The sequence below is a fragment of the Anolis sagrei genome, chromosome 3 (genome assembly GCF_037176765.1).
Source record: "Anolis sagrei isolate rAnoSag1 chromosome 3, rAnoSag1.mat, whole genome shotgun sequence".
Lineage (NCBI taxonomy): Eukaryota > Metazoa > Chordata > Lepidosauria > Squamata > Dactyloidae > Anolis > Anolis sagrei.
This window is the reverse complement of record NC_090023.1, coordinates 141,814,456-141,958,634: the sequence shown is the minus strand read 5'-3', so window position 1 is coordinate 141,958,634 and position 144,179 is coordinate 141,814,456. Positions and strand designations below refer to the sequence as shown.

Below are 144,179 nucleotides of genomic sequence, written 5' to 3'. Positions count from 1 at the left end.
CTCTTTGTACTCTTGACAGAGTTTGTTTTCCAACAAATATCAGAAGAGTTGAAATCTCCCATTGCCTACTATATTTCTTCCTTCTGCATATTTGGTCATCTGTTCAAGTAAGGATTTGCCCAGGTCTTTAGTCTGACTTGGAGGTCTGTAATACACCCCCCACAATTACACATCTTTTTTCTGTTCTCAGTCTTTTTGTCCTATCCAGATGCTCTCACCCTGGTTGCCAAGATTTAAGTCCTGCATCTCATCACTGATGTTAACATCATTGACTCCCCCCCCCCCCCCTCTTGTTTGGTCTATTTCTCTGAAATAAGGTATTCCCCTCCATTCCTCTATTCCACTTGCTTCCAAGTCATATTTATCAAGCATAATTCATAATAAGTTTCTTCCTTCTTTGTCTGGTACTGTCTTTAACATAAACTTCACACAGGCAGCAATTTGTATAGCAATGATTGATGCCCCAAGTACTGGTCATACTGACAACAGAGAATTTCATGGAGGCAAGAGGAAACAGGGGCTTTTGTTAGCAATATGTAGCAAGTGCAACTGCAAGAAAGGTCATGAACCTGAAAAGCAAATGGCAGAATAATCATAATATAGATTTTTGGAATACGTTTCCCAGATTATGAAATCCAACAGTTACAACAGTTCTGCCATAGAATGATTAAAAAAAAATAAGACAAAGGATATATACTTGGAGCACTTCACAATGTGAAACCAGAAGAAGCTTAATCATCTGCCCTTTTTATAAGATGTTCTACCGCGTGCTTTGAGGAGATACAAGTGTTGACAGAAATGAGAGAAGACCAGTACTATGACAAGAGTGATCTTACTAATTAGGCCAACATCCTGACAAAGGTGAAAGCAACAAAACATATTGTTGTGGATTAGATGCGCAACGTGGTTTAGATACAATAATCCCATTTGTAAGTTAAAATTGACATATTGCTGGTGAGTTAATACAATAAGATGTGTATCTCAGGGATAAATGTTGTCATCAATACTAACAGAACAAACGAAATATGTCCTTTTAAAAAATGAGGATATTTCTGTATTGGTTTTTATCCCGAAAATCCCATTGTAGTTTACAGTATTTTATGCATTATTTTCTTGCTTTCCTTTAAAAATGTAATTAAGATAATTAATACTGAAAATAACTGCATGTACAGGTGAAACATCTAAGCTAGGCCCCTTGTCTTGATTTAGTGTCAACTATTGGTGTCAGCTATCAGCAGCTGACATTAAATCACTTTTCCAGACATTGGTATGCAATGGGCATGAGAGATAGACTAACCTCTACTAAGTTTGCAGATTTTGAAAAGTGATTCTCAAGTCCAAGAATGGAGAATTTGCCAGAAATTTCTGTGATTATCTCAAAACCTTCCCTTTTAAAACCACTCCTTTGCTCACTGATATACAACACAGTGTTAGCAGCACTTTCAGAAACAGACAAGGCAGAGAATGAACATGATTGGCTACAAGGACTATGGATTGGGTGAGATAGAAGGAAAATCTAGAGAGAAGGTTTGGATGCCATCTTTAAAGAGAAGACCTTAAATGATTCTTTTTCTTTTACCAAATCTAAATTTGGCAGTTATGGGTGGTGCCAAGCCATCTAAGAAATGTAATGCTCTACTGGGTTTCTGATCACAAGGAAGAATGTAGACTGAAGTGGTGTTAAAAAGTCTTCTTCTCAATCGCATTTAGCAGGGATCCATCAAATCTGGGCAGACCCTGGATACAACTATTTCATTATATAATTTGGAAAACCCTCCAGATTTTTTATTTTTATTTTTGCTATCAATAATTGTTGGCTTTACCTCCTGACGCACCCTCCCCTTTTTGAATAAAAACGAATATTTACATTGTGAATTTCTCGTCTGCAGTCTGACCACGACTCTTCCGACTTTCTTTTAATCCCTCAAGTGCAACCCTGGAATTTTTTTATACATCCTAGGATGTATATGGACTGTTACCAGGACAGTCATGGTATCTAGTAATTCTACATATTCTTTAAGGGCATTACAAACTTGTGGACTGTTCCATCTTATATGGGGGAAAGGGAGAGAATTTTAGTAGGAGATTTTTGATAGATTTGCATTTGTTCAGGAAGATTACCAAAATTAATGACAGATCACTGGCATGCCCAGTCCAACCAAATCGTCACTGGCTATATTACCTTTTTTATCATGTTGATAACCAGCACACTGAAGACATGGGCATATCATAAATCTTGAATTGAAAAGGTTTTATGAAAAACAATCAATTTCAACTCATACCTGACAGTGTTCAGATAGGACCAGCTGTGTTGCCTGGATGCTGTTTTTTATCCCACATACTTTACTGGCAGCACTCTTTTTACATAAAGACTTTTAGCTCTTTGTATTTTGCCAAATTTTGTCCCCCAAGAACACAGTTTGTTTCAAGTTGTGAACTTTCCCTAGACGTAAGTTGGAAAGGTTTTTCTCTTTTTCTGAATGTATACATTTTAGTATATGAGTCTCTGCATATCGTAACTGTATATATCCAACTTTGCAATGATGATTACCATCATCTCATCATCATTTATTTATATCACACATTATCTCTCCTGAAGGAGACTCAAAGCGTACTGGTATGTGTGGTTTTGTTTACATTTTATTTCCCTCCCAAAATATCCAACTCTCATAAATCTGTGAATTTCTGAGGTTAAAGACTCACGTGATGCCCAAGGAATTACAGAATTGTTATTTTGTTGAGCATCACAACAAATATTTTATTCAAAGTTATTTGGCTTTAGAGCCTAGGTATTGGCTTATCAGAGAAATCTGAAGTTCCTCTGGCCAGAAAATTTGGAATGATTATAGTTCAATGCACAAGGACAGAGCAGCTAGGTTAATTTCTCTCTGTCCATCTTTGATCTTATTTTTCCTAGTAATTGACTTTCTGGTGGAGAGGTGCAGCATCAGCAGCTAAATAAAATGGTGAAATAAAAAAATAAGAAGAGATCAATGATTCATCAATTACGACAGATAGTAACTGGGCTGAAAAAAAATGAATCACTGATTTTGTCACTGATATTTATCTGGTCTTCGCCAAATATTTTCACTCAGAGAAAACAAAAGAGTAAATGCAAAACAAATCTGGGTCATGAGTTTCATTACTATGTGCATTAACATACATACATTTTCAGATTGTTGAGCCTGTAAATCTTTAGAATTATCCTGAAATTTGTAGATTTTTGCTAGAACTGCATTACATGTCGGTGTATATCCAGCCTCTCTCTCTCCCTGTATGTATATATGTATATGTATGTGTGTGTACACATACACACACGGAGAATGACATTTTTGTTATACATCAACAATCTACCAATATGTACAGAGCAATTTTTAAAAAATATGAATAATGGAGATTTTCCCTGGGATCTCTTTTCCTATAAGTATTTTCTTTTATTAAACCAACAGTTTAATGTTACAGATCATGCAGCAGGTCTTTCTTGTTACTATACAGAAAAATGTCCAGACAGCTTTTGCACCTGCATCAGGCAGGCTTTGTGATGGTCTCCAGTTTTGCACAGTCACTAGAGTGTTGCACAATGAATTATTAAATCAGTGCTTCATGGTAATACATAATTTCGTATCAATTATTCATGCTAATGTATGTATAGTTTACTTAATTGTGTTATTGACGATCAAAAGTAATTTCCTGAAAATCCTCAAGGACAGAAAATTTAATAATCGTAACTACTTTTCAGAGACAATGCTGTTAAGTATTCTTAATTTGCTCAACAGTTCACTTATTTATGTACCTTTCTGAAGGAAAAATGGGTTTAATCAAAACATTAGAATGAAAGGGCAAATTCACCTGGAATACTATGTTGACATGAAAATGAGATTACTGATATGTGGTAAACCATTTTAATAGCAGATTTTTTTAAAAAAAATTACAAATGCCAAATGAGAACTGGGATAAACATGAAAGATGGAATACTTATTCTTTCCCAAGATGTTTGCATGGCTTTGTTGGCAAGAAGAGTCATCCTTGTTGCTCATCTAATAAATGCTAAAGAGCTCAAGGAAAACGGAATTTCGAGTCAAAAAATCCTTGTGGGGTTCCAACTCCACAGAGATGCTTGATTTTATAAAACAGTTGCCTACTTCAGATTTCAGAATGCAAATATATCAAAACAATGATAAATATTGGTATTGGCCACGACTGAACAATTTCTTATATGTTTTATTTGCATTACTTTTAGTGTGGAATAAGATAGTACTGATCCAATACTGTGGAATGTCTAAAAAATAGACCTCAGCATTAGCCTGTTTTTCCCAACTCTCACCCAGAAAAATGCTTCATGCATGTTGTTTGTCCATCTGAGCTCGCATAGTTTAAGAGGGTGGGATGGGGGGTGGTGGCTACCAACTGAAATCTAGATGTTGTGCAACCTGTGAAGCTCTGCTTTTTGGAGAATCAATTGTCCACTTTCCTTCTGTAACCTGAATGCAGAGATTTCAAGGGCAGCAACTCTGGGTCTCTCCAGGCCTGTTTGTATGTTTACATTCTTATAAATGTGCACCCTTAGAGTAAGTCTCATTGAACTCAATAGGTATTGCATATTAGTGATACATGATAGTACTTTTAAATGTACCTTTGATTTCTCATATTGTAAGCTGTCTTATTTGAAGGGCACTAGAAATATTCATATTAGAAAGACAGACTATAGAGCTATCAAAGCTTTGTAAATAAATGTAGTTATTCCAAAAATCATTGGTAGGAGATGAGGCACGCCATCAAAAGAGTGGCATCAGGAGTTAATTCAAAGTTTTGGGTCTATTGCACAGCAGAATTTAAGAATACTACCACAAGTCATAATTTATTTCCATTGTAAATCTAAGCTTTGGTTGCAAATTGCTGGTTTTGCTTGATATTTCTCTGTTCTGCTTTCTTGACTGTGCATGCTTCTTGTTTGGGGTCCACTCAGCACTAAAATAAATGGAGACATACCCTCATATGTTAACATAATTGTAAAGCTCAGCTTTGAGAGAGGAGGGAGAGGTTAAGATACAAACTGGTTCTCAGTATGTCAAGTTGGACAAAGTTAAATCTATCTACCATTCCAAACTAGAGCAGAGCCACTGAATAAATTAGATTTATATAGATTAGGTTTGCCTTTGCCTTTCTCAGCATCAAAGGAAGGCAAAACCAAACCCTTTCTGAACAAATCTTGACAAGAAAACTCTTAGATAGGTTTCCTTATGGGTTGTCATAAATCAGAAGCCACTTGAAAGCAGGTAACAATGAATATAAACTTGACGGCCATTTAGCAAACACCATTGGATGGCTCTACTTTGTCTGGGTCTAGTTAATGGATTTATACGTAAGAGGGAAAAGTAGTCCTCTTTGGAACAGACACCCTTCATGGATCCTATTAACCTTCAACTAACTCTTTTAAGTTGTACCTGGGAGTGAATCCATTAAAGTCAACAAAACTTACTTCTGAGCTGATGAACATCAGATTGTTGTATGCCTTAAGTTGAGACTATCAGAAAGACGGTATCTCCCTATATGACCTGCCAATATTTTAAGGTCTACAGTGGAAGGCTTTCTTTTGGTTCCACCACCATCACAAGTCAGCTTGGTGAGGACATGGGAGAGAGCCTCCCACCTGCTGGAATTCCCTTCTATGGGAGACTAATATGCCCTCCTCCCTGCTCTCCTTTTGTCGACAGGCAAAGACCTTTTGGGTTGAAAGCAATATGTTATTTGATTGAAACTCTCAGCAGTGACAGATAATGGTAAGAAATGCTGAAGGGCATTTGGTAATAAATGCTGAAGGTCTAAAGGGCACTTGATTCCTATCTCTGGTCAGAAAGTATATATTTCCTAGAATTTTAGCTACCATGCCTTTATATATCCTCCCAAGCATTTCTGTTTCCCAAAATCTCAACTAAAAGGACTGTCTGTGATTATCTGCACACTCAAGATGTATGTCCTCCAAAATTCCATACTCAAAAATTATTTAGGGAGGTGACTGTAGATGAAGTGATGTTTCTATGAAATTACTGCACGGTTTGTTTGCCTCTTTCTCAGACCTGCATAAACTGTATAAAAAATCAAACACACCAGTCCCGTAAGAGAAAAGCTCTCTACAAAATGTGTGACTATACATTTTCTGTGCATTATGGATCATGGTATAGAGTGCCTTGAATGTGGAGTCTTTATAGTAAGCAACTAAGACAACAGGTCATCTTCTGCACTAGTTTTCTTCAGGCTTGGAAAGACTGAGTTCCATTCATCCGCATTTCTCTTCAAGAACTTGACACTTGACTTTCCAGTCACTAAAATTACAACAGGTCTTCTTCTATTATACTTTTTTTCTTTAATGAAATGGGAAATTAGGTGATACAGAAGGACTTCTCAATTAACTAACTGGTTGGCTGACTGACACATACACATACCTTTCTCCCAACGGCACAAGATGTGCTACATGAACAAGTAAATGTCCTTGATTTATAACCTGTTTTTAGCGGAATCTCTGAATCCCATTCCACTTTAGACCAGGTGATGCAAGGCGATTCAGTTGAATAAATTAATAAAGAGGTGGGGGAAAGTCAACAAAATAGGTGGCAAAAGCAAGCTAGTGCTGGTAGCTAGCCAAGATAGCAAAAAAACAAAAAACAAAAACACTACCAAGTTTTGTCCCAGCAGTAAAATAATCCAGATGACTGAAGATTTGGCTTCTTAGGATGTTGGGTTCATTATGATGTGGAAGGTTGGTTTCAAACATTCTTCTCGCTGTCATTCTGTTCAATAGTCAGCGGAAGTTTGTTGTCCAAGTCATTCTCTGTGTTAAGTTTCCCCACTGAGGTATGGCTGGGGCTAATGGAGGCTAGAAGGTTAGCTGATTGCAGTACAGCCTCAGAGTGCTCTCGGGCTTTCATGCGCAGGGCAGCCACACTTGCTGTACGATTACTCTGACAGCCATATGTAGGAAGGAAGGAGAGACTCATGTGGTCGGGAACACAGCAAGAGCAAAGCGGACTACCTGGAGAAGAAAAAAATAAAAACCACCTGCCAACAGAATCATCAACAAACGCAGAATTGGAGCTGGTTGAAGCTAGATTACCTGGTTCTGACTTTATTTAAAATCCATGTGTGACTGTACTGTTCACCACAAATAAACAAATAAAATAAAACCATGACAAAATAAAAACAACCTTTTTTAAAAAAAAAGCCCAACATTTTAAGCAAATGGCAGTATCAACAATACAATTTGCACAGTTTGTGTGCAACTTAGGGAGGGGTGGAGCCAATCTAACCTGTCTTCTGAAAAAAATTCTACAATCAAGACGCTGCTAAATGAATGAGCTTTGACCCTAAATTTTGGACAGGTACATACATTCTAACCACACCAGTTAAATATACTACAGTATATTATAGTCCCGAATTACAGATCTCTGTCATACTGAATTTATTAGCATAACTGGCTCAAAATAAATAAAAAGTAAAGAGTTTGATTCAGGTTATTTGAGGGACTGCATTTCCTTTTCCGAAACTTATAGAGCTGTAAGGGCCCTTCCAGACATGCCTCAATCCTGGGAGGAACTGAGATATTTTAGTGTAGAGGCCCCACATCTCCCTTTTCCTACATGCCCTCATGGGATTGAATCAGGAGGTAATACAGCCAGCCCCCCATTTACCTCCCAAACTTACCTGAAGGGCCTGGCATGCTCAAGCCCCTCCATCTTATGTTCCCAGCACACTGGGAGGATGGGAGAGGGAATTCCATATTCCCCCTCACCAACCTCCCTATGTGTCATGTTGATGGGCTAGGAGCTTTTGACGGAGGGGGCTGAGTATGCAGCCAGGTTCCTCAGGTAAGTTTGGAGGGTAAATGGAGGACTGGGAGGGGAGAATGGGGGTTCCATATCTCTTCTTTGGGCTCCAGGAGCCCAAAGAACTGAGATCACTGTGGGGATTGACCCCCAGGATCATGGAAGCAGTCCCGGGAGTCAATCCTCACAGGGCTCACACCTGGAAAGATCCAGACTTTACATTAGGTCTGGATCTTTCTAAGTGTTTAATTAAGACAAAGGTGCCAAACTTGTGGCCCTCCGGGTGTGGCCCATTCAACTCCCAGAAGCCCTAGTCAGCTTGCCCAATGGTCAGGAATTCGAGGAGCTAAAGTCCAAAACACCTAGAGGGGTCACAAGTTTGACACCACTGCTCTAAGATCATAGAATCATAGAGTTGGAAGAGACCTCATAGGCCATCCAGTCCAACCCCCTGCCAAGAAGCAGGAATATTGCATTCAAATCACCCCTGACAGATGGCCATCCAGCCTCTGTTTAAAAGCTTCCAAGGAAGGACCCCCCAACATACTCTGGGGCAGAAAGTTCCACTGCTGAACGGATCTCACGGTCAGGAAGTTCTTCCTAATGTTCAGATGGAATCCCCTTTCTTGTAGTTTGAAGCCATTGTTCCGCGTCCTAGTCTCCAGAGCAGCAGAAAACAAGCTTGCTCCCTCTTCCCTGTGATTTCCTCTCACGTATTTATACATGGCTATCATGTCTCCTCTCAGCCTTCTCTTTTTCAGGCTAAACATGCCCAGCTCTTTAAGCCGCTCCTCACAGGGCTTGTTCTCCAGACCCTTGATCATTTTAGTTGCCCTTCTCTGGACACACTCCAGCTTGTCAATATCTGTCTTCAATTGTGGTGCCCAGAATTGGACACAATATTCCAGGTGTGGTCTAACCAAGGCAGAATAGAGGGGTAGCATTACTTCCCTAGATCTAGACACTATGCTCCTATTGATGCAGGCCAAAATCCCATTGGCTTTTTTGCCATCACATCATATTGTTGGCTCATGTTTAACTTCTTGTCCATGAGAACTCCAAGACCCTACTGCTCTCGAGCCAGGCGTCCCCCATTCTGTATCTTTGCATTTCATTTTTTCTGCCTAAGTGGAGTATCTTGCATTTGTCACTGTTGAACTTCATTTTGTTAGAAAGAGATTCCACCAAAACATTAGGAAGAACTAAGAGTTGTTCAGCCACACAATACACTGTGAAGTGGAGTCTCCTTCTTTGGAAGTTTTTAAAAAGAGATTGAATGGTCATCTGTCGGGACTATTTGGATTCCTGCATGCCTGGTAGTTGGACCATATGGTCCTTGTGGTTTCCATGGTTTCTGTGGGCCTGTGATTCTACTAGAAGCTCTTTTATCACTTTTTCTTTGTAGGAGTAAGAAATAGAGCCTTCTCAGTAGCTTCTCCCTGGCCCTGGAAAGACTAGGAGAATTGTCAGAATGTGTAAACTAAGTGTTAATAGAATCAATGCCTCAGGATTAACCACTGGTTCAATGTAATTGGGGTGTGGTAGCTGAGGCCTTTTTTTTTGTCATGTCAGGAGCGACTTGAGAAACTGCAAGTCGCTTCTGGTTTGAGAGAACGTCTGCAACGTCTGCAAGGACATTGCCCAGGGGACGCCCAGATGATTTTGATGTTTTTATCATCTTTGTGGGAGACTTCTCTCATGTCCCCGTATGAGGAGCTGAAGCTGATAGAGGGATCTCATCCACCTCACCCCGGATTCGAACCTGCGACCTGTCGGTCTTCAGTGCTGCCGGCACAGAGCCACCCACTGCGCCACCGGGGGCTTAGCTTCAGCTGAGGGCTGAAACGGTTGCATAACAGTTTGTAGTAATCCTGTGTTGATTTGATGAGGGTTGGTGTATGAAGATAGGAGAGAGTTTGTACATACTGTCTTAGTAGTTATACTATTGCTGCAACTTAAGAAAGAAAAGACTTCCAGTTGGAATGAACAGCTTTGTGTCTGCATGTTGTTTTTGTTCCTGAGGAGACCACTTTACTGCAAAAAGGTATTTGGCTTCCTAACAGGACTGAAGAGGCCATTCCGCTATACAACAGGGAATTTGAAGCTGATTTGAACCCCTAACAAGGGTTCCCTCTTTTTGCTTCTTCTGTCAGCATGTCAAAACAACCTTATAATACCATCAGGATTTTAGAAACTGACTGGGATGGACATTCAATAATGTGCTGTCCTGTTTTGTACTTTGTATATGGTTTAAATATATATATAAATTGTAATGATTTGAACATAACAAATTGTTTAATTGTCTTTTAACCATTATATGTTATAATATTTTTGCATAGTTTTAATCTGTATTTTTTAATATGGTGCTTGAATGGGGGAAAATAAATGAATAATCATGAGAATGAAAAATTCAAAATTCAAAGCTGGTCAACTTATTCAAAACAATCAAAATAATTAAAAATGTGTTCAAATTTCCATTTTTGCTACAATCTTTCATTAGACTGTGTAGAAAAAAAATCAGCATACTATTTTATATGCATAAAATTTGAACAAATGACAAACATGCAAATAAATTCAGAAACACTGGCATCCCTTTTTAAAATTCTGGAATTTACAAATGTCAGATAATATTATCATATCAACTTTTAGAAGGCTTTTTAAATGAAGAAAGGGATAAGAAATAATTTAATCATGCCACACCATAGTGTTATACCATTGTAACAACTGAGTCTATTGAAAGAGGCTGGATCTCCCATCCAAACCATAGGTCCACCCACAACTGAAATTTTGCACAAGAAATCATAACACAGCACAAGTAAAATAGAGGGGTCAATAGTGGATTATTGATGTTACAAAGAAGAACTGCTTTTAAAATGGTCTTCTATGGTACAAGAAAGAAGAGAACAACATCGAGATATAGCTTTGTTTACTCATTATCATCTCCAACATGGAGAGAAATAAAGAAAAGAAGCATATGAAATATTTCATATAGTTAATGCTTTTAGTATAACATTTCTTTTAGATGCAAAGTCACATTTAAATCAAAATTAATTCTCACTTCCTCAGCCCTCATAATATCAAGAAACAAATTTCCAGAAAACAGTGCACCAAAAAGATTTGTAGACTCAATTGATTTCTGGATCATTGAATCAGAGCAACAAACTCAAATCCCAGCACTAGGCCAGCAGTAGGCGAGGATTGGGCGCAATTCACAGGGTTGTTGTTGTTTTGCTGCTTTTGGTAATGAGTAGATAAAGGGTTAGCCATACTATCCCGATTTGCTCCCATGTACTCCTAAACTTGCTAGAACAGCCACAATCACCATCTTTTCCGACCGCACATTGCCACAGAAAGGGACCCCAAACTACATGGAAGCAGCTTTCTCTACCTATTAACTGCAAGTATTTTATTTATTCATACAAATTGTCCAGGTTCTCAAGGAGCTCGTGTTCCATCTATTAAGAAATTCACTTCCCTGAAACAAAGGAGTGAAGATGAAACCCTTTTCAAACTACAGTGATACCTTGACATACAAGTTTAAATTTGTGCTGTGACCAAGCTCATAACTCAATTTGCTTGCATGTCAAAGCAAATTTCTCCATTAAAATGAATTGAAATTCAATTAATCCGTTCCAGGCCACCCCCCGACTCCAAACCCAACACAATTTCTCCCTTTAAGAGCTCAGCCTCAGAACTAATTACTGTAAAATTACTTAATTTCCCTTTCTCCCATTCAAGGCCGGGCTTGAGTGGTTCTTCCCTGAAGGCTGCGAGCGGGCCCTGCACTGAGCCTGGGGTGAATCAGAGACTCCACTGAAGGTGGCTAGCTGGCCCTGCTTAAGATGGTGGGTACTCTTGCATTAGTACTACCTCTCGCGCTAGCGCTACCTCTTGTGAGAGAGCCATCCCAAGCCTCACAAGAAGTAGCACTAGCACAATAAGTAGCACTAGCATGAGGCCTGCTTGCAGCCTTCAGCAGGGCGTGGAGCCTCCTTATCCGCCAGGCATCCACACATGCAGCTCATAACTCAGATCACTGCTCTCATCCCAAAACAAGAAACAGACCGAGCAGTTGCTCGTATCTCATTTTTCTGAAGGTAGGTGATATTGTTTTGTCTACCATCCTCCTGGGTGGCTGGAATCATTGCTGGATCTACACTGCCATGTAATCCAGTTTCAGAATGCAAATTAACTGTATTGAATTTGATTATATGGCAGTGTATACTCATATAATCCAGTTCAATGAGGTTAATCTTCATTCTGAGGCCCCATCTACATTGCCATATAATCCAGTTTGGACTGCATTGCAACAGTCAGTGTATAATGCAGATTGAACTGCATTGTACTAGATTATATGATTCTATGCTGCCACATAATCCAGTTCAATGCAGTTAATCTGCATTCTCAAACTGGATTTTATGGCAGTGTAGATCGAGCCATAGAGCCCTAGAATTGGAAGAGGCTACAAGGGTCATCCAGATTAGCTCCTTGCCACGCACATATGCACAATCAATCTAGAACAAGTGTAAACAAAAACATTTAACTACCTCTGTAGCTAACTTACTGAACATCTGGTCGTTGAAAGTATTAAAAAAGGGAGACTTTATATATTCAGTTTGATGAGATGCCCATCAAATAGACTTCGATATTATAACTGAATTTTGGATTTAAATTTTAAAGCTTTTTTATTCCATTCATTTTTATTTTTTAAATTTTCATCTTTTTTGTCCCTTTGGTGTGTCAGTTTTAATTTACTAACATTTTACTTGGAGCATTTTTTTTTATTTTGGGCTCTTCTTGGGACCTTTTATTTACTAACTTTTGCCCTCTTTATTTTTTTTTCTATTCTTTCTTTTTGATATTTCATTCATGTGTGTGTGTGTGTGTTGCAAATAAAAACTTGGGACAATTACATTCTGGTAAATTTTAATAGTAGGAATTAAATGTTTTTGACTTGATTTTTATGTCTTCTTTCACTTTTTATTGTTCTGGAATTCTAGAATGTGAATGCTAGAATATGAATGCTAAAATACATCTTTGAGTAGAATTAAAGTTTCCACTGGACTTCAGATTTTTACATTTTTAATAGAGGGTTTTTTATTTTTATTTTATTTTAGTCTACATTTTCCATATTTTTATTTTTATTTTATTTTATTGCTTTTTACTTGCCTTTTCATTTACCCTTGGGATTAAGATTACTATTTTTGCTATGGACTGGATGGACTACTCACCTCCCAAAAGACTGTTGAAATAAAAGAAGATACTAGATAGTCTAAGCAGAGCAAGAACCAACACCTTGGAAAGAGAGAGAGAGGTAAAGAGAGAGAAAGAGAGCAAAGAGAAGAGCATCAATATCAAATATGTCACCAACACAATATTAATCAGAATTGTCTGGATGAATTTCAGGTGATATGAAATAAAATGACAGAAATGGGATAGACCTTAAACAAGAATTTAAAGCAAATATGAAAGAAGTTTAAGAGTCAACAGATACTAAACAGATTATACTAAAGATGCAGATGCTAAAGGAAAGAGTAGATAAACTGGAAAAAATAACTGAAAAACTGGATGATTTCATAGTCCTTTTTCAAAGGCTGCTGTCTTCATTTTAGAGGAATGAAAACAAGTTGTTTGCATCATTGGCCGCTTTTCTGGAGAGGGAAGATGAAGACCTAGAGAAAAGTAGGCTGATACTATGGTCTACTTTGTGAGAAAATATATTAGAGATTCAGTAGTGCAATGCATTACAAACACACGCAAAAAGATTGATGGTGAAGAGGTGATTATCAGGAAAAATATACCAACCCAAATTTTGAGAAAGGGAAAATACTATCTATTCCACAAGGATAAACTGTGAGGGATAAAAACGGGGATAAAAAGGGAAGGGGTTAAATGATGTTTCATAAAAATGCATGCGAATTTGGATTACCAGCTGAAAAACATGTGCTAAAAAGGTGTGCTTAAAACCCAATTTTGGCCCAAAATATGTGCATATTTGCATGACTGTATATCCCTGTACTAAAGGGAAATGCGTGATTTCCTTCATATACCCTGATGTGGACTGCTCCATTCCTCTGTTCTGATCTTCATGAAATTAAACAGAGCTTGAATTTACAGTAGAGTGAGGACAGATAAGAAATCTGCTTGTGTGTACATGTAGCTCATATGAGATCCAATGCATCTCAGAGCCGGATAGTCCCCGATCCATCTTACGGATTACTAAAATCTGCTACCAACAAAGGTGTCAGGTTGGTGGGGAGCATTATTAGGACTGACAGGACTGACAGGTCTGTGTTTGGACTTGTTGTCAGATCCCGCAATTTTTTACCTCTGTTATTGGTCCCGTTTTTTAAAATGCTATCTGGAATGCTAAATGCTATCACCCTAAAACAGCAGAAAATCCTCTTTTTTCAGAGAAAAACTAGAGGGGATTTTGCTAAACTTTAACAAAGAAAGCATCTACTGAACTCAGTTGTAAAAACCAATGATTTTCTCTGAAGTTACCGAAAAGATCTAGTAGGAACAGAAGGATCAGATGAGAAGGAAGAAGAAGAAAATATGGATGCCACAAATCATCAACAAGGGAAAGATATGACAGATCAAGATGCAGATTTGCTTGTGGAAAAGGTGCAATGGCTATGAACTGTGATATCTCTTTACATTAGCCATGGATTTGAAAGCTATTGTTTTTTAATGTTTAAAGATCGAATTTACTTCCAAAAAGTAAATGTGTGTGCGTGTGTGTGTATCAGAATTATGATATAGTTTGCCTCTAAGAAATACATATTGCAATCAGATGTTAAATACCTACAAAATGAGAGAATAGGATCAAAACATATATACAGCAGCAACGAATAAGTTTAAAAAGGAATGATGATGTAGGTCAAACATTCCATTTCACCGGAAAGAGTCTCCTGGGTAAATATATAGGAGTTAAAACTAAGCCACAAGGACAGAGAAAATTGGTGTCAGGAATCTAAGCACCCAGCTGAAAGAAAATTAGCTTTTTTAAATTATTAAAAACAATTTCAGGATAATCCTTTGAAAAATTGATACTATTGGGAAATTGGAATTGGGTGAAAATGCCAAAATCAGATAGAAAATCAGATAAAGACATAAAAATGATGTGGGGAGACTATCAAAATCTTTATTTGACCTGATAGGCTTTGGGACTATTATTGTTAGAAAATGAAATATTGAAAAGTCATGAAATACACCTTTTTCTCAAAAATACATAGATCAGTTTCTAGAATTTAAATGTACTGGTTATCAAAGTTGTTACTGACATGCATTTTTGAACTAAAATAGGGAATCTACCAAGAAAATAAGATCTTAAAACATTTCACAAACATTCAAACTTAAGAAAGATAAATATTTTTGTGGAAAAGATTGAAAAGTGTCTGAATACTCAGTATTTGAAAGGCACCTCAAATATTTACAGAACAACAAATCTCAAACAAACCAATTACAATAGAAAAGTTTGTCCATGCTTGATACATTTATTGGGGCTCCACGAGAAACTTTTGCTCCAAAAAGGCTCCACGGATGAAAAAAAATTGAGAACCCCTGGATTACACTATATAATGATAGGCTATTACAACTGGAAGGCCATAGCCATAGATTTACATGATATGGATATCTGTGGTATAACTAGGTGAAGATAAATACAGATTTTAAGAATGACTAAGTACAAAGGAGTATCTTAAAATTTTGGAGTAAACCTAAGATTAGGCTTTGCTTTAAGACTCCATCGTGGATTTCAGCTGAAGAAGCATTTTACAAAATAAGGGTGGAAAACCCAAACATACCATGGTGTCTATATAAAGACTACATATTGTTTGAAAATATGTAACATAGACCTAAAACACAACATGAATTACTGGAAGAAAGAACTGACTTTAATTGGTATAGATATAACTAATTTTATGAAAGATATGTCATATGTAAATTTTAAGTCTGCATTTGAAAAAAGATAAAATGGTATTTCAGTTAAATATACCTACAGAATTTGTATAAAATGGTATATAGGTTATATTTAGCTCCAACTAAACTATATAAGATGGATAAAGACACCTATAAGATGTGTGTTGGAAGTGTACTTTTTACCATATGTTGCATACATGTGACAAAGCTAAAAAGGATTGGAACCCTCTTCAAAATCCGATACAAGAGATTTTTAAAATAACACTGAACTTAGACCCAACTTTATTTTGACTTAGACAACTAGAAGTGTGAATCAAAAAACATGAATTTCAAGTTAATCCCCAAATGGATAGTACTATGATAAAAGAAAAAAAATTAGGAAACTTTACAAAAGATTAGGATCCCTTTAGACTTTTATATTAAAAAATGAAAATACAGAAATGCTCGTGAGATTTGAAGATTAAGCATAATAATAATGTAGCTATAGAATAGAAATTGGGAATACATCCGCCCTGCTGGCCTTAGTTTGGGAACCCATGGCTTAAAACTAAAACTAAAAATAAGGCTTAAACCACTGTATCAAATTAGTTTTCCCCTCCAAAGGCACCAGATTCGGCCCAATCCACTGCCCAGACTGAAACCATTATCATCACCCCTCCCCTGGGCTAATCAGCAGATAAAGGGGATAGCTCATCCTCCTGGCATTGCCTCCTCTTCCCACCACCCACCAAGCTTCCTGTGAGCACCTGGCAATTGCAGTCATGTCTGCTGATGTCAGAATGGGGCACCCATACAATCAGCAAGAAAAGCGGGGGTTGCTCTATTCCTCCTTCTTGATCGCATAACTACTCCAGTCTGACACCAACAGACATGACAGGAAATGACCAGGCACTCACAGAGAATTCTGTGGCTCATAAGGAGCAGCAACGGCAACATGGAGCCAAAGGTTTGGATCAGCAAGGGGACGCCTCTAGGCAGGCCTGTAGCGAGGGGGTGGTTTTAGGGGTTCAACCCCTCCCCCCCCCGAAATGTTTCAGATTTTTTTTTAAAAAAACTGGTTTACTCATGAATTTTAACTGGTTAACCAAATCCCCAGGCTAAGTCTATGAGATGCAAAAAATTAAGAGTCCCTCCAGAACTGTAAGCACTATCTCAAGCAAATATTGACAATTTATTCACACTGTCATTACTTGCAGCAATAGCCAATGTAGTGAAGCAACCAAGTTGGGGGGGGGGGGTGTTGAATGCTCTCATTAAGGAGGCCAGACTTGGTGGAGGTGGTTGACAGGGGTGGAGCTGCAGGCTATTGAAGGCTGCTCTGCCCCCTGCTGTGCTCTTTGCTTCAGCATGAGCTAGGAGGCAGGTTTCACCACCCCTCCCCCGAAATTTTCAACCCTCCCCCCCCCCCCCGAAATTGTCAACCCTCCCCGAAATTTTTTTCTGGCTACGGCCCTGCCTCTAGGTAACTAGATCTGATGCAATTGAAGTTATACACAAAATAAGGACCTATTAAGAGTTGCATCCAATAACATCATGGCTTGGTTTTACTGCTATTGTCTCATTACAACTTCTAGGAGCCCCCAGTGATGCAATGGGTTAAACCCTTGTGCTGGCAGGACTGAAGACAACAGGTCTCAGGTTCGAATCCGGGAGAGCGCAGATGAGTTCCCTCTGTCAGTTCCAGCTCCCCATGTGGGGACATGAGAGAAGCCTCCCACAAGGATGGTAAAAAATCAAAACATCCAGGCATCCCCTGGGCAACGTCCTTACAGACGGCCAATTCTCTCACACCAGAAGCGACTTGCATTCTCAAGTCGCTCCTGACACAGAAAAAAAAGTACAACTTCTCACTAGGACACTGAACATGACCTGAAAAGGTTGCCTTCTTTTAATTCCAAAAGAAAGACAGATATATCTTTGTTAGGTTGTAAGAGCCAACTAAACTGGATCGACTAAATTGTTTCAAGAACCTGCTGTCTCCTGTATTCTAAATTAAAACACACATTTAAGTCTCCATTAGGTAACAGCAAATTCTGCAAAATTGATCTGAAGCACCTAGTGTTGTTGTATTACATCATTCTTGAAAGGCTGAGCCTGGACATAAATACTTAATGTAATAAATACAGTCTGAAATATTTGATCCACTTGACAGTTTAATTGATCTGCAACAGAGGGACGGACAGGAAAAATTAAATTAGTCCTGCCTCATCTCTGCAAAAAAGACTCTTTTATTGCAAGAAATACAAGTGCTACAGTTTGGCTCACTTACTTCAACAACTTGGTTCATTTAGTACTTTTCCACCACAAAAACAATGGAAACAAGAACCGATTTTAATTTTAAAATATATTACATTGCACCCTAGCTCTTCCACAACCTATTTGAACCTATGTATTATTTTTCCACACAAAGAAATATCAAGTTCTGGGACTTCTTTGCACAAAGAAGTCCAGTCATTCCAGGTTATGAAGGGTATAATAGCAATATGGTTTGGTTATATAGTGCTATAATCCCAGTTTTGATGCAGAGAGAAATCTCCCATCACTTAGGGAGCTGTCTGTGGACAAGCTAGGTCCACAGGCCTAGTGCTTGCCTCTCCTGTGCTACAGCATACTGTACTTCCCATTAGCCGCACAGAGCAATTTTAGGGAGGAAAACTGAGCAGCAGGGAGAAAAGGCATAAATCAAACAGCCACTGGATCCACCACATGACAAATTGGATAATATTTAATTTGAGAGCATTGTGGCTTCAAATTATATGATCTATAAAGTGATTTATAAATCATCACCAAACACTACCCCACCCCTCGGGAAGCCCATTTGGAACTACTGAATGAATGACACTGGGAATAGGTGCAACTGTGGTGTAGTAACATATGGGGATTTTGGGACCCTCATAAAGATCTCAAACTGTCCAGTGGCACTGATGTGTGTTTGGCATGGTGGGGTCCTATGTTCCTGATCTGGTGTCCAAAATAAAATCCTTATTTTTAATTTATGTAGAAGGACTCTTATTCTCAGACTCTAAGTAGGATTCCAGCCTTACCAGATATTTAAGAGAACTAGTTAAATCATAAAGATGTCAACATTATTTTTAAATGTACAGGCATATGTTTATTTCAGTACATGTTTCAAAATAATTAGGATGTGGAAAAACAAATACTTGCAAATAATGTTGAAATTAAAATTTTGGAAATGCTTTAACCTGAATATATTAGAAAGATTTAAAATAGATATAATATAGTAAATAGCTGTCCCGCTTAGCAACAAATTGATCATTTAGGTTTTTGTGTTGATTTTGTCTATATCGATGCTATATTTGCTATTTTTTTCATATTAAAAAGACACTGAATTCTCACCACTTTCCAGCACCACTGAGGGGTATTTCCATCTGAAATGTTTATAATGCCTCATTCATATAATTACATTATAATGTCAGGTTGTTCTGTTGCAGGATAGGGCATTGAGTTGTTTTTACTTTACTTTTTATAAAAAAGGAAAAAGTGTATAGCGCCATAATCTTTTTGCAAGTGTGACTAGTAAATATGCGATAAAAATATGGCAAGATAGGCTGAGGACAGTCCCTTCTTTCTCCGCTGTTAAACTTGTACTTCTAGTTTTAGATGCATTTCCTGTCCCTTCCAGTGGTCAAAAGCAGCTTCACAAGAAGTTAATTGTTTCCTAAATTCTTGATTCCCATATTTCAATTTGCTCTTTAATTTAGGGATTCAACCTTAGGTGTTGAGTATCTGTATGGGTACACGTGCAGGTGTCTGTGTTTATGTCTGTAGCCGTAGCTCTTCTACTAAGAACAGCAATGGTACGTCTGAATAAATCCACTCTTGAAAATACAATCTGATTGCAGGAAAATCCTGATCTATCAATAAGAAGATCACATAGATGCCAAATGATGTTAAAGGCAAGAACTGATGCAAAGGCCCACACTGGATTAAATTTTTGAAGTTGGAGCCAGTGTTATTAAATTGGGCATTCAAAATTAAAATAAGATTAACACTGAAAGAATAGTCTTTGAAATAATGTTTAAAACCTGGTTAGAAGATTAAGAAAAACAAAAGGTAAGTAATTAATTAAATATAAACCAATGTCTATATTAGGGCATGAAGCAATTAAGTGATTAATCTATCCATCCATGTTAAAAATTTGAGTGCAAGCAAGATTGGTTAAAAACACTAATACCCAGTGGTGAAGAGGATTAATTGCAACTCCAACGTTTTTGTTTTGTGGGTGTTTTGCTCTGTACTATTTTAACAGTTTTTGAAATACCTACTGAAAGAAGGTATTACCTCTTCCAATTCTATAATTCAACAGTCTGAACCAAGGGATTCTGGAAATTAAAGTAGGTGAGATTAGAAACGAATGAAATGGGAGCTGATCCAAAGAGATATTTAAGAATGGACTTTCAAGAGGTCCTGAAGGCAGAACTAAAGGCAGTATCAGAAAAATCAACACAAACCAGATGCCTGCAGTTTTGATTCCAGAAGAAATCATCATCTGATGGGTTAATGAAAAATTAACATTCTTTTGAGAAAGCAACATCTTTCATGAAGAAGTTGAGCTAAGTGATAAGATTGAAAAGAATTTCAAGAAACAGTTTAATGAGAAGATCCTGCCAGAGTCTGGTAGGATGGAAGTCAACAATATCTGATGGAAGAATGAATTACTGTAGAAGATCAAGGGAACAATGTTGTCTATCATGGAGCAAAAGGGTGAAGAGAATAAAAACTATTTACAATTATTATAGTCTGAGGATAAGGTGCATTCTGCTCTGGGAGAATATAGAAGAAATCTATTGCTTAAGACTCTTAGGATGATGTAAGATTTGAAAGACTTGGACGTAGGTATATATGTCCATCTCATGCTAAACCTGAACTTTGGAAAGAAATCCTACATGACATTTAAGTAATTAAAACAGAATGGCTAGATTTGATATGATTTTAGATTAATAAGCAGAATCTTTTGATTTTTTGAGATATTGAAACTTGGGATATTGTAAAATGTGATGTATGAACATGGGAAAATGAGGCTAATTTGTAAGAGGCAACTACATTGTTAACTATATTTTGTTTGGCAAGAAAACACATTAACAAGTGGAGCTGGAAGATAGAGTTAAATATAAAAAGAGAATTTCACTGCTATGGTAAAAATCTTAAATTAACTGTTATTTTGTGAGGTTATTCTGATGTACTCCATTTATTTAGAAAGGTATTATAAAGCCAAGGTGAGAGAACAGTGTAATAGATGAGTGTTAAAATGTTGTGTAACTGAAATAATTAATAAAACTATTTAGGGAAATTTTAAGGATAATTGGAGGGGGGATATTGATATTAGGATATTAGGATTTGATATTAGGATTTGATACACACACACACATACATACATATATACATACATATATACATATGCATACACACAAACACACACACAGAATTGGTTTCCTAAAGTTGCTGGGAGGAATTCTGCATTGTCAGAGAAGCCAGATAGGAGGACATACTGTAAAACTTTTCTCCTTGTGTGTGGTTCCAATAATGACCTATACTTCTTTGTGTTTAAAAGAAAGTGCTTTTCCATGCCTTGCTTGAAAAAGAGCACTAGGAAATCATTTCTCATTCTTGGAAAGAGGCTTCTGTTATGTCTTTCCTTCCCTTATCTCCACAGCTGTCACCACTACTCATCAAGCAGTTTATGTTAAAAAGTTCAGAACTGCATGCATGCATTTGGAGAAGACTAAACAAAATCACTGTTTTTTTTAATTGTACAGTTGTCAAGTAAGCCCTGAAGAAGTTTAAACAACAATGGTAAGACGGTATTCTCTTCCAGTTCTTTCATTCTTAGCAAGAAGAATTTCAAGGTGAGGCTAAGTAGAAAATGATTTGTTTCTGTCACTTCTCCCTAAAGCAGGCTTGCACAATATGCAGCCTGAGAGCCAAATGTGGCTCTCACAAGGATCTGGTGAGCTCTAAGCCTTAGAGAGGGAAACCACATGTATCACTACAGCAAAGCAGCAATGGAAGCTTGCCATTCCCCCCTCCAAATATTTTACCTCTACATGTTTCCTTTCCATATGCACCAAAGTTACCAAACTAATTTGGCTATGCCACTCTTCCTTTTGGTTTGCCTAGGTTGCCTCTTTAGTCTCCTCTTTCGGGAGGAAAAATGCCAACTCTGTGCTATTAATTTCCCTTCTGTAGCTTTCCCATGAAGTCGTTGCAGGGTCTTCATGGTGAACCTAAGTTTCCCACCACTTGCCTCTTCCTTCCCACAAGCTCCAGAAGGCAACCAATAAGATTGAACCAATCAGAATTGCCCAACACCATCTTCTGCCTCAGTCTTCCCCTAAAAGGTTAAAAATGCAATAGGAGAAATGCAGCACAGAATAGGTAAAGGGACAGTACAGGAATATCTGGCTAATGTAAATTAATTCAGGTCTCCAGAGCCAGATGAATTACATCCAAGGATATTAAAGAACTAGCAGAAGTATTTTCAGAATCACTGGCAATCACCTTTGCGAGTTCCTGGAAAATGGAATAAGTTCCAACAGAATGGAGAAATGTAAATGCTGTCCCCATCTTTAAGAGGGGGGGGGGGACACAAACAATTAACATCCAGTCAGCCTGACATCAATGCTAGGAAAGATTCTGGGGAAGAACATTAAACAGACAATCTGTAAGCACTTAGAAAGAAAGGTCATACAAAGTCAACAGGAATTTCTCAAAAACAATTACAACATTGATAGATGATGAAATGCTCTGGGTGTAGCACATATCTATTTCAATAAGGTATTTGGGAAGGTCCACCATGATATCCTCACAAAGAAGCTAGTAAAATGTAGGCTACACAATGCTACTGTAAGGTGAACTGGGAATTGGTTGACTGGCCAAACACAAAGGGTGTTTACCAATGGCTTCTCTTCATCATGGAGAGAAGTGACCAGTGAGGTGCCATAGAGTTCTGCTCTGGGCTTAGTGTTATGAAAAATTTCTTATAATAGAAGGATCAGATCTAAAATACAGATAGCACACATACTTCATTTAAGATAAAACGAAAACAGATCCCAACTTTAAAAAACACAAGATAAGAAATTCACTACTGAGAGTTTAGAACAAATACAAAAGAACCTTTTACAACAAAATACCTGACTGGATGAAACCACAAGAAGCTTTTCCACAATTAAGCACACCCAGAAGGAAAAAAAGTCTTATAAAAAAACAAGGTATACAAGAATCGGAGAATCAATGGAATTTGTTACTACAAACAAAAAGCAAACAAACAGGAATACACAATTGATGAACCAATAAAAGATTCCATGCTCCAATGTGTTGAAAGAAACCTTTTACGAAATGATCTACAGATGGTACATAACTCCAGAAAAACTCTCGAAGATAAATAAAAAATTGAATTTATGCTGTAAATGTAAACAAACAACTGGAACTTTTTATCATATGTGGTGGATTTTCCCAAAGGCTAAAATCTTCTGGATAGAAGTGCATAGCAATATTGAAAACGTAATAATAAAACAAAGTAACACTAAAAGCAGAAACTTTTTTATTGGGACTACTAGATAAGCAAATACCGAAAACCAGGAAAAAATCTTCCTGTACATAACTACAGAAGCAAGAACTGAATATGCAAAACTATGGAAGCAAACGCCACATGAATTGATTGCAAAATATTTTGAAATGGGTGAAATAGACAAATTAATTTTAAATCTAAAATAAGCTAATACACAAAAACTGCAAGAAGAATGAAAACCTTTTATGGTTTTTATTTCTAAAAAACCAGAAGAAAATGACTACAATAGGATTTGTGAACTAAAAGCATTATGAAGTAATACATGTATATAAACTATATAATTTGTGTATTTTATAGCAAAAAAAGATGTTAGAAAATTTTATTCTACTTTTTGAATTAGAATAGAAAGGTGTATATGTTCATGAAGATTGATATTGTAGATATATAAAGTATGTGTAGAATCTACGTGAATGATAGATAACTATAACAAATATTTAATGTATATTACTAATCTATTAACAAAAGAAATTAATGTTAAGATGTGTATATAGTTGGCTGCCACCAAGAGTAGAAAAAATAGAGTTTGATTAAGTTAATTGATAAAATAAGAAGAAGGAACACTCACTATAGAAACTTGGATCAGAAAAGAAGGGACAATATAAGAAGGTAAAAGAGTCAACATAAATCCTGAATGATAATCTTTTACTCTTGTTGGAGAAGATATCATTGTTAGAACTTTTTTTTCTTTTACTTCACTTTCTTCCAATAGTAAAGAATATGTATAACAATACTCCCCTTCCCCCTACATTTTCGACAATACAACAGACTCATTCTATTAAACTAACAGGGCTCTGTAACTTATATATTATATTCTCTCATATTCCCTGTCTTTCCCTTATTTTTTCCCATTTTTCCTGTTTATTTGAGTTTTTTTCTTTTTTAAAAAACAAAATGAAATTTATTTGCCAAAAAAATCTAACAATTACTTGGACGATAGAATAGAAGGCATACTTATCAAATTTACAGATTACACTGAATTGGGGGGGTGGGGGTAGCTAATAAATCCAAAATGAGATTAACAAAGAACAGAGACCCAAGTTATGAAAGTTTGGAAGTCAAGCCCTATGACAAGCAGTTTAGGGAGCTGGGTATGTTTAGCTTGGAGAAAAGAAAGATGAGAGGGGATATTATAGTCATGTTTAAATATCTGAAAGGATGTCATATTGAGGGAGGAGCTAGCTTGTTTTCTGCTGCTCTAGAGACTAGAATATCTAAAGACAGGTTCTGACACTGACAAGTTATGTTCGCCAGGACCACAACATAGAATCCAGTCTTCCTTTGCAGGCATCCATGAACCTTTTTGCAGTCTTAGGACTGTACAAGCCCTGTATAATGAAAATTGATCTTGCTGGGTTCTTTGAAGTATAGTGCAAAAGCTTTCTTATCAATGGCAGAGACTGCTGTACCAACAGAACAAGCCATGACATGAAAGAGGAAGTGTGAGTTAGGAATGAACTATAGATGCTATGCTGTACCAAGAGTGGTTATTTTTATCCTTCCAACCTGCATTAAGAAAGACTCTGATGAAGTCTTTGAGGAGTGAGTGTTCTCCTACAGTGATATGGAAGATCCACTAAAAATCATAGAGATTCTTTTTTTTACCTGCATTAATTATCATTCCATTAATGAATTGCCTTTGTCCATTAAGGGTTTCTTGCTTTTAGCCTGCTAATTTCTCCTGGTAACCTCATATTGTTATACAATGCATAAATAAATCAAGTGCTGAAAGGGATTTTCCTTTTAGACTGCTTCTCTCTCTCTAAAAGAAAGCAAATGTCCCCTGCAAATAAACATCATGGCTACATAATTTCTGAGAAAACCTTTTCCCCGGGGTGTCACTTATAATGCATAGTAAAATGACTGGATATTTGTCCATAAATTAATTTTAAATTTTAAATCACAAGAGCTTTCAGATGTTTATCTCTTTTAAAAGATGTCCTGTGGCTGTAGGTAATAGTACAAGCACAACATATCTCATCCAGAAAACCCCTTGGTAAGTTATCTTTAGGATCAACATAATTCAGAAACTACTTAAAGGCAAACAACAACAACCACACTGCCGAAAAGATATTTGAGACCCTAAGGCAAACCTATCATGGGATTTTCTAGGTGAGATTTGTACAAAGAGAATTGTTAAATTATAGTCCAAAAGAGAAACATGATATTTGGTAAATATGAAACAAAGGTATAGGGGAATGGAGCATTTTAAGAACAATCATTTGCAATCCTGATTATTTTCTTCAGAAGATCCATTAGGATACAAATCAGTGACCTGAATTTTTCAGATTTTTTATAGTAACTAAAAAGTACTTACAATATCTTGCAGAATCATTCACATACACATCTGACTTTTCCACATTTTGTGTCATAATCTAGAATTTAAATAGTTTCACTTGGAATTGTTATAACCTGATGTGAACTAGATACTCACAAACTGTGAAAAAGTGAAATAATTTATTGTGGCACAAAGGTTAAGCATACAAAAACAAACTGTCATTTATTAGTTACGTAGGTATTCACACTTTTCGCTGCGACACATCTAAATAAGCTCTGGTGAACCAACTGCCTTCAGTATCATGAGGGCCACAATCTATTTAATAGGGCTGGGCGGTTTCATTCGTTAATTTCGTAATTCGTTATTGATTTGTATTTAAATTAGCTTACGATCCGATATTGAGCCATGCAGGAGCAACTAAAAATCGAAACGATTTTTTCAATTTATTTCGTAATTGGTTCGTAATTGGTTTGAAATCGTTTCGAAATCGTTTCGAAATTGTTTTGTTATTATTTCCGTATGTCTGGTGCAAGTTTTATAGTTGTTGTTTGTTTTATCAGTGATAAAAAAATAAATTATCACACCAACAGTCAACAACAGAGGGAGAGGGAAGCTTCAGAAGTTCCCCCTGTCCCATTTGGAGGTTTTTTTTAGCGTATTGCGCAATCGTGTCCGCCATTAACGAATCGATTCGTAATTGTTTCGTAATTGTTTCATAATTTCCAAAATTTCGTATATTTTGAACTTTTTTAAAGAAAAATTTCAGAATTCTTTTAAAAAACAAAACGCAAAAAACCCCCTAAAAACGAATCGAGTTTAGAAACAAATTTTTCCGTGGTTACCCAGCCCTAGTATTTAATATTAGTCCAGGATGAAGTGGTGTTGAAGCACTAGTCAAAATACTGTAATTCAAAGATATCCCAGACTATGAACATTCACTGGGGCACTGTTAAATCAATGATTATTAAATGTAAATAACATGGCTCCATCACAACTCTTCCTAAAGACGGCAAAATTCAGCAGGTAGGTAAGGAGGTCATTAATCATAAAAGCAACCCAGATGGCAATAGTAGTTATGAAGAAGCTGGAGAAATATTCAGCTAAACTGAAAGTGTCCACGGACACATCTACCACTAGCAAAATAATGAAGGAAGAGGAGGAAGTGAACTGAACATGCACCTAATTATACGTCAAGCATAGGATCCAGGTCGAGACCTAAGTGGTGCTTATATGCAACAGAGAATTCAGCTCCAACCCGGTTCCAGTATTCATGAGTAGGGAGGATTTTTTTTCCTCCAAGGCCGAAGCCCCTATGTACATGTGCAGATCACCAGAGCACAATCCCTTAATCAATTTCACCATGCAATGTGATTTACAAGCACTGATGCACACTATGTGCTCTATTTCAGAGTATCACATGATTTTGCTTATTTTGGTTTAAGGCATCTAATGCACATTCCTGCACCCATTCACACTGTGCACTGTTAAAACACCACATATCTGAGATGCCTTCAATCCATGTTAAGTGGTGAGTGTAGATGTGCCCCAAGGGACAACTGTCACTCCACAAACCTGGTTTTTATGGAACAGCAGTGAGAAAAATTAATTGATAAAACAAACCCCACATAAACTCTCATTTGGAATTTGCAAAAAGGCATATAAACTCATCACTTTGTGACAAAATAGTGCCTGTGGCATAATACCATCCTCTTGACTAGTAACCATAATGGCATCATCATGTTGTGGAGGCAGAAATAGACTTGGGAGGGAGAGCAAAGGCAATTTAGTCCAATCACCGGCCATTCAGAAAAACATAAAATACTCCAATCTCTTTTATTCATCAAGCACTGGAAATCTGCTCAGGGCTGAGGGCAACACAGATGATGCCACACATAGAACAATTCTAGAGGAAAATCTGGTTCAGGCTACAAGATAGCAAGGTTAGTAACCCTAAATATACAGCCAAAGTAACACTGGCATGGTTTAAAAAGAAGAGCCCAAATGGCCCAGTCAAAATCCAAAACTCTCGCTGTGATTATGTGACAAGACTTGAAAGTGGCTATTCACCAAGTTTAAAAGAACTACAGCAATTTTGACAAGAAAAATGGACAAAAGCATCTAAACGCACAAAGTTAATAAAGAATTGTCCAAGTAGTCTTACAATTGTAACTGCAGCCAAAGTACTTTTATAAAGTACTGACTCAGTGAGTTTAATACTATCATATCAACCTCATTTAAATAGGATAATAATCTCAATGATATTCTTTTCAACCCTAGGTTGCAACACACTTTTTAAAAAAAATATCTTAGTACAATGATTTTGCAAGGCATGGTATGTTTTGGTTTTGTTTTTTTTACAAGATGGGAACGCAAATTTTCAAAGCTTTGGCAGTAAGACCTACATGTGAGGGCCTTGGACATAGAATTATAATTACTTCTTTAAAGTAATTTCCATCATTTTGTTGGTATGCAATGACAAATTAAAGCCATCAGGTAAAATACATAAGCATCAAGGTTTTTTTTCAGGAACAAAATCACTGCAAACTACAGAATTAACAGGCAGCAAACTAAGAAAAATCCAGACCCCGCTTTATAATGAGGATATAAACCTTCAAACACAGAACCTGTTTGTGCAATATGCTTCTTTGGACTCTACAGAACATGTTCCAGCTGTACTCCAGGAGGAGGGGGCGAGAACAGTCTGTTTAGTAAGCCTTGCATATGCTGATTTATTATCAGTAAATGTTTGATTCGTGGAAAGTGGGTCATGAATGTAAAATGTTTAAGAAGTTACATGTATTAGGAATTGGTAAACAGGTACCAAAGGTGCTTATGGTTCAGCCTCGTCTTGGAGAAAAGTGACCAGTGGGGTGCCGCAGGGTCTGTCCTGGATCCAGTGCTATTCAACATCAATTACTTGGACAATGGAATAGAGGGCCTGCTTATGAAATTTGTGGATGACACTAAATTGGGAGGACAGTGAATATTCCAAAAAAATAAAAGATCAGAATCCAAATTGACCTTAACAGATTAGAGAAAAATGACCAAAATGACTAAAGATCTGGAAACCAAACACTATGAGGGGCATCTTAGAGAATTGGGTATGTTTAGCTCAGAAAAAAAGAATGATAAGAGGGGAAATGATAGCCACATTTAAATATGTCATATTGAGGGAAGGGCAAGCTTGTTTTCTGTAGATCTGGAGACTAGGGCATCCAGCAATGGATTCAAATTGCAATAAAAAAGATTCCACCTAATCATTAAGAGGAACTTCCTGACAGTAAGAGCTGCTTGGCAATGGAATATGCTGCCTTGGGAGTGTGATGGAGTCTCCTCTGTAGGTTTATAAGCATTGGCTAGATGGCCATCTGTAGGGAGAACTGTGCTTATATTTCCCTGCATGACAAGAGATTGGACTGATAGCCCTTGTGATCTATATTTCTATGAAAAGAGGGGGGAATGAAGATAAAGAGAAATGGCATATATCATAGAATTGTATTAATTAGGTAGAACAAGCTCTGAAAATGAACTGGGTGGTTTGGCAACAGCATAGGTCTGTTTAGAAAAGAAAGTGGCAGAAATCAGTGGTTTGCCAAGGAATTATTTATTTTGTTGACATTTTTATATACTACTACGCTTCTCCCACCTTTCCAGGGTGGTTAATATGAAAGTTGTGGATTTCAGGCCCAGGCAATGTGTGCCTGGGCCTGAAATCACACACAAAATGATATTATGACTTAACATGACTGTCTGTTTTTCAGTCCAAGTTTAACTGTTTAACTTGACCTCTAAGGCTGCAGATGTGTTTGGATACTTAATTGGCCCTGGTATTAGCACAAGCCTGTGTTTAGTCATGCAGAAGTACAGTGGGCCCATGCATATATGCGGCCATGTTATGCAGTTTCAGTTATACATGAAGATCCCTTCCAAGGACAAAGATGACAGTAATGTTGGACCAAGCTGACTGTGCTTAGTTCCTGAAAGCAGCTACCTCTCAATTGCCATACACCTTTCTCTGCCAAGAAAAAAAAAATCTATCTCTTTCCTCTGCAGAAAGAAGTGACAGAATCCATATGCATTTTTCTCCTCAGAAATAGAAGTCTGTCTCCTTTCTTGGCAGACAGAAACACAGACAAGCTTCACTTGTTTCTGTTCACCGAAAAAAATAGCCTGACTCCTTACTCCGTGCACAGAAACACTGTTGCGCTTTGGTTACTTCTCTAAAGAGGAAAGAGATGGACTCCTTTCTTAGAGGACCAAAGCATAGCCAGACCAGGATTGCTTTTCCATGCAGGGAAAAGAGAGAGGCTCCTTTCTTGTTGGAGAAAGATGTATGGTGGACTGTCTTAAATTGAATGTACATAAGTGTTTTAGTTGATGTTTTAATTGTGATATTTTACTTGTATACAGCTGGCATCTAATGGCTGCCTTTTGTAAGCTACCCTGATTTGGCACCCAGGGAAGGGGTTTGCTTTCAAAACTCGATGCAGACAAACTGCACCCCAGCAAGTGAACCTTCGACTACTCTCCTGTCCAAAGGGCAGCAAGTGAGTGCAGGAGGAAGGTGGTATTTTAATTGTACAGAGTTTTCAACTTTCAGTAGCATCTTGACCAATGGGAAAGGTTTCAGATATTAAATGAAAATCTGATTATGTGTAGGATCTTGGAACATGTGGGCCTACTATATAGCACTGTTTTCACTGTTCTAATTCATGCAAGACTACAGCAAAATCCAGCTAAATTTAATCATAAAACCAAAATGGAAAAAATATATTTAAATAGTACCAGTTTCACCACCATGCCAAATATTTCTAGCCACCCCTAGCTCATATTTGGCTCCAAAATGGAAATAATAAAACCACTGAATGTAACCCTCTACTGCTGCCCAAGACAATGGTCAACAAATGAGTTCCTTACCTTTAAGCGATGCAACTTGTGACAGTGCTTGGGCATAAGTAGTTGTGTTTAGAAGAGTTCCTGGTAGGCATGATGAGAAAAAGGGACCAGAAGGGGCAACCGCTCTGTTCAGGCTGAAGGGGGGGGGGGGGGGACAGTAAGCAAACACTTATGTTACATTCTGGCCCATTAGTAAAGTTCTTTAAGGAAAAGGTTTTTTTTTTTCTCATGTAGGCCCCTTCCACACTGCTATATAGAATCCACATTGAACTGCATTACATGGCAGTGTGGACTCTTATAACCCAGTTCAAAGCATATGCTGTAGATTATCTGCTTTGACATTATGGTTTATATGGCTGTGTGGAAGGGCCAGTTATTCAGTTTTATAATAATGGTGTGAGACTGATCGGCATCAATCACTTCTGAATTATCAATTATAGTCTCTACAAATTGTGCCCCCCCCCCGACCCCACCAAAAAAAAACCTTGCCTGTTTATGTGGATTTCAATCCCTTCACAAACTGCTCTGTATAAACTGTCTTATCCCAACAGCTCACCTTTGTTGAATCTCCAAACTCTCCTTCTTATTCTTTGTTTGATCAACTGGAGAAGGAGAATTTAAATTCAATCCAGGAGGGGTAACTTCAGCCATTGCCTCCTTAGGCCCTTCCTGCTCAGATGCCCCTCTTTCAGTTTTTCTCCATTTAGCCCTTCTGTTCTGGAACCAGACCTGAATTAGGAAGAAGAGTGTCAATGGACTGCTTTGCTTCAACATAAAAGATTCATTATGTGTGTATATGTTCCCTTCTTTCCCTTGGTGCATCAATTCTATGATATCCTTGAAACCATAAGAAAGCATCATTTTCTACACGTGGAAACTAAACTGTGTTCCAATCTTTCTTTTTTGGGCCCTTCTACACTGACACTATAAAGCAGATTGGAACTGTTTGGGAAATAACCACTTTCATTGTGCAGGTGACTAGACTGATAAATCTGAAAATAGTTTAAGGCCAGGACAGATTACATATGGAACCTGGCCTCAGATCACTTTGTGGGATCCCCCCCCCCCCATTTATGCACACCAACATTCCAAAGGCATGGGAGATGGGGAAAAGGGGGGAAATGAGTAAGGGATGGTGGTAATTATTCCTGCCAGGGGGTCAATTGGCCCCTTACTAACCAGTCAGGCCCTTGAGGTATTTTTCAGTACCCCTTTTCAGCAGTCCACGTTCTAAATTTTACAAAGCATATTGGCAAAGGTGGGCATCTGCCACATGTTCTGCATTCTGTGGAGCTGAGTTTGCCCTGGGATATATTAGGATCCGCTGCACCACATTAAAAGAGTATACATTGTATACTCTTTTAATCCATAGTGCATTTTGTGGCTGCTACAGTTTCAAGTTAGCTTGGAGCCATATTAAATGGTGAGTGTAGATAGGGCTTTCCTTTCTTCCTTTCTCAGGCAAGCATTGCCCAGCGTTGCTAAGAGCATAGAAAATGGGAAATAAAAAATGGTACGAATACTTAGCAGACTGTACGCTGCAGGACTATATTACTGAAAGGAGAACTAAACATAGGAATGGATATGCTAAGGAGAACTGTTACTCAAAATGAAAAGAGCTGACAGTCAGAGTAAAGGGGAAAAGAAAATACAAGGAACTCAAACAGACAATCTTAATGATCAAACAAATAAAATAATATTTAAAAGAGAGGTACAACTGTTCCCGGAAGGAGGGATTGCATGAGAGAGGCAAGGGGAAAAACAGATAGATATAAGTAGTAGACAAGTATAGAAATGGAAAGATTAAGATAGATTACACCAGAAGAGTGTATCTCTTTCCTTTTTTCTTTCTGTAATGTTAATGTGAACTGTTATATTCTACTTACATAATCTAATAAATATTATTTTAAAGACCTTATGCAAGGAAGCACATGATTTTTATTAATGTACACATAACTCCTATAGATTTATGCAACATATATGCATTTTTAAAAACGTATTGTATCTCTCATAAACAGTGGCAGCTTGCCCAATGTGAGCACCTTGAAACATTAGACAAAATGTTAAAGACTTTTTAATAGCCTAAAATATAATAGAGGTTCCAATACCATTACTATATAAAACTAAAATGTACGTTGTGTCACTATTTAAACAAATAATAATAATGTTGAGGGTAGTTTATATTGACCAATATAATAACTCTGTAAAAAGTAATTCTGATTCAAGTTATGTGATACCAATACATCCTTTATACAGGCCTGGATCTTTATTATAGGACCTCCAGTATTATATTATTGAATATTAATAACTGTAATACTAAAGGAGAGAACTATTGGTTTTTAATCTTAATTGTGGGTTTGCCATAGATACATTTCATTAGCCCAGTTGAAGAAACAGAATACTGAACAGAGTCATTTGGTGTGCACCTGAGGGCTCTTCCACACAGTTATATAACCCAGCATATCAAGGCAGAAAATTCCACAATATCTGCTTTGAACTGGGATATCTGAGTCCACACTGCCATATATTCCACTTCAGATCAGAAAATGTGGGATTTTATTCAGCTGTGTAGAAGGGGCCTGAGACTTCAGTTGCCCAAGTGCCCTGTAATTTATAAACAATAAACACATTAAAGAATTAAAGGGGGTCATAGTTCATCACAAAAAGACTTGCAACCTTCCTTCTCTTCCCTCTTGAATCCAGTAGACTGAATGTTGGCTGACTTTCTATTGTTTAACTATATTTTTTGTATGTTTAGTTCCATGAATTTTAAGCTGTATTTGTTTACCTTGTATACATCACTTTGAATCCTAAAGCTAGGACGAAGACAAAATGAAACAAACCAAAAGGCTCGTACCACTTGAAGACCTCTTGCTGAACAAACAAATTCTCCACCCATGCTATTCCAAGAAAGCCCTGCCATTTTCTTATTTCATTGGCATAATCAAGCCACCACGGAAACATATGCTGTGTTTTCTTGAATGCTAATCCTTTTTTCCTGGTGTTTTCCTGTTTCACTGGGGAGTTTTAGACTAGCATATAATGCTGTGTAGAGTCGCATTAGCCTGTGTGCATCCACAAAATGCATGAAGGCTGGTGCGAGTTAACCTGGGGTAAGCTGTTTACTGCATCTGCAGCCCTCATTAAAAAAAAACACACACACACAGATCTTGGACTTTCCCGTATGTTGGGACAGTAGGGACAACCATCCTGGATTCCTATGCAGAATTCAGGAATGTTACCACGGTTCTTGCATGCTCTCAGACAGCCTGGGGAGGTGGGGTGGCTGCCCCCCATCCCCACTGCAACCAATCCCCCTCCCCAAGACAAAATCACTGCTTATCAGAGCTCCATGGTCTTTACTTCTTGGCATGTCCCATCTGACTGAACAAAGCAACTTGGGAGATGGGAGGTCCCTCTGCTCTTCTCAAGATGCTCAGCTCAGTCACATGGCAGTAAACTAGGAAGTAGAGAGCACAAAGCTTTGCTGTGTAGTGACTTTCTGGGCACTTCCACACAGCCATATAACCCAGAATATCAAGGCAGATAATCCACAAGATCTGATTTGAACTGGAATGTTTGAGTACACATTGCCACATAATCCAGTTCAATGTGGATTTTATAGAGCTGTGTAGAAGGGGCCTCTGCCTTTTGATGGGGACAGGATTCAGGCACTGGGCAGGGTTAGAATTCTGCCCCATTCCCAGCCAAGCTAAAACCTTAACAGAACCCCGATCTAGGCATAATGAATCTCCAAAATTGTAGTTTTCATGCCTGTTGGAGCTGCATTATGTGCCTGTGTAGAACCATCCACTGACTCTGGCAGAGAAAATGAGGGTGTTTCTATACTGATCTTATAGCACAATTGGACACCAACTTGGTCTGCAGTAGCCACATAACATATGCCACCAATGCATGCTGCAATGTGCATTAAAGATGATACAGTGCTTTTCAAAACATCCCAGGAGAGTGTGAATTCTGACAAAAAATGTGCTGTAACAGATGCCAGGGTATCCAAGATTCTGGGCAAAATCAGCTTTGCAAAATTTGGAGCACATTATAGCCCCCTGTCTCTGTTGAAGCACAGTAAAAAAGTATTTAAGAACACAAAGCCATAGCTGGGCAGCAGGGGATTAATTAACCCCCTAGAGGGGTCACTGAGTATTTCTGCCCTCAATAGTCATTTTCCCTCCATTATTTCACCCCCTTATGCCTCTGGTGTACTGATATGCATTTCTACAGAAAGGTGGGGGTGGGGGTGGACAATGGTTTGAGGCCAGGTTTCATGGTAAATGTAATCACTTTCCCAGGCTCAAACCAGTTCCAGGCATTGCCATCTGACAATCTATGCAGCAAAACCAGTTCCTTTTCAACCAGTTCCAAGCTTGATTACAGTGTCTGTGTAGAAGTGCCCTGAGAGAACGACCTTTAATAAATTTTAACAACCTAAATTGATTATTTAAAGTATAGCATTAACTTCACTGTTAATCAGGAAATCCATGGGATTCAGTCACGTTAGGGGGGAAATCTAACGAATCAAGAATTAAGCAAATTAATTGGCAAACTGTTCCTGACTTACATTTTGCCCATTCTGAGGATAGTTGTGAAGAATTCTGAGTGATAAATGGTAAGAAACAGAATATTGATACAAATTTGAAAAGAGACTCCCAATCATTTGTTTGGTTTTTTGTCCATATAGATTAAGGGTACTGCTCAAAGAAAATTGAAATTACTTGACAAGGTTAGTGGTTGATTTCTCTGTGTAGTGTCTTAATGCAGATACTAAATTATTCCACAAGCATACCGCATGTTCAGCCTTTTAAAAAAAGTGTGTTTTTCTTCTGACAAGCATTGAAATATCCCCAAAGGAGATGGTACAAGACAAAAATTGAAGAAATAATCTCATGTTCACTTCTGTTCCCTCTTTCAAATGCTTAAATTGACAAACCTCAGTGCCTAACATGGTGGTATTCCTAGTACATTGTTGACGTATTTGTATCTACATATAATATATTGTCTAGCAGTGCTTCTCAACCTGTGTGTCCCCTGGGAGTTTTGGTCTACAACTCCCAGAATCCCAGCCAGTTTAGCAGCTATTAGCATTTCTGGGAGTTGAAGGCCAAAACATCTGGTAACCCACAGGTTGAGAACCACTATCTAAGGTATTTTTTCCAAATGTTTACACATAACTTACCTGAAATCTAAGGAGAGAGTGTACAAGACTGATGAAATTTGGTAAACTCAGTACTTGTCCTCGATCTGTCTGATCTTACATATGAGGAGAGATGTGATATGAAACTCTGTGGCAAAAAGTTTAGCCACTCCTTGTGGTGAATTAGATAGTAATATAAAATTATATTAGTTCTGCCATCTGAACGCCACCTTTACATCATTTCGTGACTGGATGTCTGCAGTATCATTTTAAGACACATAGATCAGTCAGTTCCAGTTCTCATAAAAAAGTTCTGAAGAGAAGAAGTTTGTGACCCCTAGGTTTAAACTGTGGTGCTATTAATACCGAGATCATGGATTTAATCCTACAGATACAAAAAAAAATGCTCACCTTTATTTTTCTACCTTTACTTGCTTCATGTACGACTTCAAAATGAAATTCCTTTCCATTATGCCTTTTCTAATGTGCATTAGCTAAGTCTTTTATTTTCAAATTGCCTTTAAAAAGTGTTCCTGAATGAATGAATAGTTTTTCTCACATTCAATCAGATTTTGACAATTTGTTTATTAAATATTTCATTTCTATTCTACCTCTCTTGTGATGCTAGAATCCACACATACCACTAAAATACCAAAGTTTGCAACCATTGCTACCTCTGAGTCAATAACATGAATTACGATTTTCTATTTTCCTCTCTGAATAAATGGGACAGACTCCTAAGTTAGGAGCAAGTTCTAGATTTCTCATGTTAGATATTAAGCTCTAGAACTAGAAGATTCCACAATTCCTTATTTCATGCTAACATTTTCTATGCACTTGTTAGATAACAATCTGCAGGAGAAAGAACATGGCAGAGACCATTATTCTTGCAAGAGTGGAAACAGCCATTCCTCTACTAAAATATAGATTTCAGAAAATATGTCAATAAATATGTTCTCTTTAATTTACAAGAATATAAACATGATCACGGTAAGGCTTTACCACAATGTATCAAATTGAAATGTTTCCTTTATCAATTGAATTTATAGTCTAAAACTTTGCATGCCAGTTACATTCATATGTTGCTGCAGTTTATAGAACAATCCTTTCCATTATTCGCAACAATTCTATTAATTTGTGTGGCCTTGGGAATTTATTCTATCTCAGAACCGAGTTTAGAATGGTTTCAATTTGAACATGTTCAGCTCCATTCACATTAGTCGAATAAGGCAACTAAATCCCAACTACTTTAATTTAATTGGGTTGCAATGAATGAATCCACAATTCTACTATGTCCCAATACCAGGATTTTCTCTGACTAGAAGCAAATTAGAACATGACTGGGCTGTCCATTATTTTAAATAGAACTACTTTGGCTTAACCGTGTCAAAGATGTTATTATGGTTATAGAAAATCTGGCTTGTGGCTATTGATAAAAAATACACAGTTTAAAAGATTATAGTATGCTGTGTATTGTTGTTTGTATTATTGTTCCATTTTTGTTTAGCATGCGTTTAATTGAATGTATCAGCAAAGGCTGAATGGTGATTTTATCTGCATTCTAAATTTAGGAGAGCTAAATGCAAAGCCAATTGCAGACACTTCCTTGTATCTTAATTGAATGAAGGTCACAGCTATAACAACATTTAATTGAGCTATTTTTCATTATCATATTTTAATGACTTTGCAATGACAGTATGCCAGCTTCTGAAGAAAGAGCCTGATGAAGTCGTTTATTTCCCTATTTAGTTTTTGTTTGACAACATCATCTTCGATTAAGATATGTCTTCCCACCACATTAATCATATTTGAATGAGCAAGGGGCAGAAATGTAAACATGATTCCCTTCCCCTATTTCCCCATGTCCCAGCATGAAAGCAAACCTTAGCATCTATTGTCTGCTTGCACAATAGCCCACAACAAGGCTAAACACTCTAATTGTTACCACCCCTATCTCACCCTTGCACCTTTCAGGGAGAAGTTATGATCTTCCACTTCTCAATGCTCAATAATTGTCCCATTTATCTCAATTTGCAGTGCAGTCTTTAGGCACCAATTGCTAAAATGGTGGGAGGGAAACCCCAAGCCATCACCTCCACTGTACTGGCAAAAGGGAGATTTGAATGTCCAAATAATAATAACCAGTTTAATTTCCCTGCACATGACCAATGATTCATGTTCAGATTTAATAATCAAGGTTGCATAATCTGATTATGGAAGAAATAATTTGTTTACAATCTCCAATTTACTGCAGCGAATTCCATTATCTTTCCGTGGCCATTGGGTTTTAAGAGATACTAACATGACCGGGGGAAGTGGGGAAGCATTTTCTACAATTAGATTTTTGCATAGTCTTAACCCTGAGCACCTACATAAAAAGAAGACAGAAACAACAGGCAAGAAAAGCCCCATAAATAACACACGAGAGCTGGGAGGAAGGTTGACTGTTATTGCTATGCAGAGTATGTATTGGGCAGTAACACCCAGCACCTGGTTTGTGCTTTTGAATTTTGATCTCACAAATAAACCCTTAACATACTCTCTACTTACTGAGGGAGCATTTAAAGATACATTGAAGTAGGAGGACTGGCTGTACTTTAAAGACAGCCAGGGAAATTCTATCCATCAAAGAGAGAAGGATCTCTTCCATGAACAGAAAGTAGGAAGATGGGGGATTAATGTGTTGTCACAGCACTTTGTTGCTGTGAGTTTTCCAGGCTGCATGGCCATGTTCCAGAAGCATTCTCTCCTTGATGAACCAACCTGGACACAGCATATTATTTGGTAACACAGAAATGCTGAACCACTCTAACAACCACCATGTCAGACTACACAGAGAAGCCACTGAAATCCAATTTCAACAGAAAAGAAGAAACTATGAAAATGAACAAAATCTGGCTACCAGTATTGAAAAACTCTAAAATCAGGACAGTAAGTAAAAAATAACAATCAAAAACAGGGGATATTCCAGACAAGAATCAATCAGGGCCAGCTAATCACCTCCCAACAAAGGATTCCCCAGGCAGGAAGCAGACAAGCTTTGAAGCTGCAAGGCTATTCAATACTAATCATGATGATCAATTGCAACATTCACACTTGCCTCAAATAGACAAGAGTTCTTTCTCCCACCCTGGACATTCCACAGATATACAGTATAAACCTCACTTGCCTAGTCTCCAACAGACCTCACAACCTCTGATACCTGCCATAGATGTGGGTGAAATGTCAGGAGATAATGCTTCTGGAGCATGGCCATACAGCCTGGAAAACTCACAGCAACCCAGAGTAGGGATTCTTGGATGATTTCAGTGAGAGAAATAGGAAAATATGTACCCTCTGCATAGATACTTATTCTGATTTCTGAAAATTGCACATCATAACATAGCTTGTGAGCATATGCTAAAGCTGAAATAGTGACAGTAGTGCCCAACGTAAGTAGGTATAAGAATAAGTCTTTTAAAAAAACAGGACTTTCTTTACATGTTGCTGCCTCTCAGCTGCACCTGAATCATCAGACCCAGTGAATGGGGAAAGAAGCTAAGCACTGAGGAATGGGCACTAAAGCAGCACTCCCCCAGAGTTTCAACTCTATCCACATATCATAAAAGCTGTGATCCTTAAGGCAGCCCTGTGGCCATTCAATCGGGTGAATGGTTCCAATTTCCAGTTCAACTGGAACAGAAGGGAATAGGCTGCAAGGACAAAACTAAGACCTTTAAAATCAATTGCTTTCTGATATACCAAGTACTCATGCCCATAAACAGCTGAGGGGAATCACATTAATGGTACACTAAAGTAATGCAAAATGCAGCCCTAAGAACTGTTTAAAAGCTGCTCACTAAACTTTTCTAGTTTTTAATACAATTACATAAGTTATACATTCCAGTTTGCTTATAATCTCATTAACAGCCTTTGCACACACTGTCCAAAACCCTGGAAAGTAAATCTAGATAACTTCTTAAGGATCCAAATGTTGTTCTTTGTATCTCTGTAGGTAAAAGCATTAGAAATTTCCCCCAAGGAAAGTGGATCCATTCACTTCAGTGAGGTTTGCATAGTGCGGGAGAGGAGCGCTGGCCCCTGTTCTGAGGTAGTCAATTTCATTGGGCAGCAATTTTGCAGAAGATGGGAGCTGGCTGGGAGAGTCTCATCCATTCTCAGCATCCCCACCCTTCCCCCTCCCCCCTTCAAAGGCAGGAAATGGATGTGCATTGATGTAATTTAGTACCTTAGAGACACGGACAAATTAGTGTAGAACATTATCACTGGTTAATTATGAATGACCGATTAATCAACCTAATCTAATATTCCACATTATGTTGATGTTATTAAAGTGCATCATGAAAATGACAGATTGGCTTCATTTGCTTTCTTTGGCCAAATGTGCAAATGGGTCCTCCTCACAGGCAGTACCCAGTGAATTGAATGATGTCAAAAAGCACCGAGTGGGGAGAGAAAAAGCGGGGGGGGGGGGGGGAGGAGAGAGAGATATGCTGCTGATAGAAAGCATTTCTCTTGCTAGGGCAAATTATTGTTTACCTGGACTCGAGCTTCAGTAAGGTTGATTTTCATGGCTAGCTCCTCTCGAGTGAACACATCTGGATAGTGAGTTTGCGCAAAAACGGTTTCTAGAGCTTCCAGCTAGTGAAAGACAAGAAGTTACATCAGTGAGAGGAGGAGGGAAGCATGAGGGTTGGGACTGATTTGAAACCTAAGAAATCTTTTCAGAGCTTTTGTCCAACAGAAGGAAACGATACAGTTCACCTAAAATAGGGGTGTCAAACCCTTTTTCGTTGAGGGCCACATCAAAAGGCTGTTGTATCCATGGACAGAGTAATCGAATCAAAGAGTTGGAAGAGATCACATGGGCCATCTACTGCAATCTGGACCCCCCCCCCCCGGGATAATGGGTTAAACCTTTGTGCTGGCAGGACTGCTGACCAAAAGGTCTGCTGTTTGAATGCGGAGAGCAGACTGAGCTCTCTGTATTCAGCTCCACTCCCCATACAGGGACATGAGAGGAGCCTCCCACAAGGATGGTAAACATTAAACATCCAGGCGTCTCCTGCGCAATGTCCTTGCAGACAGCCAATTCTCTCATACCCGAAGCAACTTGCAGTTTTCAAGGCATTCCTGACATGGAAAAAAAAACTAATCTTACCCCCTGCCATGAAGGAAAAGCACAAAGTATTCCTGACAGATGGCCATCTAGCTTCTGTTTAAAAGTTTCCAAGGTAGGAGCTTCCTCAACAGTGAACTGAAGCAGAGAGTTCCACTGTTGAGTGGCTCCTACTGTCCTAATAGTCAAGTGGAAACTCCTTTCCTGTAATTTGAATCTGTGGGTACAGTAGGCCAACTAATTTTTCTACAGTGTTTGGTGCTCAATGAGTAGCTAGAGATAGTACAGGGCTGAGGGATTCCTTCCCCACATCCGTATGCATGTTCCTGAAAGGGCTCTGTCTTTCCTCCCTGTCTTCTCCCCCTTTGAAGATGTAGCAATGAAATCTCTGTGAGACAACTTCCTTTTTAAACGTATTTTTATGGCCCTGGGCTAGCCATGTGGCCATTCTCCTTGTCTCTTCTGCTTCTTCTTCCTTCCAGTGAGGACACGTTTTACCTCTCTCTTTAGGCAAAATATAGCTGCATTGACTTTTAGACTTTTTATCCTTCTACCTTCTTCAGAAGATGAGATTCATTATGCTAGTGAGCTCTAAGACCTTTTCTATCTAGAATGTATTCCTTTTACTTCAATAAATATTTTTGAACCTAAATCTCTGACTCTGCAATCCTGTGCCATCTTGAGGAAGAGAAGCTTATCCCAGCTCATCACATGTAAGTTTCTGCTGGTTATGAAGTTTACTTCTGGTACTCTGCTATATTTGTGGTGGAATCGCCCCAACCGGGTGTTGTCTTTGAGCCTAACTGTTCTGATTCACCAACAACAGGAGTCCTCAAACTGCGGCCCTCCAGCTGTTTGGGCCTTAAACTCCCAGAATTTCTGACAATTGAACAAGCTCATTAGGGCTTCTGGGAGTTGGAGGCCCAAACTGCTGGAGGGCCACAGTTTGAGGATGCCTGCCCAACAAAACCCACTATCCTGACTGAACAGGCCAAACTGCAGCCTTGCAGATGTTGCTGTATCACGACTCCCATCAGGACTAGTTGTGATGTCTAATGAGGAATGCGGGAATTGTAGTCCAGCGTCTGGGAGACCACATAAAAGGGCACTGCGATTCAGATTCGGACCTTGAGTTTGACACATGCGAGGGAAAGGCTGGTCGGGTGGTCTCCCAACATCCAAATCCCCGCAGGCGCGCGCTCGACTCAAGGTCAGGCTTCGGCCTGCTCTGGACTCGAGGGCACTGACAGAGAGGGAGGGAGGGGAGGAGGGAATACCTGCTGCAGGGTGAAGGTAGTTCTGTTCCGGCGCTGCTTGCGACGTAGGAAGCCGTCGTCGAAATCCGCCGCGGAGGGGCCTCCGAAGGGCGTGGCACCTGTGGGTGGGGAGGGGAGGGAGCGAGAGGCGTCTTCTGAGGGCCTCGGGGCACGAGCCCGGGACCCGCGTGGCCACTCACGAGAGCGCCAACGCGCATGCGCCCAGGGAGGAGCGCGTGCGGAAAAGGGCTCGCCCCGGCCTTCCTTCTTGAGCAGGTGCCTCTTTTTCCCTGAACCACGGGCCGAGTGAATTGGGGTGAACAACAACGTGCAAGGGCTCTTTAAATGAACTGCGCGAGGGAGGAGAGCCCTTCGAGGGGGACTGAGGGCCCTTCCACACAGCCCTATACCCAAGAAAATCAAGGCAGAAAATCCCACGTTATCTGAGTGTGGATTCAGATAACCCAGGGCCCTTCCACACAGCCCTAGATCCCAGGATATCAAGGCAGAAAATCCCACAATATCTGCTTTGAAGTGGGGTCCTTCCATACAGCCCTATATCCCAGAATATCAAGACAAAATTCCCACATTATCTTGAGTGTGGGCTCAGACAACCCAGTTCAAAGCAGATATTGTGGGATTTCCTGCCTTGATATTCTGGGATATAGGGCTGTGTGGAAGGACCCTGGGTTATCTGAATCCACACTCAAATAATGTAGGATTTTCTGCCTTGGTATTCTGGGATATAGGGCTGTGTGGAAGCCCAGCCGCCGCCCCCCGCCCCCCTAAATTAAGAGCACATATAGTGGGATTTTCTGCCTTGACATTCTGGGATATTGGGCTGTGTGGAAGGTCCCGATTTATAGAGGAGAGCCCAGCCTTGAAAAGTTCCCACTCTCCTCTTCTTCCAACCCGCAGCCCCGTCAAATAGCAGCAGCCCGATTTTAACGCCTGTGCCCATTGCACCATGGCCTCCAGCAGCAGGCACGTTTCACAGTTGCTTCTTTCCTCCTCCATCCCTTCCACACTGCCCTATAACCCAGAATATCAAGGCAGATAATCCACAATACCTGCTTTGAAGTGGGTTATCTGAGTCCACACTGCTATATAAACCAGTTCAAAGCAGATAATGTGGGATTTTATACAGCTGGAAGGGGTCTCAGGGGCTTTCCTCGCAGCCCTTTATTTATCTCAGAATATCAAGGCAGAAAATCCCACAATATCAGCTTTGAACTGGGTTATGAGTCCACAGTCAGGTAATGTGGAATTTTCTACCTTGATATCCTGGGATATTGGGCTGTGTGGAAGGGTCCTGATTTGTAGAGAAGAGCCCAGCCTTGAAAAGCTCCCACTGTCCTCCTCTTCCAATTCCCTGCCAGGTCAAATAGCAGCAGCCCGAGTTGCAGGCACGTTTCACAGTTGCTTCTTTCCTCCTGCATCCCTTCCACACAGCCCTATAACCCAGAATATCAAGGCAGATAATATACAAGGTCTGCTTTGAACTGGGTTATCTGAGTCCACACTGCTATATAAACCATTTCAAAGCAGATGATGTGGTATTTTATACAGCTGGAAGGTGCCCCAGGGCCCTTCCACACAGCGCTCTATCCCAGAATATCATGGCAGAAAATCCCACAATATCGGTTATCTGAATCCACACTCAGATAATGTGGGATTTTCTGCCTTGATATCCTGGGATATAGGGCTGTGTGGCAGGGCTACCTATATCCCAGGATCTGGTCCCTGGTTTTCTGTTTATCCAAGGCACTTTCCACACAGCAGAATAAAATCCCACATTATCTGCTTTGAATTGGGTTATATGGCAGTGTGGATAACCAAATTCACAGCAGACATTGTGGGATTTTCTGCCTTGAGGGCCCTTCTACGCAGCCCGATATCCCAGAATATCAAGGCAGAAAATCCCACATCAATATCTGCTTTGAACTGAGTTGTCTCACACTCAAATAATGTGGGATTTTCTGCCTTGATATTCTGGGATATAGAGCTGTGTGGAAGGGCCTCCAGACAGGCCCTATATCCCAGGATCTGATCCCTGGTTTTATGTTTATCCAATGCCCCTTTCACACAGCAGAATAAAATCCCACTTTCCATGCTTTGAACTGGGTTATACGGCAGTGTGGACTCAGATAACCAAATTCACAGCAGATATTGTGGGATTTTCTGCCTTGATATTCTGGGATATAGAGCTGTGTAGAAGGGCCCTTGGCTATATGGCTGTGTGGAAGAGTCCAAAGATAGAAGAAAGGGCTGCTTGCATAGGTAAATTGCACACTCCTCTCTGGGCTTGTTAAAATAAGAACTGAAGCGGAGGATTGTAGCCTTTGAGGTGGAGCCCCTTCTGGATTGTAACACAAAAACTTTCTTTCCAGAGACGAGATGTTGGATATTTTTGTTGCTGATTGGTTTGTTTCGGTTTTAGTTCCTCCCGTGGGATGGCCAGGATTGTAAACATGATGCAGAAGCCGAGGCAGCCCGAAACCAATTCCCATTCCTGGGCCCGAACCCATTACTTCATTGGATTGGATCGATTTAAAGCCTCTGACGCGCGCGCGAGGGGCCTTTTGAAGACCCTCCTAATGGCTGCTTCGCCCAAACCGCTTACGCAGCAACAGCCGCCACGAGACAGACAGATGTCGGAGCCGCGGGCCTGAAGCCACAGATCCGGGTTCTTTTTTTTTACGCGCGTGCCGTGGTTTACTCCTAGGTTTGGTTTGCAGGACAGGACGAATCGCTCTCCTTTTGGATTGCAGACTAAACCTATATATATATTCCAACGTTCGTTACTATTAGAAGTTTTGAATGGGGAAAAAAACGGAGTGGAAGTTACACTGTGTAACGAAATTTGATAAATTGTCTAACCTCTGCTCTTGGCCAAAAATGCGTGTTCGTTTGATTTATTATGCTAGAGCAAGCATGGGGGAACTTGGGCCTTCCCTCTAAATGTTTTGGACTTCAACGCCCATCATTCTTAGCAGCCTCAGACCCCTTCCTTTTCCCCCTCAGCCGCTTAAGCGGCTGAGAGGGAAAAGGAAAGGGCCTGAGGCTGTTAGGAATGGTGGGAGTTGAAGTCCAAAACATCTGTAGGGAAGACCCAAGTTTGCTGCTAGATTCTTATATCGCTCTATTCTTTCTGCAAAGACTCGTTTCTCTAGGGACTACTCGCCCCTTTTCCCGCCTTTTCCGAAGAAGCCGAGACCCTCGAGGGGGCTGCAAGGCTAAGGTGAAGATGCCCACAAAAGGCGGCGCGCGCACTCCCTCGCGCTCTCTGCAAAGCGAGAGCGCGAGGGAGTGCGCGCGCGCGGGCGGGAAACCTGGCCTCCGAATGGTCCTCCGAGTCACCCTTCCTCGAGCGCGAAGGAGACCCATTGACACACATTGGGGGAGGCTGGGTTGCCCTGGGAAGCGCCTCTTCTTCCTTGTTGACGGGCTAAACTCGTTGGCGGAGAGGACGAGCAAGCAACGTCGAAGCGCGACTTTGCAAAGGCGGCGGAGGGATGGAAGATGTATGCTGCTGCCCGAGGGCGACTCCTGCGAGGGGCTCCCCGATTAGAGGCGGAACGGGGCCATCTGTGCAGGCGGGGGGAGGCAGCGAGAGGCAGGCAGGTGGCCAAGGCCCCCGGGAAAAAAGGCCGCGCATACAGCTCCTCTCTCTCCCTTTGCCTCTCTGAAAGGCGCGCCCGCCCCGTCGCACGCGGCGCCAAAGCCCGCTCCTTACTTACGTGTCCGCGCCGTGGCCACACTCACCTTCGAGTTGCGGGGGGCAGTGGAAATAAAACATGACCAGGCCGAGAGGAAAAGTAGCAGAAGAGGAAGCAGCTGGAACAAACAGCGGAGGCTTGTTAGAAATGGGGTCCAAGGGTGGAAAATAAGCTTCACTCAATGCCCCCCAATGGTTTAAACCCTTGTGCTGACAGGGCAGCTGTTTGAATATGGGGAGCGGGGTGAGCTTCCCCCTGTCATTTCCAGCTCCCCATGCGAGGACATGAGAGAAGTCTCCCACAGGATGGTAAAACATCCGGGAGTCCCCGGGCAACGTCCTTGCAGACGGCCAATTATCTCACACCAGAAGCGACTTGCAGTTTCTCAAGTCGCTCCTGACACGAGAAAAAAAACCTAAATGGCCGGATTATAGTATAGAAGTGGGTTAAAACAACTTTCACCAAAGAAGGGCGCGGACTTTGAGTATCTACCCGCAAAATGAGTTTGAGGAGGAGCTGATGAGTCATCTAAAGCTGGATCCACACTGCTTTGCATCCCAGGATCGGGTCCCAGATTATCTGGCAGTGTAGACTCACCTCACTACCTCTGAGAATGCTTGCCATAGATGCAGGCGAAACGTCAGGAGAGAATGCCTCTAGAATATGGCCATACAGCCCGAAAACACCTACAACTACCCAGTGATTCCGGCCATGAAAGCCTTCGGCAATTCATATGATGAAGTTTGAAACAGATAATCTGGGATCTAATCCTGAGATATATATAGGGCAGTCTACAACCCTTCCAGACAGCCATATAACCCAGAAGATCAAGGCAGAAAAACCCACAATATCCACTTTGAACTGTCTTATCTGATGCCACACTGCCATATATTCCAGGGCCCTTCCACCCAGCAGAAGATCAAGGCAGAAAATCCCACAATATCTGCTTGGAACTGGGTTAGCTGAGTCCACACTGCCACATAACCCAGTTCCAAGTAGACCAATAGTTGTTTCAATTATTGAAATGCAATGTATTTTAACTGTGCTATATGTTGCTTCTGTTTTTGCTGGGCTTGGTTCCCATGTAAGCCGCCCCTGAGTTAAATGATAATAAGTTATTATAATAAGTTATAATATATAATAATAGTATTACAAGTTATTATTTGAAACACAACAAGACGTGTCCACAGCAGACAAGATCACTTTGCTGGCTGTTGTATTGGATCACTCGTCGGACACATTATTATTATTATTATTATTTGGGATTTTATACAGCTGTGTGGAAGGGGACATAGATCTCAATCCAAGTATTTCGTTTTTGAAGGGTTCCCTTTTCCACAAGAGGTTAATCTTGTGGGAGGGCGAGAAAAGGGAAGTCCCGTGTCACCCTTCCCGAAGAGAGAAAGCCGCCACCCTCCTCTCCGAGGGCCCTTCCACACAGCCCTAAATCCCAGAATATAAAAATCCCACAATATCTGCTTTGAACCGGGTTAGTTGGGTCCACACTGCCATATATCCCAGTTCAAAGCAGATATTGTGGGATTATGATATTCTGGGATATATGGCAGTGTGGACTCAGATTAACCCAGGGCCCTTCCACACAGCCCTCTATCCCAGAATATCAAGGCAGAAAATCCCACAATATCTGCTTTGAACCGGGTTAGCTGAGTCCACACTGCCATACATCCCAGTTCAAAGAGGATATTGTGAGATGTTGATATTCTGGGATATAGGGCTGTGTGGAAGAGGCCTCGGATCCCTGGGTCCTTCCACACATCCCTCTATCCCAGAATATCAAGGCAGAAAATCCCACAATATCTGCCCTTCCAAACATCCCTATTCTCAGATAATGTGGGATTTTTGTTTTGATATTGGGGGATAGAGGGATGCTTGGAAGGCCTCCCAGTTCAAGGTAGATATTGTGGGATGTTCTGCCTGGATATCCTGGGATAGAGGGCTGTGTGGAAGGGCCCCATCCGAGTCCACACTCAAATATGCTGAGCCTTGATATTCTGAGATAGAGGGCTGTGTGGAAGAACCCTCATTGAAACCACCCACGAATGATGAGTCCCTACCTTAGACAGGGAAGTGGGGCAGGTCCTCCTCCGTCGTGGGCAGCACAACCCCGGGGCCTTGGGCAGATGCTGCTGCTGCTGCTGCTTCCTTGGCGAAGCTGCCTGCACTCCTCTCCAAGCGGCGCGCGCTCCTCGCCGCCCTGCCTTTTATAATCTCACGCGTAATTGGCCCTAATCTGATTATTGCCAGCGCCGTCGACAGTGAGGAACTTGGGATAGGTCTAGTGGGCCTTCCCAATGGCCCACGTGGTGCGCGGAGGGAGGAAGGGCGCGTCATTTCTCAGTCAACCCCAGGAAGGCGAACCAAGCGGGTGGGCAGGGAGGAGGCCCCGTCCCATTCTGAGGATGCTCATCCCCCTCCCCCTCAGGAGGCAGGGGAGGAGGGAGGGGGAGAGGGAGGGGGTCCGGCCTGGGCCTGCCTCGCCGCCGCCTGCCGCTAATGGCCCATTCGGAGGCCCTTCCAGAAGCCGCCTCGCTTTTCCAAAGCGGAGTTTGATTTTGTTCGCAGCGGGGGTTCCCCGGATTGCGCCGCGTTCCCCGCCTCCAAATGAGATGCGCGGGGACCTTTCGCAATTACTTTTTAAAGGGCTTCCGAGACGCGGGCCCGGCCCAAAATGAGCCTTCAGAGCGCCCGGGTGACATGTTCCAAATTCGCCAGCCAGGAGGAGCCGGGCGCCGGGCGGGGAGGGGAGGGGAGGGGGCGGTAATGGCGCCTAATGGGCTCCCTAATAGCACGACGGCGGGGTAATCGCCGCTGACGGGCCCCCTGCCCTTTCAAGTGCCTCCCTGGCGAGCAGCCTTTACGAGATTAAAGGGGGAATATAATGATATTGGGGTTATTAAATGCGCGTAATTAATTTATGCACCAATGAAAACAAAGTTGGGCTTTGGGTTCCGCACAAGTTGCGTCAGAAGAGAGCGGGCAGGCAACTGGTGAGAAGAAGAGGCGCCGTGGCTATCAAGAGCGGGCGGGCGGGTTGCAGCTCGAGCAGGCCTCGCGTGGACAGGGCGGGGAAACGGGATGCTTTCTGGGGAAACGACGACAGAGAGACTTCGTGGCTGGGACACAGAGGGGGGTTAAAGGCACCACGCATTTCACGAAAAGGGCCAGGCTTGACGTCCTTCTGGCTCTGCGGAGGTCGAGGCAAAAGCTTCCCTCCCTGGAATCAGCTTCCTCAAAGAGAGGGGGAAACGGACATCCGCAGTCCAAACGCAGTGGTTCAACAACACTCCTTGGAGAGGGCTTCTCCGAGCCTTTTCTATGTATCCGCTTGACTGGAGTGCTGTTTAGTTTAACATTAGAAAACGTTGACCGTTTCCGCTCCCTTGGCAGCCACCTCTCCACCAAAGTCAACGGTGACACTAAAATAAAATACAACACTGCCTGAGCTCTGCGAGTGCAGCATTTTCCCAAATGAAGCAGAGAGTGTTTGAGGACCTAGACAGGGACATCCCTGGGGATACCAAAGTGCTTGTTTATAAAGCTATTGTCCTCCCAACCCTATTATATGCCTGTGAAACCTGAACTATCTACAAACATCACACTCAACTCCTGAAACGATTCCATCAGCAGTACTATCTCCGGAAAATCCTGCAAATCTCTTGGGAAGACAAGTGGACAAATGTCAGAGTGCTGGAAAAAGCAAAGACCACCAGCATTGACTCCATGGTCCTCCCCATCAACTCTGCTGGACTGGCTTCCGAACTCAAGAAAGGAAAACGGAATGCTGGAGGACAGGAAAAGAGATTTAAAAATGGGCTCAAAGCCAACCTTGAAAACTCTGGCATAGACACCGAGAACTGGAAAGCCCTGGCCCTTGAACGCTCCAGCTGGAGGTCAGCTGTGACCAGCAGTACTATAGAATTTGAAGAGACATGAATGGAGGGCTAAAGAGAGAACTGAACACGGAGAACTGGGAAGCCCTGGCCCTTGAACACTCCAGCTGGAGGTCAGTTGTGACCAGCAGTGCTGCAGAATTTGAAGAGGCATGAATGGAGGGTGAAAGAGAGAAATATGCCAAGAGGAAGGCGCCTTCCACCTGGAAACCAATGCCCTCACTGCGGGAGAAGATGCAGATCAAGAATAGGGCTCCACAGTCACTTATGGACCCACCCACCGCCAGTACACCGATCTTGGAAGACTATCCTACTCCACAAGGGACGACCCGCCTAAGTAGGTGTTTAGTTTCCGGGTTGTGTGATGACCATGTTCTAGCAGCATGGCCTCCTGACGTTTCACACCTTCAGAGGATCCGCCTTGAGTCCTGGCTCCCTAAAACAGGCATCCTCAAAGTGCGGCCCTCCAGCTGTTTGGGCCTCCAACTCCCAGAAGCCTTAACGAGCTTGTTCAGTTGTCAGGAATTGTGGGAGTGGAAGGCCCAAACAGCTGGAGGGAGGCACGTTGAGGGTGCCTGCCCTAAAGGAAAGCAGAGCGAGGTTGACCTTCTGCGGAAGGAAATCCCTCGTTGTAGACGGCGAGAGCGTGGGCCGGGTTGTGTTCCCCGCCCAGCCCGAGGCCCACATCCACCAGGGCCAGGTTGAAGGCCAGTTCATCCCCCCCCCCCTCCTCCGGAAACAGACGCGGTTTCTCTCCCTGACATCTGACGGAGAGGAGCAGCAGAGAGGAAAGTGGGAAGAGGCAACCCTCGCAACCCTAATAAAATAATCATAACTCCATTATGGCTCTCCGAGAGAGAGGGGGAGGGAGGGAGGGAGCGAGAGGGGAGGCGAAGGCTCCTGCTACTCTGGCTCCGAGGCCAGGCCTAAGAGTCCAGCGAGGAAAGAGAAGGCCGGCTTGGGAGAGAGCAGGTCAAGGGGAGCCGCCTCGGCCTCTGCCACGGAGAACTGGTCCCAGAAGACCGCCCAGGCCTCTGGTTTCCCAAGTGTTTCTTTCTCCGTCCTGCCTGCTTGGGATCGGGGTCCCTGGCTTTTCCCCTTGACGGAGTTCTTCATCGGCTTCCCGGCCTCTTTGGGTGGGAAGCCTCGGCTCTTTCGGGTGGATCCGTGCCAGTCCCGGATTCCCAGCGCGTTGCTTCCATGTCAAATGAACAACATTCAGAAGCCTTAGATATGGGTAAATAGACAGACAGGTAGATAGGAAGATAGATAATCTCTCTCCCCCCTTCCCTTCCCATCCCTTCCTTTTCCCCCTTTCTTTCCTTCTCTCCCCTCCCCTTTCTTTCATCCATGCATTCTTCCTTCGTTCTCATCCTTTCCTTTCATTCCCTTTCTTTCTTTCTTTCTTGCATTCCCTCCTTTCCCCTTCTCTGTCTTCCTTTCTTCCCTTCTCTCTTTCTTCCTCCCTTCCTTTCTTCCCTTTCTCTTTCTTTTCCTCCTCTCCCTCCCACTCTTTTTCTTTCTTTTTTCCTTCCATTTTCTTCCTTTCTTCCCTCCCTTTCTTTTCCTCCTTCCCCTTCTCTTTCTTCATTCTTCCCTCCCTCCTTCCCTTCCTTTCTTCCCTCCCTCCCTTCCCCTTCTCTTTTCTTTCTCTTTCTTTCTTTCCTTCCCTCCCTCCCTTCCCCTCCCTCCCCTCCCCCTCCTTCCTTCCCTTTCTTTCTTTTTCTCCCCTCCCCTCTCCTTCCTTCTTTCCTTCCCTTTCTTTCTTTTTCTCCCCTCCCTTCCCTTTCCTTCTTTCCTTCCTTCCTGCCTTCGTTCCTTCCCTTTCTTTCTTTCTTTTTCTCCCCTCCCCTCCCTCTTTTTCTTTCGTTCTTTCTTCCTTTTTCTTCCTTCCTTCCTTCCTTCGTTCCCTCCTTCTCCTTCTTAATTCCTCCCTTCCCCTCCTTTCTTCCCTCCCCTCCCTCCTTCCCCTTCTCTTTTCTTTCTTTCTTTCTTTCTTTCTTTCCTTCCTTCCCTTCCTTTTCTTTTTTTTCCTTTCCCTCCCTCCCCTTCTCTTCCTCCCCTCCCTCCTTCCTCTTCTCTTCTCTTCTCTTCTCTTCTCTTCTCTTCTCTTCTCTTCTCTTCTCTTCTCTTCTCTTCTCTTCTCTTCTCTTCTCTTCTCTTCTCTTCTCTTCTCTTCTCTTCTCTTCTCTTCTCTTCTCTTCTCTTCTCTTCCTTTCTTTCTTTCTTTCTTTCTTTCTTTCTTTCCTTCCTTCCTTCCTTCCTTCCTTCCTTCCTTCCTTTTTCTTTCTTTCCCTCCCTCCCTCCCCTTGTCTTCCTTCCTTCCTCCCTCCTTCCCCTTCTTTCTTTCTTTCTTTCTTTCTTTCTTTCTTTCCTTCCTTCCTTTCCTTTTCCCCCCTCCCTCCCCTTCTCTTTCTTTCTTTTTCCTTCCCTCCCTTCCCATCCTAAAACAACTGCGGCCCAGCTTCCCCTTCATAGCGCACAAACATCGCCCATCCCATTGAGCCCATTTCGCTCTGCATGCGATGACACTCGAACCCCGTTTGAGGCTGGCTCGGGTGCTGGTGACGCAGAGCACGGTTGCGCGCGAAGGGCTTTCTTGGTCCTTGGTCGCAGCAGTTTAATGCTGGCTCTGAACTGCATTAAATGGTCAGTGTGGACGGGGCCTCGGCTAGAAATCGGTTTGCCAGGATGTATACCATTCGTGCTCCTTTTGCTCACAACAACAAAGTGCACACGCACAGCAGAGTTATGTTGATACCCACTCGCGTATAGTGATTCTAATCTGATGAACCTGTCTGCCACCAAGTTCCTTTCCACACAGCTGAATAAAACCCCCCAAGATCTGCTTTGAACTGGAATATGTGGCAGTGTGGACAAAGGTAACCTAGTTCAAAGCAGATCTTGTGGGGTTTCCTGCCTTGATAATTCTGGGTTCTAGATAGGGCTGAGTGGAAGAGCCCCCTCCCTCCTTCTTCCTTCCTTCCTTCCTTCCTTCCTTCCTTCCTTCCTTCCTTCCTTCCTTCCTTCCTTCCTTCCTTCCTTCCTTCCTTCTCTCTCCAAGACCTTGTGCCACCCAGTTGTCTGTTCAGAAAAACCAGCCACGAAGAGGTTATATTTTATTTCAACCCACGTGCAGTAAAATGCATTTTCTAATTAGTCAAATTTGGAGATTTGTCCCGCTTGGATTCTCCTCTAATTTATAACGGAAAAGTGTTCTTTCTTTCCGTAAAGACCAAGGTGACTGTTCTCCATTTGCTCTCACCTTTTTTTACACTTGATGTTGCCAGACTCATAATGTTAATTGGCTTCATATACGGATCATCAGTTTAATGAAGGAATAAATCCTATGTTTTATTCTTTATGTCCCTCTCTCTCTGTTTTTAACACTCATTGCTTTAATGAAGAATGGAAGCCAGGGCCCAAATTAAAACGCGTGAAAGTCAGTCCCGACGCTGTTGCCCCCCTTAGACAACTTCCTTTGGCAACGGCTCCTTTCCGGTTCCCATTCCCCCTCTTTCTCTCTTTTTTTGCCATTTGAAACCGGGATAATCATCTAGATGCAGAGTGAGCAGCAATCCAAGATAAAAGATAGTCATTTCAGGATGCAAACTTCTTTAAAGTCATAAAATAACCCAGCCATCATTACCATCACCACCATATATTTGTACTTATTACCCAGCTCTCCTTTCGGCTGGAGGTGGGGCACAACATGGTCAAATACATCTATTGAAACAATTGTGGACAAGTCTACATAGGGACCACCAAATGCAGCCTTTGTTGCACTCCAGGTCAGGAAGAAGCCCTCTGACTTTAAAACACACCACACCAAGAGTGAAGAAACAAATCTTCTTTTATTGAAACTTAGTAAATAGCCAGAAGAAATAAATGCTTGTAAGAAAACAAGAAGGTTCCAAAAAGTAATAAGTCCATAAAAAGCAGTAACACAAAGGAATGTCCACACAAGTAATAAAAGCAATCCAAGACAGCATTAATCCAGACAGGAATCACACAGAATGCAAAGACAATCCAAAAGACTAAAAAAAAAAACTCCACAGGAACAAGACCCCTTGGACACGATTTCCATGGCACATGAACTTGGTTTCCAAACTATGCCTGATCTAATAGGTTTCCCCTTGAAGCAAACCTTATATCTCAAAACTCAGAAATTTGTTTCACTCCCCCCACCCCACATTTCCCCCTTATCAGATGAAGCCTAAACACTGAGTTTGCTGTCTATCCTGACAAATCTCCAGCTGCCTATTCTTCAGCTCCCTATCTGGCTGCTCATTAAAATTCCCAGGTGTCAGTTTGTTTTCTAAACCCAAATCTTGAGAGCTCACAAAAAGAGGGAGTGAACTATCATTGCTAGGCCCAGCAGGAATATTCTCATGAGAAACTGCCCTTTGCACTGGGGCCTCTCTGTCATTGTCTGCCTGAAAATCATTGACCAAACCATCTCCATCTTCTACCTCAGCCTTGGCATCATCATTTCCCACATCAGGATCCTGAAACACAAACACAAGCTGATTCCCAACAGCGTTGCCCAAACATGAATCAAGGAACATGAAAGGCACTGCAGACTAGTTAAACCAGAGACCTCACAACCTCTGAAAATGGCTGCCATTAATGTGGGTGAAATGTCAGGAGAGAATGCTTCTGGAACATGGCCAGTGATGCCGGCCATGAAAGCCTTCAACAACACATCAACCAGAGAAGTCAGCCATAGCAGAGCACCTGTTGAACCAACCTGGACACAGCATATTATTGGAGAGCACAGAAATACTGGACCACTCTCACAACCACCATGTCAGACTACACAGAGAAGCCATTGAAATCCACAAGCATGTGGACAATTTCAACAGAAAGAAGGAAACCATGAAAAATGAATACAATCTGGTTACCAGTATCTTAAAAAAACTTCCAAAATCAGGGCAGTAAATAAGAGCAACACTTTAAAAAAGGGAATTCCATACAGGAAGCAATCAGGGCCTGCTAACACCTCTCAACAAAAGATTCCCCCAGGCAGGAAGCAGCCAAGGTTTGAAGCTGCAAGGCCATTCAGTGCTAACCCAGGTGGCCAATTGCAACATTCACACTTGTCTCAAGCAGACAAGAGTTCTTTCTCCCACCCTGGACATTATTCCACAGATATATAAACCCCACTTGCTTAGTTTCCAACAGACCTCATATGTGAGCAGGAGAGAATGCTTCTGGAACATGGCCATACAGCCTGGAAAACTCACAGCAACCTGCTTATATGTATATATGTTTGTATATATGTATTTTCCATGATAGCTCCCAGTTTGAGAGAACACCTTGACTCCTCCGATGACAGATGTGGACCAAACTTGACACACAGACCCCCGTGATCAACAGAAAATACTGGTGGGTGAAACATCAAGAGAGAATGCTTCTGAACACGGCCATACAGCCCAAAAAACTCATAGCAACCCAGTGATTCCAGTCATGAAAGTTTTTGACAACAAATAGTTAAAATACAACCACAAAAGCATACATAAAAACATACACACCTTGAAAGACATGAAATAAAAATTAAAACACAATAAACACGGAATGTGGTTTAAACATTCATAGACTGGCTAGGCCTGCCAAATGTGTTTGGAATTCTGGCAGCTCCTTTAGCTGTCCAATTTCTTCTGGCAGGTCATTCCACATTTTTGGACACTGGATATTGCTTTAAAAAATGTTACAGCCTTAGGCCATCTTTGAGTCCCTTCAGGAAGAGAGGGTGTGTTATAAATATATTATTATTATTATTATTATTATTATTATTATTATTATTGGAGCCCCCGGTGGCGCAGTGGATTAAAGCGCTGAGCTGCTGAGCTTGTTGACCGAAAGGTCACAAGTTCGATTCCGGGGAGCGGCGTGAGCTTCCGCTGTCATCCCTAGCTTCTGCCAACCTAGCAGTTCGAAAACATGCAAATGTGAGTAGATCAAGAGGTACCACTCCGGTGGGAAGGTAATGGCGCTCCATGCAGTCATGCTGGCCACATGACCTTGGAGGTGTCTATGGACAACGCCGGCTCTTCTGCTTAAAAATGGAGATGAGCACCACACCCTAGAGTCAGACATGACTGGACTTAATTTCAGGGGACAACCTTTACCTATTATTATTATTATTATTATTATTATTATTATTATTATTATTCCAGATGTGAGAGAGTATGACACTGCAGCCTTGCATATTTTTTTCCCCTAATTTGTGGTAGGGAGTTGTTGTCCTGGGAAGAGGGGCAGTATAAAAAGTGCCAATCACACTATGTAACATGATTTTTGTTTCTGAATTATAAATGTAATTTCCTAATTGGTTCTATCATATATGGAGAAAGTTTATGAAACTGCCCAAACTTTGTTGTTGTGGGACATCCTGCAGCACATTTTGCTATAGTTTGTCAATGAATATCTGTTAGAGTCTCAACCAATTCAACGGATATTTTGTAGCAGCCACAAAAACAAAGTTTCTGAAGTGGAAATAGCAACCTTCTGCAATCCTCCTATACTAGTTATTTGTTATGTATATAACTGTGACTATATTGAATGTGTATGTATTGGTATGCAGTTTCTCTTAACTCTGTTGTTTCAGGTTGTGGGAGGGACTGCAGACCATGTGATCAGATCTGGGACTATTCAGACTGAGACTCCATTTTAGAAGTACAGTAGTGTCAGTATGCATTAGACTGTGTGTAATCAGTTTGCACCTTTATTACCTTCCCGCCAAAGTGGTATCTATTAATCTACTCACATCTGTATGTTTTCAAACTGCTAGGTTAGCAGGAGCTAGCACTAGAAGCGGGAGCTCACCCTGACCCGCGGATTCGAACTGCCAACCTTCAGATCAGCAGTTCAGCAGCACAAGAGTTTAACACATTGTGCCCAAACATACTCAGGATCATACCACAGTAGTTTGTGCTAATACTGCATCCCAGATGTTACCTGCTGCCTCTACAAAGAACACTCACAAGTTGGAGTTGTATTGCAGCTTTGAAAATGGATTTATTTCTTCATAATTGTAGATTGCTTCTTCCACACACAGATCTTTGTCTTACAGAAATGTAAAGAAGATGAAATAATGTAACGCCACATTATCAGAGGAGAGAACTTTGCTGCCTAAACTTGAGTTTGTTTCACCTCTTTTGACTGATGCCTGGGACTATAGACTTTGCAGCTCTTCAAAGAGTTTCTCTGAACTGCTAATTATTAATTATTCATCAGTGATTTTGATATTGTTGCTATTTTATTCATTGGTTATTACGCAACTTTTAAAGGAATTGCTGGCAGAGAGGGAGAGGATGGTTAGTGACTATTGACACATCTGCTTGCTGTTGTCATGCTTTGTTTTGAATTGCCTTCAGGATAATAAGTACTGAAAAGTGTAATACAAATAAAATGGCTATGACTATAGGAGGGAAGAGTAAACAGTGAAAGCCTAAGATTTTGCTTGAATAATTAATAGTAGATGAGCAATTCTATAATGGGTGCTCGTCAGAGAAAAAAGCTTAAAAACTAGACTGGGAAAGGAATTAGAAACACATACACAGGATGGCTGGAAAAGTGATGTTTTGGAGATATAAAGAGGTAGAAAGGTAAAGTAATTGTGCATAGGGTAAAACGTGGGAAAGAGTAATGGACAGTACATGGAAATTCCTATTTTTCTAATAGAAAAGGAGGGAGGAGAAAAGAAGCGAGGGAGACTGAACCCATGGTAAGAACAGGCTTGTATGCAGCTGACTCATGACATAAAAGTGTCGTCTATGACCAGCTCTTAATTGAACTTATGTATACCTTTGTGCATTTGATCTAATTCTGTTTGCTAAGCAGATTGTAGAGCAATGAGTAGAGAAATGGAGGGAAAATCCTCAAAACAAATTGACCAAGATGGTGCCTGAATTCATATTAGGCTTATGCATTGTAATTATGTCCACTAAGAGTTATTTAGTAGAGCTGTTCTGCTTAATGATAGACTTACTGAAATGTTGATGTGGACGCATTCAATAACCTGTTGTGATTTATTTATTTATTTATCATGTCAGAAGTGAATTGAGAATAAAGTTATAATGTATAAAAATTACAAAGTTAAAAATCTGGCATTACACTACATTTCCTTTTTTTTTTTTTTAAATGGTTTTTATTGTGAAAATTTTTATGTTACATAATAGAACGGAAAGGAGGGCAAAAAAAAAGACAGTGAGATAGAGTAAGAGTATGTGGGGAAGTGAAAGAGAAGAAGAAAAAAAAAAAAAAAGGAAAAGAGGGAAAGTCCTTTATCCCCTTCCCACCCTCTCCCTCCCCCTTCCTCCCTCCCCCCCCCCCCCCCCGATGTGATGAACTTCCCAAAGTCTTCAAAGCGAAACTGTTTCCTTCTGGTGTTGGTTTTGTCCGTGTTTCTATGACTTTTCCGGCGCTGTCTCCGTCTATTGATTTTCTTCAGATGCTGGATATGTCTATTATCATAGTCATCTTTTTTTCTTTAATAAAGTCTTTGAAACCCTCCCAGTCTGTCCTTTTTGTTGAATTGTTCAGATGTTGGGATAAACAATCCATTTGTATTATGTCTAGTGTCTTTATAATCCACTCTTCTATTGTCGGGGTATCTTTTTGCTTCCACATTTTAGCTAACAGTATCCTAGCCGCTGTGCTAATCAGAAAGAAAACTTTTTCCTGGTTTTTATTAAATTTGGAGTAGGATATGCCTAATAGATACATTTCTGGGAGCTGTGGAAAATTTGTTTTTAAGATTTTTTGTGCTGCTAAGTGAATTTCTCTCCAGTATTTCTTAATTTTTTTACATCCCCACCATTGGTGGTAGAATGTCCCTATTTCTTTTTGACACTTCCAACACTTGTTGGAGGCGGTTTTGCTAAATTTGGCAATTTTCTCTGGAGAGTAATACCATCTAAAAAACATTTTGTGCCAATTTTCTTTTAGATCTGTGGCTACTGTATATTTTAATTTGGTGTTCCAAATTTCCTCCCATTGTTTTGTAAGAATGTTATGGCCCAAGTCTTTGGCCCATTTTACTTGGCAATCTTTAATTTGCTCTTCTTCTGTTGCCCATCCCAATAACTGCCTGTATATTATTCTAATTAGTTTCTTTTCTTTTTGCATTACTATGTCCCAAATATTTTGTTCTTGGCAGAAGCCTTGCTTCTCGTCATCTTTAAAGTTTCGGTATAGCTGATGGTATTGCATCCAGGTGAACTTACTGTTTAACTGTCTAATCTCCTCTATCGATTTTATAGTTAATTGTTTATCATTCGTGGTTTTTAGAATTTGTCTGTATGTCAGCCAATTATCTTTCCCTAGTTCTCTCTTGTGTTTCGCTTCCATTGGCGCGATCCACAGCGGTACTTTAGCGAATAATCTTGGTTTATACTTCTCCCAGGTTTTGATTAGGGCTGCCCTTACATAGTGATTATTAAAGTTTTTCTCTACCTTTCTCTTATCGTACCATAAGTACCCGTGCCAGCCAAATCTCAGATCAAAACTTTCCAGAGTTAGGAGCTTTTGATTTTTTAGGGTTGACCATTCTTTTATTGCTAGCAAATTGCAGGCCTCATAGTATATTTTAAGATCTGGAAGTCCTAGTCCTCCCCTTTTTCTTTCATCTGTAAGTATTTTGAAACTGATTCTTGCTTTTTTATTTTTCCATATAAATTTGATCAAATCTGAATTCCATTTTTTGAACAGGTAGTCATTCCTTATAATTGGCAGGGCTTGGAAAAGAAAAAGAAGTTTAGGTAGGATGTCCATTTTGATTGTGGCAATTCTGCCTAGGAGCGAGAGGTTTTGATGTTTCCACCTCTCTATGTCTTTTTGTATGTTTTTCCAGAGTATTTCATAATTGTTTTTTAGCAGATTTATGTTGTTTGGGGTTATAGTCACCCCTAAGTATTTTACCTTATTTTCTATTTTTAGGCCGCATTTCTCCTGGAGTAGTTCTTTGTTTTCTTTGTTTATATTTTTAACTAGCATCTTGGTCTTTTGCTTATTGAGTTTAAAGCCAGCTAACTTCCCAAAGGCTTCAATTTTTTCTAACCAATCATTAATGTTTTTTAGGGGGTCCTCTACGATACATACTACATCGTCCGCGTAAACTTTGAGTTTATATTGTTGGTTCCGAATTTTAATTCCCTGTAGTTTCCGATCGTCGTTTATGTTCCTTATCAACGTATCCATTACTAATATAAATAATAGTGGTGAGAGGGGGCATCCTTGGCGTGTTCCCTGGCTTATTTGAATTGGTGTTTTAGATTCCTGCCCGTTTATGATTAGGGTGGCTTCCTGTCTGGTGTACACCGCTTCTACTGCATTTCTGAAATTATGGCCAATATCTATTTCTTTAAGTAATAATTTTAGATAATCCCAATTTACTTTATCAAAAGCTTTCTCCGCGTCAATAAATAATAACGCCAATTGTTTTTCATTATGCTTTTCGTAGTATTCGATTGTGTCTATAATTGTCCGTGTATTGTCTTTTAGTTGTCTGTTGGGAAGAAAGCCTGTTTGTTCTTGAGAAATCCAATTCTTTAATAAGTTTTTTAGTCTTTCGGCCATAATACTGGTGAATATTTTATAGTCGTTGTTTAATAGTGATATGGGACGGTAATTTCTGATATCTATTGGGTCTGTGCCCTCTTTGTGTATTAGAGTTATATTGGCTCTTTCCCATGATTTGGGGATTGTTTTGTCTTTTAATATATTATTTAATATTTGTAATAATAGAGGGCTTAGTTCATTTCTAAATTTTTTATAGAAGATGGCGGTAAAGCCATCCGGGCCTGGAGCCTTGTTGTTTTTCATTTTTTGGATTGCTATATCTATTTCTGCTGTGGTGATAGGCCCGTTTATTAGTTCTCTTTGTTCGTCCGATAATCTGGGCAGTTTTGATTCGCAGAGGTATTTTGTGATCTCATCTTTGGAGGTGTTATTTGATTTGTAAAGTTCTTTATAAAATTTTGTAAATTTATTTATGATCTCATTTCCCTCGGTGTAAACTTTCCCTTCTGATTGTATCTTCGTTATAAACTGTCTTTGTTTGCGTTCTTTTAGTTTTTTCGCCAGCCACTTACCCACCTTATTGGCATTCTGAAAGTGATTCACTTTCATGTACTTCATTTGTGAGTCCAATTTTTCCGTCTCTAATAGTGCCAATTGTTTTTTTAAGATCTCTAAATTTAGTTTTGTTTTCCTGTCGTTGGGTTTAGATTTTAAATTTTTTTCCCCCTTCTCTAATTCTCCCCAAATTTTTTGATTTCTTTGTCTTTGTATTTTTTTTTTATGGATTCTTGTTGTATCAGGTAGCCCCTCATTACGGCCTTCATGGCCTCCCATTGCGTGGTTTTGGAGGTTTCATTGCCCTTATTTAACTGTAGGTATTCTGTTAGTAACTTTCTATTTTTTTCTATGTCTTTCTCTGTTGTCAATAAGTAATGCATTGTAATTATGTCCACTAAGAGTTATTTAGTAGAGCTGTTCTGCTTAATGATAGACTTACTGAAATGTTGATGTGGACGCATTCAATAACCTGTTGTGATTTATTTATTTATTTATCATGTCAGAAGTGAATTGAGAATAAAGTTATAATGTATAAAAATTACAAAGTTAAAAATCTGGCATTACACTACATTTCCTTTGAGCAGAATCTGGCCACTTCAAGTGCCTCTGGTGCCGCTGTAAGAAGGTCCTCCATTGTGCATGTGGCAGGGCTCAGGTTGCATTACAGTAAGTGGTCTGTGGTTTGCTCGCATGTCGTGAACTCCACTTTGTAGCCCCATTTCTTAAGATTTGCTCTTTATCTTGTGCCAGAGCGCAGTCTGTTCAGTGCCTTCCATGTCGTCCAGTCTTCTGTGTGCCCAGGACAGAGTTTCTCATCTGGTATCACCCATTGATTGAGGTTCTGGGTTTTAAACCTGCCACTTTTGGACTCTTGCTTAGTGATGTGCTCCTGCTAGTATCTCTGTAGATCTTAGAAAGCTATTGGTTTAAGACTTTGGCATGCTGGCTGGTAGCCAAACAGAGGGTGGGCCAGAGATGTCAATGTTTTGGTCCTTTCATTACTGGCTGCTATTTACCAGAGGATGTCAGGTGGAGAAATACAGGCTAAACAGTATAATTTTTCCAGTGGCGTAGGGCATAGACATCCTGTGATAATGCAGCATGTCACATCCACTGTTTTTCTGTGGTGGGATGTATTCCACACTGGGCATGCATATTCAGCAACTGAGTAGCAAAGGCAGATGTCTTCACTGTGTCTGTTTGTGATCCCCAGGTTGTACCAGTCAGCTTTCATATTATATTATTTCTAGCAGCCACTTTTTGCTTGATATTCAAGCAGTGCTTCTTGTAAGTCAGAGCATGGTCAAGAGTAACTCTCAGATATTTTGATGTGCTGCAGTGCCTCAGTGGAGCGTGCTTGCTCCATCAGTGTTTAACATTTACAGAAATGATCAGCCACTGCCAGACAGGATAGAGAGTTTCATCTATGCTGATGGTCATGTCATCACCGCTCAAGCAGGGAACCTTGAAATGGTTGAACAGAAACTCTCCAAAGCTTTAGGTGCTCTTACTATCTATTATAGGAAAACCAGCTGATTTCAAATCCATCTAAAATGCAGATGTGTGCTTTTCATCTTAAGAACAGACAAGCATCCCGAGATCTGAGGAGTATCTGGGAAGGAATCCCACTGGAGCATTGCAGCGCACCCAAATACCTGTTGTGATTATTTTGCTAAGTACTTTCCAGACAAAGTCATTTGCATCTCCTCTGATGTGGAATGTAGATTTATAACTGAATTGAAATACCGTATTTACTCAATTCTCATCCTCATTTTTTTTGTCAAATTACCTTGCCAAAATTGGGGTGCACATTAGATTCGCATCATACAGTAATCATAGTGCTGAGCCAAAGCAAAAGGGGAAGCTACTTCAGGAGGTGTACATGGAGCTTCTCTTTGAGGGACATCATCTACTTAAGTGGGTAGGGCTCAATGCTATGGAATCCTAGGATGAGTAGTTTGTTGAGGCATGTACATTCCCTGATAGTACAAGCTCTTCTGCCAGTTGAGGCAGAAAGTAATGTTGCTATTGCATTCACATTTCATCTTTCAGTTCCCACTGCCATGTCTCCCCCATACTCCAACTTCTACCTCAACATATCCCAGCCACTGATGGGTTCCACCCAGTTGCTTCTGATTCTGTTGAAGTGGGCCAAAGGATGAGTATGCTCTGTGGAGGGTCAGGTCAGCCAGAAAAAGTCACCTGTAAGTTTTCTTACAAAGCTTGCCAGCCCCAAATTAAATATTTATTTCAATGTTTAAGGAAGAGAGTGTTAGTCTGTATGCAACAAAAAAGAGACTGAAACAGAATGCTTTAGAGAACTCACTGTTTAAACTCTCAACCAATAAGAACTGCATCTGTATGTTGAATACATGAAGTCTGTAAGCAAATCAACTAACTTTTAACAAAGACTACCTATTTTGGTCTCTTGAGAGCATTAATTAAAAGCAATATATTTTATGGGAGATAAGATGTTTTTAGGGAACTGAAATAACACTCCTGAATATCTGCTATATATTTTGTGTGTTGGCATATCTTTGTTCCAAACAGTTTAGAAAGATAACCAGGTATATCAGTGTAAAATCTGAGAAACCTCATTTGCCTTGCATGAATACTAGTGGATATTTACCACTAAGGAGAAGATTCACTCAAACGAGTATTTAACTCTTCTCAGGAAGATCATACTTTACAAAAGGGTTATGATTATTCCAAATAGTGTTAATCCCAATTAATCTGCAAAAGGATAATGTTTCCAAAAGGATGGGAACAGACCCGTAGCCAAGATTTTGATTCGGCGGGGGGGGGGGCTGAGTTTGTTTCGGGGGGGGGGGGTGAGTCTGAGTGAAAGAGGGTCTACCCTAGCAAACCTTTTGTATTGTTACCCCAATACCCCCATGCATATGGGATATATTGAGTATGGTGATCAGATCATGATATGAATAAACATAACAGTTTAAATAATGCACCAGTAAGGCCTTTTCGCGAACCACCATGAGAATTTCGGGGGGGGGGGGGCTGAAGCCCCTCATACCCCCTGCCCCCGGCTACATGCCTGCCCACCCTTAGAATCATAGAATCATAGAATCAAAGAGTTGGAAGAGACCTCATGGGCCATCCAGTCCAACCCCCTGCCAAGAAGCAGGAATATTGCATTCAAATCACCCCTGACAGATGGCCATCCAGCCTCTGCTTAAAAGCTTCCAAAGAAGGAGCCTCCACCACACTCCGGGGCAGAGAGTTCCACTGCTGAACGGCTCTCACAGTCAGGAAGTTCTTCCTAATGTTCAGATGGAATCTCCTCTCTTGTAGTTTGAAGCCATTGTTCCGCGTCCTAGTCTCCAAGGAAGCAGAAAACAAGCTTGCTCCCTCCTCCCTGTGGCTTCCTCTCACATATTTATACATGGCTATCATATCTCCTCTCAGCCTTCTCTTCTTCAGGCTAAACATGCCCAGTTCCCTAAGCCGCTCCTCATAGGGCTTGTTCTCCAGACCCTTGATCATTTTAGTCGCCCTCCTCTGGACACATTCCAGCTTGTCAATATCTCTCTTGAATTGTGGTGCCCAGAATTGGACACAATATTCCAGATGTGGTCTAAACAAAGCAGAAGAGAGGGGTAGCATTACTTCCTTAGTTCTAGACACTATGCTCCTATTGATGCAGGCCAAAATCCCATTGGCTTTTTTTGCCGCCACATCACATTGTTGGCTCATGTTTAACTTGTTGTCCACGAGGACTCCAAGATCTTTTTCACACTTACTGCTCTCGAGTCAGGCGTCCCCCATTCTGTATCTTTGCATTTCATTTTTTCTGCCAAAGTGGAGTATCTTGCATTTGTCACTGTTGAACTTCATTTTGTTAGTTTTGGCCCATCTCTCTAATCTGTCAAGATCAGATTGCTTTCACCCATGAACTCTTACTTACAGATTACTCAACCCTTTAGAACTAAGACTTACATTAACTCTTCAATCACCAACTGCTAGGCCTATCACCACCAACCACCACCACTAAAAGGTCATGACTTTCCAAAAGTCCTGAGCACTGCTTTCTGAAGCCCCATCTACACAGCTACATAAATAGGGATAGGAAACAGATTAGGCCAAGGTGTCAAAATGATGTTTCAGGCTAAACCGTTTCAACCTGGAATAAACCTGATTTTCCAGGTTTATTCCAGGTTTAAAAGATACCAGCAAAGTTTTAGATCTTACTGAAGATCTAGACTTCTGCAGGTATATAAGCAGTGGGGATTGTCTCCTGGGGTCTCCATTCAAGATCCAAGCAGGCAGTCCCCACAGCCATCCCTCCTCCTCCCTAGGCTCAGTTGGTCTATGAGCACTCATAAAGAAATTCAGTGATTATTATGAGTTTCTCAAAAACAAGTCTCTTTTTTGATATAGTTATGAGCTTGGTAGCTCAGGGGAGTGTTGTGGGTGTAGTATATCTTGTTTTCAGTAAGACCTCTGGCAAGGTCCTTTATGATATTCTTTCAGGAAAACTCGTGAACTGTGAGCTAGACAGCATTACTGTTAGGTAGTTCTCTAATTGGACAACAGACTGAAGCCGGAGAGTGATCACTAATTATTGCTCTTCATGCTGGAGAGAAGTGACAAGAAGAATGCCTCAGGGTTCTGTCCTGGGCCCAGTTTTGTTAAACATCTTTATAAATAATTTAGATGATGGAATAGAAGGGATCTTTGTCAATTTTGCAGATGTTGCCAAATTGTGGGGGGGGGGGCAGCAGGGGGGTAGCTCATAGGAGAGAAAGTTTAAAATCCCTTAGATTAGAAAACTGAGCAAAACCTAACACAATGAATTTCAACTGGGGGAAATTAAGCTACTACATTTTGGCAGGAAAAATGAAATGCACTGACATAAGATTATTGACACCTTTGCAACATGTGCTACAGTCAGCCAATGACTTAAGAGTCATCTGATTGTAAGGCAAAGAGCTCTGAGTAGTCAATCCAGTTCAAGTCACTCACAGATAACCTGGCAAGATGAAAGGGAGGATCAGAGACAAGGTTGCCAGCCAGTCCGGGAATTGTTGCACCAGACTAGTCAGCCAGAAAAGTGAAGCCAACAAGGAGTAACACTTGTTGAAAGGCATCCATTTCAAGGCAAAAAGCACATGAATACTGAGAGCACTGCCAGTCACCAAGATAGAACAGTTGCAAGCAGCAAAAGGCTCTAGGGAACTGCTGGAAGATTTATGAGTAGCCATCTCTGTCTGCCAAGTGCATAATGAGTCAACAATTCCTATTTAGCAGATGTTGGGCGTTACAAATAATTTCTTTACCTCTTCTAACTTCAGAGGAAAGGGAGGATATCCTTGGTGTTTTCAGGAAAGCTCTCTTTCACTAGGGTTTGAGCTCTTGGATACTCAGATCGTAATCTGAATCCAGAAATTCCTCACAATTTGACTCCTCTGTATCCAGTTCTTCAGATTCCGAAGGATAAGTTATGGCTTGAAAGTAGTAAATGTGAAAAGTATCTAGGGGACTTAGTAGACAACAAGTGAAACATGCATCAACAGTGATACAGTACCCAACCCACCCCACAACCTACCCCAAAAAACAAACACAAAAACCCAATATGATTCTGGACAGTATCAAAAGGAAAAGGAGTATAGTGCCCAGACTCAGAAAAGTAGTAATTGCCCTTCTATTCTACTTTGGTTATACCACACTAGAAATACTATGTCCATGGACTACTTCAGAGTATGATGTGCTTTTAATCTTTGGAGGTCTTTAAACAGAAGTTGGATGGGCATCTTTCAAGAGTGCTTTCACTGTGTATTCCTGCATGACGGGGTTAAAGTAGATGATGATTGTAGGCTCTTCAAACTATTATTATTATTATTATTATTATTATTATTATTATTATTATTGGGTCAGAGTAGATGATTGTAGTCTCTTCAAATAACAACTTATTCTTATTATTATTCTTATTATTTGAAACACAACAAGATGAGTGCACAGCAAAGAAGATCACTCTGCTGGCTGTTGTCTTGGATCACATGTCGGACACTTCCCAAGTGTCTAGGACTGTGTGATGTATTGGCGAATAATACATGCAGATCCCAGTAAGGTGGCCTTTTGCAGCTGACAGATGGTAATTTTGTCAGTGCTGATTGTGTTTAAGTGCAGGCCAAGGTCTTTAGGCACTGCAATGGGGATTTTGGTCAGGAAAGTGCTGTTAGCCAGAAAGAAGCAAAGAATTCTGGAACAGTTAACCAGCCTACTGTAGATGTGTTTGTACAGGCAGAAAAAGAGGGTGAGAGGGACTCTCGGCAGTCAAGGTTGGAATGTGAAAAGAATGCAGTAATTGGCAAAAGGAGGGAGAACCAGACAATCCTTGATAGCAGGGATCAAATCAATCAACATTGCCACCTGGAAGAGGGTAGAAGACGATATGAAAGATTAAGAGAGAAAAGGGTTCAGGGAGAGGTTTTCCAAGGGAAACGAAATGTTTTTGCCATGGCTTTTTGAATAAATATAGGGCATTTGAAACTGTAACTTTCAGTGAGACCAACATTTAGAATTGAAGAGCATCCTTGTCTTGTATTAATGGTTTCCTACCTTGTATCTATGTTCATGCCTTTGGATTTAATTGCTCAAGTTTGTTCCTGAATCCTTGTGGGACTTTGAATTCTTGGACTATTCTGGCCTCACAGACTCTAGTTCCTGTGGACCTTGTCTTGGATTTTGGGACATTTCTGCTTCCTGTGTTTGATGCTTGCTTTATTGCTTACTTGCTTAGCTGACTGTTTTCATGGACAATATTATATTATATTTTTGGACTTCCTTAATTATTTTGCTTATAAGAACTTTGGTGTTGTTCTGGGTGTCATCAATGATTTTGTTTCTTGGAACATGATTTGTGCCTATCTAAAAGGCTTCTAGCAATGCCACATCCCACAGCAATTGGAAATAATACATTCACTAGAAGTCTTGTAGATCTGATCAGAAGGATTTTGAAGTGAGTGACTTAGAGGAGGGTAGACAGGAGGACACCAAATACTGGGAACAATACCATTAACAATACTGATTTAACTGGCTCAATTAGACAAAAGGCCAACAGTGGACAGAAAAACAACAATAGATGTCTCTACAGAATAAACTCAAACACATGAGGCAAGAATTTAATAGACATCACGAAAACCCCAATAGGATGAATCACATGATTGGAAGGATTTTGACTATTCCAGAGAAAAAGACCAAACAGGAAATGAGAAAGAGTCATATTTGTACTACTCAAGTGAGACTTTATATAAAAGTTGAAAGAGAAACAAATCCCAAAGAACTTATTGGGAGTGCCCACTATAAACTTCGGCATCCAAGATAAAGATTAGCATGGTGTCTAACTAAGATGATGCAACCTCCCCCGCCAAAAAAAAAATAGATAGCTATAGTAGTAATGGGAGACTTCCTTGTTGCTTCCTCCACCTTCTGCACAATGAAATTGTCTCCAAGACTAGTAAGGAATACTTTTTTTTAAATTTCAATTTTTCAATTTCAAATATTTGTAGCCCACCCTTCTCTATCCCTGAAGGAAGACTCAGGGCGGCTTACAGCTGGCAACAATTCGATGCCTCCCATATACACACAGATAAAACAGCAATTACAAAATAGATAAAACATTAATATAAATTAAAACCATTTTAAATACTGCAAATTCAATTAGTTGGCCAAATCTAAATCTGAGTTCTACAATCAACAACTTGGTCCGAAGCCTTGGTCCATTTACCATAGCATTGTATAATTTATCAACCTACTATCCAAATGCCTGGTCCCATAGCCATGTTTTCAACTTTTTCCTGAAGGACAGGAGGGAAGCAGTTGACCTAATTTCACTGGGGAGCGATTTCCACAGGTGGGGGGCCACTGCAGAGAAGGCCCTGTCTCTCATATCCGCCAAGCACATTTGCGATAGAGGCAGGATCAAGAGCAAGGCCTCCCCGGAAGATCGTAAGCTTTTAGGTGGGATGTAAGGGGAGATCTTGTACTTTTAGCAGAGAGTGACTTCTAACAAATAGCAAGTTGGTTGAAAACTCCCATTATTCATTTATATTTATCTTTATATAACTGTGAGGGTCATAAGGTGTAAAGCACTGGCTTGAAGGCTTGCTGCCTCTCCAAGCCCAGCTTCTTCATTTTGTTTACAGTGACTTCAGCAAAGGCCACTAGGGAAGTATGCAGATGAGCTGCTATACTCTCAGAGCTCTGTCTCATCTTGTTGTTAATGGATGATTCCTTAAGAGCTACAGCGTTCACAGTCTGAACAATGGAAACAAAGGGAATTATTTGGCTCCCCAAGACGTCATATTTCGTCTATGAGCACCCTACTACATAAAAGAGATAGTTATATTCACAGAAGTGCTGAGTGTCATGAAATAAAAGATAAAGCAGTCACTTTGATTTAAATACAGCAAAGAGTACAACTCTTTAGGAGACCAAACAGAACACAGTCAATAGGCAGATATACATCAACAATTAGATCACTTACTTTAAAATGTGGAGAAGCTCCAGAATTGCTCACCAGAACCACCACTAGAATTTTATTTCATAGTAAACCTTCATGTTGGTGTTTTGCTGAATAAAAAGGAAAATGAGAACTATAAGTTTGCAGGTGAAGATTGGGGCAATTATGTCCACCAACACCCATGGTTATGGGTCCAGACCAGAATCATCTCAGACCCTAAGATTTCTAAGTGAATACTTGATACCTAGGCGGCACAACCTCTGGGAATGCCATTAAGCATTCTTCAAACACATCCGCACACATTAAGTTTTCCTGTTTCAAATTAAGACAGTAATCATAGTTAAAAAGGATATTTGCAGGCCAAGGTGAAATCAGGGAATCATTCCTTCATATTGGGAGCTAAGAAGGTGAATCTTTAATCTAGACTACTTGCTCCTACTCATAAAGTAGTTGCAGCCTGGAAACTACTAGTACTAGTGCCACAGTTGTTGTCTTAAATCTCAGGGTTTGCTTTCCCCAGTGTGCTAGCTCCAATACAGACATGCAGAGACTGAGAGTATTATATCGCTTCTTTGGCCAAGACAAAATGTCAGAGGCAATGTCCCAAACCATTATAAACATGGGCATTTTACAGACATTTGAAACCCACAGTTAGAAGCATGGGCATTTTTTTTTACATTTGCTGTGATTGGTGTAAATTACGATCTACAATCTTATTGGTTCAAAAGTACATTCATTTACAGTTTGTGATTGGTGCATTGTATGGCAGGAAACTTAATAAAGTTCTTATTGGAAGAATTCTTGAGTTTCTCTTGTATCCACACTGCCCCTTTCTACCTCCGGGGACCACATCAGCTGAGAATAAGATTATTTTAGGTAATCAGTGCTTGTTGATTGTCATTGGATGGCAGAGTTCTTGTGGTTGGACGATGGAGAAATTTATTATGTGGAGAGATAGGATTGTGGTGCTTCCTGAGCATATTTGGCCAAGGGCTCTAGCTGCACTCTCCTCAGAATTCATTAGTTGTTGGAAAAGGAATGAGTTGTCAGTGGGATCAGTTGAGGGTCATTCTTCTGGTTTTGCAAGCTGAGCAAGGTAACCCAAGTCATTCCTGGACCACCACACTTTTGGGGGTTCCTGTTTCAGACACACAATCGGAAGGTGGAAAATAAGTCAATAGGTGGAACCCCCTATTGTTGCAGCAAGAAATTAATTAAACATTTGAAATTGTAGCAAGCTGCTGCTTTAGTAGCTGAACTGAAGATATGCACATAGTTCTTTTATTTTACTTGGAGCCAAGCCCACCAAAATTGTAGAATTTGCACCTTCACCTCCTACCTGGAGCTGATCCATGAAAACTGGAAACTCAGGCCCACGCCCTGAGATCTGCCAACCCTACCCCTAACCGTTCTTCACTTGTGAAATGTAAGAAATGTTCAGAAGCTAAAATTAGTACAAAATGCAACCATCAATGGCCTCTAATGGGTTGTGCACTTTAAGGATTACATATTGCTAGTGTCTTCTAGGGACCATATATCCCTAACTGCACTTGATTCCAAATTGCTTCTTGGCTCAATTCAAGATGCTGGGCTTAACATACACAGACCTAAATGGCAGATTAGTCTACTCAGAATAGGACAGCTACAATAAAGATTTTGTTGCAGGTCCCACTGCCTTGTATATAAGCTTTGATCCCCAAAACTAGGGTTTCCTTTTGGATTTTAATTGTGTATACATGTATTTTAATTTTAATTAAAATTAATTAAATTACATTAATTAAATTAATTGTTTTAATTGTTTATACATGCATTTTAAAAAATGTTTAATATTTGAAGAAAGTTTCCGTTTCTTGTGAATCACCTCAGAGGATTGAGAGAGATTTTAATCGAAAAACAAGCAAACAAAACATTTTAATTCTTGTGCTCACACATTCTCTCTTAACTCTCTCTCTCACACACACACATACAAAAACCCTGTCACAACCCTCAACCCTCAAATACCTGCAGGGTGTTAATCAAAAGTCTGAGGTCAAGCCCAATAGTCCAACAGAGATGCAAACAATAGCAGAATATCACAATAGAGAAGCCGAATGTCTGTTCCTGGGCCGTAAGCCGAATAGAAGCTTCTAAGGAAGTAATGCTACCCCTCTATTCTGCTTTGGTTAGACCACATCTGGAATACTGTGTCCAATTCTGGGCACCACAATTCAAGAGAGATATTGACAAGCTGGAATGTGTCCAGAGGAGGGCGACTAAAATGATCAAGGGTCTGGAGAACAAGCCCTATGAGGAGCGGCTTAGGGAACTGGGCATGTTTAGCCTGAAGAAGAGAAGGCTGAGAGGAGATATGATAGCCATGTATAAATATGTGAGAGGAAGCCACAGGGAGGAGGGAGCAAGCTTGTTTTCTGCTTCCTTGGAGACTAGGACGTGGAACAATGGCTTCAAACTACAAGAGAGGAGATTCCATCTGAACATTAGGAAGAACTTCCTGACTGTGAGAGCCGTTCAGCAGTGGAACTCTCTGCCCCGAAGTGTGGTGGAGGCTCCTTCTTTGGAAGCTTTTAAGCAGAGGTTGGATGGCCATTTGTCAGGGGTGATTTGAATGCAATATTCCTGCTTCTTGGCAGGGGGTTGGACTGGATGGCCCATGAGGTCTCTTCCAACTCTTTGATTCTATGATTCTATGAGAGTGTCCAGAGTACAAGGTTGAATCAGAATCCTTAAGCCAAGGTCTAAAGGTGAGTGAATACAAGATAACAAGAGTCTGAGGTTGTAGTGTCTAAAACTGATGTTGCAGCCAGCAACAAGATGCCACCCGTGAGCCCCTTAAATCTTAAATTAACAGATGTTACCTGTTGCTGGTTCTCTTCTCAGCTAATCTGGGGGACCTATGCAGCTGAGACCTCTCTCTTTGCAAGTCCATGAAAGCTGGAACAGTCAACTCTTTCTCGGCTTGCTCAGAAGTACTCACACTTGTTTTGCAGGCTGAGAAGCGGTCTCTGTTTCTATGGTTGCTTCTTTAAAGCTTGGCTGAGGGGGCTGCTGGGCTCTAGCTTGACTGCTGAACCTTCCACCAGCATCTCTCCACCCTTGCTTTCCAAGCTGTCCATGACACATGCCACATAAGCTTACTTCAAACATTCATGGCATTATAATTTCAAATCTAGTTCTTTTTGTTTTTCATGCAAAAACCAAAAATTCACAATTTTAGCATTTGTTTATAAGAACACTAATTTGCAACAAGAATTTTCTTATTCCTGCCTCTTCCCAAAATGGACTTTGACTTAATTAATATAGTAATTACATGTTCCAGGATAGTTTTTTCCCATCTGCATTATTATAGAATTCATTTCCTTTCCTGGATAAATAATGCCAATATATTTTGTTTTATTGGTGTTTAATGGGCCATAATGAGATAATGTTGAGTGGTGTGAGGGTGGGGGTGGGGTATTCCATGCTGTTGATCCCTGAACAAGGCTATTAATATTTCACATATGGTGAGCAAGAATAGAATTAGATAATACAGGTGGCTTCCAATGAAAAAGATGGACGTAGGAATTCTCTGAGACTATGCACCAGCTCTTTCAGGAAGAGAATAAAACAGTGGTTCTCAACCTGTGGGACCCCAGTTGTTTTGGCCTACAACTCCCTGAAATCCCAGTCAGTTTACCAGCTGTTAGGATTTCTGGGAGTTAAAGGCCAAAACATCTGGGGATCCACAGGTTGAGAACCAGTGGTATAAGACTATTAAGGGCTGGTAATCTATTCAGTTCATGGAATGCAGAAACATTAATCCACAAGTCCTCTGTCCTGCCAGGATATCCAAAATGACCTTATACACACTGTAAAGGTCAGTGGTTCTCAACCGGTGGGTCCCCAAGTGTTTTGGCCTATAAATCCAATTTTCCAGCTGTTAGAGTTTCTGGGAGTTGAAGGCCAAAACATCTGGGGACCAACAGGTTGAGAACTACTGACTTATAGTAATGATTTATTTTCCCCAAGCATTTCCTACTTCACTCTCTAAAATTGTAGGTCTATCTTCAAACTTCTTTCTTGAATTGATTTCAGTCTTTTATCTCTTCTATATAGCTCTTCAATGTATTGTTTCCATCATCTTTTTATTTATATTTGATCATGTAATGTGCTCCCAAGTTGATTTGATTTGTTGCTTCTTGTGGAAGAGGTCTCTTGTTCTTTATTTTTGTTTGTCACCTCCTATTTCTCTGCATTGATTATTATAGTACTTCTCCTTGTCCCTGTGCAAAAGTCATTGAACAGTTGTTTTCAGGCTAATTAATACCCTCATTTCTGTCACTTCTGCTTCTGATCTGTCTGTTAACTGCTTGAAGAATTTCATCTGTAATCAGTTGGGCTTCTCTGTCTTTTTGACTGCACAGTTTCTTTTTGCGTACCTCTTTGACTGTGACCCTGGTTTCAGAGTTCTTTTGGCTCCTGCTCAATTGGGTTTAATTGTTCTGCCTGGTGGCTCATCACCCAAAACTTATCCAGGTCACATTTAACTTTTCGCTTAATCTTTAAAAAAAATGTATAATTTTCCCCAACATATTTTCATACCCAGCTTCATTTTGTTACCCTTTTATGCCATAAAATCTTCAGGGTTTTTTCGTTCTTCTTTTCCAACAAGATGATTGAGTCTGAGTCTTGCTCATTCGCCTGTAACAATTACAAGGATTCTGCATCTTTTAAAAGAACTTTTACTTATTTTCTGAATGCCTTCTTCAAATCTTTTTGAATTTCATTTCTCAAATGTGCACCTAGGTAATAAATTAATGTCTCAGAAAACCTTTTGCCAACCTAATTCCTGCCAAAATTGCTTGATACATTTCAATTAATATTGTAGACTGATCCACTGAAGCTCTTCTCTGTTCATTCATCAAATTTTGTTGTTCAATCTTTGCCTTTTGAAGATGCCAGTTTGACAGCTTTCTAGCAGCTGTCAAAACCTTTATTTCAAAAGAACTTTCCTCCCTTATATTTTCCGTTCATTACCAGCAGGAGTCGTGGTTGTTCTTTTTTCTATTATGTTTTCTTCTTCTTTTGCTCCTTTTAGCCTGCAGCTTGCAACATGATCAGACTAGTGTTAAGGCAAATAGGGAAGCTTTCTCAGGGGTTTCCTTCCCATTAACCCTTTTCTCCATTCCTATTTTCAATTAGTACCTTGTTCTCTTTTTTAAAAGTTCTGTGTTTAATACCACATTTCTTCACTTGAAATTTCAATACCACCACCACCACCAACAAAAATATATAAGATACATCTGTGATTCTAAGGTGAACTCCATTTTTAGAGATGCTTGTCTAGGAAAAAGTGAATCTTAGAATTAAAAACAAACAAATCAGTATGCCTTTTAAAATCAAGTCCCTCAGGGAGATAGGGTGGAAACCAAAATTATTATTATTATTATTATTATTTGAAACACAACAAGATGAGTCCACAGCAAAGAAGATCACTCTGCTGGCTGTTGTACTGGATCACACGTCTGACACTTCCCAAGTGTCTAGGACTGTGTGATGTATTGGCGAATAATGCGTGAAGATCCCAGTAGGGTGACCTTTTGTAGCTGACAGATGGTAATTTTGTCAGCGCCAATTGTTTAAGTGCAGGCCAAGGCCTTTAGGCACTGCACTCAGTGTGCCGATCACCACTGGGACCACCTTTACTGACTTGTGCCAGAGTCTTTGCAGTTTGATCATTAAATCCTCGTATTGTGTCAGCTTTACCTGTTGTTTCTCTTCAATCCTGCTGTCTCCTGGGATTGCAACATTGACAATCCATGCTTGGGTTTTTAACATGATTATGAGGTCAGGAGTATTATGCTCCAAAACTCTGTCAGTCTGAATTCAGAGGTCCCAGAGTACTTTTTCAGGCTTGTGGTCCCACCAGTTCTTTGTCGCAAGCAGATGGTATTTGTGGCACAAGTTCCAATGAATCCTCTGAGTAATGGTGTTATACCTCTGCTTATAGTCTATCTGTGCGATCTTCTTGCAGTGGATGAGGATGTGATCTATTGTTTCATCTGCTTCCTTGCAAAGTCTACACTTGGGATCTGTTGCTGACTTTTCGATTCTGGCTTGGATGGCATTGGTTCTAATGGCTTGTTCTTGGGCTGCCAGAATCAGGTCCTCCGTCTCCTTTTTCAAAGTTCAGTTTGTGACACACCTCAATGTTTTTTCTTTGTCAATTTTGCTATTATTGTTATTATTATTATTATTATTATTATTATTATTATTATTATTATTATTATTACAATGCTTGTATTTTACCAAAGCATGTGCCATGCTACTTATGATTTCTTTGGTAGCTGAATTTCTATAATCTTTATTATCTGACAAGCTTCTTAAGTTTCATTAGGTTGTGGAATAGGTGGGCTAGCAGCAATTTTCTCTCTCTGGAACAAAGATGGCTATGAAGCAGCAGGGATCTTCTTTCTGGTCCTTTCCTTTCCTTCTGTGACTCAGGACAGGAAAATGATTATAGAGCACTGGGGAATTCCTACTTCAAGGAGACAATTTCTGGGGGTCCGATGTCTCTGGTTCTGTACCTTTTCTGCATCTACCGCTTGTCATAGTATAACAGAACCATAAACTTGAAAGACACCTGAAAAGTCATCCAGTCGAACCCCATGCCAGGAATTAACACAGAATCTAAGCGCCTCCAGCCTTGTTACAGGCTTAGGTTGACCCTGAGCGAGGGCTGGGTAAATGACCCTGGAAAGCTGTATCCGGCCCTTGGGCCTTAGTTTGAGGACCCCGGATATATACAATATCACAGTACAGCAACAAATCATAATCTAAAACATGAAGGCAAGATTTTAGAAGTCTCTTGCTTTCACCTCAAACTTTAGAAAGCCCTGCTCTAGCCCATATTTTACTAGCTTCTTGCAATCCTCTGGTCTTGGGGGACGAGTTGCCTGGTAGCCACATGGGCCTCATGGAGCCGCTGTGGTGGCTCCAGCTGCACCCCTCCGTCAGGCCAGGCCTTCTCCTTCATTCCCTCTTTCCTTTCCTCAATCCCTCCCCTCCCCAAAGAAAAAGGACTATGCCTTCCTGCATGGAAAGGGACTCCATGGCGAGGCTTCTCTTCCCTCACAAGGGTTGGTGCTTCATTCTTCTCACGCAATGGGGAGAGGGGCTTTTGCCCATGCTCTGTAAGGCATTTTTCTTTTTGGGGAGTTTTAAGTTATTTCCCCTTCATTTTTTACATTTTTTTTTGTTTGAAAGACATAGATTGGATTAGAATGTGTTTTGCTGCCAAATTTGGTGTCAATTCGTCCAGTGGTGTTTGAGTTCTGTTAATTCCACAAACGAACGTTACATTTTTATTTATATAGATGAATGTTTTTTAATTGTATTTATGGTATTGTGAGCATCAGATTGTTGCTCTGTAAACCGTCTTGAGTTGCCTGCAGGCTGAGAAAGGCGGCATGCAAATACAGTAAATAAATAAATAAATAAATGTCGGGAGAGAATGGCCATACAGCCCAGAAAATTCACGGCAATCCAGTGATTCTGGCTCTGAAAGCCTTCAACAACATTCCCAAATGTTTTTCTGGGACTAGAGAGGTGTGCCCCAAGACATAAGCTCACTTTTAGCTGTCTTTTCCTGTACTTATCATCTCTTGTTAAATATACCTACTTCATCAAATAACATGTTTTGCCTATGGTTTAGTCTCTAACTGTAAAGCAGGAAACAAAACCAGCTGCGGGAATTCCTTTTGCCACTGCATTAGTTCCACATTGGCAAAATGTTTTGCTCTCTTAATCTGTTGATCTGCCAGATAGAGTAGCTCAGCTTTAAAAACAAAAGCACATATCTAAGTAATTTATCAAAAAGACGCGTTCTAGCACAAAAAATTACTAGTAGCCCCCATACGTTCTTGTTAATGTTGTGATTTGAAGAGAAAATGCCTCCATTAAATGGAATTTTCATTTATTTGTTGTATTTTGAAATTTGATCAAATATTTATATTTAAATTCCATCAAAAGAGCTTAGGATGATATACCATAAAATCAGCATGATCAATTCACAAGAAATATAAACCGTAAAGATCCTTTTAAAAAGCTTAAAAGATGCTAAACAATGTAACAAGTTTTAAAAAGAAAGATGAAAAAAATTAAAATATTTTAAGACAATTCAAAACAACATACGTAGATTTGTATAAAACCAGTTTTGCAAATAATAATGTTTTTATTGGGGAATAGAATGACAGTGGTTTATTCATTCATTCGTCTATTGTCCATTTTTTTTATTTGTTGGGTTTCACCCAGCACAGGATTTAAGGCAGCTTACAACAAATTAAAACTATGTAACTAAAAGACTTAATATAAAAGTTTAAAAACCTATTAAATAATAAGTTTTTGAAAAGAAACTGTAAACATATACAATTATATACAAAGAACAGACTGAAAAACTACATAAACATATACATGATGATTTCTCTATTCATGGGAGACATGATCCCACGCTTGCCACAGATAATATGGAATTCTATCTTTTTCCATAGAACAAATGACTAAGTGAAAAACAGAGTAAGTGAAACCATAGATAAGTGAAACCAGATTAATTAGTAATGTGGATATAGGGGTCATACAATATATACATGTTTGCAGTCTATCAAATTATATATAAAATATATCAGCTAAGAAACATTACACCGAACAGGATAGAACACTATATACATAAAGGAATACTTGTGAAACAATTAACAAATAAAATTAACTTGCAGGGATTTAAAAAAGAATTTTGATAACTTCATTATATATGTATTATCTCCTCCCATCTTTTATTGCATATGTATGGTCTCCATGCAGTTATTTCTATTTTTATTGCATGTATATTATCTTCCCCTTATCTTTTAACAGACCCTGAAGGCCATATAAATATTTGGTCTGAAAAGCATTGGGCTTATCTGTGAAAAACACAACACACATCCTGAGTATTTTTATATATATGGAATATTAGACATTGTAGCCAGTCCTAATTCACTAGATATGGCAGAAGAGAAATCCAAAATATAATTAGATGATTACAACACAATGTCATTTTTTCTGTTTGACCTGGTTCTAAAACCATATTTAATTTTGTTGGTTTGTTAGAAATCATTAGAAACTTAGACTACCCTCATGAGGGCTCCTTAGGGAAAGGACCCTCAGGGCTACTGTTTAATGTGCCGCATGACAGTTGAGGGACCAATAGCTTTTCTCCTGTTGGTGGGCTTCCTGTTAAAATATGTCTCTTCCTCTCTCCCTTCTCCCAAGATGTTTATCTGTTTGAGGCAATTTCTTCCCCAGCCACTGTCTTCACTCTTTTAGTGCCTGAGTGAAGCCAGAAGATGAGAGGAGACAGGAGAGGAAGGGCTCACTTAATGCATATCTTGGTCAAAGTGGCATTCCTTTCCTCTTTCTTACCAGTATTTCTCTTCCTCTACTCATTTGTTGGTTGCAGCAAATGAAAGTGAACCCCTCTACAGAGGTTTTGATGGGATTCCCACCAGGAGAAAAGGTTTGCGACCAGTCTTGATATTGAGAGACATAGGGAGGGTGAGTCTATCAAGGGATCGAAGGCATTGATGAACCATGTATAGGTGGGCAAAGGGGGTACCATCGATGCCATATGCCACAAGAGGACCCAAATGTCTCTGGCTGATATGCCGCAATTTCTGCAACATGCTTCCATGGCCAACCAAAAGAATGTTCTCTCAAAATCAAGGAACATTCTGATTAATTTGATGCAATTCGTGGGAACCAGCTGGGATTTAATGATGAAACCAGTAACTGTAGAGGTGAGAGTGTGGTTTCAAGATAATTTAGGAGGGTCAGTGACCAATAAGCAATCATCCAGATAGGGGAAAAGAGTGACTCAACATAGTTGAAGCTCTACAGCCATTACTACCATGCATTTAGTGAAGACTCTGGGGGCCGTAGTCAGGCAAAGGGAAGGATGATGAAGCAATATGCCTAATTTCCAACTCAGAAAGAGATGATGTGCCAGTGTGATATGAAAATATGCATCCTTTAAGGTTAGACAACGCAGTGACCATATGGATGTATGTGGGAAGGATGAAGTTGTTGAGTCTGCAGAGGTCGAGGATGGGACAAAGATCTCATATTTTGGGGAAACAGTGAAGCACCAAAAGAAGAAGGTTAATTGATATTCCTCTTCTGATACTTTCTCGATAGCACCCTTGCTCAGGAGGACCTCTATTTCCTGAAGAATCACTGGCAATTTTGGTATGTGAGCAAAATACCAGTGGAAGTGAACTGTTCACAATGTTGAGCACCCACATACCTGAGGTTATGGAGGCCAAAACTGGGAAGAAAGCATTAAGATGCTCCTGGAAGAGGAGTAGAATGTAGGTGTGGGAGGTGGTGTTGGCTTCAGTGTTGATGACAGTGATATCAAAAAACGAATCATGATAACTCTCAGTGGTGTTTGATTTGACAACATAGTAACTGGATGACCTGTTTTGTTGACATTGGCACTGGGGCTGGAAGGGTATTGTTCCCAGAGCCCAAGGTGGATGAGAAAGACTGACACTGGACTTGAATATGAGTTGGCTGAAAAAAGGCTGGTAAGGTTTAGAATGTCAACAGGATCAAAAGGAACACTAATGCTGGGTCTGAGAAAGAAACCTGCATTTCTTCACTCTGGAGTGCAGTCAGCTGGTGCTTGTCTCGCCCTCCTGCCGGCATAAGGAAGGGGCAAGACACCCTGTCCTTATGCCGAGAGAACAGCCCAAGGATCAAGAAGGAGGATCACGGGGGGAGGGGGCTCTCTTTTTCCTCCCACCCTTGTTGGGAGAATTGGAGGCATAGCCTATTCTAACTCCCACAGCACATCAAGAGCCAGAGGTACTTGAACAAGTGAGACCTTCAGAAGTGCAAGTAACTGGCCCCCATCTTTCTGAAAGTCTCTTCTTTAATTACATTTTGAGAACTAAATGGGTGTGGAATAGCACAGCCAAATCTATTAATTGGGATTTGTTCTGACATAACCAAGAACATAGTAGAACTAAATGAAACTAAGTGTTTCATGGAGCCAAAACAAATGAATTTAAGAGATTTTAGGTCATTACAAAAATGTAAAAATGAGTTGGAACCATAACAAAAGTAGGAACCACATAATGCTGATTAATCCCTGAGTTGAGAAATGCCCGGAGTACAAAGAGCCAAAGAAGCATATAAAAGCTATGGAGGATTACCTGGTCCCCGACAAATCAACAGTCTAAAGCAGGCATCCTCAAACTACAGTCCTCCAGCTGTTTTGGCCTACAACCCCCAGAAACCCTAGCCAGTTTGTTCAATGGTCAGTAATTCTGCAAGCTGGAGGCCCAAACAACTGGGGAGCTGCAGTTTGAGGATACCTGTTCTAAAGCCAAATACCTCTTCCACCAAGCCTTTACTGGGTATGGCCATTTGATAGTATGAATAGACATGTTGGTATATAAATTATCAGTGTATTTTAATTTTACCATTTTAAAGACAAAATCATTTAAATTCACTTGACACAGGTTTGATAGGTATAATAATAGATACAGATAGGTTGCTTACCTGTAAATGTTTTTCTTTGAATGGCCATATGTGTATTCAACCAATTGGACTTTCTGCCTCTTTGGAGCCTTCTAGAACCACTAGGCAGAAAAAGTTTTGGCGGTAATCCCACCCACCATGTTGAGTGTAATAAAGACTCCAAACACCCCTCAGTCCCAAGGTTGCAGCTACAGCCAATGAGACCAGAGGTAACATGACCCCGCTGTGAGGTGGATGGATGGGGTTGTGTGAATTCACAGGTGACCACTCAAGGAAATACAGTTACAGTAAGCAACCTATTCTTCTTTTTCACGGTCTCTCTGAATCACGCAAGTGGGTGACTAGCAAGCACAAGTTATTGGAGGCGGGAGTTATGACACACAGCAGACTAATGCCATGGATGAAAAAAAAATAAAGGATTTATTCAATAAGAATAATGTATGAACAATAAAGCTTTGAAACGGTGGCCTGTTTCCTTTGCTTATTGCAGTAAAATGTGCACAGTATATCAGCACACTGCCAAGTAGAGTGCATCACAAAAGCATACATGCAAGTAGAAGCATGACTATACATCCAATGAAATAAAACAGATCAATAGTATAGTCAGGACATGAGATTAGTTGCAAATGTGAACATCTGCCTAGTGAACATTGCATTGCATAGAGCAGTAGTTCTCAACCTTCCTAATGCTGCGACCCCTTAATACAGTTCCTCATGTTGTGGTGATCCACAACCATAAAATTATTTTCGTTGCTACTTCATAACAGGATTTTTGCTACCGTTACGATTGTCATGTAAATATCTGACATACAAGGTGTATTTTAATTCACTGGATCAAATTTGGCACAAATACCTGATACACCCAAATCTGAATACTAGTTGGGTTGGGGGAGATTGATTTTTCATTTGGAAGTTGTAGTTGCTGGGATTTATAGTTCACCTACAATTAAAGAGCATTTTGAACTCCACCTACGATGGAATTGAACCAAACATCGCACACAGAACTCAAATGACCAAGAGAAAATACTGGAAAGGTTTGGTGGGCATTGACTTTGAGTTTTGGAGTTCACCTACATATATGGGTTGCTTACCTGTAATGGTAGTTTCCCAAGTGGTCACCTGTGAATTCGCACATTTGTTATATTCCTGCGCTCGCGCAGGCAGCAATGGACATTCTCGAGACTATTTTTGACTGTTAGGGTAGCCTTGCCAATTCTCCCCGTCAGTATAAATAGCCCAATAGCGGGGCTACTACCCAGTTCTTCTAATCCGCTGCTAAAAGCAGCAACAGAAACAGAGACTTCACAAATAATCTAAAAACTAATATTAAACATGAAGGAAAATGTCTACTACTTCCTTCAAAAAGTGTGTATCGTGCCCAAATAAATTCCAGATAATGATGCACACCTTAATTGTCTACTATGCCTAGGAGGACACCTTTCCCAAGCGTGCGCCATCTGCAAGGCGTTCATGCCACAAACCAAAAAAGAACAGAGAACTGAGACTGAAGGCTGCTCTCTACGAACAAGCCCTTCTCTCCTCGACACAAATAACACAATAAGAAACCGCCGGAGCACCTCTCACAAAAATAAATAAGAAAATTCAGCCAGCAGCACATTCAACGAGTACACAAGCCGCTGATATCAGAATAAGAAAGAAGAAAAAAACCAAGCCGCAGCTCCCCTTGCGAGAGTGAGAAACAGCGCCACAATACCCTAAATCAATGGCGCAAGTGGCAAAAGAAGCTCCCTTGACAGAGGAAGCAGTAATAGTGGGTGAGGGGGCGACCCCCAAAATCCCTACTGATCCCTATACTAGGGATCAAGAGGACACACAGGCAGAGAAAGAGAAAAATGCCTCAGAAGCCTTGGCAACGCCACCTACCTTGACCCGCGCTGCAAACAACAGCCAGGACTCAATCATGGAGGCATTGGTCCTGGCACTGCCTCCTCCAGCTGGGCTGTTTGTAGAAACCTCTCCAAGATGCAGTCGAGTCCGCCCTCCATCTCGAGGCTCCGCGAGACTGGGAAGGCATCGACGCCGAGGCTGCTCTATGTCGAGGAGCACTTCCAGCTCCTCCTCCAACTCCTCCTCCTCTCCCAGAAGAGGGAAGAGATACAGAAGATGAAGGAGCTGGAGAAGCTTCTCTCGCTCATCCTCGATGTGGATGAGCAGGCAAGAAATACCCCTGCTGCCAATACCCACTCAAGGGAGTTTCTGGCAGATGGTGTTTTGTGAGGGCCCTGCCCCCTTTCAGTGGCCACCCACTACTGCTCCAAGTATAAGTATTCATAACACAATGGGAACACAAACAACTAAGCTGCGGGAAAAACCTGTACAGCATGAACCAGCCCATAGAATGAATTTAAAAGAGAATCCTCTAGAGGGACCTTCTCTTCTGATGCCAGAGGTGTGCATAGATGCACCACAACAGACACTTATAGAATTATCAGAATCTTCAGATGAGAATCCAATCACACCAGAGGAGACAAAGGAGACAGAACATGATGGCTCCCCTAATGAAGAATTTGAAAAATTCCACGCCCTACTATCTAGAATGATTAGGGCTCTCGACTTACCTGCACCAAAACCACAGGAAACAGTAGATGACCCAATGTTTCCTGCTGATCAACAGGAATCCCCTGCTAATACCGCCCTTACCTTACTTACTGAAACTAAGTTGCCGGAAGGGTCACCGGCATCAGCACCGGTTATGTCTAGGAGAGTTGACAATTTGTATCGAGTTGACCTCTCTGTTGCGGACTGGTTAGCTCGATCATTTAAACCCAATACAGTTATTGCTGAAGTGGGTCAAGGACGGAAATCAAAGAAGTCAACGTTAACACCCGCTGACAAGGAAGGCAAAATATATATATATAGATACAATAGGAAAGAAAACACATATGGCTATAGGCCTCATCACAAAGATGGCCCATTATGCAACGTATATGAGTGCTTACCAGACTTTTCTCTGGAACAAGATGACACCCTATATCGACCTTTTACCAGAGGAAGAACGTCTACCAAGAGCATTCACCTCAGAAGCTCTCCTCTTAAGCAAAATTTCAAATAGACTTCGCAAAACATCTGGCAGTCAGCAGGGAAAATGTTTGCAATCGCCACTTCAGCAAGACACCACTCTTGGCTAAGGGCCTCCTCCCTTTCAGAAGAAGGCCGCTCTCTTGCAGAAGAGCTGCCAATGCATGAGGACTGGCTCTTTAACCCAACAACCGACGGGAAACTAAAACATAATCAAGAAATGCCCTCTCCAAGCGGGACACTATCTCTCTCGCGTATTCCGTTAACCTCTACTGTTACTGATGTTATGCCTGTTTACTGTTCTAAGTATAGTCATAAGGAAGTAAGATCCCCAGTTTTTCCATATTTTGGAGCCCGTTTGGCCCCCTATTACAATATTTGGTTGAAAATTACTAGTGACCAGAGGGTTTTAAGGATTTTTAAAAGTGGATATTTTATTGAGTTTGAACAACTGCCACCAATTGGGTATTTAAGAATCACAACCCCCTCTCCTCTACTAATAGAGGAAATTAACAATCTTCTCTCTAAAGGAGTGATATCCCCGATAACATTAACAGACCAAGGGCTCTGTTTCTACTCGAAGTACTTCTTAATTTCTAAACGGGGAGGAGGCCAATGCCCCATATTAGACTTATGGGCCGTAAACTCCTTTATGAACCCTAAAAAGTTTTGAATGGTGTCATTGAAAACAATTCTTCCCTTGTTGAATAAAAATGCTTGGTTCACCACTGTGGATTTGAAAGATGCTCATTTCCATATTTCAATCTGCAGGGAGCATCGGAGATACCTTGCCTTTATGGTTGGTCGCCAGGCATATCATTTCAATGTACTGCCTTTTGGTCTATCTACTGCACCAAGAGTCTTTACAAAGTGTATGGCCGTGGTAGCGGCCTACCTACGCACAGCGGGGGTCACGGTATACTTTTACATTGATTACTGGTTAATAGTGGCTAGGTCCAAGGAGGAATTAGCTGACCACATCAGCCAAACATTATGTTTTCTCCAGTCTTTAGGTCTGATAGTGAATTAGGAGAAATCTCATCTCACACCAACACGGAGAATACAGTTCATTGGAGCGATATTGGACTCGGAGTTGCAGAGAGCCTTCCTACCCAATGACCAGTTTCTGAACCTACGAACGCTAGTTCTGCAGGCAGCTCATCAGGACACCATAAAGGCCAGGCAAATCCAAGTAATTCTAGGGCATATGGCCTCCACTACTACGGTAACTCCGCATGCGAGACTGCATATGAGGCCTTTACAGTCATGGTTCCTATCAGTCTTCAACCCGTCAAAATGCAGACCCAGTTATGTCCCTATCATTACCTGGGGAACTACAGAGTCCCTGCTCTGGTGATCAGAGCGCCACAATGTCTGTGCTGGTCTACCATTCCATGAGCTCAGCCCCTCCAAAATTATGACCACAGACTCATCGCTTATGGGTTGGGGGGCACAAGTGGATGGTCTCACGGCTCAGGGCACGTGGTCCGCCCTAGAATCCACCCTCCATATAAATCAGCTGGAATTGCTGGCCATAGAAAAAGCACTAAAGGTGTTTGAATTAGTCCTCTCAAACCACGCCGTCCAACGTCTGACAGACAACACGACAGTGATGTTCTATATCAACAAGCAAGGGGAAACTCACTCTCCCACGCTCCTATCGTTAACACTAAGGATATGGTATTGGTGTATGAAAAAAGACATTCACCTCATAGCTATCCATTTGTCAGGGGAACAAAACACACCAGCAGACTTTCTAAGCAGAACCCCACTAGCCCATCACGAGTGGACTCTCAACAAGGAGATAGCATCCCTTCTCTTTAAGGCATGGGGGAGACCAATGATAGACCTGTTTGCATCCCCAGACAACAAACAGTGCCATCTATTCTGCACACATCTAAACCGGGACTCACTTCCCAATTGTCTGGGCGATGCTTTCCTGATACATTGGGGGAATCACGAGGTTTACGCATTTCCTCCCTTTCCCCTCCTTCTGCGGGTAGTGTCAAAACTCTATCAGGACAGAGCCCAGGGAATCTTGATCACCCCATGGTGGCCATGCCAGCCGTGGTTCTCCCTGGTCATGCAGATGTCCAGGAAAGTATACAAGCCACTTTCAAACAGAGGGAAACCTTCTGTTAGCACAGAACAACCGTGTCCTCTACCCAGATGTCCATGCCCTGAGGCTAACCGCATGGAGAATCTTTCCCAACCAAGAGATTAGATTCCTCTCTCTCCAAGCCTGTAAGATTAGTTTTGGAAGCTGCCCAAAGAATATCTACAATAAGGTCATATATTTATAAATGGTCCCGGTTTACCAAGTTTGCCCAAGAGAGGGGTGCAGACCCCCAGGCTGCCCCAACTTTACTCATACTAGATTTTTTGATACCCCTTGCCAATCTGGGACTCTCGTTGTCCTCCCTAAAATGCTACCTGGCAGCTTTATCTTGGTTCCGGAGGAAAGCAGGCATAACATCTTGTTTTAGTGACCCATTAGTGTCACTTTTTATGAAAGGTTTTAGGAACATGAAACCACCAGCAGCACCAGTCACCCCACCTTGGAGCCTAGAGATAGTGCTCGCAGCCCTAACAAAACCCCTGTTGGAGCCACTGGCATCGACAGAGCTGTCCTTTCTGTCTTAGAAGGGTGGGGGGAGCTCTGTGCTCTAAGGTGCGACGAGCCATATATGAGGATGCCCAAAAACAAGGTGGTTCTAAGGACAGACATAGCTTTCCTTCCCAAGGTAGCCAGTTGACTCCATATCTCGCACGAAATAGTATTACCAGCCTTCTTCCAAAGCCCATCTTCCCCTTTGGAGAGAACCCTCTACTTGCTGGATGTCCGTAAGGCGTTTGCTTACTATGTTAATGAACCTCAGGAACCCGGAAGTCCAGAGATGACTGTGGACTCAAACAATGATGGATCTGGACCAAACTTGGCACGAATATTCAATATACCCAAATGTAAACACTGGTGGGATTTGGGGGAAATAGACCTTGACATTTGGGAGTTGAAGTTGCTGGGATTTATAGTTCTCCTACAATCAAAGAGCATTCTGAACTCTACCAACGATAGAATTGGGCCAAACTTCCCACACAGCACCCCTATGACCAACAGAAAATACTGTGTTCTCTGATGGTCTTTGGTGACCTCTATGACACCTCCTTGCGACTCCCCCATGAGTCCCGACCCCCAGGTTGAGAAACGCTGGCATAGAGGTACAATAAATAGACATGATACAACACATAAGACAAGAGCACTTAATAATAACGAAACACAAGATAGAAAAACTGACCAACCAAGAAAAGTGTCATTCAATGGGAGGGAGTTCAAACAATAGTGAGACACGAAAGTGGATGGTGTACACCATGTAGCAGCCTTACAAATGGCTTCCAGTGACACACTTCTCAAAAAGGCAGAAGATGTTGCAGCTGCCCTGTACCCATGGGCCCGAACATGGTCCAGAGGCTGCTTCCCAGCAAAGTCGTACCAGTTTGATAGTGTGAACTATCAACTTGGACAGTCCCTGGGGAGTCCAAGTTTGTCCTTGGCACAGGCCAGAAATAACCTATGTGAGTCTTGAGACATTAGTAGTTCTATAGATATAGAAAGACAATGCACGTTTTACATGAAGCAAATGGAGTCTCATCTCCAAAGGAGAGGTCAGATTTGTGAACAATACAAGTAACACTATTTAATGTAAACAGAACTCACAACTGTTTACATTAAATAAGACACAATTTTGGTAGAAAGGTAGTATCAGGTTGGAGAACAATCCTATCTAACCTACATGATAGGTAAGGCCAGTCCTTATGGAGCACACAGATCTCCCCATCCTGATGCACAGAAGTGGCTGCAATCAGAAAGGCAGTCTTCCATGACAGCAAGTGTAAAGGCATGTAGTATATGCTCAAAAGGCTTGTCCATGAGCTTCAAGGGTACCAACTTGAGGCTCTAGTCTGGGACCAGGTGGAATACCAGGAAGACCCTCCTTTGGATACACCAGTATCAAAGATCAAGTGTAAGCATTAGGAGTGTACATGATCTCAACAACACCACACCAAATATGGATGTGGTGTTGTCCGTGTGGACTTGTACCGTCAAATTTGCGACAAACATCTCAAAGCACCTCAGAGCTTTGAAGATTGCGATAAATTCTAAGGCCCGTCGCAAACTCTGTTCCTGCGAGAGAAAACCTTGCTAGCAAGTCCCTGACGTCATGAGCCTGCGCCTCTCTCCCCGCCCCTTTCTCCGCCCCTTTCTCTTTGCGAGCGTGGTTTTTCCTTTGCTAGGACAGCATTGCCCGCATTTTCTCTCAGTTGAATTCTGCCAACTGAGAGAAAATGCGGGCAATGCTGCCCTAGCACAGGAAAAACCACGCTCGCAAAGAGAAAGGGGCAAAGAAAGGGGCGGGGCGAGAGGCGGAGTCTTGTGACGTCAGGGACATGCTAGCAATTTTCCTCCCGCAGGAACAGAGTTTGCGACGGGTCTAAGTAGTTTATGTGATGGGTAGTCTCAGCTTTCAACCAACGTTAGTTGACAGTCAAGCCCTGGCGATGAATGCCTCAACTTATCATAAAGGCACCAACACAGATATTACTACAAATCCACCACCATGAGTCGGGAAGATTCAGTGGTGAATGCGGGACCTTCCCTGATACATCTAGAGTCAATGCTGTTGACACCATGAGTCAACAGACTTGGATCTTGGCTGGTATTTTAGTTGAGAACTGAAGGACTTACGTTGACAAGTAAAGGAAAACCTTTAGACCTCTGAAGGGGGTGGAGTGGATTGGCTCTGGAATAGTTGTGAGTTCTGTCAACTACCTTGAAACAACAGGCAGGATTGAGAATTGAACCCATATCTCCATATTAACATTCTGGTTGTGTTTGAGCTTCAAGTCCATAAATTCATTAAAAAATCTGGCTCATTGAAAGGCCTTCAATTTCTCTTCTAAGGGAGGTGAAACTAACATAAAGTTCGTGGTTTGGATAGTGTTCTAATGTAATGAGCAGAGGTTTCTGATTTTGGCTGCAACACATGAAAGGAAATGAGAGGTTTTGGCACCTACTCAGGAAGGTGGGCGGAGTTACTGCCAAAACTTTTTCTGCATAGTGATTCTAGAAAGTACCAAAGAGGCTCTGTGCAGGTGTAGAATACCCAGTTCTGTGATCCACAGAGACCATGAAGAAGAATGTTAATTTGTGCAGCAAGTTCCCACACGTGTACTAGACCACACCTGAAAGAGGCTACGGCAAGACGTCTTCTGAAAAAAAAAATTCCCTGGAACCTACTACATTGGTTAAACATAATCTCCAACATTCCATTTTGGGCAAGGTACTAAGTATGTGGTGGCTTCTCAACTCTAGAGGATTCTGGATGATATCATCTAGATCAGTGGTTCTCAACTTGTGAGCCCCCAGATGTTTTGGCCCTCAACTCCCAGAAATCCTAACAGCTGGTAAACTGGCTGAAATATCTGGGAGTTGTAGGCCAAAACCCCTGGGGACCCACAGGTTGAGAACCACTGATATAGATCCATTTTAGTCTAGCTTCAGAAATAACTTTGGTCACCTTGGTGGATGATCTATCCAGGGAACTGGACAGAGGTTTACATCCTGTTGGTTCTGTTGCCTTTATTAATTAAATAATTAAAACTACCCTAGTCATCTTATCACCATACCAACAAGTCTTGCATTTCTATTGCTATTCACACATACTGCTTACTCATAAAGGTCTGTTCCTAAGCACTTACCTCATGCATCTGATGAAGCAGACCTAAGTCTACAAAAGCTACCTACTTCTTTCTCCCAATTAGTCTCAAGGATGCTACAAGATCCCTTTGCATTGATCCGGAATAACAGGTATATGCTTTTGAATTCTCTCACAAATGCCATTAAGTACAATGATTAACCATTTGATTCCCAATTAAGACTTTACACATCCCCACTTCTTTAAAACCGATGTGGTTTTTTCTCCTCTATTTTGTGGCTTGGTTGTACAAAAAGTTAAGAAAAATGCATTCTGAATCTGCATTTCCCTCATTTTAAACAAGAAACAAGTCACTCAGTATTATTGCTATGTAATAATATTAATAGTACTGTTTACATTAAATAGTTTACAAATAAGAATAAATTAAATATCACTCTTAAAAGGGAATTATAAAAACATAGGATTTGGCAATGCTGGATAGGAACTATATAACTCAAAGGAGGTGTCAGGAGAACTCTGGTTTTAGTTTCCAGATTCCTTCTCCACTTGAATGCCTATGAAAACTGCAGATGTTTCTCAGAAGTTCTCGAAAGACACAAGACTGTTCTACACTCAGTTTTGATTCATATTCCTGCAATATTTCCTGCGTGCTAGCTTGACCTGGCACACGAACCCGGAAAGCTATGAAGTTTTGTACATCCATGAGCAACTCTTCATGCTCTCTTGCTACAGGGAGAGCAGCTACCGCCTGCTGAACCCTACTGTCAGTTTGGCCATCTGTTCTGTGGGGCAGATGATTTCTTTCTCTCATTTTGGCCAGCAAAAAGGATGAATCCAATGTACTTGAAGAGGACTCTCCTGCTTCCACTCTTCCAGTAAAATGAGAATTGGAAGTGTTTTTATTTTCCTCCCTCTCGCTTTCAGTACCCTGAAAAAAGAAATGGAAAAGTCTCAAAGGCCAGAATTCAACTATGTCTTAGTCAAGGAATCACTTAGTGGAAAATGAAACACAGCAATTGTCCCTATCATGTCACAATTCAATGGCCAAAATGAAGAAAGCTAGTGAAAATGTAGGTGACATCAATTTTTGTTGCTATATACCTTCAAGTCATCAATTTAAGGCATAACTCATGGCAATCCTAAGTCGAGCCTATCACAAATATTTCTTTGTTTTCAGAATTGTTTTAATAATGGAAATTTTTAATTAAATCATGGCAATCCTAAGGTGAGCCCATCACAAATATTTCCTTGTTTTCAGAATTGTTTTAATAATGGTAACTTTAAATTTAATTTAAAAATTAAATTAAAGTTTTAAATTTGTATTGTTTTTAATGTTGTGAACAGCTTTGGATCTCAGTCCTGGTAGAAAAGTGGGGTACAAATTTGTTGTTGTTGTTGTTATTATTAATTTGCCTCCACCTTTTCTGAGGCTGGGAATGTGATTTACGCAAGATCACCTAGCAGATTTCCATGGCCGAGCAGATTCAAACCACTATCTCTGAAGTCATAGTTCTACGCTCAATCTATTACACTATTTTAAAAGGTAAACATTTTCCCCTTGACATTAAGTTTAGTCGTGTCTGACTCTGAGGGGTGGTGCTCATCTCCATTTCTAAGCTGAAGAGCTGGCAAGTTCATGTGACCCGCCGGAGCAGTACCTATTGATCTACTCACATTTGCATGTTTTCAAACTGCTAGGTTGGCAGAATCTGGGGCTAACAGCGGGAGCTCACCCCACTCCTCAGATTTGAACCACCGACTTTTCCATCAGCAAGTTTAGCAGCTCAGCGATTTAACCCGCTGTGCCAGTGGGGGCTCCATTTTACACTATTTTAATCATAGTTTATTTTATCCATATTTAGAACATATCAAAAATCTAAAGAAATGTTTCCAAAATAGCTATTAAAGCAGTGGTTTATCTGATGAGGTTTATCTGATGAGAGCCTTAAATATTGCACATTAGAAACATTTAGGGAAAGTTTGGGGTAACAGTCAATGTATTGGTTTATATACACACACTAATCTCATAATTGGAAAGTATCACATTTTATGTACATGTTGTACCAAATAAAACACTGAACAAGTGTAATGTGTATCTGCATGTAGATTAACAAATTCAAAAATCTGTAGTAACAAACACTGCCTCTGCTGCTGCAATTCAGCAGCCCTTCTTCACACCATTTTCATTGAGAAGTGAGGTAACCAAAATGGAATTATATTACAAAATTTTGCAAAATAATTCTGATGTTATAAAAAAACACACCTTACTTCTATATATGCTATCTGAATAAAAGACAATATACATATTTTAAATAAAATAAATTTTCTTCAGATGCTTCAAGAACATCCCCACCCCCCAAATATATATACTAAAATATAATAAAGGGGAAATGTAAGAGATGTTTTTAAAATTACTTCCAGCACAATGAAGTACATTTTATTTTTTTCTTGGAAGTTATTAATCAAACTGTTTTCTGTTAGTGGAAATCCATTATTACTGGAAGTGAAAACAGAAGTCTGTTTAGGTATACATGACAGCACTAACTTTGACATAGTTGTCAAACTATTTCATTATAAAATGGCAGTCATTTCTAAACTTCTATTTTGGAAATGTTCCCCTTAACACATTTTTCTAGATTTTTTTTATCTTCAATACATGATTTGAATGAAGTAAAATAGTTTTTTGTTTATGCTGTCAATTTTTATTGGATCTGAAGGCAAAATCAGTCTCCGACCCATTTGTGATAATGGTATCTATGTTCGTGTAAATATTATACTGCTAGAGAGCAAGGGGTTAACAAGATGATCATCTCTGCTTGAACCTTTCAAATTTAGAATGAAGAGAAATGTTTCTTGCTGTGTTTTACCTTGCACTTCTTTGCTGCAGATGGAGACGTTGGGGATGGTGTTACCAAATTTAGTTTCCTTTTCTGCCCAAACCTTTTTCTGGGGAAAAAAACCGCAAAAGAATTAGAAACATATTCTTCTCAAATTCACACCATCAATTCATAGCTGGCAAATCACTTTGATTATAAGAGCAGCATACCAGCAGTAGATGAGGCCAAAGTTAAAAATGGACAGTGGTGCAGAAGATAAGGTGCAGAAAAGACATGATAGCCATGTATAAATATTTGAAAGGATGTTATAAGGAAGAGGGAGCAGGCTTGTTTTCTGCTGCCCTTTAAACTAGGACTAGGAGTAATGGGTTACAAATTCCAATTGATCATTAGGAAGATCTTCCTGACTGTAAGAGTTGTTCAACAGTGGAACTCATTGCCTCAGAGTGTGGTGGAAGCCCCTTCCTTAGAAGCTTTTAAACAGAGGCTGGATGGCCATCTATCAGGGGTACTTTGTGCTTTTCCTGCATGGCAAGGGGTTGAACTAGATGGCCCATATGGTCCCTTCCAACTCTATGATTCTGTAGATATAATTAATATTGTTATTTAAATACTTGGGTCTGTCTCCTTTCCTCCTCTTTGCCATCTCACTCCATGTCCCCACCATTTTCGATTCACACACAATCTAGTGTAGTGATTCCAGTAGGCTTTTAAAAGGTCCCAAGTGTGTAGGAGGCCCTTTTCCTTAGAACAAACTACAACATGATGGACAATAGTCAAGAAAATGGGACAGAGCACATGGAAGGTTATCATTTCTCTCCCCAGCTGCCTGGGCAGTAAGGAAGAAAAAGGGGCAAGAGAGGGAGGAGAATAGGTTTTTCTTTTCTTCTTTTTTTGCATGAGCTTTTGTGGAAGAATATTCCTATTCTAATGAGTTTTTACCTTATTGCTATTCTAGGGATGGGCTTAATAGGGGAGTCTGTGAGTAGGAGTTTGTTCAGCCTTATATTAATAGGTCCAGTCCAGAGCCTACTCAAAACACTGGGTAATAAAACACATTGGGAAGATGAGTGTTTTTCAAGCTCTGGAAACAGTGGTTACAAGCATGAAGAGATAAATGTGAAAATGCAACTTGACTGAGTTTTAAAACTGCCTATAAATCAGAAATACAAATAGCCAAGGCTCGCTAGAGCTCTTGCTCATTATCTCCTTCAAGAGTTCAGGACAGCATTAGGCACACTGCAAATTTTACATGTAAAGCATTGGCTAAGTTGATGCTGCTCTTTGGGAAACTGTAAGATTAGAGGTGTGGTAACTGTAGAGCAAGAAGTACTTTTCTGTAATCTGTTCGTTATTTTCCTCTCTAGATATGATATGACTAAAAATATGAATATGTATTCCTGGACTGGATGGCCCTTTTGGTCTCATTACATTCTATGATTCCTTCTGTTCTTGAGTTCATGAGCTTACTTTGTCAAGCCAGGCATGCCACCATTCCCAGTCCATGTAGGAGTACTTGAAGTAACACCTTGGTATTGCTGCCGAGAGATCCTTAAGGCTCTAAGGGCATCTTGAGCAACCCGATTGGCTTCTGTTTCCATTAGTACATAATCTGGACTGGAGGCTTCCATAATGACATCATGTTTCATTACACTGTGTATTCCTGATGAGGTAGGTTGAGGATTAATAGGCAGCAAAGACACACATTTCATTTTTAAAATATCTAAAATAACATCAGTTGTGGAAACTATGCATGCAGTCTTTTTATTATTATTATTATTAATAATAATAATAATAATAATAATAACAACTTTATTTATACCCCACCACCATCTCCCCAAGGGACTCGGAGTGGCTTACATGAGACCAAGCCCAACAACACATCAATCAAAACAACAGGGAATAAGCAATGATATTTTACTCTGATATTGTCTACAAGTTAAAGTATCACAGTTGCCACCCCTAGGAACTGATATTCTATTGAATATGGGATATATCTATTTTATTTTATTTAGATTTTAAACTATATAACACATCACCTAGTCTAGCAAGTGTTAAAGTCATGCTGAGTACTATTTCCCTAGAATTTGAGAATCAAACAGACGTCAACATTCAAAATTGCTTACATGCATGGTTTAGATAGTGACAGCTTTCTTTCTGATGGTACACAAACTTTGTTTTACGTGCAAAAGTATTCCAAAAGTTGTATAAAATTACCTTCAGATTACATGTAAAAAAAGCTAAAGGTTTTCCCTGACATTAAGACTAGTTGTGTCCAGCTCTGGGGGGTGGTGCTCATCTCCATTTCTAAGCCGAAGAGCAGGTGTTGTCCATAGACACCTCCAAGGTCATGTGCTGGCATGACTGCATGGAGCGCCGTTAGAAGTGGTACCTATAGGTCTACTCACATTTGCATGTTTTCAAACTGATAGGTTGGCAGAAGCTGGGTCTAACAGCGGGAGCTCACCCTGCTCCCCACATTTGAACCACCAACCTTTCCTTTAGCAAGTTCAGCAGCTCAGTGGTTTAACATGCTGTGCCACCAAGGATTCCTCATATTATATGTACAAAGTACATATCAACATGCAAATAAAGTTTTCCAAAATAATCTGAAATCCAAAACATTGCTAGTTCCAAGAATGTTGGAAAAGGCATATTCGACTCATTTTATGGCCTAAATCCAACTGCTAGTTCTATTGCTTGATCCATTTGTGTAGAGACACCAAATATCATGGGCCATCCCTACGGCTACTTAATTAAGTTCTTTTACTTTTTGGCCAGTTCCCTCTAGGACTGCTGGAGTATTATCTCCTGGTGAACTCTTGCCCATCCGAATACTGGCTGCCTCCCACAGATACCTAAGTTTAAACCCCCCTTGATCAGATTTGAGAAATTCTTGACAAAATCCTGCCACCCTCTGGGAGGTGAAAGCCAATCCCTTGCCAGAAGTGCAACATCATTAGAGCACAGACCATGGTTCAGGAAGTAAAGTATTTCCTGGCGGCACCATCTGCAAATTTAATTACTTCTGTTATCCTTTTCTCCCTTCCTGGTCTGTGTCCTCAAATTGGGAAGTGAGACAAAATGATGATCTGGACATCAAGGCTCATCCAAGAATAATCAAAATATACTGTTTGCTATTATCCACAACTAGCCGTCCTCTGTCACGTGTTGCTGTGGCCCAGTCTGTGTATATGTGCTTTGTGTGTTTATATATATTTGTGTATATGTGTATATATGTGTGGTTTTGTGCATGCATTGTAATGTAATTTTTTTTGGCTTTTTAAGTATCTTCTGTTTTTCAGTGTTTTATGAGTGATGGTCACTTGTTGGCCTAATACGTGTATTGTGTCCAAATTTGGTGTCAATTCTTCCAGTGGGTTTTGAGTTATGTTAATCCCACAAATGAACATTACATTTTTATTTATATAGATTTCAGTTATCCAGGAGTCAGCATGTGCCAAAAATCCTGAATCAATAATACAAAAAAATATATATTCAAATATTCTGGCTGCAGGCTTTGAGTTAGAAATTACATACATGGAAAAATTAACTTCAATTTATTTTCAGAACCCATCTCAAGCTTTCTACCTTTTATAAAATGATGGAATAAGAAGGTACCTGATTTTTTGAAAAGCTTCTCCAAAACATAGTCATCATTTTTCTCCAGATCGTTCGTCTCCTCGTTTTCTTCCTTTCTGTACCTTTTCTGCTTCACCAAGTGAGGAATTCGCTCACCTTCAAACTTGGCACCTCGGGAACGTTTAGATTTTCTTGAAGTGGTTTCATGATGCTTTCTTTTTGAAGTATGCTTGTTGTAATTGTTATCCAGCTGTTCGTTAGCACTTTGTTCCTTCCTATGTCTTTTTTTCTCATATATTGAAGTATGCTGCTTCTCAGAGTTTACACTACATTCACCAGAGTTCATTATTCCCATGTTCTCAGTTCCTCCCTTCACTCTTGATACTGATCCCTTGACTGATTCTTCTCCAATACTGAATGAATCTGTACCAGCAGCAGTACTCTGGGCATTGTCTTTTGGTAAATTAGATGTCCCACTGGATGTTTCTAGGTTTGTTCCAGTAATTTCAACTGAGTCTCTTTCTATAGGATGTGAATTTACATGTTGTCTTTCTGATAAGGAATATGGCAACGTGGTACATGTGGATGAAGTAGGCTCTGCAAAATTACAGTATTCTTTAGAGCGCTTTGCAGCTTTGTGCAATGTTTGCTTCTTTGGTTTTGGAACATCAGAACCAGTGCCTGAAATACATCAGATAACAAAATCATTTGTTATTCTTATTCCCCGTGTTGTTATAAAGATGTCACCACTCCTCCAATGACATACCTGCAAAAATAGCACTGGTTTCTGTTTCCTGAGTTCCATCTGGATTACTCAAACTAAAAAGTTCATAGAGGTCATTGGATTTAAAAAAACGCCTTTGCTTTGGATCTTTCAATATTCGGTTTGTTAAAAACTGTTTGAAGATTTGTCTGAAAAAACAGTAATTTATAGTAAAATGTATAAATATTTGTTCTCAGTCTATTTTTTCCAAGCTAAACATACCCAGCTCTCTAAGTCATTCCTCATAAGGTTTAGGGTTTTAATTTTTTTTATTCAAGAACGAGAAAAAAATAAAACTCATGAACTTTTTAGATGTATAAAACTACCCTAACTACATACTATCCATCATAATCAGGCAACTATTAAACTTTCCACTACTATCTGATGTTTGTTAGCCCTTCATAGTGTACGCCACATGTGTCAAATACGAGTTCTACATGCCAAATCCTGCCTACCATGTTATTTTATGCGGCCTGTGAGGCTTTCAATGTTCTCAAAAGGCTGTTTGTAACTGTAAGGCTGTACAAATGTAACTGTTGCCCTGGTGTTGAAAGCTTTGCAGGCCATATAAAATGATGTGGCGGGCCAGCTTTGGCCCACTGGGTTTGCATTTGATGTGTGTGGAATACTATATGGACTGCCAAATGGATGAAGCTGAGTCCCAGGATTTGTGCTCTGTCAATGTTAATATACACAAAAGTGGACCTAGCATTTTTGTAGCATCTCAGATCTTAAAACAGGAGGACTATTAAAACAAGAACCTCTAATCTTCAGGGGAGAAAACCTGTGCAGAAGGAAAAATGGAAAAGGCTTTCCCTTACATAGTGCTAGATGGCTCACATGTGGATCTGAAAACCTAAAGCCCCAAACCTGAACATGTTGTTGATAGACAGTTATATGTGTGACTTGAAATCTGGAAAGGGCAGCTTTTTCCCCCCGTCAAGGATCCTTGTAGATGACAGTTTTTACAAATCTCCTATCGTGTACCTTCTCACCTATGCCCACTTACCACTTTCAAACACTAAAAGTTATCTGGGGTTTTAACAAGCTATTTCCCTTTCTCCTTATTCTTTTTGGGTGTTTTCAACCTTTAACATTTGATTTCACAAAACAAACACCCCTACTTGAATCCCAACTTCCCTTTCTACATAATAATTAGAAATTAAGTTAATTTTATGTCAAAGTCTGAAAGTAGATGATATAGTAATTTGGTTGAAGCTAAGCAGGCCTATATGTGGGTTAGTATCTGAATAGAAGCCTACATGAGAACTTTATAAGCATGGTGCTAAGATTCAAAATGGAAAAGGAGAGATAGAAAAGTAATAACTATGCCCTGTTCCTGTGTGCTATAACTAGTAAAACACTAGTGCATCAGAATATCATTGCTCTACTTACCTGTGGTAAATCTTTTCTTCAATAGTACCTGCAGTAAGAAGTCTGTACACAGTAACTTCTTTTGTTTGGCCAATTCTCCATGCACGTTCTCGAGCCTAGAGTGCAAAGATATGTGTTGCAAATAGAATGGCGAAAATCTGTCTTAATATATAAACATGGTCACTTACTCAATTTCTTTATAGAAAAAGCAATTGTAGATCCCACAGTATGGATTGGGAATATAAGGATGAGCAAGGTATCCCCTCTGAACATGCCATTTTTTTTTTTTGCTGAAAACTGCTTCCCAACAAAAGAAATTTCCAAAATCCAATTAACTTAAAATCACAAAACTTTAGTATGGGAAGAGACCATATGGACTGTCCAATTCAACCCTTGCCATGCAGGAATATCTCATCAAAGCACTCCTGAGAGATTGCCTTCCAGTCTCTGTTTAAAAACTTTCAGAGAAAGAAATTCCACCACAATCCAGGGTATTATATTCCACTGTTGAACAGCTCCTGCTGTCAGGAAGTTTTCTTAATGTTTAAGTGGGATCTCTTTGCCTGTAGGTTGAGTCTGTTGTTCTGTATCTCTGTCCTTGGAGTAGCAAAAAACAAATTTGCTCCCTCCACAAGTTTTGAAAAATGAGATATTTATGAAAATCATTAATTCCAATTTTGAATAATTAGGTTAACGAACTAACAAAAAAAATTAACAAATCAGGGGCCTCTATTATCTGTTATGAACTGCTCTGGTGACATTGGGGGCAACAAAAATAGTCTAGTGAAACTGGAGACAACAAATATTGTATGTTGTTCCTAGACTGAACCTTGCCTACTCAGTCCTAAAACAAGGTATTTCCATTCTAATCAGATCAGATAAAATTATTTTAACATAATTTAAAATTTTGACTCTTAAGAAGTAATATCAGCATGCTGTGAAAGGCTCCATAACATACCACAATGGTCCAAGCTCAATGTTTCTTCCCACTTTTCCTTGAGAAAAAGGATTTTTTTGGTGGCGGCATCATACTACTGATTCATATTTAAAGTTGTGGTCCAGGAAGGACCTTCTCATATGTACTGCTTTCTGAAGTTCCATATTTTTGCACATGATCTTGCTTGTCTACATGCTGCGCTTTACATTTATCCCTGAAGAAAGTCATTTTACAGGTCCAAAACTAACAATTTAAGAGTTTCAGGAACTTTTGTTTGGAGAACAGAAGATTGAACGGAGATGTGAGCGTCATCTTTAAATATTTTAAAATATTTCATATAGAAGATGGAGCAAGCATGTTTTCTGCCACTCCAGAGACTAGGACAGAAACCAATGGATTCAAACGATGAGAAAACAGATTCACCTGTTTTCCTGCTATTGTTCAACAGTAGAATAACTGTCTTGATGGATGGTAAACTATTTTTAGAGGTCTTCCAATAGTGGTTGAACAGGCATCTTTCAGGAATGCTTCAGTTGTGTATTCCTGCATTTTCCAAAGGCATTTGGTGGACTTGACTACTAGAGCAGCAAGGAGTAGTAACCTATTCCAGACTACCATCATCCACTACTAGAAAATGTATGATTCTAACATTCTATTTACCTGCCAGCCTGACTCAAGGAAAATATTGGATTGTATTACTTATTAGCTCTATCTCAGATTTATAGTTCTTTCCCACAAGATGTACCTGGGTATCCGTGCTGGGATTCCAGTCAGGATCATAAATAATCACTCTGTCTGCACCTGTTAAGTTAACACCAAGCCCACCAACTCGAGTAGTCAGGAGAAATACAAATATGGATGTATCCTGTAAAAATATAATAAGCAGAAAGCATTGAGGAAAAATATGAACTACAAGTTTTTTCTTTTGTTTTTTTGTTTAGCCACTTGTCTTCATTTAAACTTCAGGTTGCTTTGATTTTTAAACCCAGAACCACAAAAAAATCATGGCTTGTTTATTCAGCAGACCAGTGTGAAATAAAAAACAAAAGCAGTCTAAAAATAAAATCAAAAAGGGCCACTCACTTTTGCTGGACTTTACCCAAATGATTCATCTGATGAAATCCAAATAGAGATTTCAGCAGAGATCTCAATATAAACTTGCAATTGACTGCAAAGTAGAGTTCTGAAAAGATGTGAAAGGATAGCACCTGTGGAAATGTCTATGTCTGAAGCAGTATTCCAGTGGCAAATAAACAAGAAGGTTCCTACAACAGAAGGTGTTCACCTGATCCTCCTGCATATTTTGTTTAGGGTGCAAATTGTGTATTACTAGTACCAGCAATATTCCACCTGTAATCCCCTGAGCTCAGGACGACTTCATTCAAAGATTGTGTTCTTGAATTCCCGTTTGAACCTCTGGTTTCACCTGTCTGAAGACCCCACTTTCCTGATGTGACAAAACTAAAATATTTCTAAAATCTTGCACAAAACAATAATTATAATTACTTCCTTGACCTGTTGCTGACTTTTGAGAGATAGCAGCTTATCACTATGCTCTCCTCTCTTGTTTGTGCCATACACTGAAATACAAGCTTATCTGTTTCTTTGTGTCTATGACTCTCAACTGCTTCTACATCTGGAGCAGACTCATAGCAAAGCCAACAAACACCTATGTCTCTGTCTCCTCAGGTTGTTTAAAAGCCATTCCATTCTATAGTCACTGTTGTTCTGTGCCCGAAGCTGGAAAAAAATACCACACAGCTACATAGTTGTTGAGTTGTCTCGTTCAATTTGTACAATGGTTCCAGTGATCTCCATCTCAAAATGTCTTGAATATTTTAAACAGTTCCAAGAAGTTGATATGCTTCTGGGACTCTGTCAATGACCACTGGTCATGAACAGCAAAGTCCCCGCATTTGGTTCTCCAACCTCAAAGAAAAGAATCCAACTCTCTCAGATGGAAATCCATGTCTGCATACATATTGAACTTGTTGATGGAATGGGACATGGGGGGCTCCAAGATGACTTCAGGACCGGAAGCAGGTAGGACAACAATTGAAAAGGGGCTGTAGGAGGTATATCTTGGAAAATCAGGCTGTCAGATGGGGGGTGGGGTGAGGTTTTGAGCTCGACTATCCTCAGCTCAGGTGAAGAGCTGAACACTGAGAAAGAGGAGGTCGAGGAGTCCTCATCTAAGATTTCTGGGAATTCTAGGCCAAAACACATGGGGACCCACAGGTTGAGAACCACTGATCTAAGACTAAGATTTAACACATGAATTATGACATTGTGAAAATTTTGTTATTCAGAGGAAATGCTTCCCTCTAAAATTCTCATCTGAAGTAGATCTCCAATGTTTTACCCAGTAAATTTTTCCACAACACTAAATGTTTGTTAATAGTTTGAGTCAATCCTTAAAAAATCATACAGCAAAATTCAAAACAAAACCATGATTCTTAAATGAGGCTCCAAAAGCTTGGACTTAATCACAAGTTCTCACCTCATTGAACCTTGAGATAAGGGGCTGCCTTGATGCAACTGTTGTAGTACCATCCATTTTGACGTAGGAATAACTTCTTTGCTTCAGAAATGCTTCAATGATGTGAAGCATCTGCAGGAAGGGGGCAAGTGGAGTGAGAACAGATTATTTTGAAGAGGCATCAAATTAAAATACTTACTTTCAATATTTATAATTTATTACAGATGGTTCACCATATCCAATAATACCAGTGATACAGGTGTGTATTTTCAAAGTACAATACAGAACTGGAAATCTAAAACACACAGTAAAATACCCAAATCCTATCAAACTGAAACATTTCAAATTTAAAAGAACCCCCAGAATTAAACAGTCTAAAATACTATAATTCTGAAATGGAACACACAATCATGCTATAAACAACCAGCAATTTTAATAGGCATCTTAAACATGTCGCACAGCTGGTAATGGCAGTGGCGGAAGCAGAACCCACCCAAAGCAGAGGAAAAGGGTGGCAGGGAGATCAAGAACAGTAGTGGTGTTGGCAGTTGTAGGCCACTATAGGACAAGGGGAGGCATAGTCAATCGTATCGTGAGCAGTCAATGTTTTAAGTGATTTTCTAACTTTCAAAAAATCTAACTATTTGCTTTTGCTTAAACTCCACACATATTTCTAAAAACATGAAAAATATGTCCATTTCTTGCCAAGAAAAAAAAGGTGTTAGTGTTGCCACACACTGGAAATGTCTTGAACCAAGGAAAGGAATCCTTTTACCAGAGCAATTGTTTAAGAGTAATACAAATATATATACAAATATATATACACACAGCAGCATGCTGATCAGAAGCAGACATCAAGGATAGACTGCCATATCATTTGGATGACTTCAAAGGATTAAATTATTTCAAACTGGAATCTAATCTGCTTTGGAAGGCCGCAGTACATACCAAATGTATGTTAGATGCACTTACCTGCCTAGACTGAGTAAAAAGAAGCACTCTGTGTCCTTGCTTGGACCATATTTTTAGCAGAGACTCTACAACAATCATTTTCCCAGAACGCTTCCAGAATCCGAAATGATCTTCTTCGTTTAACTCTTCATCAGGTACACCCTTCAAAATCTTAGGGCCACCAGAGAAGAGGTCTGGATGATTGCAAATTTTTCTCAGGGCAATCAATCCAGAGAAAATCTACACAAAAGACACAGCAAATTTTTTTTCCATCAATCCTTTCAAATATTATACTTCACTTATAACACACCACAATTTAAAAAACACCAATTGTGGGGAAATACGTTTTCAGTAGCCCACTTTTTTCTCCTTCAATAAAAGTCATGACAACATGTTGGAATTATATAATAAAATATAATTATAAAACTAAAGGGGGTAGAAAGCATTTATTCACTGTGCATTCAAATCAGTTGTTTTTAAAACTTCTGTTCGCCATCTTACAGTTAAGAATCTGTATTCTTTGTTTCTCCTTTTGTCCACTTTTGGCCTGGATAAATAAGGGTTGCTTTTATGACATTTTTGTCATGTGCATTTTGTTTCTGCTTATTTACTATACATTACTTTGTTTCTTTGCTGCATTATCTAAGGAATAACTTTTTAAATTCCTTTATCTCCTTTGCATATTATTGTCTCAGTTGTGGCTGTTTTCAAGATCACTAGCCACATTCTGAATTCCATGGGATTTAATAGAGGCCTTCAGTATTCCTTTCATCTTACTCTGGGCATCTAAAGAGGCAAATGTCTCCAAACCTCTGATCTTTTGGTGCTGCCAGGGCCTTTCAAGTCACAGGGTGCAAAAGACTGACCTGCATTTCTCCATTGAGAATCTGATAAACTTCCTTGGAATCAATAAAACTTTTATAAACTTGATGCTGCTCATCTGTCAAACGACAAAAAAGTACCTAAAGAAAGAGAATGCAAATTTTACACTTAAGCAACAAAATAATTGAACATAACTGTAAACAATACCATACGTATCACAATATAGGCATACCTCAGTTAACAAAGGTGCTGACAAAGAAGCTCCTTTTTGTGCCCCAAGCCCACCCTCCCATTTTTTCTGTTTGTTCTTTGTTAATCTGGGTGTCTTTTTTACCAGCATTTGTATAGCTCTATACGCCTGCCTGCAACAGGCAACGTAAACAGCAGCTGCTTCCAGAATCACCAGCCACAGGGGACATTGTGAATATTTTGGTTAATTGTTGTCTATATACCAAGGTGTGATCCCAATATTTATAACTGCTTTTGGTTAGAACAATCAACTGGGAACTGCCAAATTGTTTTATTTTATTTCTGGTGAGAATCTATACATTATAAAAGCCGTCCACCGGAGAGACCACTTTATCTCACAAAATGGGGTCCCTTGTCATGGCTATGAACTTATCTAAATTCTCTAACTGATTCTTTTATTTTCCCTGCTTTCACCTTGTAATTTAATCCTATTTTACCAAACTTATTATTTAATCAAGTTTTATTGTGTTTTAATTTATTTTAGTTAACTAATACGTGTAGTTTTACGATAGTGATTAGCGTTTGTCTATTTGTTTATTCTTTTTTGTGTCTTTTATTGTTGATATGGTCAGTGAACTAATCAATAAACAGATCTATCTATCAGAGTCCTCTACTGAGGATGAACAAACAGCAAAACAGAGAAAAAGGAAAACCAGGTAAGTCTGTATTACCAGCAACCCCTGACATATTAAGTGAGCATAGTTCTACAAATTTGCCCACCAAAATGGAACTTATAAGAAAGATGAAGATTTGTTAAAACAAGTTATCCCTGGAGGATTTTCGAAGAAACCCCCAAATGGTTTCTAGAAGGTTCAAATACTTTTCATTTACAGTATTTATTCATGACTTAGCTGAGCTGATTGTTTCATTTTACATGTGCATATTGCTAGTTTTGAACATATTGAGTGTTGGAACATGTTGAATGTCTCTTCGTTTTTGTCGTGTAGGAACCTATCCCCTTTTATTCTATGCTTTTTCTGGCTCTTGCACCAGAGTTTCAGTTAAAGAAGTCATGCTCAGGAACACATCTATTTCATTAATGATGAATATGCAGCAGACTCTTAAGTTAAGCAAAACTCAAGCATCCAGAACTCGCAAGCAACCAACAAAAAAATTCCAATAAATAATTCTATTTTTACAAAACAGCACAATGTGTTACATTTAAGTTAAGCTTGTCTTTCTTTGATTTTAATTATTATATTTCAATACCGACACCATCAATAACGAGTTTATGGTGACTGTACTTTCCTCATTACCCTGAAGTCTACTATTGGGAGGATACTTTTATCTGTTAACTATGTTATATTTGTTTGAACTTTGCAAGTTGCATTAAATTTCATTTCTGGACAAAAGAAGGAAGGAAAACAGGCAGAGGAACAGGGAGATAGAACAACAGATAAACAGAAAGATGGATAGTTAAATGCAGCTCAGTGCACTTCCTGATATACACAGCCTCCCTCAGAGAGACATCAAGATGCAGAACAGACAAACTGTAAAACTAAGTAATACCTGCTCATTTTTATCTGGTAATGACAGACTCATTTTAACATTTGCCTTCATTCTCCGCAGCAGATAGGGGTTAATAGTATCCCGTAAAATACAAGCACACTTGTATGCAGTTTTCACCTTAAGAAGAAAACATTAAATTTTTATTATTTGTATCCTCACATTTTTATCCCATTGTTTCTGTAAAGAGCTCAGCATAGAAGGCACAGGCAGTCCCCAATTTACAAACATCCAACTTACAAACAACTCATAGTTAAGAATGGGGGTGAGACAACAGGAAGTGAGAGAAATCCAACCCTAGGAAGGGAAATTCACTCCTGGAAGCGTTAGCATAGGGAAAAAGGGCCTCATTTTTATCACCAATCCCTATTTCTACAACAAGATTTTTTTTTCCAAAATCCAATTATCCCACAGACAGAAAGTGAGGCGAGATAGTCTGAACAGGGACACAGACAATAAAACAAACACAGAAAAGTGTGAACCTTTCCCTATGCTATCCAAAGCTAGCTATCTATCTATCCATGCATACACACAGAGAGGATTTGGCTGGAGTTACATAGTATAAATAATCTTTGATTGCTTCCTTGGTCCTTTGATTCCCCTACATCAGAGCTTTCCAAACATTTCATATTGGTGACACACTTTTTAGACATGCACCATTTTCTAACACAGTAATTCACTTTTACTAGCAAACCAGACACTAATCCAAACAATTATAAAGAGATACAGACCACATACACATATTGTAATAATTAAATCTATGAGGACACAACGTATTTCATAAAACCCTCAATTTTCCCCCTAAAAATATATGATTTGTAAGATTATGACAAACATCTCCCAGATTTTTGTCATTTCTCGTTGTGTTTGCACAGCATATCTACACACTGAAGTTTAAAAGCACCTTCTTCAAAAAAAAAAAAAAATAGAGTCAGCCAGTAATTTGTGGTTTTAAACAAGGACTGAAAGACATGAAACAAACTGTAGGGAAATTATTTTTAAATTCAAAAATGACTTCTGGGTTAAAATTGGTTGTGAGGACTATGCAGATCTTGGGAAGCTACACAGTATACTTTGCCACCTTAGTGCATCACCTTCATTAGCATATGAACACTAAATGTACAACCGAGATTTCAGAGGAATACGTAGAAAGCATATACTTTGACCTGAACTTTACCTGAACTGGAGAAGCATTAGAGTACCCTCCCATGGTGATTGGAACAGAGAATTGTTCCATGAAGACAGGAAGCGTCCCCAGTTTTCCTGGAAATACAAAATCAAAGAGGGACCACAGCTCCTTTAGGTTGTTTTGTATAGGCGATCCAGACAAGATGATTCGATGAGGAGTGGAAAACTACAAGAGAAAGACAAGAATGTCCATGCTGTGGTAAAATACTGATAATTTGTGCAATTCCAACACTGAATTTTAACTATATGTAACGTAACCTTAGAAGCAAGATGAAAAAAATATCCAATTTAGAATGCACTGCAGTATAAGAAATTAAACCATTCTTTAAATTTTGTTGTAACTCAGCTCTCATTTTGTATTATTTAGTACAGAAGCAAAAACCCGTGAAACACACTGCCACTGGATGAACTTTAAGCCTGAGGAAAAGGGAAACTGACTCAAAATTATACAATGAGCTACATCCCGCAACAGCTACATGCCTCCAAAATTAAATTTCCTAAAAAGGGCTACTCTTTTAATAGAATATAGGAACAAAGATGTCCCAATCTTTACAGGCAGTCTCCGAGTTACAAACATCTGACTTACAAATGACTCACAGTTAAGAATTGAGGTGAGACAACAGGAAGTGACAGAACTCTACCCCTAGGAAGGGAAATTCACTCCTGGAAGAATTATAATATTATAATAATAATAATAACTTTATTTTTGTACCCCGCCTCCATCTTCCCATGGGGACTCAGGGCAGCTTACATGGGGGCCGAGCCTCACCATAGTTAAAATAAAACACATTAACATATATCAACAGCAACATAGACAAAATAAAACAACAATAATAATATAAAAGCAGACATCAACCAGCAACCAATAGATCTACAATAATGATTAGTTTCTGGGCATGGGTGGGTGGCTGGTGCAAATCAGTTGTAAGGATAGGACTGATTGCTAAAGTGCGTAAGTCAGTTAGCAATAGCAAAGACAGGGGGCAATATAAGAGCATTATAACTTTAAGTACTGGACAATAGTAAAGTTCAGGATCCTAGCTGGGGCCAAGTTATCAGAGGAATTGTCTAGTCAAAAGCACAGCGGAGTTATCATGGAGAAAAGTACATTTTTAAACATTTAAATCCAGCCATATATGTGTGTGTGTGTGTGTGTATAAGCTTGGGATAACATAGGGAAGCGTTAACTCCCCTGTGGTGTTTGTTTTGCTGTCTGTGGCCCTTTTCAGAAGATTTCACCTCACTTTCTGTCTCTGTGATAATTGGATTTTGACAAAATTGGCTTGTTGTGGAAACAAGGATTGGTGAGAAAGCTTCAGTGGAGACACCTTGTTCTGACGTACATACGAATTCAACTTAAGAACAAGCTTACAGAACCTATCTTGTTCATAACTTGGGGACTGCCTGTACAGGAAATTTAGTTTAGAAGATTTTGCTACATATAGGGGTAGTTGCTTATTTTTTTATTAGTAGTCTTTGCAGCTTAATGACTTTTCAGGCAGAAAACTGGCCAGACCCTTTGAATCTATTTTTAAAAAAATCACTATTCCCAAAACCTACAAGGAGACGTTTCAACCTCTGGCATAAAAAGAACAGTGTATGAATGTCTTGAGAATCTGAGGGCTGCAAATATAGACTAGGGGGTCATGTGTGATGGCAGGTCCCTTTCACCATCCCGACTGTACTGCTACAAACTTAGAACGGAATTATAGGATACCATATATATAGATTCTCCTTTTGTTTGCGCCTCCTTTTTTCTCTGTAGGAGGAATTTTATATTTTATATTATACTCGAACTAATACTTGCTTAAACTTGTATCTTGCTTAAACTTGTTTAAACCTGCTTTACACTTGTTAGGCAGATATTTTCCCTTCAATGAACCTGACATAGCTCTTGAGGGTTTTTTTTTGGGGGGGGGGGGGAGAGTATGCATGTGCAACAGTTTTCTTTGGTCATCTGCACTTTATTTTCCCATCTTATTTAAAACATTCATATGCATATTCCTAAGTATATTCATTTAACTTTAGTGCTTTAAAAACACATACTAGTCAAAATAAAACAAGAAGTCGTCATTATGAAGTTTATATTCCACTATAAACTCAGATTAACTTAGAAATGCACAAAAATCTGAAAATTGTTGTTGATTTTGAAAATATATAATCACATTTATTTTTTAGGGATTGAATCAGATTGATTCAGGAAACCAATTTAAAGAGAATTAAGCATTTATTTAAACCCAACAAAAAGACTGACATTTTTTTAAAGATCATACCTGTTTGCAAGCAAGTGTAACTGCAGCATTTGGATTCCGAATTTTGTGTCCTTCATCCAGAATTACATAATGCCAGTTGTAGCTGTGGATGCTATCTTGTAGTAAACGAACATATGAATAGGAGGTTATCAAAATGCCATTACATGCTGCAATCTCCCGAATCAGCTTCACCTAGAAAGTATTGATATAGTGAAAATCAAATAGGTAACATTCTGAATGTAGTAACACAGTATGTAGTAAAATACAAGTACAATTAATTTCAATAGCACCACTACTACTATGAGTGACAATGGCAATTGCAATGAAAAAAAATCTGCAATCTACAAAATGAGTAAAAGGTATGACTAAAATAAAAGTGCCACAAAAGAATAAATTTCATAAGCAAGAATAAACCCTGTATAGTGGGCCAAGAAAACACTGTATAGTCTCACAGATCACTGAAACCATCAGAGATGGTTGAGCATCAGTGTGGGACTCACGTGACTGTTCCACAGCAGCAGGATAAGGCTGCTGTGTTACAGTTACTTGGTTGGCTGTACTGTTACCTTCTCTTGCTCTTTCTTCTCCAGATCCCAGACCACTGCTTTAATGAAAGGGCCAAAGTCCTATTGGGGCACTATGTTAATGGTTTCCAAACCTGCGTGGTGGTAGAGAAAAGTCTATCAACCTCAAACAGCCAGAGTTTCCATTCCTGCATTGCCACCACGGCTATTTTTTCCTCCCCCTGGGCTGGCACAGTGCACCTATAGTGCAGAAATTTTGACTACTCTCGACAATAAAATAATGAGAGAAAACAGGGAGAGAATGACTTGTTGCTCATTCAGTGTTGTCTTATAATGAACAAACTAGGAACTTGAGTGCTATCTCTACAGTGTGTATCTGGTATATGAGGATACAGTATTATTCCTGCATCTATGTGAATTATAAGTTACTCCACTATAGTGGCTAGAATGATGGAAAAGGCTAGACCAGGTATGGGCAAACCCGGGCCCGGTGACCAGAAGTGGACTCTCGGGCTCTTTTCTCAGGCCCTCCTCTCTCTCACCATCCTCTCCTTCCTTCCTTCTCTTTCCTTCCTTCTTCTCTCCCTCTTTCACTTTCCCTTCAAACCTTTCTTCCTTCCTTCCTTTCATCCATCCCAGCGGGATAGTAGTAGTAGTAATAATAAAAAAAAATGAAAAATATTTGCATGTTTTATATGTTTTTATCAGGCTAAGGAATTGTCGAGTTTTAATCTTATAATCTGCTTTGCATATAACTTTTTTTGCATTTCAAAGTTTCTGGTATTATACTGGTAAAAGCTTTCATTTATTCTACATGAAAAATATTTCAGATTTTTCCCCCTTATTTTTTCAAGTTCATAATTTGTCACTAGGGGGAAAGCCAGTATGGTATAAAGATTAGAGTGTTGGACCAGGCCTCCAGGAGAGCAGTCTGAATCCTTGCTCAGCCCTGAAAATCCACTTTGTGATCTTGGGAAAGACACTTGCTCACAGCCTCAGGTGAAGCAATAGCAAACACTCCTGAATTAATTTTGCTAAAAGAACCTGAAAGCCCACAAAAACCATAAGGTAAGAAACATGCTGGGGGGAATATTTCCCCCCATTTTTTCTGTTTCTTTTCTAAGTGTCAACTCTAGATGACTATATAATTATGACTTCTACTTGCATAGCATGTTTAAACTAACACAGATGTTGAACAGAAACAACAATTCCCAGGCAGTAGAGCATATGCATTTTTTTCAACATGCATGTCTTGCATCTTTATTTCTAGCAGTTGTTTACTGCAAAATATTCTAGGCATTTTTATTCAGACACTTAGGACAAATAATCTCAGGCGATTTCAAATTAAAAGCTTATACAATATGTGACCTCTCCTAGATTTTGCAATTAATAGGGTATGTCTGCAATTAGCCTAACTTACAGAAGGCTGCTACAAATGCTGTCATTAAAAGATGTTTTGTGAAGTGCTTCTGTTATTATGGAGGCTCAAGAGACCAATCCCTCCTAGAGGGCAAATGGTGTAGTGGTGGAAAACAGCAGCCATAAATCACATTGTCAGGCAGCAGAGAGAACAAGAGTAAAAACATAGACACATGAAGGCCATTCATTGTAGACACAGCACAGCAAAGTCCTAGTCAGGATTTACTGAACCTGTAATTAATTAAAATTTCCTTCAAGCCAAATTTTTATTAAACAAGGTTTTGTGCTGACAATGAAGGAAAAAAATCAGAAAGGCAATTTATCACCAACCACTTCTCCAGTTCAAGATAAGGTAAGACAAGGAAATGTTATTCAGAAAGAGAATTATAGGACTATGGGGAGGCCAGAGTTATTTTTAATTGTTTATTTGCTAATGTATTCGAGCTGATGTTTTATCTGTTTGTACAACTTAATGCTTTTTAAAAAAATTTGCATTCCGTATCGTTTTAGATATTGGTTTAATTCTTATTGTAAGCTGTTTTAAGTCTTACTCAGGAGAAAAGTGGTAAATAAAATAAATAAATAAAATATTTTGTTCCAATATAACCCAATATTTTATAAAACTTCTCAAAGTTATACTCAAAAGAAACATGTATTCCAATACTACTTCCAAATTTTAGATTTTCCCCTTTCGGATTAAATCTTTATTGACACACACATACACTCTCCTAGCTTTAGTCACAGGCTCCAAGAATTAGGCATAGATGGCATAATGGCAAGTTAAAGTAAAAGCTAACAATTTACACTGTGAAATAAACCCAACAAGAGGAATTATCTGGCAGTGAGTAATCTACTGGAACTGGAACCGTCAATAGTTATGGAGAAGACAACTGGTTGGTTTAAATTTTAATCTTGGAACATCTTCTGGGGCCATAGAGATTTCAAAAAATGATGAAAACAAAACCAGAAGTGGAAGGAAGTTGTTTTGAATGCTGCCAAAATTCCCAATTCATTTGTCCCAGTCCATTCTTAATATTCCTCCTATAACCAGACCATCACTTAAACAGGACATTCATTCTCTCTTTAGGGTTCATATAAATGAACTTTTGTGCATTTCATGGAGGCTTTGTCTTACTATTTGCACAAAACAGATTCACACATTCCTCCTTTTTTGGTAGATATTTTTGTTTTTGGTAGACAAGCCCGTTTCAGTCACATCTCCGTAAAACCCCTGGCAATTCATGTTTTCCATGAAGGTCTGTTTGCTTGATTTGATCTATTGTTGTTGTCTCTTCTGTCACTATCAGTTGCTCCCCTTTGTCAATTTGTTGCACTGTGACTCTTGAGCTTTGCCTGGATTCTGTTTTGTTTAATTTTACTTGAGGTTTTCGAATTCCAGTAACAATAGCAGCATTTGAAGCTCTGGCACCTTTGATGTTTTTCATAAGCAGCAAAGCAATGAGTGAAGACAATGGAGTTCTGCTTTCTGGCAGCAAGTGTCATAAATTATTCACCTGTTGCAACTGGCTTATCTCTTCTTGGAATATGGATATAACAATTCTTTATAGTCCAAAGTGTCCTAGTGTTGGAATTAAATAGAAGTGTCTTCCAATTAGTAAAAAACTGTTTTTCAACTCATGGTTGGCTCTCTCTTTACCACCTTCCAGCAGAAAAAAATGAAATGTTCAATGTCAAAAGAAAAGTGAGGGGATGGGGTCTTAGCCAACTATCAAGTTTGCTCTAAAATCTTAGTTGAATTTAAACAGAGATCCACTCTTCATTTACATTGATTGCGTCCTACCAGTGGAATAATGTTTATCTTGGAATTCCTTCAACTTTGTAGCTAAAGAAAATTTCACAGAGGCTATGATGACAACAAGCACTTCTGTCTTCTGTGTGACTGCTACTCCCCGTCAAGGCTCGCAGATCACTAAGACAGATCATGTGGATAATCCTCTGAAAAAAATTATACTAAAAAGATGTAAAATGCTGGTTTTGGAAACCCAAGTCCAGCTGCTTATCTGTAAATTGCTTCTCCCACACATTGAACTTTTACTCAAGGCCATGCTCCCCACATGTCTGCTGCCATACAAATACTTTTTCTTTTCTCTCATTTATTATTATTATTAATAATAATCATCATCATCATCATCATCACCATCATCATCGTTGTTTGTATACCGCCCTATCTCTCTTAAGGGACTCAGAACAGTTTCCAACATATAAGGCAAACATTCAATTGCCAAAAAGAAAACCGTATAGACAAATTACATTAAGACATGCACATTAGACAATATAAATCAACTTAATTTAAATCAATAAACAAATTAAAAATAAAAACATCAAAAATACATATATTTTTCTTTCCCAAGCTGTGGACATTTGAAGATCAACAAGGCAAACTACCGCCCACCCACTGAAATCCCTCAACCGAACGGATCCTAGCCCTTCCCATAACTTTTCTTAAGTATGTTTTCTTTAGTGCATGTTTAACAGGAGATGAAAAATAGTCTGTTATATGTTCCTAATCTTTACCTTCCAATTTATCCATAGCAAAATCCACGATTTTGGCCCCAATGCCTGCATGTGATTTATACATGAGGTTAACTCATACACAAGCATACACAGTAAGTTTAAAGAATTTTGAATGTGCAAGTACCTTTTTCTTGATATAAGAACCTGTTTCATGGAGAACTGCCACTCTAAATGGAGGCCACCAAATATGAAACTCTTTCACCCATTGATGCATCACTGTGGTGGGACACACAATCAGTGTTGGGCCCAGTCCTGTGAACCTATAATAAAGAGATTGTAATATAACAATACCATGAAAGGAACAGCATACATTGTATAAACCATTAGAAAGCTGGTTATGTGTAATTTTACATCTTTTTATTCAAGTCAAGCTGAGTTTTTCTAGTGTTTAATGTGCTAATGATATTTTATACTGTAATCACATGGACATAGAGACAAATGAATTGGAACTCTAGTACTTACCATAAACATTTGTATTCTGCACTATTGGAGAGGGAATCCTTATGCTGGGCCTTACTCCTCTCATGCACTTTTAAGGCAGGTCTTCAGAAATGTCACTCAACTTCACTTTCCTAAGTGAAAGAGCTGGTTCTTTCCCTCAGGGAGGAATAGAGGTCTCTCCACAGGCCCAAAGCCACCACCACTGCTTAAAAATATTAGCACCACTACTGCAGAAAAGGAACCTTCATGGCAAGTAAAAATATCTTGTTTTTCTGCAGTGGGGAAAAAGTATTTCTTATGCTGGGACATATGCAAGTGGTCACCATACCCATCAGGCAGATAACTCTCCATAAACCAAAACTACAAAGGCACACCTGCTGAAAAATATGAGCCCCCGGTGGCACAATGGGTTTAAACCCTTGTGCTGGCAGGTCTGCTGACTGAAAGGTCAGCGATTTGAATCCAGAGAGCAGGATGAGCTCCCGTCTGTCAGCTCATGCTTCTCATGTGGGGACATGAGAGAAGCCTCCCATAGGATGGTAAAACGTCCAGGTGTCCCCTGGGCAATGTTCTTGCAGACAGCCAATTCTCTCACACCAGAAGCGACTTGCAGTTTCTCAAGTCGCTCCTGACACACACAAAAACTCTGCTGAAAGCACAAAGGATATATCTACAAAAGCAAGTGTTTCAAATTTATAATCCCTGATAAAGAACAATATACTTTATTTGTTATCAAACAATAGTAACAACATTACACAGGCATTCAGTGTCAGAACTGCACACTGACACCTATTAGCAAGTTTATAAAAGGTCCTGCAGGCAAACTGCCATTCAGGAAAAAAATACCCAAACCATTCATTTATTCTTTAGTCATGCATCCCAGTTCTCATTCCTACATATAGCAAAAAAAGGCCAGTTCTCTAGATCTCATTGAACTTACTATAAACTATAATTTATGGCATCCTCCATTCCTTTATTTCTCTAGCTCAATTTTTGGGACAAATGGTCTGCCTCCAAACCCTGTCCCTTACTACTTAGGCTATACCACAACAGTTGTATATTTCATGTTGACATTTATGGCATGACTTCTAAGGAAGTCATGACACTGGGTTCCCTTTTAGTCTTCCAGAGGTTGCTGTGGTAGGACACTATGAATATATTCCCAGCTAAACCTTTTAAGAACAAGGTGAGAAGAGTGCAAGAAAAAGGAGCTATTTGTTGTATGTTATTTTGAAAAAGAAAAATATATCACCATTGTTGAGTATTAGTGGTCTCAACTGACCCAAAAAATGATTTTGCCAATATCCCTCCTTGCTCACTCTTTAATCTCTCTTTCATCATCAAAACAGGCTTATGACTTCCTCATGCTAATGTGTTAGGGAGTTCAAAACTGGCAGGTTAAAACCCGGAACTTCAATCCATGGCTGATACTAGGTGACAGGCTCCCTCCTGGGATCACAGGAGATTGGGTGACCTGGAAGGCACTGAATAGACTGCACTCTGGCACCATGAGATGCAGGGCTAACCTTAAGAAATGTGGTCACAAAGTGGTGTCCGCGACATGCAAGTGTGGAGAAGAGCAAACCACAGACCACCTACAACAATGCAGTCTGAGCCCTGCCATATGCACGTGGACCTTCTCACAGTGACACCAGAGGCACTTCAAGTGGCCACTTTCTGATCAAGGGAAATCTAATATAATGCCAAGTTTTTAACTTTGTTTGTGTTTTCTTAAATACGTTATAACTATACTCTCAATACGCTTCTCACATGGTAAATAAATTTGTTAATATGTTTAATGTTTTGTTTATTTAGTATAAGTTTTATTTCTGTCTAGTTTTGTTCTGTTTGTTAACTGTTCTTTTTTTGAATCCAATGAAGCTATTTAAAAATTTTAAATAATAATAAAAACGGACTTATTACATCCTATGAAGCAGTGATTTTACTATTGAAAAAGAAATATGATAAAATAACCTAATGCAGCATTACATCTAACTGAAAATTCGATCCTGAGTAAACTATCAATATTAACATAATTGAGTTTGGAAGCAATCCATTTACACTATCTAACCTTAGACGTAGTATTGACTCAAAAGATCTGGTGTGGCTCATCTGCAAAATGAAGCATAAATGCCTGGAATTCATTAAGAGTGTTACATGTTTAATTCTTCCTGCCCCCCAGCACCACTGTCTTGTAATTTTTTCCCTTTGATGTCCCCTCCTAAAAGAATTAAAGGAATATTGTAATTGAAATGTTTTTAATAATTCACAGAGACCTCCTCCACAGCAATACATCCTATGAAATATTAATTGAGCTCCACAGACTGACAGTCTGCAGAAGAGTACTTGCCTGTAATTTGAACCACGAGTCCTGATCTTGCTGTAGCTCAAACCTGCCAAGAAGGCAATTATCTGAATGGTCTTGCCCAATCCCATCTCGTCTCCCAGAATTCCTCCCACCTGCTGGCAGTGCAATTCCCAGAGCCATCTAACACCTGTCTGCTGGTACCTATGAATAAGAAAGCAAAATAAAATGGAAAGTAGAGAACATAACAGAAAGAACTCATGAATTAGTCATTCATAAGGTTCTGAAGCTAGTTACCATAACATACCGCATGTGTTTTATATTTACAGTGTTGGGCGATTTTTATATTTTCAGATATTAGATGTGATAAACTCATCCTTGAAGCAATTTTGAAAATATTTCTAATTAAAACAAAGCATAATAATTAAATTGTATTTATTATTTTTTATAAATTGTATTATTAGATCTTTCTGTATTTCTTCGTACAAAATAATTTTAACAATCCAAACATTATTTTAAAATCCAATGTACTGAAATATTGCTAAAGGGACATGCATATAATAGACATGACAGAGTAATTCAGCTTAGTAACCAATGAATAGTGCTGGAAGGTACAGGTATTAAATTATTTCCTCGTGGTAAAAAAAGTTTTTATTCAGGAATTGTCATACAATAGAACAACCATATCCCATTGCTCACTGGAATATCAGATTGTGTGATTTAAATTACACAAATCTCACAATTTACTTTTTATACCCATTATCTGCAAGTATCTATCCCATTATTTTTATTCTGCAAAAAGAATACTAGTTGTCATTATTTGAAACAGTAAAAGCCAATTTAAAAAGGGCAAAAGTAGGAGAATTGTACTTAGTTAATAGATTAGGATTAGCTTCAATCCCACAAAAAGAATTAATATACATGCTAGTTGTCATCATTTGAGTTAGTAAAAGGTAATTTAAAGAGGAAAAGAGTAGAATTGCATTCAGTTAAATTAGAATGGATCAGCATGGCAGAAACAGTTTTACCGTTTTGAAATACATAAACCAATAACTATAACTACTCATTATTAGGTTTCAATTGGAACAGGTTTATCAATCAATCAATCAATTTATTAAAGCTCAGACCAATGACATTTACATCAACAGAAACAACATCTAGCAAACATCTATACAAAACACTGTAAAATGCAACAGTTAAAAGTAAGATGCAAGTGTGCAAAATATACATTGTGAGATGCAGCGAAGCAAGTGAAACGTGTGCTATGCAATAGGTTTATTTATTTATTTATTTATTTATTTATTTATAAGCATTTGAGTCTTGCTTTCAGATTTATAGTCTAAAACATACGACACGTGGGGAAAGCAAACAAAAACGTAGTGCATTCCTTATATTCTTTGCAGAGACTGACTTCCAACAAATATCAGGATGGGTTGTTGTAGGTTTTTCATTCTCTCCTGAAGTTTTGCCTGTATCCTCAGAAGTTGTGAGGTTTGTGGAAAAAAATTTCTAGTTTCCACAAATTTCACAACAGATGATCAACCATTCAGAAAGAGTGACTTAGTAATAATGGGAAACTACAGATGCTTGCCACAGATGCAGGCAAAACGTCAAGAGAGAATGCTTCTAGAACATGGCCATACAGCCCGAAAAACCTACAACAACCCATTGATTCCAGCCATGAAAGCCTTCAACAATACAAATATCAGGGTAATAGTAGTTTCCCATTATTACTAAGTCACTCTTTCTGAATGGTTGATCATCTGTTCCAAGAAGGCCTTATTCACAGCATAGTTTAGAGATATGGACTACATGCTTCACATAACATCACAAGTTTTTTTCTCACCCTTAATTTTTACTCATATGCTCTTAACCTGGTTCACTGGATTTAAGGAAGAATTATGGTAGCATCAATATATATTGAAAGGGAAGTGAAGAAGAGGAGAATCTTTTGGTACTGATTCATCTGGAAGACTGAAGAGGAGTTTTTGATAATGGTTAATAAAGATTTGTAAATTAACCGAGACGGACGAATTGATTAGGCTGATAGAGGAGAAATATTTGTTTGTTTTAAGAAAGATTGGGGATTTACTGAATAATACGTTCCAACAAATTGGGAGGGAGGGTTCATTTTTGTGTGATATATGAGCTTGTAGTATGTTATTAAATGTAGACATTTGACTACAGTATACTATATTTCTTAAAGGGAATGTTACTGGTTAGAACCAGCAGACAGAGAGTGAAAGATTTGTAGACTAGTCTTTATGTTTATTTGTTCGTCTTGTTTCAGTATCTATGTTAATATGTATGTCTGTGTATTGGTGTACTTTATTTTTGTCTTTCTATGATTTTTGTGTTGTTGTGTAGATTTTTTTGTTATTACAGTAATTAGAAAGCATATTAATAGGGTTTTTAAAAAAAAATTATAACTTTATGATGTGCTCATTCGCTTTATTGTATTTGTATTGTAGCTTTTTTCTATCAATTAAAATTAGTAGCAAAAACAAGGCCTTTGGGCAAAATCACTCATAGATAGTAGAATCAATGGTATTGAGGCAATGGCTAATAAAGCAATCTTCTATCACCAACCAATAGGCAGAGCCTGTAAATTAAAATTCTAACCTGCATGAAAGAACAACTGCAGAATTTTGAGCAGCTAGTTGCAGAACTAAAATGAGAATGAGAACAGATCACAAATCAAACCCCACTACAAAACTTAACATCCATCTGGCATCTATCACCTTTCTAGTCAATTAGGTCCACTGCTGAATTGCTCTTACTGTCAAAATGTTCCTTCTAAAGTTTGATCAAAATATCCCCTCCTCTAACTAAAGCCATCAGACCTGCTCCTACCCTTTGGAGTAGTTGAAAACAAACCTTCAATCTCCTCTCTATGACAGCCCTCTAGAATGTAGCAATGTCACCCATGAATCTACTCATCCTTGTTCCCCTTCTCTGAATCTTCTCAAAGGGCCCTTCCACATAGTTCTATATCCCAGAATATAAAGACAGAAAATTCCACATTATCTGAGTGTGGATTCAGATAACCCAGTTCAAAGCAGGTAATGTGGGATTGTCTGCCTTGATATTCTGGGATATAGGGCTGTGTGGAAGGGCCCTAAGTTGTCTGTATCCTTCTTGAAACAAGGTGCCCAGAACCGAACACAATATTCCAGATGAAATCTGACTAGTGCAGAATGTAGAACCTATTACTTTTTCCATTAACATCCATAAACTAAACTATCTGTAAGAACATTATTTATTTCATTCATTGTTGTTAGCCCTTTCACATCACATACTTGAAAAGTTTCTTGAAGAGGAATCCTGGAACTCTAAAGCCTTCAGAAAATTCAGCATCACTTTCTTCAGAATCTTCCCTTGTCACCTGTTGTTCTTTTCTCTCTTTCAATTGTTGTTTGTGCCACCTCCTGAAATTATAAAAAACATTACTACTTAATTGTTGATACTAGTAAAACGAATTCATAGATTAGGCAGCTAGTGAATATTTGTGTGTGCACACGTGCATCTTCAGGTTACCTGTCAACGAATGGCCTGTCATGAGCTTGACACCATTTTCTTAACTAGTCCATAGGTGGGGAGAAGGAAACTTGAAGAATATGCACGGGGCTCCAACAAACAAGAACGCCTAATTTTGATCTAAGAAACCAAGGCTAAAATCAGTTTAATAATAAGCTGTTTGGGATAGCTTCAGCAAGCCAAATACTTTGAACCTTCTGCAGGAATGATCACAGGAGACTTGTTATGAAGGTAAGTGAGAAAGACTTTGAAGTCAGACAGATTTAAGGAAACTTATGCTCAGTTTGATAAGCCAAGTCTTTATTGCTTTCCGTTGATACTGGACACAAACAAATGGCTATACATTTCTTCTTACTGGTTAGAATCAAATTAAATTTACAGAGATAATAGCCTCATAAGGAGAAAAACCTTTCCCAAGAGTTCGGACTGCCTTCCTTTGTTTATTCTTTTTTTAAAAAACAGCTTATAATTGGTGACATTTATGGGTTGCTTTCCCTGACCTACAGTTCGTCAAGTGGTCTTCTGTGAATTCACACAAATGAGTTATACCGAGCCTGCATACTGTATTACTGGAACGTTCTAGATCTTTTCATAAGCATTTTGGTGGTAGCCTCATCCACTCCTTACACTTCCCGTCTAAAACTTCAGTTCCCTGGCTGCCAAAAGTAGGAGCCCAGATAGCTAAAGGAAGGCAGAACAAAACAAAGGGAGGATGGACAAAGTAATGAGAGTTCAAAGAAGACAACTCTAAGAAGTACAGTTACAGATAAGCAACCTGGCCTCCTTCTTTGCGGTCTCTATGACTCAAACAAATGGGAGATTAGCAAGGTACTAATGGGAGGAAAAGAGACTGTCATGCCACACAGATAACCATAGTACCCCTAAACAGAGTCTCCATCTCATACTTGGAGCCTAACCAGAAGTTTGAAATAAAGTCAGAGATCCAGATCATTTCCAATTATATAATCTAGGATAAGCAGTTGGGCAAATTTCTTGAAGAGTGATGCCTTTTAAGAAGTAATAGACACTCCCATCATGCTGGTAGAGTGACTTCACACATGTTAAAGAGGCTGTTTGCCTGATAGTTCAGAGGCTAAGCAAATAGCGTAAACAACTCACTTTGAGAGACTCTAGGTAGAAACAGATAACCTTTATGGATTTTTAGTTTCTGTGATGTTTTATTGGCTCTCTTGAAAGACTTTTATTGAACTTTGACGCATTTTGTATTTTGCTGGTTATTTCCTGATTGCTACTTTTGGATATAATCCTCTCCCTCCTTCATCTTTATTCAATTAACTCTTTATTACTTGGATTATTGGCCTTTAGTGTGGTGTTGGGTGAGAGGTGTCTCAGGGTTAGTGAGCAACAATACTATTCAATATGTATGTGACCAACTACAGAATATCTGTAAAAGTCACTACAGAGGACTTGTGAAATCTAATTCAGCTCAGCAGTCGCTATCAAGTCCACATAGTAGACACTTGGAAGAAAAAGAACTGGATTATAATCCTTCAATACTTCAAAAGTCTGAGATTCTAACTGAAGGGAGTACGGAAATCCATAAACCAGATTGACAAACTTGAGCAGGTCAAACAAGAACATACCGACAAGGAAAGAGCATGAGTAATGGAATCAAAAATCAAAGAAAAGGTCCCAGGCCAAAAAACAGAATATGAAAGGGGATAATAGGAATCTTATATTCTGATGGTATACCTCTCATATATTGCAAAATTAAAGTCAGCTGCAAACACGAAGTAAGCTACTTTATTTAGCAGAGTTTCCAATTATATAATCTAGGATAAGCAGTGTTATTATGTACTAATATAAATATACGGAAGTAATGAGTCTCCACACATGCCAAATGTAAGCTAAGCAATAAATATTCAATTACATACATTTATTAGAAAGTAAGTTCATGTTTGGATATAAAAACAAATCTTAGTTAGACAAGAAAATCAACCATTTCTATTTAGGACAGGTTTCAATCATTAAGTTAGATATGCTGCTGTAAGGAACTGTCCTATTTTTGTCACTTCTTATCAGGATACTGAAAAGGCTTGCAATATTAGTTAGCCTGGAAATTGGGTCTACTAAATGGTTCTTTTAAAAAGAAAGACATAGGAAGAATCAGGAAGATTCTTCTAAAGAAGCATCTACCTCAGCACTTTCAAAATACAGCATGCCCAGGAGATAATAATAATAAGGAAAGCTATAGATGTTACATTGTATCAACTTCAGAATTTCTTGCTATCATCAGCTGATCTTGTGCCTCACAACAAAAAAGAGGTATCTACCACAACAATAAGCTATGTCAGATCAAATATAGAAAATTCATTTCTATATATTCTGAAGACACAAGAATGGCAAAACACTTTGAAATGATCACAATTTTTCAAAGATATTCAGAAATCAAGCTGTGTACTTAATATCGTTCGTGTTTCTGAACATAACATTTACTTCAGACAGCACAAAAAATCCCTTAATGATCATTCTCACGCTGTAAGTTGAGACACTGAGTTACTATCCTGATTTGCCTCTTAATGCCTTGTGTGGGTTGATTCTAATTGTTTCTTCCATCACATATAAAATGTGCCTAAAGCACATCTAGAGAGTGAAATATAACAGAGATTGGGAATTTGGTTTTTAATCTTCAAATGATTTCTATTCTCATTGCCATTTTGGAAGCTATTAAAATGTTTCAGGTCATCCCATTTTCAAAATATCTTTCAAAAGAAATTAGATTAAGAAAAGTATGTTAGATTCATTGGAAAGAGAGGAGCTTTGAGCTACTAATAAAATTTAGAACAGATAATAGACCGTAGCAGGAAGTAAGAGTTTGCCTCTGTTAGAGCTTTATTAAGTAGGGATTGAACAGCCATCTACAAAGAATGCTGTGGAGCCTGCACTGAAAGGAAGGCTGGATTATACGATTCCAAGATCCTCTCCAGCGCACATAGTGGGGAGGGACAACAAAGCATTGAGTGGTAGCAGGGATATCTCCGCATACCACTCAGCACCTGAGAAGTAAGGATCACTGCCATTGGCTGAAATTTCTATAACTCGGGACTGAGAGAAAACAGAACTCATTTGAAGAGCGAACTGGTAACAAGGCAAAGGGACTTGTACAAATTCTACTCATTTTCTCATCTCTTCTTGCCTCTTTCAACAAAAGTAATCTTTACCTCTCTGGTTTTCAGCATTAGCTAAATCAGGGGTCCTTAAACTTTTTAAACAGAGGGCCAGATCACAATCCTTCAAACTGTTGGAGGGCCGGAATATAATTTGGAAAAAAAACCCATAAATGAATTCCTATGCACACAGCTCGTGTCTTATTTGTAGTGTAAAAGACACTTAAAAATAATACAATAATTAAAATGAAGAACAATTTTAACAAATATAAACTTATTAGTATTTCAATGGGAAGAGTGGGCCCACTTTTGGATGATGAGATAGGATCATTGTTGTTCTTGTGTGCTTTCAAGTCGTTTCAGACTTAGGTTGACCCAGAGTGAGGGCCGGGTAAATGACCTTGGAGGGCCGCCTCTGGCCCCTGGGCCTTAGTTTGAGGACCCCTGAGCTAAATCAACCATAAAGGTATAGTTCTAGAAACTCAATCAATTCTGTGACAAAGGCTAAGGGCCCTGACTTTCTCCTCTGACTAGTTTTATTTCATATGTTCAAGGAAGGGTCACATGAAATGAACTGCATAATTTAGCAGACATCACAACTGGACACAGCTACCATTTAAACTGCAAAAAGAAATTGATAGCAGGATGTAAATTCACTTAACCTAAGGAGACATCAAGGAGACACCAATGATGAATGACAATTTCACTTCTACCAGATCATAAGAATTCCTAATATATCTTACTTAATTCTGGATTGAGTTATAGTTTAATTGATCCTGTTGTTCACACCGGTCCCTCCTACTTCCCAAGCTGACTAAGAAACAAGGCTAGAGAAATTAAAAATGAAGGAGTCAGACGTCACTGACATTTTGATTATATTAATTCCAAACTGCTGAATAATGTTCTCAGTGATTATAGAGGAATATTGAACAAGCTTTTAAAATATATTAGTTCCTGTTGGTTGCTCAATAAAATGGACATCAATAACATAAGTAAAGTCTTTGGTTGGGTATCTTCAGACTTTCCCAATTTTCCCCACCTGCTAGTTGTGAATACTGGTTAACTTAATACGGTTAATAAAGTTGCACACTTAACTTTGGTAGGTCAATGAAAACTTTTGTTGGTTAATGCATGGAGCAGTTTTACTGGTGAAAAAAGACTGTTTTGACTAGAGAGTGTTACCTGAAAACCTAAATCCAAAATTCCAAGACCCTGAAAATGCTGCTTGGATGATCTCCCAATGTGGTTACAGGACATCAGTAGTAGGAAACCCCTGCTGGGAAGCCTCAACTGTTTCTTTTCTCTTCCTTTTCACAAGCATCACAATAGGAACAGGTAGTAAGTGAGACACGGGAACTTTGTTATCAGCCAGTCACCAGGCAAATACCCAGACAAGCACAATGAATCAAAATATTGTGTGGCAGATTATTGTTCAAGGATGAAATAAATCTCATCTAAATTACCTGAAGACCCATCACCACAACCCAGTTCCCCACTGTCCCATTCAAGAAAAGAACAGGAAATCCCATCTTAAACTAGATAGTGACTACTGTCATAGTCTAACACCCATTCTCCATCAAGAAAGCCCCAGTTCACAGAAGGGGGGCTGACAGCAAATTCAAGTTTCTCCAGAACAATTCCTGCCATACACAACCACCAATCACAGCTCTAAAAACAATAATGACTGTACATCCTACAAACGTAAAAACAGGTTGAAACTTTGAGCCAATCAGAACAAAGCACACTGTTTTTGAAGACCACAAAATACTGATAGCCACAAACAGGAGACGTGTCAGATCTGGGACACTCTCTCCTGACATCCTTCCTTGATCAAGAAGCAATAAATCAATCTCTGATCCTGCTCTGATCTCTGCGTGTCTTGATTGGGAAACATTGGAACCAGCACAACAGGAAGCGAACCCATTTCGGGACAGCACAACAAGGCACAGCACTCAAACACATTTTGGTATGTCATGAATGGTTGTTCTTGCATGCAACCCTCTTTTCCTTCTCTGCTTCTTCTTTAGCACAAAACACAATTTACCATTACATCGAATATGCAGCCCAATTTTTCCTGTCATACTTTTACATTCTAAGAAATAAAGACCTTTGTTTATACCTACATCTTTTCACTGAAATTAGGGCCCGGAGCCTTCCACTCCCTCAGAACAATCTGCTACAAAAATGGTAAGACAGAACTATCCCTCAGTTTCCCTGTTTGCATGTTCTAAGGCTCCCTCTGGAACCACAAATGTTTAATTGGTCTTGTGCTGCAAATGTTCAGAGAAGAATCACAGCTGGCTCACTGCCAAGTTCTACAAGTATATTGTTGCCCTGGTACAGGACCATATCTTCAATACAATCTTGAAAGCTTCGCTGCAAAAAGAAAATGTGTCTTTGGAAATAAGTGGCACTCCATGCACAGTGAAGTACTCGGCTGAGCAATCCAGGAGGACTGCCTCTGTCATTTGTGGGTGAAGCTTGCCTTATTCCCAATCTAGTTGTTTTTATCAAAGTCTATAACTGACAAGGAAAAAAATGCAAATGATATTTTGACAGCAAATTTGCTCCATTTTTCCTCCTAGCAGCATTTCTTTCAGTAAAGATTACCAGGGGAATGCTACTATAACAATATCAACGTCAATGTGGACAGCTGTAGTTTAACAGCTACAATAATCAGAACTATGAAATTTTAGGAGACATGATATTTTGGAGGCAATTTCAGTTATTGATATTTCAAAAATTCATTTAGATTTTTTTTGTAATTTTAGCAACTGCAGGAAATGTATAACTTTAGCAGAGATATATTGATACAATCTTAACATGATTAAAAAAACCTTCTGTGAGTGGATTTAAATTATGAATCATATTAAAAATTTCAAGCAAAATAAATTACTCCTGAAGAAAAACACTAAATTAAAAATGATTTAATATTGACCTAAATCAATGGGGAAAGACTTTTATATATATACATGTGTACGCCTAAAACATTATGGCAAAACATTGATCCTAAAAATATGGGTTGCCTTATACATAGGTTTATATGGTGATACCGCTCTGAAAGCTATGCAGCGATTCCCCTTCTCCCCCCCCCCCCCCACCAACCCATTGTATACCTCAGCCATGCTGTTTATATTTCCTGCCATTCAGAGCTCCTGCCAAAGATCAGAGAGGATTGGGGAGGCACACACAGATCACCAGTTTTAAAGGGTGTTGTTGAAATGAAAAGGGAACTTCCTTTCTTCTGCATGCCTATATCTTTTACTAAAAGCTCTGTTATCTTAAATAGATCCCCTGCAAACACAGCGCATCAGTTATTTTGCAGAGGTGTTTTTGTTCAAAGCGGTACATCTTCCTACAAAATGAACATCTAAAACATACATACACATCCGCCCTCAAGCAAGCAATCTCCTGGTGTCAACAGGGCTCTGTTACAGTAGGTTCTGCTTGCATGGAATAAGCAGTCTTTCCAAGTACATCCGTGTGCAAAAAAGTGCCAATCCCCCAGTAGGCTACATTCAAGACCTCTTGCTACAGCATGCTTATAACTTGAACCCTCAACTTATCCACAGGTCATGTGAAAATACATAATACTGGCCTCAAAACCTTCCCTTGACTTACATATGGTAATCAAATAGTTTATACAAGTATATATGGTAGTTTCAATGAATATTATCATTTGCTTCATTATTCATACATTCCTATACTCTTGATTTGGAAACATGTGCCACAGTATCCATTTTCATTTTGCACTTACTAGCAAGTGGGACTATTGAAGAATTACTTCTTTGAGAAATAACTCACCAGAAAAAGGAATCTATTCTGAAAACAAGGATCTTCTGCCCCTCAGTTTTTAGATCTAAAAACATGAAAGGCATATTTTTTTTCTAAAATTATACATATTATTGCAGAATTGGAATGAGCATCCTACATTTGGTTCCCATCTATGAACCTTATGACTTCTTTGTTCCACTGATTTCAACAGGAATTAAATTCAATTTATTCTGAATCCGATATTAATTTGAAATGTCTACTATCAAAATCATTGTTTTATACTAACCTTAATCTTTTTTTAAAGCAATCTTCATCACCATCATCTCTGTATCTCTTTATGCCCCGTTTCTTGACCATGTCATCTTTTTCTTCATCTGAGCTGGAGAAAGAGTAATCTTCCACAGGTTCATCTTGATATTCTTGTCTTTGTGACTTTTTTTGCCTCCACAACCGAGGTTTGATTGTAAAATCATCAGTATCATCTTGATAATATTCTTCTTCATCCTCCAAACTGCTGAGTTCTTCATCAGGCATGTAAACTGATCCATCACTGTCTTCCTGTTGTTCTCCGGTCTCTAATTCCTTTGTTTTAGGAAGTTTGGATTTCACCTGCATTTGAAAGGCATGTTTCTGCAAAGTTTTCAGACGCTTCTGTAAGTGATGGTCCCTTTTTGAGTGGCCTTTGCTTGTACTTCCCTTCTCTTTTATGGAAGCTTTCATCTGACTCTTCTCTGAAAGGGCTTTTTTTTTAGTCCACTTTTTAGCTGATGTTTTTTTCCTTTCACATGAGAGCTTTGCTTGATCTGTCAAATATTTTTCAAAACCTGATGTATCATCTAGCATTATCCGACGAGGTTTGCTCTCTCGATTCTGAAGTTTTGTTCCAAAAGGAGTCATCTGACCAGTTTTGATAAGGTTCTCCCACTCAGTTTCCTCAGATGGCATAAGCATACTGCCAAAGCATGAAGGACCAGGGTCTAACAACAACAACAGTGAAAAATAAGAATAAGTCCAACTTTCACATTAAAAGTAGTGGCTCACAAACTCAAAATCCCAAATGGTATGCAGAAACACAGGGAACTGCTTTATGCCGAGTTAGACCAATGGTATGTAATGCCAATTATTTCCCTGCTCTCCCTTAAAATCATTAAGTGTTTCCTGGTGATTCCCCCAAATACTAAGATCATGGTTAGCTTAAAAAATCAAGTGAGACCAATGCAATGAGAAAGGTTGTGGTGGTCTGTGATAGTGAACTATCTGAGTTATAGGCAACAACACCAGGAGACCCACGCTTGGGAACCACAAGTTTTTCCTCCTAATGGAGAAAAAATATGGAAAAAAACAATTTTACCTATGTCAGAAAAATATATTGATAGGAAACCACGTAAACCCTATCAACATTGATCATTTAATGCAGTTTAAACTGCAACAGCTAAACAATGAATGCCCATGAAAGTTCATGAAAGAAAGCCTTTAATGCACATTGGTCTTCTGTGGTTTGTAAGCCTCAAACTGGTTCTGGGGTTTCCTACGTAATCCTCTGCACAGCAAAATTATCTTCTGTAATACTGGTTTGAAACTGACTTAAGTCGTCTGTGTAGATGTGCCTGTAATTTACTGTTTGTTCCAGAGTTTTATTTTAACTTTGTGCCACATACAGCAAAAGCACAAGACACGGGTCAAAACCAGAAAAGAACCATATAGTGAATTGAAAAAGAGAGGGAATGAAAACAGGTATAGTTACAGAGACAAGATGGTTCTTATACACGCTGAAGTGAAATAATTTGATGAATAATTAAGCTGAGCACGGTCATAACTGAGTAACTGATTTCATGAGAAAAATACGGATAAAGTTATCTATCTTATGCTTTATCTGACAAATAAAGGCAAAATAAAACAGTTAAAATCCCTAAAATCAATTAAAAATCTATTCATATTTATTTATTTATTTATTTCGGGCACTTCTACCCTGCCCTTCTCAACCCCCTAGGGGGGACTCAGGGCAGCTTACAACCAGCACAATTCGATGCCAACAATTCAACAGATAAAATACATAACAACAATAACCACAATAGTTAAAACATTCAATTAATACAATAACAACTAAAAAGCCAATCTAGTGGCCAACGTTCACCGAGTTCTAAAATCCGTAGATGCTCTACAGCATCCTCTGACTTGATCTTAAAAACTTCCTTCTTGAATAAAAAGGTTTTAGCCTGCTGAGAGTCAGCCACCAAAAAAGAAGCTATCGTTTCCACCAACTGAGCCTGAGATGGAGATGGGACTGAGAGAAGATCATCTCTGGGTCTGGACAGCATTATACTGGCAAATATTACCTGTCAAATGTCCTTGACTAGAGCCTTATAGGGCTTTACTTTTTTTTTTTTTTACTGTAGTCTCCTTTAATTCAAGGATGCAATCACATGAGTTCAAAATGTGGCACATTGCAATAAGAACCCTTGGGGAAGGGGAAGAATTATCTCTAATTACTATGCACAACAATTTGTTAAGTTTGTGTTTGCTATAACCTCATTTTATTTCTACAAATTAAAAATAGTATACATTGATAACACTTAATTGAAAGATGTAATTCAATCACAACATTTTGACTAATCTGATTAACACCTACAATTTATTAAGAGCAATGCTCTAGCCGCAAATCTAGAGTGCACCCATCTCTTCTGTACAAATGTAAGACTTTTATTAATTCATTAAAGTGCTCACATGAGAACTCGAGATAAACAATTTGGCAGGTGCACAGAATTAAAGCAATGCTAAATCTCTCTTTAAAAGAAAAACCAGTGCCTGAAATTTATTAATTCACATTTATTGTTCTTTCAAGGATTAGAACTCAACTTCAAATATAAACATTATACTCTATCCACCCAAAAATCCAACATTCATTCCTTACCTCCATCATTTTCAAACACAGCATCTTCTATTTCATCGGAAATCTTTCTGCCAAGGATTATTTGAAGATGCTTTTGTTTTGATCTGAGCTTTTTCAATTGTTGCTCCTGAAATAAGGAATATGCATCATTAAAACGTAGCAGCATATTCTCCACTCTCAAAGCAACACAAAAATGCTAGGACAGAGTGTGATGTTTCAGTTTCTCATGCACAGTTTATAAAGATTTTTGCCATCAGCTTTGTAATGAATAATTTTTGTACTTTGTACATGCTTTATATAAGAATAATATAGAATTATGCACACATAATTCTATATTAGTCTTTATTACTTTATTACTTTTATGGGAGCATTAACCAATGTTATATAGATAGTATGCCAAATCTAGCTGAACAAATTTTACAGAATTTTTTAAAAAGTGATGATATAAAATCTTATGCTATAAAATGTAACTTTTAAGGTCCAGTATCAAAGTGATTTGATACATTTCGGCAGTTTTGATCTGTACATAGTATCCTACTCCTAGCTAAGAATGTGCTGCTAGCTAGAACTGATTTTTCATTTTTCCAAAAAAATTGGTACCCTTTTAGAAACAAACGCCCCAAATGTTCACCTCATGTATCTGCCATCTCCCTTCATGTCATACTATATATTTTCTGTTTAGGTGGTTTTTGAGGAGCCAGCATGATTTCCACTACTGCATCTATAAATCCCTGCTGCTTCAATTTTAGGATATGAATAGAAAGCCAAAGTGCCTTGATGCACAGGTAGTTATTTTCTCTCTCATGGCCCAGAAAAAGATAATAGAAGTGAATAACTGACTTCACAGATGATGCTTTCAGGAGCAATTTGGCTTCCTGGACCGTGGTCTGAGATTTATGAAATTGAACTTCTGGCAAGAGAACTAAGAGAACTTGCAGAAACTAAGAATCTCACAAACCTGATAAAGAGGACTTTAATCTGGTTTAACTAGAGAAGGAAGGAAGTATTTTTGAAAGCAGAAGTTTATCAATAAAGCAGAAGTTTACCCCAATTACTATAGAAAAAACAGTACAGACCCTCAACAGTATGAAAGAAAAAAATTAAATAAGTAAATGGAGAGGGGGAATGGACCATAGTCTTTGGGGTCTCTGCACTAATGCACAGAGCATGGGAAATAAACTAGAACTCTTCATACAATTATGAAAATATAATATAATTGGCATCACTGAACTTGGTGAAATGAGTTTCATGACTGGAATGCTGTAATTAGAGGGGCATGACTTACTTCTAAGAAATAAAATAAATAATTTAGATCTGATCCTATGCAAAAGTGATAACATGTTAAATGGGACAGAAGTGGCAGTTTCCTTGTTCTTCTAGAGTTTGTTATACAGCAGAAAGGAGAAGGCAAGCATAATCAGACACCCATTCTTAAGTAGGCCCCTTCTACACTGCTCTATATCCCAGGATCTGATCCCAGATTATCTGATTTAAACCCCATTATATAAGTCTTCACTGCCAGATAATCTGGGATAAGCAAATAATCAGGGATCAGATCCTAGGATATACGAGCACTGTGGAAGGGGCCTCAGTCAACTTTGGGGAAAGCTGAGTGCAATTTCATGGCCAGGAACAATACAAGGGAAAGGAATTAATGATGGATGGGAGTGTCTGAAAAAAGAGATATTGAAGGCACAATTTCAAGTAGTTTCCATGAGGAGTAAAAAAAAGAGGCATTTAAAGAAACAAGAATGAATGTCTATAAAGAACATTTAACTGAGCTAGAATTTAAAAGGAACATGTACAAAAAATGAAAAAGGGAGAAATCACCAAAGAGGACTTCAACTGAACAGCATAAGGAGAAGAAAAGCCAAAGCACATAACTCAAGCTTGCTAGAGAGGTTAAAAACAATAAAAACACCTTTTTTTGTTATTTCCATAGCAAAAGGAAGAATAAGGAAATGATAAGGCCACTGTGTACAGATAATGACAAAATGCTAACAGGTGACAGAGCAAATGCAGAATTGTTCAACACCTTCTTTGCCTCAGACCTCTCCCAAAAAGGTGATCAGTGATCAAGCTGGAAATATAAAAGCAACCAACCAGGCCCCATCTTGCTTTTTCAAAGTAAAACATGATAACTTCACAATGAATCAAGGAAAAGTCATCAAATTAACCAGGAAAACAATCCTAGGAAAAGTATCTTTACAGAAGCCTCTAGTGTTGAATAGCCTCGCCACTGCCACCATGTGGTGAAAAGGTGCCTGGTTCATATTTAGATTCTAACCAGATGCCACCTCTAACCAGTGCAGAAGTAGCAGTAGTGTTGCCACCTCACCTTTCCTCAGAGATTGAATTTCGCTTTCCTTCTCCAAGTTTTTGAGAATGTATGGGCTCAAACCCCAACTCTTCTCCCCAATGTTTAAATGAAAAACAAAGTAACATTTATAGAGCTTCTAGTAAACCTTGTGTCACTGCCAGCAGTTTGTCTGGCCTGGCTCGGCTCCTGCTGGGGGCAACTTGGACTTGTTCGAATTCCTCACTATCTGGCTTAACTTCAGAGTACTTTGGTTTGTACTCTTGGATTCTTGGTCTTGTTTTATGAACTCTGATAAATGAATTCCTGGCATCTGAATACTTTATCTCAACCTTGGCTACTGTTTATACTTGCTGAACTGGTTTTATGGTACTCGGCTTGCCTGCATTAACTGGACTCTTGACTTCTGTTCATTGCTACTCCAGCTGTGCGCTACAATTCTATTTTGTTGGCCAGATCTTGACTGTAGACTCAAGACTGGAGTTTTTTATATATAAGTAAATATTGTTTTGGCTTACCTTGTGTTTATTTAATAAACTTTAGCCCTGATACTGGGAGAGTCCTGGAACACAACACCTTGTCACAAAGCTTACCACCACCACTCTTTCTCCCTCAAGGAATAGAGCAGACTTTTAACAGTGAAAACGTATGAGGAAAATGGCATGATAAGAGAGTATATCCAGTAAACTCAACTGGTTTAAAGTATACTTTCCTTCACTCTTTCCTTCTGGTTGCAAGTGTAAGAAGTCTAAGACATAAAACCAGTTATTATGCAACTTTTTTATTTCAAGAAGTAATACTGGGAGTAATGCATGCCCCTACATGACTCAGTTTCCATCTTGAGATGTGAACTCCTTCCTAGACTATTTGCCTTCACAGCAGTCTATTCTGCTCCTGAATGGTAGAAATTAGCTGGATTTTCTTCTAGGACCAACACAAAATGCCAAAAAAGAAATTGAAACAGGCAAAACCAAAACTCCACCAGATTATAAAGAGAAAACTATGAGAGGAACCATACATTTAAGCATGGTTCATTTAATGAATCATGTTATTCATAGTTTTTCATCAAAAAAGGGGAAAAAAATCCAGAAATTTGGAGAGGAATGTGCTCTCATCGCAGAAGAAAGAAAAACTTTTAAATCTGAAACATTTGATAAATGGGGAGAGGTTACAGTGGTACCAAGTAAGTCACTGTTCTTACGTGAGAAACAAGATTACAAGAGCCTTTCTTCTTTTCATCAGATCTGTAGGCAAACAGCGTTTACAAAGGCATTTACAGAAAAAGTTAGTGAGAGACAGGAGAGAAAGGGAGAAGTAATAAAGCAAAGAAAAATAGAAGGGATTGGGAGAATTACAACAAATTAAAAGAAAAGAGATACCATCTAAACATCAGAAAGAACTTTTTTACTGTGAGTGCTGTCTAACAGTGGAATAGATTTCCTTGGAGGGTGGTAAACTCCCCATCTTTGGAGATTTTTAAACTGAGGTTGGATGGGCATTTTTCAGGGAAGCTTCCATTGTGTCTTCCTATATGCACGTGTTTGGCAAGATTGCCCCTGTAGTCCCTTCCAACTCATAGAATTGATTATTCAGTACTATTTATTGACATCTTTATCAACAACTGTCAGAAAGCAACACAACTAATAGCACACTTAGATCATTCTTATTCAGAAGAACCAATTCACCAAATTAGTTCTTCTGTTCTTTCCAAGAACACACTTTCTAAGAATTTAACCATTTCAAAAACCGTTACTAAATGGTTCTCTGAAAACTTCAAAACAGATGAAAACTTATGTTCAACAATGACAGCAATGCTACTGAAAGTTATGTAATGATTTCAAAAAAATATACATCATACCTACACAGCAAGACGTAGTCACAATTCATTCCAACTTTAAAATTGTAATATTTTAAAGGATTTCATGTACTTCTGATGCAATTAGAATCTTCCCATTACCTTATTGTATTTTTGCCGCTTCACAGAATCCAATTTTCTGTTAATGGGTTTACAGGTAGCAGACTGAGGAGTAAGTTGCTCAATAATAGTATCAATTTGTTTCAGAGATTTTGTGCAAGACCTGAAAATATAAACTCAATGATCATCTACGAAGCATCAATGTGAAAATGTACCATTTAGTAAAAACAATGTGAAAATGTATCATTCGGTAAAAACACTTCAAGTAATAGGAAACATATGCCTGAAAACACAGGAGTTAATAAAGCATATGAACTTTGCTGACATGAGCATCAGAAAATAAACTATTTTTATTCTACAAATAAAAAGTTACTTACTGAACTCTCAGTAGAAATTATTTAGATGTTTCTACCCTTCCTTGATACATTCAACTTTTTTATACAACAGCAAAGTGATGATCCAATAACTATAAGGTAGACCAGATTTTCTCAAACTCTGCTTCTCCAGATGTTTTGGATTTCAGCTCCCACAATTCCTATCAGCTGGTAAGATGGTTGGCATTTTTGGGAGCTGAAGTCCAAAACATCTGGAGGAAACACTGGGGTAGATGTCTACAGGTGGTGCCCCATATCCACTGATCTTATATCAACAGATTCAATTATTCACGGTTTGAAAATATTACAGTAGGCCCTCAAAATTCACTAGGGTGGCAAAAAGTGAAAACAATAATATTTGAAAGTATTGTTATATAAAGGAGTGAATAGTGAAAGCCATTTTTTTTAAATCATGAATCCTCTTCCTAGAGGGTTTATTATTTGAAAATCCACTTGTTTCAATAGACTAGGTCTCCAACCTAAAATCAGAACATGTAACAACTGAAGTTCTCTACTGGCAGAGGACACCTCTTTTTGGTGAAACTGCAATATAAATAGAATTCTAATCACTAGATCAGTTCATCCACTGTTTCAGTTCACAAACCATTTCCTAATTATCCTGAAACAAACAGCAATGAAAATTATCCAACATACAGGATCAGTGGAGTTCAACTTTAATATCCTAAGTGCTAAAGCTTGTGATCAACTGATTAGATCAGCAGTCACTTAAATGAGAAAAAGATCATTTCATGGATTAAAATTCACTATGACAAAAGTAGGGGAGATTTTTTTTAGTTCAACTGCTGAAAACTCTCCTACTTCTGCTCTCAATGCAGTCATTTACCTTACAGTTTCCAAAATGCTATAAATGTGACTTAAGTTTTTTTTTTAAAAAAAGGAGTGTCTCTCACCTTATGTCATCTAACACAGATTGATATGATTTTTCTGCATCAGCAATTTGAACTTTGTTTGCTTCACTTATCACACTGTCTACTTGCTGTAGTACTCCTTGTTCCAGTATATCCTGGTCATATACATCAATTTCCAGGCCTCTGAGTTCATCTGCTCGTGCATCATGGGCCACAGATTGGATTTGCTGCCTATTGATGAACAGTAGTGGTCCCTTCCCCAGAGGTTCAGAAGCATCTGATGATGACTCCAGAGTTTTGTTCTCAAAAGAAAGCTCTTTCTGATATTTCCCCATGTGAAATCCATTGGAAAGTGGACTGTCTTCTTGTTCCACTTCTGTTTCTCTGCTGCCAGCTGGATTGCTCCCAGTGTCACCTTGATCCTGTCCATCCATGATATTTTGTTCCTGAGAGTTCTCAGCAGGCATCCTCTATTCAAATACAGTGGATGAAGAACAACCGTTTTAATTTTTTAAGTAGCTGAACTAATACCATCAATAAAAGATACATTTTCAAGCAGGTCCCCATTTATTCCTATCTGCACAGAATGAATATGTTTCACATTATGATTCTGGATTAAGGTAGGGACAACTCCTTCAGCATTTTAAAATCTAGATTTAAAAACTAAATCTAATTTTTTAAAATTATTTGCCAGTAGAGCCAATACACTATTTTTTCAGAAACCTGAGATACTCTGGTCTGGTGAATATTAGCAGGTTCAGGCCCCACCTACACTGGTATTACACTATGTAACATGATTTTTGTTCCTGGATTGTAAGAATCTTTTTTCTTTCAAATAATTTTTTATCAAACATTTCCAAATAAAGCAAAAATAAAATTTATACTAAAAAGAGCGGGGGAAGGGAAAAGATGGGAAAGGGAGGGGAAATACCATTTCACAACATTTCTGGTGGGTGCTTAATACACAATACAAATACATACAATGAAAAATTATAACATTTTCCATCCACATCTCTTGAGTTCTCATTTTTCTGGTCCTTACCTATATTTATTTCATTGAAAGCCTAATTTCCATGCCTCAGCTATTGTCTATAATATATATATATATATACACACCACACACAACATTTCATAAACTCTCCTGATCTAGCCAAAGTCACTCAAGGCCCCTCCAGACAAGCCCTATATCCCAGGATTGGATCCTAGATTTTCCCCTTTAAACTGGACTATATGAGTCCACATGGCCAGAGACTCTGGGATAAACAGAAAACCTGGAATCAGATCCTGGGATATAGAGCCTGTCTGGAAGGACCCTCAATGTTATAATTTTTTTACAATCCGATTTTAAAGACGTACTCAAATATCTCCTAATGACCAATAAGTTTCACTTCCTAATTGGTTCTATCATAAAAACATGGAAAACGTGAACTAAACTGCCAAAGCTTCTATTTTATCAGTTTTAAACTCATTTATTTATGCAATGCTTTTGACATGCAATAAATAAAAACTAATTTTGGCAGCCATAAAAAAACGAAGTTTCTAGAGGAGAACAACTATTTTCAAAGTAAGTATCACACAATTTAACAGGAAATAACACTCTCAAACCAAGAAGAGATTGGTTTTCAGATTTTGTTACATGTTATAATGCATAGTGATTGAATTATATGGTCAGCACAGACTCATATAATCCAGATCAATGCAGTTAAATGGACTTATATATGTCTACATCAGGCATGGGCAAACTTTGGCCCTCCAGGTGTTTTGGACTTCAACTCCCACAATTCCTAACAGCCTACTGGCTGTTAGGAATTGTGGGAGTTGAAGTCCAAAACACCTGAGGGCCAAAGTTTGCCCACGCCTGGTTTACATTGTTCATAGTAGACAGTCCAAACTGCATCATAATGGCAGTGTAGACGGGTCTTCAGAGAGTGTGGCCTTGTGCAACTCCCTTTCCTGAAGTATTCCTTCCCACAGACTAAACAGATGATATCAAAATGATGTCTCATATGATTCCTAAAAGAACTGCCGATGAAGTGGGCACCTATGATACTATTTATTTGGAACTAGCTGTCCCCTGCCACGCGTTGCTGTGGCCCAGTCTGTGTATATATGCTTTGCGTGTGTATATATTTGTGTATACGTGTGTATATATGTGTGTTTGCATATATATGTTTTTTCGCATGTGTTGTAATGTATTTTTGTTGCTTTTTAAGTCCCTTCTGCTGTGTTTTTCAGTGTTTTTATGAGTGATGGTCACTCGTTGGCTTGATATGTGTATTGTATCCGAATTTGGTGTCAATTCGTCCAGTGGTTTTTTGAATTATGCTAATCCCACAAATGAACATGACATTTTTATTTATGTAGATAATTTATATAGATTATCATTATTTATATAGACTATTTATGTAGATAATTTATATAGATTATCAGCTTCCTTTGTTTTCAAGAGTAACGGGCAATCTTATTTAAATAATGGTAGAATGATAGTTTACAGGTGTCGCCTTCCTGATACAGAAACAAATGGCAAAAACCTCGATTGAATCCCAAGGAACAATCCTACCGGACTCCTTGGACTAAGCGGAGGACTTCCCTCTGACGCCTATTCCACGTCCCAAGCGAGGCTGTGGGTGCTTTGAACAGCTAGGCCTGAGGCGAAGGGCACTTCCGGGTCCGTCCGACTCCCGACTTGTCTACCCGAAGCCTGAGAACAAACGTGCGGGCGCCTCTTCCCGACACCGACGGAAGAGGAACAGCTACATCCGGGCACAAAGGTCGGAGAGGGGCGGGGCACCAAGAGCGGCACGAGACGGCCGCCAAGGGGAGGCGCGTGGCTCTCTGCTTCCCTAGCCTTCCCGCCCGCGCGCCTCAAGCCCCGCCCCTGAGGCGCTTTCCATAAATGGAACTCAACTGTTGTAATCGCCTGGTCGCTTGCTGCGCATGCGCATACCAGCAAAATTAGAGGGCGCTCTTTCCAACTCTTGCGATTTCATTAGTGCGCGTGCGCGTCAATAAAGAACTGGCTAGGACTTTCCCATCAGGAATTCTCTCTGTTCCCTGCTCCTGAGGGCCTTCCTTGCGTGTTAGTCATCGCTTTGGCAATCAAGAACTATTGACTGATAGAAGCTATTTATTTCTAGCCCAGTATATTCCTGAATGTCTCAGCAGGGCCCATACAGTCAGCCCAGCAGTCAAACCTTTCAGCTTCTCTTATTTTATCTAGTGCCACACTCCCAGCTTCATCATAAATGGTAAATATATATTAATTAGTATAAGTTATCTATACAGTGATACCTTGAGTTAGGAGTTTAGTTCATTCCATGGCTGAGCTCTTAACTCAAAACACTCTTATCTCAAAGGGAATTGAATTCATCAGTCCGAACACATCTCGCCTTATGAACCATCCAGGACTTTAAGTTCGTCTGGGGAGGCCCTGCTCTCGATCCTGCCTTCATCACAAGTATGGCTGGTGGGGACAAGAAACAAGGCCTTCTCAATGGTGGCCTCTCAGCTATGGAACATTTTCCCTGGGAATATCAGATTGGTTCTTGTGGGTTTTTTCGGGCTATAGGGCCATGTTCTAGAGGCATTTTTCCTGACGTTTCGCCTGCATCTATGGCAAGCATCCTCAGAGGTAGTGAGGTCTGTTGGAATTAGGACAATGGGTTTATATATCTCTGGAATGGCTGGGGTGGGGCAAAGAGCTCTTCTCTGCTAGAGCTAGGTGTGAATGTTTCAACTGACCACCTTCATTAGCATTTGAAGGCCTGCCTGAGCCTGGGAAAATCTTTTGTTTAGAGGTGTTAAGATGTGCCTGGTTGTTTCCTCTCTGCTGTTTTGCTGTTGTAATTTTAGAGTTTTTCAATACTGGTATCCAGATTTTGTTCATTTTCATGGTCTCTTCCTTTCTGTTGAAATTGTCCACATGCTTGTGGATTTCAATGGCTTCTCTGTGTAGTCTGACATGGTGGTTGTTGGTGTGGTCCAGCATTTCTGTGTTCTCAAATAGAAGGCGAAACGTCAGGAGAAATGCCTCTAGAACATGGCCCTATAGCCCAAAAAAACCCCACAAAAACCTAGTGATTCCAGCCATGAAAGCCTTCGACGATACAATATCAGATTGGCCTCCTCCCTTTTAACATTCCGGAAAAGAGTCAAGACTTGGCTTTTTGAGCAGGCGTTTGCAAACACAGTGTAACAAGCAGGAAAATGGAATGGTTGGACAATGTTTTAACAAGGAGACCCTAATGATATATGTTTTTATTGACTATGCTATGGTTTTATATTATTTTTAATGTTTTTAATTGTATTTTATGGTCTTGGTACTGACTGTAAACCGCCTTGAGTCGCCTGCGGGTTGAGAGGGACGGTATATAAATGTAGTAAATAAATAAATAAATAAATTGTCCCATTGAAATGCTATTTTTGTTACATATTTTAAAATGAGAAGATACTATTCTATTCGATTTGCCATCGATCCTTTCCTTTGGGCTTCACGCAAATATACCATTTGCTAAAATATATGATCCTGTGCTTTTCAATCTCTGGCTAAATAGCTTAACTATTGGTTTGTCCCATCAAGTACGAGGGCGCCCAAGGACTGCTTGTGTTCTCTTGGTATCCAATTCATTAGTTGACATGTTCATTGGTTGTCTCTTGTTCGTGCTATGTGCTCTGCATGTTTTCTTTTGGCCTCATAGATCTCCTTGACCACGTTGCGTACCTTGGTTCTTTGACACATCTCTTTGTTGCTGACTTTATCTCTTATTGTCATGCCACACATCCTTCTTTCCGTTGTTCTCAGTGAGTTAGCACCAGTTTTACCTCCTCTTAACTTTGTTGTTGCCTATGTTTCAGGTGCGTATAGAGCTGTCGGTAGAACAGTTGCCGGTAGAACTGTAGTGTTGAAGATTATTCAAATATCAATAAGAAAATTTACTTTATAAATAACAAATGGTGTTTGTTGTTCACGTGGAACAATAAAAAAAATGAAAGATCAACTTTAAAATGGTAGAAGCACAATGTTGTGGCAAGGAGGCACAAAGCACAAAGTGAAGAGGCAGAAGCATCATTTTCTCCTTACTGTACTCATTCCACTCTCGCTTTCTCTCTTGCTCTCTCTTCATGAAGCCAAACATACCAGGAATAAAAACCACACAAAATCAACTAACCAAAGTTCCTCAAAGTGGACAAGAGCAAAGCCAACAGTAATCTCCCAAAGCAGACAAGAGCCCTGAAGCCCTGTACTCTCACGCTCCTTGTGACACTAGCTCTTAACTCAAATACTTGTATGTCAAAGTGAAGCCTGGGCCAAGCAACTGCTCTTAACTCAAAATGCCCTTAAGTTGAGATGCTCTTAAGTTGAGGTTCCACTGTACCCGAAACAGCAACTGCTCTTAACTCAAAATGCCCTTAAGTTGAGATGCTCTTAAGTTGAGGTTCCACTGTACCCGAAACAGCAACTGCTCTTAACTCAAAATGCCCTTAAGTTGAGATGCTCTTAAGTTGAGGTTCCACTGTACCTGAAACAGTCAAAACCTAACATAAAATTTCTACAAGAGACACACAGAAAAGGCATGAACTTTATTTTCCTGAGATCTTTATTTAAGGACTTCATCACACTAGAGCAGTGGTTCTCAACCTGCGGGTCTCCATGTGTTTTGGCCTACAACTCCCAGTAATCCTAGCCAGTTTACCAGCTGTTAGGATTTCTGGGAGTTGAAGGCCAAAACATCTAGTTCCTCCCTCTTACTACACAAAAAATTCACAAAGCAAATACAAGAAGCAATAAAACTCAAGAAATATTGGGAGCACTGCTATGGAATATCTTGAAGGCTGTCCTTTTCATTCAAGGGTATTGTTCCATTATTCAGGCAGAGGCCAAAAAGGGGTGCTACACAGAGAAAGATAGGCCATTTATGAGGGGAGGGGGTTTGATGGAGTAAAACCATTTCCCCCTGTTTTTTGTTATTCCCCCCACCATGTCACCACTGTGGAAACAACCCTTGTTTATGAAATGGGAAGTGGGGAGGAGGAGTAACCAGTGAAAACGGGGAAATGATTTTTCTCCTTCAACTCCCCCCCCCCCCCCATAAAATGGACTATCCTTCTCTGTCTAGGCCCCCTTTTGGAGTCCGCTCAGATAATGGAACAGTACCCATTCAAGAAATGGGAAGAAACTGTTTTGAATACTGTCTCCAAAATAAGTCCAACTCAAAAACAGAAAAACTTTATTCAAAACACAGTACACATTACTGTTATCAGAACTGCAGATTGCTTCAAGAATTCAAAATGTCTAGGCTAGTTTTCAAATCTTTGGTGCACATACACTTTTTGCAGACTATCCTTCACTGGTAAATTGGTCAAAGTATTACATCATCTTTTTATGCTCTCGGTTCACATGAGAACAGCCTTGGGTCCCAAAATTTCTGTGGCTAAAGCCGAACTCCCAACTCCTACACATACTTTGTTATGGCAATAAGCTGTATTTGTCTCCAACTAACTATTAATTCTAGCTGGTCACTAACTACTTCAATTCACATCATTTCTGGGGCTACGAACATGTGGCTATGTGAAATGTCCTACTTACACTGAATAGTTTCAGTTCAATTCTGGTATTTTATCATGGCTATAACATTGAAGCATGGCAACATGAATACATCATAATCTAAAAATGTGGCAAGTCCTAAACATAGGATCTTGGCAAATTTACCAATGGAGGATAGTCTGCAAAAAGTGTATATCAGATATCTGAAGGGGGTGTCATGTAGAAGACAGATCAAGATTCTTGATGGAGAAAAAAGATGGAGACTCGTAACATCTACCAAAGGACCTACCTGCCCCCAGGGCCTCAGGTTGTTGCCCACCCCTTATATAACTTGGCTTTGCTGTACAGCACTAGTTCCCAACCTGTGGTCTGTGGACCACCAGTGGCCCTCTAGAATGAAAATTAGTTGCCTCAAAACCACGTGGCAACTAAAGCAACTGGTCTCGCGAAATCCTCTTATAGTACCTAGGCCACAAGATGTTAGGAGGGGAGAGGCTGACTACCCACAAAAAATTACTACTACCACACCAGCTCTAGATTATTAAATACGGTTTTCTGTGAGCAAGCAGATGGTGACTACTGGATGGCATATGTTCTGCATCTGAAACTAGAGCTGATGCGGTCCACCCAATACAATTTTCTGAATCAGCACCCCAAATAACCAAACAGAATCTACCGTTGACCAAAAACTGATTTGTAACCCTTTTGGTACTAATGTTGAAGAGTGGTCCCTGGTCAAAGTGATCCCTGGTTTTTAAAAAACAAAGGTTGGGATCCAGTACTGTACAGTACCTCAGCATAGTAATTTTATTATTCCTGGGTTAAATAAATAAGAACAATTTCCAACAGATCTCACAACCTCTGAGGATGCCTGCCATAGATGCAGGTGAAACGTCAGGAGAGAATGCTTCTAGAACATGGCCATATAGCCCAAAAAACCCACAACAACCCAGTTATTCCGGCCATGAAAGCCTTTGACAATACATAAGAACAATTTGCTTATTTATTCTAATAGCACTTAGAATCATAGAGTTGGGAGGGACCCTAGTGGTCATCAAGCCCACCCAGGTAATGTATCTCCAATAGGTAGCTGTCCAGCCTCTTTTTAAATACATCAAGATACCATCTACAATGCCATATAATGCTGTTTGAACTGCATTGAACTGGAATATATCACTCTACACTGCCATTTTATCCAGTTCAATGCAGTTAATCTGCATTCTGGTGTGTAGATGGGGCCCCAGAGGAAGAGATCTCTCCACTTCTCTAGGGAATGACTCCAAGTTTGATGGGAAGTCTAAAGGACTTAAACTCTTTTCTTTCAACAGTTAAAACATAATTTGTGGTGGAACTACTAGTGGATTGTTTGTGGAACCCTGCAGGTCTGTACCTTATTAATAGTGAATTTCTATACAGAGCAAGAAAGATTTCTCAGGGTGGTGCTTAAGACTTCCTGGTTTGTTCTGGCAAATTGTTAATCAGTTTGTGACAGCATAAATAAAATTAAAGGGTTTAATTAAAACTAATGAATGAGTGAACAGAGAATAAGCAGCATGTTTCATTGGCAGAGCCCTGATGCCCTCAATAATTAAAGTGTCACAGAACGGGAGATGTCTTAGATATGTCAGAAGTGAAAGAAAATAAACACTTAACTTCCAGCACAGCTTGATGATTCATGCGGAAACGCTGTAAGCATAAAATGCCAATGGGACCATCTTCTGCACAAGTCCCATGCCTACAAATGTACAACAGCATATTTCTCAATTTTTTCCAGTGCCTGCTGAGCTTTTAATACATGTTCTTTTTTTAAAAAAAAATCTTTATTAAACAAAATATAGGGAAAAGAGACACATAGCCTACTAAAATTATAACTACAAAAAAAGCAAAGGAGTGGGAAAGAAAAGAAATTCACATGGCTTCCAACTATCCAGTTAATGGTTATAATTGATCCCTACATAATTAAATTATAATTGATTCTCCTTTCTCTAATTTCTGCTTTCTCTAATTGAGAGTATCTGTGTAAAAATAAAGGAGGAAAGAAACAACATGGAGTCCATTCTGGGGATATATTATAGACCTCCAAGATAGACTGAGGACCTGGATGATGTCTTCCCAGAACAGATGACCACTCATTTAGAAAGCAGAGATGTAGTAGGAATGGGTGATGCAACTATCCTAATATTTGTTGAAAGACAAACTCTACCAATGATACCAGTTAATGTCATGTATCATGTTCTGCAGTTGATGATGGTTGGTGGTGGCAGGCCTAGCAGTTGGTGATGGAAGGGTTAATGTAAGTCTTAGTTCTAAAGGGTTGAGTAATCTGTAAGTAAGAGTTCATGGGTGAAAGCAATTAAGGGTGGAGATATGCAAGAGATGGATTGCAGCTGGGTGTTTCTGGATATAAGGAGCTAGCCTTAGGATTGATCTTTGGGAGAAAAGTATTTGTTTTATGTTGGTGATAGATGCTGCTGGTTTCCTCCCAGGTTTGTGGATTTTTGGTGTCCTGGCCTGTCTCCTGAACCTTTGGAATCCTGGAACCTTGAATCTTGGACTGGCTTTTGAGTACGATATAGACTCTTGATCCCTAGACTTTGTTTATTGAACTCTCTGCGTTTGACCACTTTTGAATACGGAGTTATCTTGAACCTGCAACAGTGTTTGCTGTTTTTGTTTTATATTCCGTTGCTGAGTGCGATCATTATGCTTTATATTTTGGACTATTAAAACAGCCAGAAAATAAGTGCTGTTTTCATTAAATTGTTTTATACAGTGGGCACCAAAGAAACAGGCAAGTGACCCCAAAGGAAAACGGGGTTCAAGAAGGCAAACCTAAAGGTACCAGGAAGGTGAGAAGAAACGATGACAGGGAATCTGTTTGTGTGCACTTTGTTTTATCCGCATCAGTGCGTTAGCATTCATAAACATTGGCAAAATGCTTATGAGATATTGCACATCTAGAGGAGTGACTAAGAAAAAAATTAAAAGAAAACTTTCAGCAGATGTCCCATAACATTTGTGGTTCCCTTCAATCCTTGTTAACCAAACCTTTCATGATACCGTGAGACCATTTCCAGGGACTAATGGCACAGTGAGAGAGAGGCATTCATGATGGATGAAAGTTTCTGAAAAGGGAGCTATTTG

The 144,179-nt window shown here is 39.5% G+C and overlaps 2 protein-coding genes across 2 annotated transcripts; both read right to left on the bottom strand.

Annotated features, from left to right (window-relative positions):
* Window positions 1-6,341: 6,341 nt before the first annotated feature.
* DRGX (dorsal root ganglia homeobox) lies at window positions 6,342-48,226 on the bottom strand. Its single transcript, XM_067466927.1, has 7 exons — window positions 47,824-48,226; window positions 45,795-45,866; window positions 42,051-42,148; window positions 40,194-40,295; window positions 31,059-31,231; window positions 30,524-30,636; window positions 6,342-7,030 (listed from the first exon to the last, which is right to left on the bottom strand). The coding sequence occupies exons 2-7, from the start codon at window positions 45,826-45,828 to the stop codon at window positions 6,765-6,767; spliced, it is 786 nt and encodes a 261-aa protein (XP_067323028.1). The 5' UTR covers window positions 45,829-45,866; window positions 47,824-48,226; the 3' UTR covers window positions 6,342-6,764.
* A 41,206-nt stretch (window positions 48,227-89,432) lies between these two features.
* ERCC6 (ERCC excision repair 6, chromatin remodeling factor) lies at window positions 89,433-137,314 on the bottom strand. Its single transcript, XM_060769324.2, has 21 exons — window positions 137,052-137,314; window positions 134,534-134,961; window positions 133,291-133,411; window positions 129,038-129,143; window positions 126,413-127,103; window positions 118,987-119,115; window positions 115,733-115,891; window positions 113,066-113,201; window positions 108,485-108,655; window positions 106,201-106,377; window positions 105,027-105,143; window positions 103,313-103,408; window positions 102,468-102,686; window positions 101,517-101,627; window positions 99,762-99,881; window positions 98,101-98,195; window positions 96,709-96,854; window positions 95,982-96,623; window positions 93,831-94,023; window positions 92,391-92,469; window positions 89,433-90,451 (listed from the first exon to the last, which is right to left on the bottom strand). Exons 2-21 carry the CDS (start codon window positions 134,956-134,958, stop codon window positions 90,029-90,031), a joined length of 4,356 nt encoding a protein of 1,451 aa, XP_060625307.2. The 5' UTR covers window positions 134,959-134,961; window positions 137,052-137,314; the 3' UTR covers window positions 89,433-90,028.
* Between the last annotated feature and the right edge of the window lie 6,865 nt (window positions 137,315-144,179).

What these genes read in the sequence shown, in the direction of transcription:
- ERCC6 (XM_060769324.2), bottom strand. Translation starts at nt 134,958, where the DNA reads ATGCCTGCTGAGAACTCTCAGGAACAAAATATCATGGATGGACAGGAT. An exon ending in TGTGTTTGAAAATGATGGAG is followed by an intron (nt 127,104 to 129,037) that starts GTAAGGAATGAA and finishes TGTTGTTGTTAG; the next exon opens with ACCCTGGTCCTTCATGCTTT. An exon ending in TGCTTTAAAAAAAGATTAAG is followed by an intron (nt 119,116 to 126,412) that starts GTTAGTATAAAA and finishes TTATAATTTCAG; the next exon opens with GAGGTGGCACAAACAACAAT.
- DRGX (XM_067466927.1), bottom strand. Translation starts at nt 45,828, where the DNA reads ATGTTTTATTTCCACTGCCCCCCGCAACTCGAAG. An exon ending in TTACTGAAGCTCGAGTCCAG is followed by an intron (nt 31,232 to 40,193) that starts GTAAACAATAAT and finishes TTCCTAATTCAG; the next exon opens with GTCTGGTTCCAGAACAGAAG. An exon ending in AGTTTGGAGATTCAACAAAG is followed by an intron (nt 30,637 to 31,058) that starts GTGAGCTGTTGG and finishes CCCCCCCTTCAG; the next exon opens with CCTGAACAGAGCGGTTGCCC.